This window comes from Melospiza georgiana, chromosome 23 (assembly GCF_028018845.1).
Source record: "Melospiza georgiana isolate bMelGeo1 chromosome 23, bMelGeo1.pri, whole genome shotgun sequence".
In the NCBI taxonomy this organism is placed as follows: domain Eukaryota; kingdom Metazoa; phylum Chordata; class Aves; order Passeriformes; family Passerellidae; genus Melospiza; species Melospiza georgiana.
The window spans coordinates 9,943,389-10,079,562 of NC_080452.1; the positions used below are offsets into that span (position 1 = coordinate 9,943,389).

A 136,174-nucleotide genomic window follows, 5' to 3' on the forward strand; every position below is an offset into this window, starting at 1 on the left:
AAGGCAGCAGAGGGTGGGGGTAACACACCAGCCTTGCTCTAACTTTAGGCCTCGCTTTACACCGGTAGGAAGGCGCAGCCCGGGGCTAGCCCATGCCCGGGAGCCGGGGGCAAGGAGCGCTCGATCGGCGTTTGCAGCGGGCTCTGCCCTCCCGGACCCGCACGGCGCCCCCGCACCGCCGCCCCTGCCCCGGGGCCGGGCAATGCAGCCCGCAGAGCCCCGCACGGAGCCCCGAGGTGCCCGAATCCCGCACGGAGCCCGCACCGGCCCCGCTGCGCCCGGAGCCCCACGCGGGACGGGGCCGCGCCCCGCAGCTCCCGGGCCGGGCGGCTCCGGGGCCGGCACCGCCCGATCCCCGCGCCCCGCACGGCTCACCCCGTCCGTCTGTGCGTCCGTCCGTGCGTCCGTCCGTCCGTCCGTGGGGCTGGGGCGGGTCCGTCCCGCGGGGGCTCGGGGCCGCCCCGCGGGGCCCGCGCGTGGGGCAGCGGCGCTCGGGCAGCGGCGGCCGCGCTCGCCCAGCGCCCGCCCCGCCTCACCTGGCCCGGCCCACCTGGTCCGGCCTCCCCTCCCCTCACCTGGCCCGGCCCGCCCCTCACCTGCCCCGCCTCACCTGGCCCGGCCCACCTGGCCCGGCCCGGCCTCCCCTCACCCGGCCCGGCCTCCCCTCACCTGCCCAGGTGCGCTCAGCGCAGCCGCCCGCCCCGCCCCGCTCCCGCAGATCCCGGGCAAGCGGAGCACCCCGCACCCCCGCTCTTCTGCCGCGGCCCTTCTCCTGTCAAACGGAGTCTTTAGGAAACTTCCGAACGGGATATTTTTTCCCCCCCGGTAAATGGAGTGTTTAGGAAAGGAAGTTGGCTTTTAAGCGGGACGTCTTTGCTTTTTATATGGAATATTTTGGGCAGAAAGCATTAAGTTCCTGGGCTTTTTCTCAGTTCAAGGCATACTCAGCTGAGTCATAGAATCACGGCATGATTAAGGCTGGAAAAGACCTGAAGATCATCAAGTCCAAACATTAACCCAGCACTGCCGGGTCCACCCCCAATCTGTGTCCCTCGGCACCACATCCGCAGGGTTCTGAGCACTTCCAGGGCCGCTGGCTCCCTGCTTCCCCAGGCAGCCTGCTCCAATGCTTGTCCGTCCTTTCAGTGAAGAAATTCTCCCAAATATCCAGTCTAAACATCCCCTAGCACAACCTAAGTACATTTGCTCTTGTCCCCCATCCATCCATCCATGTAAATCCATATCCAGGCAATGATAGAACAGGATGAAGCCAAACCGTAAACTCAGCTCTGATTAAAGCCACAGCACACAGGTTTTTCTCTGAAAAATCCCTCTTCCCTGGCTCCGTCCCCGCTCTGGGTCACACCTACCCCTGGGAAGGGGCTCAGCAGCTTCTCCCTGGTCCCTCTGCAGGCTCCTGCCCTCCAGCCTCGCGTCTTATTTATTTTCCTCGTAGGTGGAGAACCGTGACTCAGCGGTGAATCTTGGTTTCAAGGATCATACAGTGCTTCACCTTTCAGTTTCAATGAACCAGAAAAAAAATGGGAATTTCCCTTCTCCTTCTCACCATGAGCACTGTGGAAAATACTGAGCCCTGGCTTTGGGAAGGCTGACTTACACCCACAGCTCAGACCCGAGCCAAGAGGCTGGAACTGGACAAAATCTTGGAGATATTCACAGAGACAAAACAATTTATTGTTTTTCTGGGCAAGTTTGCCTTGCTGGATACCAAGTGCAAGATAAATATTTCAGGCTTCATTCAGGAATTCCACTCAGAGGAAACATGCAGGAGTTTGTCAGCACATAAGAAAATCTTCCTGGCAGTAAGCAGAGTACCAGATGTGACACTCAGAGCTCTCTGTGCTGAGTGAGATGGTTCCCTTAGTGGTACCTGGCCATTCCTGATGTGTAAATCAGGGAATTCCTGCAGTAAAACACCCCTGTTATCCCTGCTGTGTAAATCATGCAGCGGCAGGACAATTTTGGGAGCGTCCAGGAAGAGACACAGGCAGATATTGGGCTGGACTCCAGGGCAAGCTCTGCAGCATCTTTGATCTCTCCCCAGCCAGGGCAGCACAAAAGCTCCTGCATTCCTGCTGTGCACACCTGTGTCCCACAGGGAAAGGGCAGGGTGCTCTGGGCTGGCTGCGCAGGGGGACACCAGGGATGCTGCTCACTCTGCTGCTGCCCTGGCAGTGCCTGGGCACGGTTTGTCCTTCCTGGGCACACTGGAAGGACGCTCAGATGCCCAACCTGCAGGAAGGGTCCTGGGGCAGGTCAGGGCTGGGGGGTTTAAAAAATGGAGCAGTGTGGCAAAGCAGCTGGGTGAGGATTGCTGAGCTTGGGAGAAGGGTCCAGTGCTGCCTGCAGTGTCCCTGCAGCTGCTCGGGGCAGGCAGCCGTGCCTCTGCCTCTGCCACAGCCCCTCTGCCTCTGCCACAGCCCCTCTGCCTCTGCCACAGTCCCTCTGCCCTCCCAGCACCGGCACAGATGCCACACTAATGACTCTGCCCAGCCCTCTGCAGGTTTGGTGGTTTTTCCCTGCTGAGTTTCTCCCAGGCCGTGCTGGGGCGTGTGGCAGCACGTTGGGGTGGGAAACTGACGGGAAAGCAGCTGCACATCTTTTTCCATGCTCTTGGCTGGGCTCTGGAGCGGCAGAGGTGACAATGCAGGCTGGCTCATGAGGCAGGATGTGCAGGCAGGTGTTACCTGTCCGTAACTGATCATCCACAGAGTGAGCACCACTCTGACACAACACCAGAGCACTGATCAGCAGGATCAATGTGTGTGCCCTCAGGCACACAGACTGCCCCAGCCTCTGCACGCTGGTGTTTTCCAGAAATTATTCTTTTTATTTTTACTTCTCTCTGCCTATATTACCTCTATCCACATCATTTTTTTAATCAAATGAAGAGGTCTGTTGGCTGATAAACTGTACCTTGTGCAGTGACATCCTGCTGCCTGAGAGCAGCTCTTCCCGGGCAGTCTGCAGAGCACACAGAGGGTGTGCAGAGGAATCTCCATACCAGGAGCTATGGGATTTACTTTATTTCAGCGCCAAATTAATATCACTATTTTATCAACACGATTGTATGTCATGATACCTGCAAGAGCAGCAGCTGGGCTTTGTACTCCAGGTCTGCTGCAGCCCTTTGTTCCCAGCTGGAGAAGATTGCAGTCATCAAAACAAAAAGGAACCATTTTCTCTCCTGGGAACAGATCACCAAGTTCCCATAAGGCAAAACAAAATTATGCAATGAGTCAAGACAATGTCCTGGGCATGTGGAGTCTTGCTGTGTGCTCCCAGCACTCACATTCCAGCAGGCAGCTCCGTGCAGGAGAGCAGCACAAAATGGTGGAGAGGCTTCACCCAGCACATGCCAGACTGCCCAGCTGTGCTGCAGGAAAAGGAACAAATCCTTCCCTCCCTGTCCTGGCAGCCCCTCTGTGCCCTGGGGCTCTTTGGGACCGGGGAGAGCTCCTGGCCTCACCAGCCAGGATAATCCCAAAAACTACATTAAATCATTTATAAACATGGCTGTGGCTACCACAGACTCCTTTCCAGTAGCTCTAGTGAGGAGGAAAATGGGGGATGGATTTATTGTTGTTTTTCTGGTGGGCAGCCCCACAGCTGCCCTGCTGTGATGAGGCAGCCCTGAGTCAGGGGCTGAAGCACTCCCAAAAGGAAGGGCTGAGTTCAGTGTTGTGTTGCATTCTTCTAGGCACGAGGATAGACAAGAATACCATTAGATAGAAATGCTTTAACTGAAATGGAACAGTCTTAAATTTTCTGGCAACTCCTCTGGCCCTTCCCATCCATCTCCAGGCCTCTGCTGTGCTGTCTCTGTCCTCTCTTTGCTCCTCTTTTAAGTGAAACCAAACCTTGCCTGGGTGTCCTTACATGTAAAGGTGTCAGGTTGTGTTATACTCCTGCAAATCTCTGTGTGTGTATAAATATAAATATATAAATATATAAATATATAAATATATAAATATATAAATATATAAATATATAAATATATAAATATATAAATATATAAATATATAAATATATAAATATATAAATATATATAAATATATAAATATATAAATATATAAATATATTTATATATAAATATATAAATATATAAATATACAGTACCTCTGCTGGGTCACTTGCAGGTGTGAGTGGCTTCAGACCAAACCCCACTCTGACACTGCAGCATGAATTGCTCCACTGTTCTGCAATATCAAATTCAATTTTCAGCCAGGTTCTTAACCAGTATTCTTCCATGAGAGAGGCTCTTCTTACCTAACCGACACCAAAAAAAGTTCCAAAAAACGAGCAGCTTAAATCCATCTGGGCCTTGACATGTGGGATAAGAGAATCTATGGTTTCCTATTAATGCTGCTCCAATCCTCTTAATGAAGATATTGGGCTGGCTTGGGCACATTTATAGCTCAGGTCATTCTTTCCACTGACACAGATACTGGTGGGGTTCAGAACAGTGGGGCTGTGAGGAAGAGGAAGGGGCTGTGAGGAAGAGGAAGGGGCTGTGAGGAAGGGGAAGGGGCTGTGAGGAAGAGGAAGGGGCTGTGAGGAAGAGGAAGGGGCTCTGGGCGTGCTGAACAGGAGGAGCCAGCCCAGGGGAGAGCTGCACTTTGTGTCTGCCACCATCAGAGCCATAAATGAGCTTCAGGGGAAGGGGTGAGCAGGAGAATCTCCATGGGCACAAAGGGGGAAGGGAATAAGGAGAAAATGCTCTAAATATATGGAAATAAACAACTCGTGCTCTCTTTAGCTTAAAGCTTTAAGATGGAGATGTGACAGTAGAGGAATGTGTGTGTATCTAGTGTGTATCACTAATTGTCCCACTGCCTACTGCAGGCATTCAATTAATTTAATCCACCAGCGGGTTTTTCTGTGGAAGTGTTTGTTTTCTCAGGATCCCCTCTCTGTGGCTGCTGTTTTTCCTGTGCCCCATCTCACAGGAGCACTGAGCAGCCCCCACAGGCAGTAACACAAGCCAGCACTGCAAATATTAATGTTCCTTCCCCTACAATCCCTTTTTTCCCCCAGAAAACCCTACAGGACAGAGAGTGGGGCTGTGTGTTGTGTGTACAGGGAACCCCTGCTCCCAAATTCTCTGACAGGGAGGCATCAATGTGCAGGAAGGCCCTGAGCCCCTGGAGTTTGCTTCTAAATAGGGCACAGCTCAGAACATCTGAAGGTCTCTGGGGCTCATGGGTGGGAATCTCCTAATGATCTTTAGTTATTTTTATCCGTGCCCAGCGCTCAGTGCTCAGTGCACAGGAGCCACTCTGAGATCTCCTGGGCAGCGCACGGAGCTGCAGCACCTGGGCAGGGAGGAGGAACAGAAAATAAAGCACAGAAAAGGGAAGGTGACGCAGCAAGACACAGCACTGACATCAGAGGAAGGCGCGGGACAGAGAGCAGACAAAGAACAAAGGACTTTGGCAGGGTTCTTCTTCTTTTCCTTCTGTTTTTAATCCTGCTTGCTGGAGGAAAATGGGGCAGCAGTTCACCAACACTGAAGGGGAGCAAGGGGAGATTGATGTGGCAGAGCTGCAGGAATGGTACAAGAAGTTTGTGGTGGAATGTCCCAGTGGGACCCTCTTCATGCACGAGTTCAAGAGGTTCTTCGGGGTCCAGGACAACCAGGAGGCAGCAGAGTATGTGGAGAACATGTTCAGGGCTTTTGACAAGAATGGGGTAAGTGCTCAGAGGGTTCTGCAGCCATTTATTTCTGTATATTATATATGTAACAGGGGACCAGCGAGGGCAGCAGAAGGAGCACAGGCTGGCCTGGATTTATCTCCTCAAATCTCCGCCTAAATTAAGGTCAGAATGTCCCCTTGAGGGACTAAGGGTGGATTAAAAAGTTGAAACTTGGGCAGTCACACTTTGAGGCCCTCAAACAGCCAAGGGTCCCACATGGCAGAAATATTTCTGTGTTGAGATAGAGGGGAAATCACAGTGCAGGAAAATCCTACCAGGCTAGTTCTGTGTTGGAGGAAGTGTCTGCAGCAGGTACCAGCAGGTGGTTTGTAATAAAATATCGATTTTAGCTCTGCTTTCCAAAAGCAGAGGAATGCTGAACAATTCAGACATTCTGGGTTTGATTCCCTGTGCCATATTTGCCATGGAACACCTGGGGAAATTGGGATTTGTGGTTTAGCCACAGCTCCTGCATCCCTGCCCTGCTGCAGGGCAGCCTGGCCTGCTTTGGGTTCTCGGCTGCCCTGGCTGAGCAGCACTTGCCAAATGGGGAAATTGTTATTTTCCTGAAGCTCCTGATGATATTCCAGCTGTGGGGATGTTTGTTCCTTGTATCAATGAATGTTTGTTCCTCGCATCAATACAGGAAAAGGGGGCTCGGGCTCTTCATCCCTCATCAACTCATCTCCCTTAAGCTCCCTTTGAAAATAGGGTCAAAATCTCACGGAAGTGGCAGCAAAAGTCACTTTGTGGGAAAGGATTTAAAAAGGCCGTGGAAGATGTTGGCAGGTCAGGCTTGTCTCAGAATTCCAAGCTGTGAAAAACCAAATTCCTGCATTGGCCAAATTCCGTTGTGGAAGCTGTGGGGAAAGGCAGCAGAGCAAACTGTGCATAGAGGATGGAGTCCCATTCCTAATTTACAGGAGTTTTCCTAGCAGGACAGAGGCTCTGTTTTTGGGGGTGCTGGTGGATGCAGGATGGGGAGGGGAGCCCAGGCTGGCTGCAGGTCCTGGACTGCCACGAACCTTCTCGGAGTGCCAAGCCAGCCCTGCTCCGTGCCCTGTCCTGCTGGCAGCTCTGACCAGGCTCCCTGGGGGCTGTAAGCGCTTTTCCACCGGCTCTCTGCCCTGCCAAGTGTCACCCAGCTGCTGATTCTCTGCTGGCACAGGACAACACCATTGATTTCCTGGAGTACGTGGCTGCCTTGAACCTGGTTTTGAGGGGGAAGCTGGAGCACAAGCTGAGGTGGACGTTCAAAGTGTACGACAAGGATGGCAACGGCTGCATAGACAAACCTGAGCTGCTGGAAATCGTTGAGGTAGGTGGGCATTGCCCAATCCCTGCTTTCAGCAATCCCTGCTCTGTGGCAACGCTCTCAGCTGTGTGGGGTTTGGGGTAACGGGGTTCCAAGGGTGCTGTGGGGCTGAGCAGGTACCCAGGTACCTGTGCTCCTGAGGCTGGGGAGAGGCTGGGGAGCACATCCCATATCTGAGCACTGCTCATCCCCATGTGAGCATCCCAGGGATGTGCAGGGCCCCTCCTGTGGGCAGCAGGGCCCTGGCCAGGAGGGTGAGCAGCTGGGAAAGCAGGGCAGCCTGTCTGGGCCACCTCCCACTGCAGTTTTGAGGTCAGCCAAGAGGTGCCCAGAAATGTGAGGCCACTGCTAATCCTCTCTGTGGGCAGATTGGCACAAAACCCTTCCACCTGGGCAGCAAAGGTAACCACGGACAGGTGGTGCCATGGCAGGGGTGGATGCAGTCTGAGCCTTTCCCTGGCAAAGGGGGCAGAAGCTGAGGGTCAGAATGTGAGCTGAAACAGGCTGGATCTGCAGGCTGGGCACTGCTGCCCCCAGGGCTGGCTCTGTCCAGCTGTGCCTGGCTCGGGATGCCAGCAAACACTTCCATTCAAGGCCTGTGGTATTTCCCATCTGTGGAAGTCCCACTTTGTTCTCTGCCAAGGAGCCCTGGGCTCTGCCCACGTGTACATAAGCAGAGCAGGAGGGCAGCAGCCTCACAGAGCAAAAACAGGGTCACTGATGTGGGCTCAGGGGCTCCATCCCAGGTCTGAGCTGCTGAGGGGCAGAACCTTCCAGAAGGGTCAAACCCAGCCCTTGGGAAAGGCCCCGCAGCCAGGGGGCACAGAGAGCTCAGTGCTTCATGCCCTGATGTGGTAGCTGCTTGCAGTCCATCTACAGGCTGAAGAAGGTGTGCTGGTCGGACGTGGAGGACAGGACCCCGCTGCTGACCCCGGAGGAGGTGGTGGACAGGATATTCCAGCTGGTGGATGAGAACGGGGATGGTGAGTGATGCCCAGGAGCATTCCTGAGAGCTCACCTGGGCTGGGCTGGCCAGAGACCCCTGGGCTGTGCTGTGTTCCCACCATGGGCAGCTGGGCTTGGCTCTGCTCTGTTCCCACCATGGGCAGCTGGGCTTGGTTCTGTTCTCACCATGCACAGCTGGGCTTGGCTCTGCTCTGCTCTCACCATGCACAGCTGGGCTTGGTTCTGCTCTGCTCTCACCATGGGCAGCTGGGCTTGGTTCTGCTGTGTTCTCACCATGCACAGCTGGGCTCTGCTCTGCTCTCACCATGCACAGCTGGGCTTGGCTCTGCTCTCACCGTGCACAGCTGGGCTTGGCTCTGCTCTGCTCTCACCATGCACAGCTGGGCTTGGCTCTGCTCTGTTCCCACCACGCACAGCTGGGCTTGGCTCTGCTCTGTTCCCCAGAGCCAAAGGTGTCCTGGTGGAGCAGGATAAGCTCCTTTTCGTTGTTATTTTAGTGTAAAACACGGAGGAGTCCCTGCTGGGGCAGCTTTGGTGCCACTCAGATGCCCCGCTCTGGCAGCCCCAGGGCAGGTCCCAGCACCAGGAGCTGGGTGAGGACACTGTTCCAGTCAGGCTGGGCCTTGCAGGACCTGGCTGGGTCCTGGCAGGGCCTGGGTGAGCCCTGCAGCATCCAGAGTGTCCCGCTGGGGTGGGACAGGGGGGAAATGCTGGGTCACAGCCCCTGGTTTGTCCTTCAGCCTCAGAGCTGGGGGATCCCCTGAGACCGTCCTTGATCAGCGTTTTATGTGACCCGGGGTGGAGCCCTCCTCCTCCTCCTCCTCCTCCTCCTCCTCCTCCTCCCTCATCTGCCTGCCCCGCTCCCGCCCACAGGGCAGCTGTCCCTGGACGAGTTCATTGACGGCGCCAGGAAGGACAAGTGGGTGATGAAGATGCTGCAAATGGACGTGAACCCCGGCGGCTGGATCACCGAGCAGAGGAGGAAGAGCGCTTTGTTCTGAGAGAATTGGCTCTGGCGCGGCTGCCATGGCGATGCTGAGTCCCAGCGGTGACCCTTCCTCCCTCTAGCCTGGTCACGACTTTCCTCTTAACTCCATCTCAGCATCCAGAGGCAAACCTGAGCGCTTCAAGGAGCCGTCTGTGCTGCAAACCCCACGTGCTGGGCACTGCTGGTACCCAGGGACTATTCCTGGCCCGTGAATAACCCTTGCCGTGTACACAGTCCCGTGTTTGCCAGCTCTGCTCTTTGGTTACACCCCAAGGAACAAACGCTGCAGGCAGATCCTGAGCAGGGCTTGGGGCTGGCAGTGGGGATGGAGCCTGAGTGCTGTCCCAGAGCAGCCAGGGCACGGCTCAGCCCTGCAGGGCAGCACGGGCAGCTGGGGATGCTCGGGGGGCTCTGGGGATGCTCGGGGGGCTCTGTGGATGCTCAGGGGGCTCTGGGGATGCTCAGGGGGCTCTGTGGGATGCTCAGGGATCCCTGTGGGATGCTCAGGGGTCTCTGTGGATGCTCGGGGGGCTCTGTGGATGCTCAGGGGGCTCTGGGGATGCTCGGGGGGCTCTGGGGATGCTCAGGGATCCCTGTGGGATGCTCAGGGGTCTCTGTGGATGCTCAGGGGGCTCTGTGGATGCTCAGGGGGCTCTGTGGGATGCTCAGGGGTCTCTGTGGATGCTCAGGGGGCTCTGTGGGATGCTCAGGGAGCTCTGTGGATGCTCGGGGGGTCCCTGTGGGATGCTCAGGGGGTCCCTGTGGGATGCTCAGGGGTCTCTGTGGATGCTCAGGGGGCTCTGTGGGATGCTCAGGGGGTCCCTGTGGGATGCTCAGGCGTCTCTGTGGATGCTCAGGGGGCTCTGTGGATGCTCAGCGGGCTCTATGGGATGCTCAGGGGGCTCTGTGGATGCTCAGGGGTCCCTGTGGGATGCTCAGGGGTCTCTGTGTGTGATTTGCAGCCTTTACTGCTGCTCATGTCCAACATAACCCCACCAGAAATGAGATTTGGGTGTGAGCAGTGGCCAGGGCAGCACACAGAGCTGAGGGAAACAACCTCAGGGCTGGGCAGGAGCAGCAGCAGCTCCTTCCTGCCCCTCCTGGGGACCAGAGGCTGCTCCTTCTGCCTGCCCTGAGCCCGAGGGGCTGAGGGATGCTGGCCCCAAACTCTGCATTTCCCAGCCCCACTCAGAGCTCAGGACAGCCCGGGTGGGACTCAGCTCCTGCCAGCCCCTGGTTCTGGGGGATCCTCACTGGAACGGATTCTCCTGCCCTGGGAGAGGGGATGAGCCCAGGGAGCCCCAGGATTGGAGCCCCAGGATTGGAGCCCCTGGTTCTGGGGGATCCTCACTGGAGCAGCTTCTCCTGCCCTGGGAAGGGTGCATGAGCCCAGGGAGCCCCAGGATTTTCACTGCTCTGGGAACAGTTTGGAGTGGGAGAAGAGGTGAGGGAAGAGCAGGGCTGTGCTTGGCAGTGTCTCTGCAATGGGAGGATTTGTGCTGCTCCGTTGGCAGGACCACAGAATCAGAAATCAGGGATGGTTTGGGTTGGGGAAAACCTGAAAACTCCCTGGTTTCCAAGCCCCCTGCCCTGGGCAGGGATGCCACATCAGATTGCTCCAAGCCCTGTCCAAACTGGCCTGGAAAAGTGGGAAAAGTGACAAAATTCCAGTACAGTGGTTTTACACTGGACTTAATTTAACCCCAGAGTACAGATATAGAATTTACCCAAACTGCAGGCTGAGCTCTGCTGTTCTAACCCATGTTTCTACATAGATGTATGTGGGAAAAGGATTTGGCTTGAATCAATATTTTGGTTCACCTTTATTGGATTTACTGGTTCATTCAAAAGAAGAAAACCCCCCAGGAAAATAACATGAGCTTGTCTGTTCCATCTGAATTTTCCTATGGGATCAGTGGGCCAGGTCATCCCAATGAAAAGATTTACAACCCCTTTTTTGTGGCCTTTAATTAGGACTGCAGTAGCTGCCATTAGCTGATTAGTGTGCTGGTTTGTGGTCTTGTCAGTTTAGCCAGTGTTTAAATTCCATGGGGAAGTGCTCAGGATCAGACACAATCAGTGCAGGAGTTCAGATTGTGCACATTTCCACTTTGAAACAGCCTTTCTATGAGTTCTGTGTAAATACTGAGCAGTTTGTGCTGTGCTGACTTATCAGGGCTGATTCCACTTGTGCTTTCTGCTGCTCGAGGCAGCTGCTCAAAGCTCTCTCTGGTCAATAGTTCATCAGCTCAAGATCTGAGAGGAAAATCTGACTTCTGGCTTGAGAGCCTGGATGAAAACATTCACATTTATTGATGTTCCAGCTTGTGAAAAAATGTTTTCATTGCTGGGTACAAATCTCTAAGAATTCCTTACATTTCAGCATCTCAACCCAGGTAACCCCCCCTGCTCCCTTGTATGGGTTTAGAGAGGCTGTTTAGTTCATAGAATTGCATTTTGCTGCTTCACCGAAATGCTTCAAATTCCGCAATTCTGCTCACCTAGCCAGCCCAGGCTCTGCAGGGGCTGCCTGGGGACCCTCCCTGGTGAGCCCTTGTACAGGTGTTGGTAGAAGTTTTGTAAAACACGACTTGAATAAAGAAATATTTATTAAAAACCTTTGTTTTGCAGTATCTGTTTGTTGATTAGGTGAAGAGCTGTGTGAGTACCCGAGTGAAACTGCAGCCTGTGAGTGTGATATATTGAATTTAGGGGAGGAGCAGCTGGGTCAAACGGAGATAAGGCAGAGATGACGATGCTGGTGCAGAGTTGGGAAGGAGCCTCTTGTGCTTAACTTCGTGTGGTGACAGCCAAAACCGTGGAAGTAGGGTTAAAAACACAACGTTTCTCAATGGAACTGGGAAGGGGTGTTCAGAATAAAGAGAGCAGAGCGCTGCAGTTGGGTGTGAGTGACCCTGCAGCCCTGGAGCAGCCCTGGAGCTGCTGCTGAGCCCGGGCACGGAGCTGCAGGGGCTGCGCTGCTCTCAGGGCTGGCACAGCCCATGGAAAATCGTTCCTCTTATCAATTGTGTAATCTCTGGCCGAGGAACGCAAGGCGCTATTTTAGAGCCCTGACTACAGGGCTCTGATCTCTCGCAGCCCCATCAGCGCTCAGCGGGCTGTGGATGTCAGAATTTGCATAATCCCATTGCCAGACTTAGGGCCGGCCCCAATTGGATTGCGCTGATCCGATCGGATTTCTTTCTGCTCTAAACGGGGAAGCAGGAGGGCTCGGAAAAGGCAAATGCCACCTGACGTTTCTGGGCTGCCATCTGCTCCGTGCCCTGCGGCCGGGCGGGACGGGAGGAGCGATGACCGGGCTGGGAAGCTGCAGCTGAGGCTGAGGTGGAAGGGAAAGGGGAACGGGAGCCAGGGAGGCGTCAATCGCACCCTGAAACAGCCCGGGAGATGCACAGCATCCCTGGGAGAGGCTGAGCGGAGGGGGATCCCTGCCCTGCCCTGCCCTGCCCTGCCCTGGGTGCAGCTGAGCCTGGGGCAGGGGCGGCTCTCGGGCTCGGGTTTGTGCCCAGGTCATTCCCGGAGCACCTGGGGCAGGTTCCCTTCGGAAATGTCCTGAGCGAGGCCAGAGTGACCTCGTGAGCCCCGTGCCGGTCACTGCAGGCATTGCCTGTGGTCCCTTACAGCTGTTTTGTGACAGCACCTGTGCCCAGCTGTGCCATGGCAAAATTCCTTTCCTTCCTTTCCTTTCCTTTCCTTTCCTTTCCTTTCCTTTCCTTTCCTTTCCTTTCCTTTCCTTTCCTTTCCTTTCCTTTCCTTTCCTTTCCTTTCCTTTCCTTTCCTTTCCTTTCCTTTCCTTTCCTTTCCTTTCCTTTCCTTTCCTTTCCTTTCCTTTCCTTTCCTTTCCTTTCCTTTCCTTTCCTTTCCTTTCCTTTCCTTTCCTTTCCTTTCCTTTCCTTTCCTTTCCTTTCCTTTCCTTTCCTTTCCTTTCCTTTCCTTTCCCTTTTTTCATTTCTTCAAAGTTAAACTCAGCTCAGAACCTTAGAAGGTGTCTCAAGTTTGGGGGAGTCCCTCGGGTTTGGGGTCCCGGGGCTGTTTTGGGGATTCTGTTGGGTTCGGGGTCCCGGGGCCGTTTTGGGGGTTCCCGGGGCTGTTTTGGGGGGTCCCGGGGCTGTTTTTGGGGGTTTCTCTCGGTTTTTGGGGGGTTCTCTCGGGTTCGGGGTCCCAGGGGCGTTCCCGCTGCTCCCGGCGGGGCCGGCAGGGGGCGCTGCGGGACGGGACACGGCGGGAGCGAGCTCGTTGGAACGGGATAATGGGAACGGGATAGTGGGAACGGGAATATGGGATAGTGGGATAACGGGATAGTGGGAACGGGATAGTGGGAACGGGAATATGGGATAGTGGGATAACGGGATAGTGGGAACGGGAACAGAATAATGGGATGGGATCGATGGGATGGGATGGGATAATGGCATGGCATGGCACAGAGATGGAGACAGGGATGGGATGGGGACAGGGGTGAGATGGGACAGGGACAGCCCTTTTAGAACTACTTTGGCTTTCTAACTGGAGATCTGGCTGCTTCCCGCTGCCCCTGGGCACCGAGGGGAGCTCAGGGGAGCTCTGGCAGAGCTGATGCTGTCTGTGCCCAGGGAGGTGCTCACAAAACCCACGCTGAGCTCAGCTCCCTCCCCGTGCTGTGCCAAGGCCAAAGGGCTCTGGGTTTGGTGCTGGTCACCTGTGGGGGAGTTGGTTGTGCTGCAAGAAGGAGAGTTACACTGATGTATTGCTCTAGGATCTGACATTACACTGATGTATTGCACTAGGATCTGACATTACACTGCTGTACTGCTCTAGGATCTGACATTACACTGCTGTACTGCTCTAGGATCTGACATTACACTGCTGTACTGCTCTAGGATCTGACATTACACTGCTGTATTGCTCTAGGATCTGACACTACACTGCTGTATTGCACTAGGATCTGATATTACACTGCTGTACTGCTCTAGGATCTGACATTACACTGCTGCTTTGCTCTAGGATCTGACATTACACTGCTGTACTGCTCTAGGATCTGACATTACACTGCTGTATTGCACTAGGATCTGACATTACACTGCTGTTTTGCTCTAGGATCTGACATTACACTGCTGTACTGCTCTAGGATCTGACATTACACTGCTGTACTGCACTAGGATCTGACATTACACTGCTGTATTGCACTAGGATCTGACATTACACTGCTGCTTTGCTCTAGGATCTGACATTACACTGCTGTACTGCACTAGGATCTGACATTACACTGCTGTACTGCACTAGGATCTGACATTACACTGCTGTATTGCACTAGGATCTGACATTACACTGCTGTATTGCACTAGGATCTGACATTACACTGCTGTATTGCTCTAGGATCTGACATTACACTGCTGTATTGCACTAGGATCTGACATTACACTGCTGTATTGCACTAGGATCTGACACTACACTGCTGTATTGCTCTAGGATCTGACATTACACTGCTGTACTGCACTAGGATCTGACACTACACTGTGAGTAACAGCTCAGCCCGCTCTAATGAGGGGTGGAAGCCGCTCCCTCCTGCAGGGCTGAGAGTGGACAGGCTGGCCATCAAGGGCCCCTGCCCAGGGTGCTGTGGTTTGTGAGCCCCAGAACAACCCCAGAGCAGCTGTTCCTGTGCTTGTGTGAGCCACTAAATCTGTCCTGCTGGAAACAGGAGGGTTGATTGCAAGAGAGGAGAGGCACAACCTGAAATAATATTGTAAAACATCTTTATTAGCTCACCATAGGACTGGAAGTACAAAAGCTTCCAGGTAAAACTCTGTCCAGTGAAAAGGACACACAGGAAAATGGTCAGGAAAATGGTCCTGCTCGTCTGGAAGCACTTCCTTCCTTCCTTCCTTCCTTCCTTCCTTGCAGATCCTTCAGGGAGAAACATTTCCTTACAGTCCAGGGGGTTGTTAGAAAAAAGGCACCATTCCATGTTTTTAGTGCTTTTAAACAAAGAAAAGCCACTGCATTCACCCCTCCCCTAGTGCTAGCTCACAAATGTTGTAACTCACATTATCACTGCTCACTGCTGACCAAATAATAATGAGTGAAGGAAGGAGCAACCAGAACAGGGGATTGCTTGCTCTGGAAATTCAAATGGAAGGGGAAGGTTTGGATCTGCTTTTCCAGGACCCCTTTCAGGGGGCCAAGTCCTGGTTGGACCCCGCTGGGGGGTGCTGGCCACGGCCTCAGTGGCAGTTTTGGGGTGTTCTCAGTGAGTTCTTGCCCTGCACAGCCTCGTGCAGCACTGGCTGTCCCCTCTGGCCTCAGGGGATATTTTGGGGTGTTCTCAGTCAGTTCTTGCCCTGCACAGCCTCGTGCAGCACTGGCTGTCCCCTCTCTGAGCTCAGCAGTGTCCAGAGCCATCCCAGCTCCGTGTGGGATGGACATTGAGTCATTTAGCTCTGCACCCCTCTCCTCTGGTACCCAGGGGTGTCCCCCCGGTCCCCGTGCCCAGGGGACAGTCCTGTCAGCAGGGAGTGCAGGCACAGCTGATCAGTGGCAGTGCCAGGGCAGGCCAAGGCACAGCCCAGGGAGCTACTGGGCAGCCTGGGCATCCTGCCCGGCCTCATGGGGGTTCTTGCCATCGTTCTGGATCAGCCTCACGATGTGGGTCAGGTCCAGGCTGCGCGTCAGGATGTCCAGCAGCATCTCGTCCTTCTGCACGCCCTCCATGAACTCCTCCAGGGACAGCTCGCCTGCAGGGCACAGAGCTCTGTTAGACCCCCAGCCCCAGAGCTCCCTGCACCCCAGACTGGCACAGAGCCTGCAATGGGGGCCCAGCACCTGCATTGTGCCCCAAAGCCCAGCACAGAGCTCTGTTAAACCCCCAGCCCCAGAGCTCCCTACACCCCAGACTGGCACAGAGCCTGCAATGGGGCCCAGCACCTGCATTGTGCCCCAAAGCCCAGCACAGAGCTCTGTTAAACCCCCAGCCCCAGAGCTCCCTGCACCCCAGACTGGCACAGAGCCTGCAATGGGGGCCCAGCACCTGCATTGTGCCCCAAAGCCCAGCACAGAGCTCTGTTAAACCCACAGCTCCCTGCAGCTCCCTACACCCCAGACTGGCACAGAGCCTGCAATGGGGGCCCAGAAGCCTCACTGTGCCCCAAAGCCCAGCACAGAGCTCTGTTAAACCCACAGCTGCACCCCAGACTGGCACAGAGCCTGCAATGGGGGCCCAGCACCTGCATTGTGCCCCAAAGCCCAGCACAGAGCTCTGTTAGACCCCCAGCCCCAGAGCTCCCTGCACCCCAGACTGGCACAGAGCCTGCAATGGGCGCTCAGCACCCTCACTGTGCTCCAAAGCCCAGCACAGAGCTCTGTTAAACACCCAGCCCCAGAGGTCCCTACACCCCAGACTGGCACAGAGCCTGCAATGGGCGCTCAGCACCCTCACTGTGCCCCAAAGCCCAGCACAAAGCCAGGGCACACGGGGGGCTCAGCCTGCACAGGGAGCCACCCTCTGCCAGCTCTCCCACCCTGGTGTTCTGGGGCTCAGGGAAGGGAGGGCAGTGCCCAGGAGGGGCCTCACCATCCCCGTTGATGTCGATTTTGTTGAACACCATGTCTGTGAACTCCTCTGCCGTCATCTTCTCGTTGCAGCGGTTGATGGAGCGGATGGCCTGGGGGGAACGAGGGCACAGGAGTTACTGAGAGCTCTGCAGGGGTGTGGGTGCCCGTCAGAACAAGCGGCCAAATCACCAGCACAAAAGGCCAAACACTTTTTCAGGGCTAAAACCTAAAACTTGTTTTCAGGCAGTTAGGCTTGGAAAGGAGTGAGTCTTGTCTGAAAGGCTGGAGATTAAAATCACCCAAAAAGGCCACCAATGCTTTACAAGATTTACTGGGCACGCTGGGATAAGCCAGGAGCCATTCACCTCTGGAAACCCTCAGATTAAATTGAGGTGCTTATCCCAGCCCCGGTTTCAATGCCCAGGGTCAGGCAAGGACAGGACAGGGGTGCTGGAGGCACAGCTGGCACAGCTGGCACAGCTGGCGCAGCACAGCAGCAGCTTTGGGCAGCCCTGCAGCTGACCATGGCCTTCATGGCTGGGAGTTCCTGCTGCAGCCCCCCTGCACCCAGGGCCCATCTGGGCAGGGATGGAGGGGCTGCTCCCACTCACTTTGATGATGTTCAGCAGCTCAGCCCGGTCGATGCAGCCGTTGCCATCCACATCATAGAGCTTGAAATACCACCTGAGCTTCTGGTCCACCTTGCCCTTCAGCACCAGGCTCAGGGCTGCCACATACTCCATGAAATCAATGTAGCCATCCTAAAGGCAGAAGGTTAGAAGCTGAGATTAAAAGCAGAGTCAGGCAATAAAGGATTATTTTGGTCGCTCCTGAAGTTCCCCCTGGAACCTCACCTCCACCCTGAGACCAGGGGCTTGTGGAGTGCAGTGGTGAAAGCCAAGGCTCTGCCTGAATCTGGGCAGAAATGCTGTACAATGATGGAATTACAGAATCATAAAGGCTGGGAAAGGCTCGCAGATCACCAAGCCCAGCCTTGCACCGTTAGGCTTGGGACTGGCTGGTGGATGTGGCTCCGGGACAGAGCTGGCCTGGCTCAGGGAATTAACACCAGGCATTAATTACCAGCCCAAAGCAGGGATTCAGAGCTCACAGAGGTTTATGCAGATGGGCCCTGATAAATCCCCCAGCCCCATCCTGCCTGCCCACACCCTCAGCTCCTTTCTCCTGCCTGGGGTCCCATTCCCAGGAGAGGAGCAGGCTCAGGGGTGACCCCAGCACGCTGTGACATCTCAGGCCGGGGTTCCTCTGTCCCTGTGCCATTGCTGTGCCCGCTCCACGTTTGGAGCACAAACACTTTTATCTTTGACTTTCCTGCCGGGTGTTTGCCCACCCCAGCTGGTGCCATGGTTTGGGTGCCCAGCTGGAGCCAGGATGGTGGCAGCACTGCAGAGCTCTGCCCTGAGCCCACAGCCACCAAAGTGCCCCCAGATGAGCCTGTGACACCCACAGCTCCCAGGGGTTGTTAAAATGCCTCCTGCCCAGCCCAGAGCCTTCCCACGGTGTTTGAAAGGATCCATTGCCCTGCTGTGGCTTGTGGCCCTTCCCTGCAAGGGCTCCTGTGGCACCGGGGACACGTTCATGGTGAACCCGTGGTGGCACCTGGGCTCAGGGATCCCAGCGCCCTTTCCCCCCTCAGTGAGTCCATGATTCCCAGCACAGAGCATAATCCAGGGTTTGTCAGTGAACAGAGGCTCTGCCCCGGGGCCAGGACCTTGCAGAGATCATCTGCTTGATCCCAGGGCTGCAGCAGCCAGATTAGGGACAAATAACTGCTAAGCCCCTTCCCAGCAGGATTTCCTGTGCATCAATTCCCCTTTCAGGCATGCATTCAAACAGCAGTGAGCAAGGGAAAGGCCAAGGTACCAACCAAACACCTGAAGGGTTTAGGGCCTGATTTGCATTTTTGTCAATGGGATTAATGCCACTAAGCCCTTTGGGTTGCCATAAAATAGATTCCTCATCTCACAGGAGGTGCAATTTCAGGTCATTTGCAAGCAGAGGAGGATGCAGTTTGCTGTTGGAGACACAGCATCCACCTGCTCCCCAAAAATCTGCTCATGGACTGCTTCCCAAAAATCTGCTCTGGAACTGCATCCCCAAATCCCAATGCTCTGGGACTGTATTCCCAAAAATCTGCTCTGGGACTGCATTCCCCAATCCCTGCTCCAGGACTGCATTCCCGAATATCAGCTCTGGAACTGCATTCCCAAAAATCTGCTCAGGGACTGCATTCCCAAAAATCTGCTCTGGGACTGCATTCCCCAATCCCTGCTCCAGGACTGCATTCCCAAAAATCTGCTCAGGGACTGCATTCCCAAATATCAGCTCTGGAACTGTATTCCCAAAAATCTGCTCAGGGACTGCATTACCAAATCCCAGTGCTCTGGAACTGCATCCCCAAATCCCAATGCTCTGGGACTGTATTCCCAAAAATCCCAATGCTCTGGAATTCCATTCCCAAATCCCTGCTCTGGGACTGCATTCCCAAATCCCAAAGCCTCTCCCCAGGGATTCCAAGCTCCTTCTCCCATGGAATAAAATCCCTCCCAGTGCAATCCATTCACAGTTTCCAGTTTCCCAGAGCACAAGCAGCCCCAGCCCGTGCTGGGGACTCACTGAATGCAGCCCTTGTCCTCACAGGCACTGTCACAACATTCAGTGTTTAGGGATTAAAGGGCACTTCATTTTAAAGGGATCAAAGGCTGCCAGATAGAGCCCCCCTGTTCCAGAAGGAAAATGCCAGTTCTGGGAGAAGCCTGTGTGTCCCTGCAGGGCAGGCAGTGGGTGAGGGCTCCTGCTGGCATTTCTCACGTCCCAGAACCGATTCCACACTTTGTGAGGCTGCAGCGAACCAGGCTGCACATACCCAGAGCAGGTTCTGCTCCCTCCCTCCCTCCCAGCCAGCCCAGCCCTGCACGGCCCAGTGGGAAGGACAATATTTACCTTATTAAAGTCAAACGTCTCAAACATTTGCTCAACGTATTTGTTCGCTGCCGGACTCAGGTTTTTCAGGCCAAAAAACTGTTTGAACTCGTAGAGGGTGAGCTGGCCAGAAGGACACTCTGTCATGAACTTCTTGTACCACTGGTGGCACTCGGTGGTGCTCAGCTCCTCCACGGTTTTCCCGTCCATGTTCCCCATCTCCACACCAGCTGCTGGGCCCTTTGCGGCCAAAAACGGAGCGTTTGTGAGATTTAGGGAAAACAAAAATATCTCACAATTCTGCTTCTTGCCTCGGAAGCCCAGACGTCCCCAGCAGCGCAGGGTCAGGGCATCAGGAAATGCCTGGTGCTGCACAGATCCCAGCAGGGATGGACACAGGAGGCTCCTCTTGCTGGCAAACCCAAAAGCACAGAACCCCCCTTGGAGGGAAGGTGGCATTTAAGCACCCAGCAAATCCCTCCCCAGCCAATGAGGCTGCAGGGGCGGTGGGCTCCTGCCAGGCATTAAGAGTTCAGGTTAAAATAGAAAAAGGTAAAATGGGGAAGTCTTGCAGATTACAGGCCCAGCAGGAGATTAGGAGGGTGGAATTTTCTCTGTGATGAGCTAATCTCTTAATCCACTTCATTTATCTTTATGGCAAGGGGGGCTGGCATCACATGAGCAACAACTTTTGGACCAGAACCAGAGTGGGAAAAATGAGAGAAAAAACCACTCTGGATGCTCTGTGCTGTTTGTGCTTTTTGCTGTCCCTTCCCCTCGCTCTGCCAGAGGGTTCCAGAGGGTTCCAGAGCCTGGAACTCAGGCAGGGGCAAGAGCCAAAGAGCCACCTCAGCTCCTGAGGAGACAGCAGGAGGGTGAATTTGGTCTGAGGAGACAAATATAGAAACGTAATTGCCTTGAATGGTACAGGTTTAAGTCTGCTTTAATTGCAGACAGCAGGAAGGGGAAGGGCCCTCTCCCCCCAGCTCCAGGGGTCCTGTGTCCAGTCTTGGTCCTGTTAATTGAGTGGTTTTTCCTCAAAATTGTCCCACGCCCTGCTCACCCCAGCGGTGTGTCCTGGCGGCTGCACTACAAACTCAGTGCAGTTAAATGCAGCTTCAATTTTCACTTGTGATGGATCGCCATGAAAAATCCTCCATGTAAAACAAGCAAATCCAGTGTTGTTTTCACTTTGGCACACCGCATTCTGAGAAATACTCAGGAATAAAATCTCAGAAAGCACCACGGGCCAGATCCTGGGCTGGAAGTGAAAGGTGTGAGCCCAGGGTGTCCCACAGAGTTTATCCATAACACACATTTAATATATAACTGCAGTTATCTAACAAGTAACAGAGGCCGGTATTGCTTCTGCACCTCAGTAAATGAGGAATAACTCTGCTAAAAAAAGCAGCATTACACAATCAAAAACCACTCACGGAAAAGGAATTAAGCTGAGGGACACTAATTGGATGTGCTAATTCTGTAGTGGCCCTGTTGAGCAGGTGAGGCTGCAGAGGAGCCCCGAGCCCAGCCCAGGCCGTGCTGAGCCGGGTGAGCTGGGCTGGGTGGGCTGGCAGTGCCCTGTGCCGTGGCACCCGGGCAGCAGGAAGGGACAGGACGGGCTGGGCAGGGCTGCAGAGCAAAATGCACGCTGCATATTTCCCCGGGGAGCAGCGGCACAGCCTCCCCGCCCAGCCCAGCTGCCCTGCCCGAGGCTGTCACGCTGATGGGACACGGTGCCCGTGGCTCTCGCACCAAGGGGACACGGTGCCCGTGGCACTCACAGCCATGGCATGCTGCTCATACTCACGGGACAGGGTGCCTGTGGGTGTCACACTGATGGGACACACATGGCTCTCACACCATGGCACACTGTCCCTCGGGCTGTCACACTGTGTCACACTGTCACACCATGGCACACTGTCACACCATGGCACACTGTCACCCTGTGGCTCTCACACCATGGCACACTGTCCCCCCGTGCTGTCACACCATGGCACACTGTCACACCATGGCACACTGTCACACTGTGTCACACTGTCACACCATGGCACACTGTCACCCTGTGCTGTCACACCATGGCACACTGTCCCCCTGTGGCTCTCACACCATGGCACACTGTCCCCCGTGCTGTCACACCATGGCACACTGTCCCCCCGTGCTGTCCCAGCCTTTATTGCCCCGAGGGACCCTCTATTGCCCCCCAGCTATGGCTTGGGGCTGTGGCAGGCTCCATGGCACACTGTCACACCATGGCACACTGTCACACCGTGGCACACTGTCACACCATGGCACACTGTCCCCCGTGCTGTCACACCATGGCACACTGTCACACCATGGCACACTGTCACACCATGGCACACTGTCCCTCGGGCTGTCACACTGTGTCACACTGTCACACCATGGCACACTGTCACCCTGTGGCTCTCACACCATGGCACACTGTCCCCCGTGCTGTCACACCATGGCACACTGTCCCCCCGTGCTGTCACACCATGGCACACTGTCACACCATGGCACACTGTCACACCGTGTCACACTGTCACACCATGGCACACTGTCCCCGCGTGCTGTCACACCATGGCACACTGTCACACCGTGTCACACTGTCACACCATGGCACACTGTCCCCCGTGCTGTCCCAGCCTTTATTGCCCCGAGGGAGCCTCTATTGCCCCCCAGCTATGGCTTGGGGCCGTGGCAGGCTCGCCACTTGCGGATGTCGGTGCTGGGCACCCCGAGCCGTGCCCGGCCGTGCGCGGTGCCCTCCTGGAAGCGGAAGCCGCAGAAGGGTTTCTGTGCCGTGCAGAACGGGGCCAGCGAGTTGGGCCAGGCCCGCTGGTAGAACACGAAGCGGAAGGAGCTGAGGGGGCGGCCCCCGGCGTGCACCACCACGGGCACCAGGTGCGAGCCCGGGGGCGGCCGGGGCCGGGGCCTGGGGGGCGCCCGGGGGACCCCCGGCTCTGCCTCGGCCTCCTCCATGCCCCGGCTCTCCCTGCTGGGCTCTGCCAGGGGCTGCTGCTGTTCCAGCCGCCTGTGGAGGAACGGATGCAGAGAAATGGGAATTGTCCCCGGGCTCAGCATCCCCAGCAGGGCAGGCAGGCGCTGTGCGTGCTGAGGGGTTTGCACATGTAAAATCTGAGCTGGTGCTGCTTAAAGAGAAAGGGACTTTAAACCCAAGTGATGCTCTGGGAATATGGAAGAGACTTTAAACAAATGCTGAGAGAATAGGAGCGGTGAGACACAAAGGACTTGATTCTCTCTTGGCTCTCAGTTAGAACACTGAAAAATCCAGCAACACACGGTGCTGGTGATGGCAGCAGCCACAGCCATGGCAAACCTGCCTCGGAAAGGGTTCAGTGCAATCTGAGCCAAGAGACGTAGCAGCGATGGCAGAACTGGCACTGTCCTTTGGGGCAGCAGCTCTGGGTGCCTCTGCAGGGACCCCACAGCTCCCTGAGCCCCCTCCTGCTCTGGGCATTGCTCTCAGTCCATCTCCACGTGGGTTTTACCCCAAAAATGTGAGGGATGCCTGCCCACCCAGGGCACAAGGAGCACCCTGCGCATCTGCAAGAGCCCTTGGCAGAGGAGGGGTGTGAGCCCCAGGACACACAGGGGTGAGCTGTGACCTACAGGGCTGGTGTGAGCCCCAGGACACACAGGGGTGAGCTGTGACCCACAGGGCTGGGTGTGAGCCCCAGGACACCCAGGGGTGACCCACGGCTGCTGCAGGGCCGTGCTGGGCTGCAGACACCTTTCTGCTGCTGTTACCTAAGCATGACTCAGTTATCTTTTCATTGACGACACCTCTGTGCGAATGGAAACTGCCTCTTCCCTCAGCAATTAGCCACCCTGTCCTAAATAAATGCTCTGCCCTTTGCTTATTTTTAACCCTGTAAAGAGGTTTCCTACTTTCCGTGACGTGCTTGGTGCTATTTCTGATCCCTGGCTCCTAAATCTATTAAGAAGGGGAATGCCTGCAAATTGTTTGGAAATCTCCTTAGAGCCTCTGAGGGGAATCACCAGCTCCCTGCAGGTTCACCACCTCTTTCTGTCTCTCATTTCTCCAGGGCAGGTGCCTGGAAGGCTGGACACAGCTCACAGAGGTTATTCCACAGCTGCTGCCATGAGGAAACCTCAGTCCATTTCCCCCCAGGGTATAAAGTAATGGGATTTTGACTGCTGAAAAGCAGATTTTATACCACCACAGCCATCCCAATGAGGTTTGTGCCCCCCTGTTCTGGCCTTGGATTGTTCAGATCTGCTGTTTTCACAGAGGTGGGTGCTGGCAGCTCCTGCCCCCTTGCCCTTTGGAGGAGCCAGGCACACACAGGACTGCGCTGTGCCTGCGCACCCACCCAGCAGGAGCACCCAGTCACCAGCTGGGGCGTGCAGGGGAGGCTGCAGCTGCCCTGGCAGCCCCATTGCTAAGTCATGCAGGTGCCTGGGGATGAGCAGGGCTCTGCAGTCACCCAGTGCTGAGCTCTGGCTCTGGCTCTGCCCCTGCCTGGGGCTGCCCCAGGTTCCTGCTCCTCCTCTGCAGCCCCTGGAGCTCTGGGGGAAGCTCAGAGGCTCCTCCTGCCCGGGTGGAGGCACCTGCCGGGTGATCCCTGCCTCGGAGGGGAAGCACCAGCTTAAGGTCCAGGTGCTATTTACGGCTCCATGCCTCAACGGAGAGTCCCACTAATCCTATTGCACCCGTTGTTCCTACGTAGAGAGATCCCTAATCCCTCCCAAAGGGCTGCTGGCCATCCCTAATCCCTCCCAAAGGGCTGCTGGCCGTCACAGCAAATCCCCCGGAGGGTCCCAGGGAAAGGCTGCGGAAGCAGGAAGGGTTCAGAGGGAAACCTCCCTGGGGAGGAGCTCCTGGGCAGCTGCCACAGCCTGGCTGGCAGTGCTGCCCATGCCAGAGCCATCCCAGAGCCATCCCAGAGCCCTCCACAGCCATCTGGAGCCATCCACAGCCATCCCAGAGCCCAGAGCCCTCCACAGCCATCCCAGAGCCATCCAGAGCCATCCCAGAGCCATCCCAGAGCCCAGAGCCATCCAGAGCCATCCCAGAGCCCTCCACAGCCATCCCAGAGCCATCCAGAGCCATCCAGAGCCATCCCACAGCCATCCAGAGCCCTCCACAGCCATCCAGAGCCATCCGGAGCCCTCCACAGCCATCCCAGAGCCATCCCAGAGCCCAGAGCCCTCCACAGCCATCCAGAGCCATCCCAGCAGCAGGTGTGTTTGCCCTGAGCTCTCAGCACCACGGGGGCACAGCCAGCTGACAGCAGCAGGATTTGCAGAGCAGAAATGGGATGGAGCCTCCCGCTGACATCACCGTGACCTGGTCACCTGCAGCCAAGGAGCTGCGGCCCGCAGGAGGGGGACAGGGTGGCACAGTGCCCTGCTGTGAGCTGTGAGCTGGGACACCCACCTGGGCGGCGCTGTCAGGAGGGCAGGGTGGCACTGCCTGGGGCAGGGCCAGCACTGCAGGGCGGCTCTCAGGGCTCCCAGGGCATTGTGACCTCAGGGCCACGGTGACCCCGGGGTGTCACAGGGCTGCACAGGAGCGCATGGGGACAGGGTTTAAGGATTTACAGCCCTGGGGCAGCTGGGGCTCTGCAGGACACTGCTGGCACTGCCACCCCAGCTGCAGCACGGGCCCCTGCCCCCTGTCCTGCTCCTCTATCCCTGTTTGCTGTTCTGCAGGCTCACCTGAGGGATTCTCCTCACAGCCCTTCCTCCTGCGGGTCCAGCCCTCGCTGCACAAACCCCTCTGACACCCACGAGTGCAGCAGGAACCCTCCACATGTGAGGTGCAGCTGCTCCCCTGATGGGAAAGCAGATAGTTCTGGGTGTTTACTGTGTTGGGATCAAAGGCAGCCTCACAGTGTGCTGTGTTACATCACACCACTGCTCACACGGCGCTTTCTCTGCCATAAAATCTGCTGGAGATCTTCCAAGTGCTTTCCTGAGCTCCGTGCCCAGCCCAGCAGTCCCTTTGCTGCGTGGCCCCGATCACACACAGCAGTGACGGCTGTGCTTGCTCAGAAACGCAGCCCCAGCGCCCAGCCTGGCACCTCCTGCGGCTCTGGAGCTGCATTTCACAGAAGCCACCGTGCCCAGCCTGCTGCCCGTGCTGCTCCTGAGCTGCTGCTGCCCCTCTGAGGGGAGGTCTGGGTGCTGGAAGGTGAAACCCAACATCTTTGATCTGAAGGCACAGATGGGAACGCGCACCGGAGCCCTGGCAGGGCTGTGCGGCAGCTTGTGCTCTGTGGGTGATAAATCCACCTGGGGATCCCTGCGTGCGCTGAGGGCGATGTGTGCTGTGCTCACCACCCAGGGCGAGGCAGGGCTGGGCTGTGGGGCAGGAGCAGGGCTGGGCTGTGGGCATGTGGGCATGTGGGCATGTGGCACCCCAGGCCCTGGAGCACCCCAGCAGTGACAGGAGCGGCTGAGTCACCCCTGCTGCTCCCACCCCTTTGAAGTCTCCTTGCTGTAATAATGAGATTTTGTGGGGCACCTTCATGCACAAGCCCAGGCTCTCTCATTCCACAGGATTTTATTGGCTTGGCCGCTGCAGCTCTGTTCCTTTTTTTTTTTTTTTTTTTTTCCTCCTAAAGAGAAATAAAATTTATTATATGTTGAAATAGCTGGCTTCTTGCTCTGGTGTTCTAGGCAGAACAAAATGTGACTGAATGCTCTCAGGAAAGCCAAAACAAGATTACAGAAGTAATATGTTGCTGCACTAAAATCACTTTCGCTTGATAATTTCTGGTTTCCAGCTGACAGGATGGGTTTCTTCAGTAGCAGCATCATCTTCTTTGTGTACTTTTATCAGCTTCAGCTGTTAGCAATCTGCTCTCTGGCTGGTCAAAACCACAAGCAAACATTCCTGATTCACTGCCCAAGGAAGCTGGCTGCACAGCTGCAGAAATTGTACCCAGTTCTGCAGCCCCAGAGGTGCACGGTGCCATTACCAGCTCCTGACACCAGAGCACCACCAGAATGTGCCGCCAGCGTGTTTCCAACAGCGTTGTCACCAGAGAGGTTCTGAATGAGGATTCCAGCCGGGAATTTCCACACGGTGCCAGCTGTGGCTCTGCTGCAGCAGGGATCCTGCACAAGGGGGGAGTTTTCCTCTGCAGCTCCAGGGGTGCTGAGATGGGCCTGGGCTCCCTCTGGCCATGCAGGGCAGCAGGAAGCTGCTCCTCTGGCAATGCAGTGGCTGCTGTTTCCCAGTTTCCATCCCATCCCATCCCATTATCCCATCCCAGCCCTCTCTTTCCCCACATGCAGGACAATCCCCTCTCCCCCAGCCCACTGCAGTGCCAGGGCAGCTCCCCCTCTGTCTGTCTGTGTGTCTGTGTGTCTGCAGCGGCGTTTCCTCTCACAAACACCATTTAAGATAACTGTCAGGACACGGCAGTAATTGCAGGGCTGGCGCAGGGAGCGGCCCCAGCCAGGGAGAGGCACCCGAGCAGCGCCCGGAGCCGCAGCCCCGCTGAAATCCCCGAAAATCCCTTAAAGTGTCCCAGCTCCTCTGCCACGGCCACGGAATTGAATTTGACATTTTAATTCTCCTTTTCCTGCCCCGCTTCCCATTCATAATTCACTTTATTTAAGTGCTGCCTCGTATCTGTGCCACGATTAGACTTTTGGAATATCCTAACAGTGCTCATTTTTCATTGATCACAAGGTATTTAATGTGTTGCTTTACTTAGTTCTTTAAAGCAAAAAAGAAGATGCTTTTCACAAGAAAAACATCATTTTAAAGCGATTAAGAAAGTGATATTTATCACTTTAAAAAAAAATCAATCTCTACTGTTTTGACTCTCAAAACTTGATAGAGATAGAAAGAGGTGTAAGATGTTAACACCTGGAGGAGCGGGGCACTTGGATGAGCAGGGACACCTGGCAGAGCAGGGGCACCTGGATGAGCAGGGACACCTGGAGGAGCGGGGACGCCTGGCACAGCAGTGGCACCTGGATGAGCAGGGACACCTGGAGGAGCGGGGACGCCTGGATGAGAGGGACGCCTGGCACAGCAGGGACACCTGGATGAGAGGGACGCCTGGCAGAGCAGGGGCACCTGGCAGAGCAGGGACACCTGGATGAGCAGGGACACCTGGATGAGCAGGGACACCTGGCACAGCAGGGACACCTGGATGAGCAGGGACACTTGGAGGAGCGGGGACGCCTGGCACAGCAGGGGCACCTGGCACAGCAGGGACACCTGGATGAGCAGGGACACTTGGAGGAGCGGGGACGCCTGGCACAGCAGGGGCACCTGGCAGAGCAGGGACACCTGGAGGAGCGGGGACGCCTGGAGGAGAGGGGGCACCTGGCACAGCAGGCACACCTGGCAGAGCAGGGACACCTGGATGAGCAGGGACACCTGGAGGAGCGGGGACGCCTGGCACAGCAGGGGCACCTGGATGAGCAGGGACACCCGGATGAGAGGGACACCTGGCAGAGCAGGGGCACCTGGACGAGCAGGGACACCTGGAGGAGTGGGGACACCTGGCACAGCAGGGGCACCTGGACGAGCAGGGACACCTGGCGGAGGGCGGGCCCGGGGTGGGTGGGGCCGTCCCCGCCCCTCCGGAGCTCTCGGCGCCGTCCCCCCGGTGCCGCGGGATGCCCGGCACGGCTCGGCGCGGCTCGGCTCGGCCAGCATGAAGAAGCACCAGCCGCACTCGGTGCAGGGCACCTTCAGCCGCCTGTTCGGCAAGCGCCACTCCAGCCCCAGCGCCGCGTCCCTGTTCGCCACCAACCCGCCCTGGATCTTCACGCAGGAGGTGACCTCGGACAGCGCGGGTGGCACCGGTCAGTGGCCCAGGGTCCCCCGGCGGCCGCGGGGCTCGGGCGGGCGGTCCCGGGGCACGAGGGTGCGGTGGGCTCGGGGGCTGCGCTGCTGCCCGGCCGGGGGGCTCCGGGAGGGCTCGGGGGGCCCCGGGAGCGCTCGGTGGCACTGGGAGAGCTCGGTGGCAATGGGAGGTCTCCGGGAGCGCTCGGTGGCAATGGGGGGGCCCCGGGAGCGCTCGGTGGCAATGGGGGGGCCCCGGGAGCGCTCGGGGGGCCCCGGGAGCGCTCGGTGGCACTGGGAGAGCTCGGTGGCAATGGGAGGTCTCCGGGAGCGCTCGGTGGCAATGGGGGACCCCGGGAGCGCTCGGTGGCAATGGGGGGGCTCCGGGAGCGCTCGGGGGGCTCCGGGAGCGCTCGGGGGTCTCCGGGAGCGCTCGGTGACAATGGGGGGCTCCGGGAACGCTCGGTAGCACCGGGAGCGCTCGGTGGCCCCGGGATGCGGCAGCGCCGGTCCCGCAGCCGTGCCCGAGCTGGAGCGGGGTGTCCGAACCCCGGCTGGGTCGCTGCCGCTCCCGGCGGGTTAAACTCGGCTCAAAGAGGCCGATGCGTGACTGAAAATTCACTTTATTGCTTCCCGTCGCGCTTTCCCACGCCATGTTTGATCCGCGCCTTGCCCGCTCGGAGTTATTTACTCATAAACCTGTTTCTCGCAGGGCTGCGAGCGAGGACGGAGCTGAGGGTTGCATATTCCTCGGGATTTATTTGTGTTTCTTTGTGGTTTTAATTGCAATACGGTGCCCTGGAGGCTCATGTAGGAGGGAGCCAAATTAATAGTAATGGAGCCAGGTAGATAGAAGATAGCAGTCTGTGGATGAAGTTTGGTGGCTCCAAGAGCCCAACAAACTCTTCCAAGATTAAAAAAATGGAAGCGCTGCCTGCTGAGCTGTGCAGGGTGAAGTATTGTCTGTGAAAGCAACTGCGAGGTGGTTACACCCCAAAGGCCAAGCTGCTGAAACCAAGATAAAATGAAAATGCGACAGGGAGTTTCGTGCAGCTCTGCAACCTGGGAGGAAAATTGCTGATTTCTAACTGTCGTAAATCTGAGGAGGATTCAAGCTTCTCTCTGATGTGGTTTGGATTAGAAAAAAGAAAAGAAGTTGCTGTGTCTGCTTATTAGGAGCCTGATTTCCGTGGCTGCGGTTCTGCAGGGGCAGTAGGGAGGCTTTCTGCTCAGGTGTGGGTCGGAGCGCAGGGGAAGGGTTGGGAATCCTGAAACCTGAGCCTGGGGAGCAGCAGCTGGTGGATCGCTCCTTCCTTAGCATCCTCCTGGTGGAGTTTGTGCCGGGGATGGGGCTCCGTGAGGGCGCGGTGGCAGTGGGACACAGCAGCTCAAAGGGACAGCCCAAAGGGGGACAGCAAAGGGACAGGAGCCCAGGGAGTGGGACAGCAGCCCAAAGGGTGACACAGCTGAGGGGGACAGCAGCCCAAAGGGTGACACAGCTCGGTGGGACAGCAGCCCAAAGGGTGACACAGCTGAGGGGGACAGCAGCCCAAAGGGTGACAGAGCTGAGGGGGACAGCAGCCCAAAGGGTGACACAGCTGAGGGGGACAGCAGCCCAAAGGGTGACAGAGCTGAGGGGGACAGCAGCCCAAAGGGTGACACAGCTGAGGGGGACAGCAGCCCAAAGGGTGACACAGCTCGGTGGGACACTAGCCCAAAGGGGGCCAGCAGCCCAGGGAGCAATGCGCTGTCCCCAGACCCACACACAGCCCGCCCTGCCCCAGCCCTGGCCCCGTTTCTGGCCCGTTTCCTGCAGGGCTCCGTGCCTGCAGGAGTCCCCTGCTCCTGCAGATCCCCACCTTGGTTTCTCATACAAAGTAAACACAAGTTAGGCAACGTGCGATGGGTGTAGGTTTGCATGTCCCTGACTCAGAGATTCCTGAATGTAGTGACTGCAGCCTCCTCCTCCTCCTCCTCCTCCTGCTGTGGGCACCCCGGCTCAAACCTGCTGCGCCTCCTCCAGGTGATGCAACCCCTGGGGAGGAAGAAGTTCCATTACACGAGTGGCAAATTGTTTATTTGATTTCCCGTGGCCGAGCAAACACGAATGTCTCCGGGACGGGCTGGATGTCAGCGAGTGGCCCAAGCAAGGCCGGTGCTTTGAGCCAGCTGCTCCCCACAGCCTCCAAGGGTGCCTTTCCTGATCCTCCTTCCAGGAAAGGAGCTGGCAGGGCTCAGGGCCTGCTGATGATGGGCTCCCAGCAGGCAAGTCCTGTTTATCTAGCAGAGAAAACACAACTACAAGCACTTCATTTTCCTTTAATTAAAGCATTCAGGGTAGCGATGCTTAGTAATCTAGGATCAAAGTCCCTGTGATCTTTAATCCAGTTTCTCACTGGGTTTACCTAGTGACTGTTAAATATAAAACTCATCAAGTCTCAGAACTGCTCTGTTGCTGCTTGGGCTGTCTGAGTCCAAACTCTCCTGTTGCCTTGGCCTTAATTCCTGCTCCTTACTCACTGCATGCGGGGTCACCCACAGAATTAATCATCACAGAATCACAGAGTGATTGGGTGGAAAGGGACCTTGAAACTCATCTTATTCCACTCCCTGTCATGGGCAGGGACGCCTTCCACCAGGTCAGGCTGCTCCAAGCCCCATCCAGCCTGGCCTCGAACACTTGCAGGCAGTTTGCTGGCACCTGCTGTCCTCCCTGGGACTGCAGCAGCTCCTCCTGGGTGCCTCTGGGCCCCTCCCAGGCTTGGTAGGACCAGGCTGGCTGAAGCACAGCTGGGAGGTGATTTGAAAGCTGGAGAAAATGTCCTGTGTGTAAAGAATCACTCGTGGTGTGAGGGAGGGGAGGCTGTGATTGCCGGCAGGGGCAGCAGGGCAGATGCTCCTGGGGGTGTCCCAGGGTAACCTGGGGTGCTGAGTGGGAGAAGGGAGAAGCTGGCGTGCTCCTGGGCTCTGTGGTGTGTTTGAAGGCTGTGTGGAATCCTCCTGCCTCCATCCCTCAGCAGAGGCTGTGCTGCCTCATGCCCAGCCCCTGGCGTGGTCAGGTTCCCCATTCCAGGTGTTCCTGCAAGTGTTTTCCTCCTGTGGGACGCACACAGAGCATTTGCCCTCCTCTTTTTCCTGGACTTGGGGTAAAGCTGTTTCCTTGGGAGGTTCCTCCTCATTTCTTCCCATCCTTCTTCTTCTCCTCCCTCCCTTTACTATCAAAGTCTGTTGTTGGGAGCACTCCTGCAGCTTTCCCTTCAATCAGAGCCATTTTGTTGCTTCCCCTCCTTCCTCAAACTCTCAGAATTTCTTTAATGTCTGTCTCCTTGGCTACGAGTTATTTGTGTATCTCCTTCCAGCCAAGGTGGGGTTTACATGCTTCACTATTTTCTGCTTGTTAATTCATGCTGCTAATCAGACACAAAGAACGTAATTAAATTAATTTTATGAGCTTTATTCGCTGTCAGAAATAAACCAGCCCAAGAGGTGTGGCTCCAGGTGAAAGCACAAGGCTGGGAACCAGGAATTCCTGACGGCTGCTCCTGCTTGTCACAGCAGGGCCCTGGGACTTCCTGCCCTGCTGTCTCCCCACGCAGGGCACTGTTCTGTGGGCAGGCTGGAGGGTGGTGGAGCACCTGGCATCCCTCTGGCTGGGATGGCAGAGCTGTGCCCAGAGTGCTGTCCCTGCTCCTGCCATCAATTCCTGCTGCTCAGCCCAGCCAGGATTGCCTCCTGTTCCTTCTGAGCTGCTCCAGCTCATCCTGCAGAGCTCAGGGGAGGCTCTCAGTGCTGTGCAGGTGTGTGACGGGGCTGCGAGTGCCTGTCCTGCCTGTCCTGTCCCTTCCTGTGCTGTGCTCCCCTCACCTCCAGGATACCCAGCTTTTCCCCAGGCTCTCTGTGCTGTGCAGGTGTGTGACAGGGCTGCGAGTGCCTGTCCTGCACCCAGGGCCCTTCCTCTCCTTTATCCCTCTCACCTCCAGGACACCCAGCTTTTCCCCAGGCTCTCAGTGCTGTACAGGTGTGTGACAGGGCTGCGAGTGCCTGTCCTGCACACAGGGCCCTTCCTGTCCTGTGTTCCCCTCACCTCCAGGACACCCAGCTTTTCCTCAGGGTCTGATGGGCTCTGCCCACTCCTGGGGCTGCTGCAGCGAATTCTGCCCAGCTCTGTGTGAGCTCAGGGTGTCTGTGCTGTTGTCAGCAGCGCCCAGCTCACTCTCTGCTCTCCCCCCAGGTGATGTGATCGAGGTCTATTACGGGGACAATCGCTTCGGGACGGTGACAGACTCGGGCACGGCCACGCTGAAACCCCGCCCGAGGGTCCGGCCCCTGCTGACCTTCCTGCCCCTGGTGAGTGCCCCAGACCCAGCGGGGCTGGAGCTGGTGCCCAGAATGAACAGGGCTGGAGCTGGTGCCCAGAAGGAACAGGGCTGCTCTGGTGCTCAGACCCAGAGCTGCTGCTCTCAGCCAAGGGGAGCAGCAATGAAAGCAGAACCCCTCTGTAATGAGGCTGGCTATGAGGGATTGGGGGTGGTCTGAGCTCAGGCTGCTCTGGGGCACAGAGGAGGCACTGAGGGAGAGGTGTGAGCACTGTCAGACTGCATTTTCCATTAAAAGCTGATTGCTGAGCACGGGGATGGTAGATCAGGCTTGCACTGCAGTTCATCTCCCTGGTGCTGTCCCACATCAGGAGTGTGGCTGGAGCCTGCAGTGCTGCACCCGGTCCTGCTGAGCACAGGGTGACGTGATGCTGTTGCTGGTGATGCTGTGGCTGTGCGGGGGTGATTCTCTCCAATCTCTGTATGAAAACCCATTCCCAATCCTCAGAGCTGTCACCCCAGCCCTGCTGCTGCTGCCCACACAGGCACAGCTGGCCCTGGGGCTCTCTGTCCCTTCTGAGGGTCCCTCACAAACCGGGGTTTCCCCTCCCAGTCCCAGCTGTGACTGAAGCAATCAGCAGGCAAAGGCAGCATTTTGGAGGCCCGGGGTGTGCTGGGTGTTTGCACGCTTTTGGTGAGGTTTGATGATGATTTGATCTGGTGCTGGCTCTGCTGCTGCCTCGCACATACCTGCCCCAGGTACACACCTGCACGGGGCTGTTCTGCAGCTCCTGCCTTAACCCTTTCCACCCACCCAGGAGCAGCTCTGGGTGAGTCAGGAGGATGCTCCCGCCCTGCCCTGCAGCTCCTGAGCCTCTGCACCTGGCAGCTCTTCCCAAGGAGCAGCAGCTCCCTGCCCCAGCCCTGCTGTCCCACAGGAATGCAGCAGGGACTGCTCAGAGGGGTCCCCCTGCTCCCCCAGCACTGCAGGTATCCCAGGGAATGAACTCCTGCAGCAAACTCCACACTGCCCTGCTCAAAACCAGGGAGTTTGGGGGCAGCTGCTCATACTCAGAGAAATTCTTGGTGTCTCTGAGAGCCCGGGTGCTCAGCAGTTGTATTTTGGGTGGGGTTTGTAAGGGGCAGCTCTAGCCCTGGTGATTGAATGGGAGGGCTCCTGAGAGCTGGGGACCACAGGGACAGGCAGGCTCCCTTCACTGGGGATGGCTGATTCTGTTCCAGGGATGAGAAGTGATTCCTGGTGCTTGCAGTGAAAGCTTCCCCCCACGGGATCCTCAGCAGGCCCCGATCTGATTCATGCACCACAAACTGGAAATGCAGGTTCCTGGCACAGCACCCAGAGCCTGCCCTGAATCAGCTGGAGCTTTTCTGGGCTGGCCGCACCCCAGCAAGCACCGGGAACAATCTTCCCGACCATCTCTGCAGGCTGGCAGCGTGCTGGGGATGCTTTCCACCTCATGACGTGGGGATGGGTGGTTTTGGAGAGATGCTGAGCATTAGCAGCTGCCACAGAAGGTTTTGGTGAGGAACAGGCTCGCCCAGTTTGAAATGACACGTCCACGATTTCTGCTCCTTTATGGAGTGCAGGCTGTGTCCTCCAGCCTTGCAGGGCTCTGTTCTGACTGCCAGTCCCTCTGCACTCCTCCAGCAGGTGATGCAGGGCTCAGACATTTCTGTTTCCCTGCAAAGGAGCAGCTCCCTCGGGGTGCTCTGCAAACCTGCAGCAATGCATTTCCATTGCAAATGGGGACCGCTGCTTTGTTCTTTGTGATTTTGGTGTCTCATTGCTCTGGACAGTTTAACTATCAGCTCTTGAAGTGCCTCTCTTGGCCTTTGTCTTCCCTCTGGCTCCCAGATGAAGTTCAGGGTCTGCCCTTGTGCCTTTGCAGCCCTTGGCTTCTCCATCAGCTCGGAGTTTTCTGGTCCTTTGTGCAATCCCAGGGTAGGAATTCCCTCACTCCTGGCTCACCTGTGGCTGCTCAGTCCCTTGTGGTTATCGGGGATCTTTGGTCACTGCGGGGTGATGGATGCAGCAAGTGAAATATGTGCATTTCCCATTATTTTGGCCAGATCTGGGGCTTTGCAGGGCTCTTCCACAGGAGCCCAGGCGCTGCTGTTGAATGAGCTCCCCGGGCAGGGCAATGTGGCTGTGATGAGCCTGGATGGACAAATCCAAGTGACCTTTGATCCAGGAGACTTTGGAATCCCACTGCACTCTCCTGTAAAAACGGTGATAACGGCAGAGAAAGGCAAAGGGCAGGGGCTCAATCATTATCCCGGCTTTTGTGTGCAGGAAATGGCTGGGGAGAGGCGCAGGCTGATGGCAGGATAACAATTCCTTTGTCAAGGGCTGTTAGCAGCTCGAACAGCTGCCTGCGGTGAGCGGGGATGGATGTGGGGCCTGCCAATGGGACAGTGTGTCCCTCTTGGGATGCTCCATCGAGCTTTGTGTCTCTGACATTGCTGTGCCCCAGCTGCCCCCAGGCCCGGTGTGAGACCCCCCGGCTGTGCTGCTCACCCCAGGTGTGCCCAGCTCACCCCAGGTGTGCCCAGCTCACCCCAGGTGTGCCCTGCACACGGGTGCCCAGGTGTGTCCCGTCCCGGAGCCACCCCAGCCCCTCGGAGCCACCCCAGCCGTGAGTCAGGGACAGGAGAGGCTTTTGCCGCTGGCTCCAGGTGAGTCACCTGCCCCGATGGCTCACCTGGGTGGCTGCAATTACCGATTACAGCAGTGCCCTGGCTGCAGGCGCCCTCCCGGGTGTGTAGGCTGCCAAATTGCCGGTCCTGTACCAGCTACAGGCACTGCCGAGCTCTCGGCATGCAGGGAGTAACTGAGCAAAACACAAACCACACAAGGAGCAGCTTTCCCCACAGTGCTCAGGTGTGCTGTGCCAGTTTCACAAAAGCTGGAGGTCTGTCAGTGTGTAGGTGACTGTGGCAGTGCTTGCTGCAGAGAAATGCCCACCAAAGTGCCCAGTGCACTGGTACATCAATGGTGAGGGCTGGTGCTGCTGCTGGCAGCTGGGCAGCCCCGAGGGGGATGTGAAATAGCTGAATTCCTCCAGGGAGATGGGAAATAGCTGAATTCCTGGAGGGAGATGGGAAATAGCAGAATTCCTCTCCAGCCCTGGTGCCTGACCACAGGGGAATCCTGGCCATGGCCTGTGCAGCCTTGATGACTTCACTTGTCCCCTCAAAGCCTGTCAACAGCAGCCTCCACAGGGACCTCCATACCACAGACACTGCCCCGATCCCGTCAGGGCTCTGTGGGCAAATTACCGGCTGCTTGTCGGCCCTTAGCACTGATCCCTGGCTGTAAGACTGACAGCTCTGTTTTCTCAACTCCTGCAGAACGCCCAGGAATCCCACGGGGTGGCTGTGCCAACGCCGTCGGTGCCAGAAGACTTTGTGGAGAAGGCAGCTCTTGGTAAGGGATGTTCTCTGTGCAGCCCTGGCCAGCACAGAGCGCTCATGGAGCCCTCGGGGCAGGAAATGTGTGTGTGTACCCAGCTCAGGAGCAGACAGTCAGTCAGCTCATAGATTTTCATGCTCAAGTAGAGTCTGCTATTAATTATTTTTTGAAGTCATTGAGAATTAATTATTTCCTCAGAGATGAGGCAGAGTGGCTGTTAAGTTCAGGGAGTTTTAGACAAGCCTGGCAAGGGGCTGGCTGGCTGGGCAGGCCCCTGGCACAGGCCAGACTCAGCAGTGCTGGGGAGGTGCTCACAGCTGTGCTCTCTCTCCTGCAGGCTCTGGCTCCCAGCTCAATGGCAATATTCGCATGTACAGCTCGGTGGGGGACCTGCGCCCGCAGGCCCTCGATGGGCACGACCTGGATGAAGACATCCCCCCGCCACCATCGGTGCCCCCACCGCCCCCTCCAGCGCCCGTGTCACCGCCCGTGGCCTCGCCGGTGCCTCCACCCCCCGAGATGCTGCCGCCGCCGCCGCCGGTGCCACCCGAGGCGGTGCCAGTGCCACCCGAGGCGGTGCCACCGCCCCCCGCCATGGCAGCACCGCCGCCGCCTGCCTCAGCCCTGCCCTCGCCCAGCACTCCTGCTCCTCCAGACTTCATCCCTCCTGCCCCGCCAGGCGCCCGCGACCCCTCCGGCCCCGGCATGTCCAAGTGGAAATCGGAGACCGTGCTGAACTCGAGGCAGGGGGACGCCGAGGGGCCGCTCTGCGCTGCCGAGCCCGGGGTGCCCGCGGCCCCCAGCCCCAAGGAGAGCCTGCAGCCCAAGGCCGAGCCCCACCTGACCTTCCCCAGGTCGTTCAAGGTGCCGCCGCCGGCCCCGGCGCGCTCCTCGTCCATCCCGGTGCAGGAGGGCCGGCAGGAGCCCCCCGTGCCCAGGCAGCCTCACACCCGGCCGCCCCTGCCGCCCTGCTTCACCATCAGAGCCGCCAGCAAGGCGCGGCCGGGAGAGGCCGAGCAGAGGAGCTCCGGGCTCAGACAGGGCCTGGGGAAGGCGGCTGTGCCCCCTCCGCTGAGCCCCAAGCCGGGCACAGGCCTCGGCCAAGGCGTGAATCCCCCCGGCCGCCGGTCCCCTCTGCCAGGCTCCGAGGGGGAGAGGATTCCCCAGCTGAAAACAGCCGGGAGAGACTCCCCTCCAAAATCTGAACCTCTCACTGCCAACGACCTGGATCTGCCTCCTCCGGACTACCCGAGCTGCGAGGATGACTGGAAGGATGCCAGCAACCTGAACAAGCTGCGGGACGAGCTCTCGGCGCTGCTGCGCTCCCCGCGCCGTGAGGAGAGGCCGCTGGAGAAGCCAGGAGCTCCCCAGCCCATGGACAGCGGTCCCAGCCATGCTGGCAGCCGTGAGCCGGGGCCCAGCGAGCCCCAGATCACCAGGAAGGACATGGGGTTACCCAAGGGAGGGGAGACTGAGAAGAAAGAGGTGCCCAGCAGCACCCCCAGCACCAGTGTGGGCTCTCCCATCACGGCAGTCACTGCCCCAGACAGCAACTCTAACACACAGCCCCGCAGTGTGATGATGATCAGAAACGAGCTGGAGGCTGTGCTGTCCCTGAAGAAAGAGGGGAAACCTGCTCCAGGGCCCAGCAGCCAGAAGCAGGCTGTGGAGAATGGCATCAGCACCCCACAAGTGAGGAAGAGCCCCCCTGATGTGAGGAAGGGCCCCCCTGACACAAGAGACTCAGTGGTGCCAAAGCCGGTCCCCAGCCCGCTCCCAGCCCCGGTGGCTGCTGTGGAGAAGGATGAGACAGACCACGAGGACCATCCTGCTCCTGCTGCTGGCACGGTCACAGAGGACGTGAGCCCTGCTCCTGGGTCCCTCAGCAGCAGCAGCGTGAGTCCCCCAGAGCCACCTCAGGCACCGGCAGAGGAGCCCCCAGCTCCCAGCCCGCCCTCGGCCCCTGTGTCCCCTGCTCAGAGCCCGGCACCACAGCCCAGCTCGGCCGTCTTCCAGTACAAAGTGCACCGGGCTGGGGCCAGCTCGGCCCCGGGCTCAGCTGAGCCACCCCGTGCCCTGAGCTCGGCCAAGCTGCCCTGTGCATCGGGCTCTGCTGAGCCACCCCGTGCCCTGAGCTCAGCCCAGCCGCCCTGTGCATCGGGCTCTGCTGAGCCACCCTGCCCCAGGAGCTCAGGCAGCAGCCCCCCAGGCCCCTCGGGAGCGGGGCAGGAGGAGGTGCTGATCCACCCGGTGACGGGGGAGCGCGTGGAGCGGGGCTCGCCCATGGCCCTGCTGCTGGCAGCCCGGCAGCGTGCCCAGCGGAGCCGCCAGCCCGGGGATGGAGCAGCTGCACTCAGGGTGAGGCCAGCCCTGAGACTCGGCAGTGCCTCGTCGGACACCACCTCCTCCACCAGCTTCTTCCGCAACGAGTCCAAGCCCTTCTCCTTCACCGTGGTGCCTCGGCCGTCTGCGGCCAGCCCGGCGGGGTCTGGCTGGAGCAAACCCCCCTCGTTCTCCAGCTCCTCGGAGCAGGGCCGGGCCGTGCGGGCGGTGGGAGAGGCGCAGCTCCCCAGGCCCCAGCGAGCCGCTGCCTCCAGCCTGCTCCGGGGGCTGCTGGACTCGGGACAGCCCGGCCCGGCCCGGCACGGAGCTCCCAGCGAGGAGGAGAGCGGGGACACGGCGCTGGACTTTGGCATCATCCCCCCGCCCCCCGAATTCAGCAATGAGGCGGACCAGGCTTCCCTCCCGAGCCGGGAGGAGAGCCGCAAGTGCCCCAGCGTCCCTGACAGCGGCCGGGGCTCGGGAGAGCCGCGCTATTTCAGGTGGGCTGGCTACAGCCGCATCTATGGGGCCAACAACCCAGAACCAGCGGCTCTGCCGCCCTTGGAGAAGAGCTGGAGGAACGGAGACCTCGCACCGCAGTACCCGGATAACAGCAGCTCCTCGAGCTTCCCCAGCCACGGCCCCAACCCGCGGCCGCTGATCAAGAAGCGCCTGTACATGTCGGAGCCCGACAGCTCCTACCCCCGGGCTGCCGCAGCCCCCCGGGCCTCGGGCACCCTGTCCTCCACCCTCTCCTCCTACGGCCCCGGGGGATTCAGCTCCACGCCCGGGGAGGGGGCTCGGCGCCCGGGCCCTGGCCTCAGGAACGGCCCCTCGAGCGCCCAGGGCAGGCGGGCGTCCATGGATGCTGCGGGGAAAGCCGCGGCCTACGGCGGCACCGGGGCTGAGGCCAAGTACAAGGGGCAGAACGGGGACTTCTCGCCCGCCAGCGTGCTGACAGCCAGCAGGTACGTGTCCCCTGAGCCCATGTGCCACCCTGAGCCCACCCTCCCTGCCCTCGGTGTCTCTTGGAATGGCCCCAGAGCAGCACTGGGGCTCCGGGAGCCCCTTGGCTCCTGCTCTGAGGGCAGTGACCATTCCTGGCTCCTCCCTGGTGCCAGCTGTGACCCTGTGCACGTCCCTCCCTATCCCACCTCACTGAGGGGAGACACGAAGCACTGAAATGCATCCCCATGGTGCTGACCCAACACCGAGGTTTGCCTGGGCTCCCTTTGGGTGACTGTCCCTCTGTTCTCCCTGCAGGCCTGCCCACGGCACCCCACACTACGGGGCACCCTCCAACACCTTCACGGTGCGGCCTGGCACCCGCCAGCCCATCTCCTACGCCTACCCGAGCCACCGGTAGGCTGAGCTCGGGGCCGCCCCGCTGGCAGCCGCTGGAAAGGGATGAGAAGGTGCCTGGGTTGGACATCTCCTTCTCTACGGGCACCAGGGACGGTCCCAACCCAGCCTGGAAATGCACTTGCTTGGAACTGCTGGTGGGGAATGAGCCCGAGACCGGACTTTTCTCAAAGACTGCCATGGAGAGTTGTTACTGCGGAGGGCAGGCCGCTGCCGTGTTACGTGAGCAATCGTGGTTTCCCTCTTTCCCATTCTCCCTCCTGGATTATTTTCAGAATTGCAGCCTGATGGGCTGTCTAGGAAAGCCAAAGAGCATCCTCAGCTCTCTTCAGAGAGCATCACCACTGGAAAGGTTGGTTTTGGTTTGGTTTTTAATTGGTTTGACTCCAGCATGTTTGGGAGCAGGGAGAAACCAACTGAGAGATGTGCACAATGGGAATAAAGCAGTGTATAGCTAAATGTCAGGGATTGAAATAAGAATGTGAGCCCAGTGGGGTAGGAGGAGAGTTTAGGATGCCTTGATCCTGACCCTTGCTGTCCTTAAGAGTTTGGAGCAAATCAGTTCTGCCTTAAGCCCAGCTCTGAGCAGTCAGTGCCTGTCCTGCCATGCCAGGCTCTGACCCTTCTCCAGGAGCAGCTTTGGGAGCAGGGGCCCTGCTTTGCTGTGCCTTTTGGTCACTGTAAATGTTTCTGTTGGCAATTATTCCTCGTGGAAGGAGGCTGTGAGGCCTGGCTGGAAGGCTGTGAAGCACTTTGGAGGTGTAGGACATGGAGCAATCCTTTTCCTTGGGCTGGTGGGTGCCAGTGACTCACCCAGTGCTGTGCTGCTCTCTCTGAGGGTTCCTGTGCCACTCACAGCCCTGTGCCCCACAAAGTGTCCTTATTTCCGTTATTAATAAGTGTCCTTATGAACTGTTGCACTGATCTGGGGCTGAGGAGCTCCATTTCAGTGTGGCTGTTGGTGCAGGTGGGTGTCTGCAGGGACACCCAAATGGAGCTGGCTCTCTCTGTTTCCCTCAGCGCTGTTCCAGGTGCTGCAGGTGCAGCCCTGCCCTGCTCCCCTCTGCTGCCTGGGTGGGGTGGGAGCTCTGAGAAGCCTTAAAGAGGGTTCCAGCTTCCAGAGTGAGCCGCAGGGTCTCACAGCTGACCTGAGTTGTGAATAGCCAACGTCCTGAAACTAGAAACAGAGACTCTTCCTTGGAGGCAAACCTGCTGAAAATCACTGTAAGATAACTGTAAAAACTTGTAGAGAATTTTTTCTTGTCACTGATAAACTGAAAGCACTTTGAGACATGAGTCTGTTTTTATGGAAAGCACTTTCTATTTTCAATGCTATAAATGCCACTGATTCCACTCCAGCTGACCCTGCCTGGCACACACCTGGATGTGGCCTGCAAGCAGATCCTGCTTTACAATGCAGCTCAAAATCAGGGATTAATTTTCCTTCACTGTGGAGTTCTCAAAAGTTATCTTGATATTCGAGTCATGTCATTGACGTTCTGTGTTTTGTGTTATTTCCAGCTTTACCTAATAATTTAACAGCCCTTTGAGATATTGCAGCAGCTTTAAGGTATTCTGAACTTCACTTTGCTGTGAATAAAATGAAAACGCAAATACAATAATCAGTCTAATAGCTAATTCAAAGGGCATTTTTATGCCAGCAAGTCACAGTGGCTTAGAAGATTTCCACTGCTCACCCCAGCCAATATTGAAATAATAGGCCTTTAATATATGGGTGTTGGTTTTAAAAAAATATTTATGGGGAAAAGTGACTATGAAGTAACTATAAGGACATTTAAGTGTGCCAAGTGTCATGTGGAATACCACCTGCCCCAAAACATGGAATTTTCTCCACGCAAGGAGCATCTTGAGCGTTCTTATTCATCTGTAGAAGTAAATCCGTGCTCCCCCTTGAGGGGCTTCAGGGTCATGTTTTGGTACTGGGTGAAGTTTCACAAGTTTAACTTGAAAGCAAACAAAGAAGTCTCTTTGGTAATGTTGCAACTTAATGTTTTTTTCTTCCTGATACTTCTTTTTTCAAAATAATAAGCTATATTTGCAAACGAGCTCTCAGAAACAATTTTAAGGCTGGGTGGGCAATTTCAGCTTTTGATACTGACTTTGCCCAGAAGGGGAGGGCAGGGGGGTATGTGTGCAGTGTTCCACCTCAAGAATTCTTCCAAATTGCAATCTCCTGAAGTTGTTTTTTCTCTTTTTAGAGAAAAATGTGACACTCCAATGTTGGTACCTGCTTTAAATGTCACATTTACTTCACCCAGACACACAATTCACGTGTAGGTGAAATATGGTCTTAGACCCCACGGAGTGTCTCATTTCTAGCAGACATAATTGCTTTAATTTAGCATTAGAAGTGTGATAATAGAATCAGCTTTATAAAGTAGCCACTCTTCATTCAAGAACAGCACTCAGGGGCTGCCCAGGGGCCCGAGCTGTCACTGGACCAGGTTGGACTCTGCTCCCAGTTGTAGGACTGGTTAGCAGGCAGGTTCTCAGCAGTGGGACTCTTCTATTCTTCACTTTGCACTATCCCTGCTTCTTTTGAATGTATTCAGCAGATTCTGGTATTTCAGGAACAGCTCAGCATTGATTCCGGGGCCGCTGTGACAAAGGGAGCACTGTCAGAGCTGTTGGCAGCCAAAGGGGACAGAGTTGGATCTCTGAGGAGTGAGGACTGCAGGGCGGGGACGAGCCCCCCTTCCTGGGGCAGGTAACTGGATAAACAAACTGTCCTTGCATTCCATTACTCCTCCCAGCTCTTTCACTGCAGGCATTTAGCAATAGAGAAAGAGGAAACAAAACCAAGGGGTATTAATGGAGCAAAGCACCCTGCCTCAGCCCAGTGCTGAGAGCAATGCTGAAGCCTGAGTGTGGAATTGTTCTCACTTCACCCTCTCTGAGGCAGTGTGTAATTCAAGTCGTGACACAACTGAAATTATCCCCTGCAGCTGCCTCTTCCTCACAGGTTCCTGCTAGGGGAGCGTAACAGAGCTTAGCTGTAAAGTATTGAACAAAGTCTCTTATTTATGAGTGCCACTGAACACCAACCTTCTTGCATTAAACATTTCTGGATGTTTTATTACCTGTGTGGCCTGACTTTTTTTGGTGTTGCTTACACGGTGTGTCTGCTGGAGGATTGGGATGTTTGCACATCCCTGAAAGGATGGGGAAAGGTTTGAACTTCAGCTTGCCCAGGGCTTGGTGCAGTGTCTCTGAGCCTGACCCAAAGCCTGTGGCCGTGTCAGTGTTTGCAGGAGCGCAGGCAGGGCAGGAAGGGGCAGCTGAGGAGCTCTGTCACTCACACCCAGCAGGTTGGGCAGGCTGGCAGAGGAGCAGCCTCTATAAATAGGCTTGGGCTGGAGCTGCTCAGCAGGGCTGAAACTCTCCTGCCTGCTGCAAGTCCCAACTGGAACGCTGTGCCCACAACTGCGGGCAGCGTGAGCAATGCACGCAGCATGAAGGGCTTGTCTGCAGCGTGGCTGCTCCTCTGCACTCAGAACTGAACTGATTTGCATTCCCACCTCCTTCAGCCGGCTCTGCCACAGGAGCAGGCTCTGTGAGGGAGTGAAGGGTGCAATGTGTGCCTTGAAGCTTTACTGGAGCCACAGTGGCTGTCCCCAAGCGTCCCCAAACCTGAACGCTGTGTGGTGGGGCAGGGACAGCTGAGCAAGGCACAAACCCCCCAGCACTGCCCCCATTCCTTAGGGAGCTGCAGAGGCAGCCAGCACTGATGTGGGACTGCCGCTGTCCCTGTGACTTCACTGCCAGCACTGGTGCAGCAACTCTGAGCCGAGCTGCACCCCAGCAGGCACTCCTGAACTGCTGTTCCTCTGTGCTATGAGTGAAACACCCCGGGTGCAAGTGCCAGACACCCCAAAAGCAGACCACTCCTTCAGGCAATGGTGCCTTGCCCTCGTCAAGGGCAGCTGCTGCCATCCTGTGGCACCACAAACACCTGCCAGACACTGAAGCACTGAGGCTTGTTTGGTCTTTAATTGCAAAAATGAGTTAATGTATCACCAATGACCTGCTCTCCCTACAGGCTTCAGCACCCACCAGAGTCTTTTGCCATGGACTGCTGTGTTTTGCTCAGGTGTGGCAATGTGAGCCACCTAATGTGGTTTAATGTCTGGCATTTGAACTTTTATTTTTAGCTGTGCATGATGGAACCCCAAGTTCAGAGTTCTGGCAAGAACAACTTCCTGAAAGGAGCTAGAACCTGCCTTGCAGCAGTGCTGAAGAACGGCAGTACCCTGGCATTCAACAGGAATACGGTGAACATTTATTTAAGAACAGTTTCAATATCAGGGACTGAAATCACAACTTGAACTGTGTGGATGATCTCAGCTGGCTCTTCAGTGCTACAGAAGTGGCCCAGTGAAAGTTAACCCCAGTTACAAATAAAAACCATCTTCCAAGACATTTTCAGAACCAGCACAAGACCTGTTTCAGTACAGCATCCCCCCAAGAGAGGACTTTGTGGTTCAAGGGGTATTTCTGAGGAAATGTGTCAGTTTTTATCACCATTGACCGTTTCTTGTCATACCCTGCTCTAGAACAGGCAGCTGCTGTGAACACCTGTATGACAGGGGAATTTAAAAAGCAGCAAGTGAGGTTTACAGAGAGTATGAGAGAAGTACAGAGCCTGGGAAAGCTTAGTCTGCCTCAAAATTAATTGTGGGCTTTGCACAACTAAACCTATGTGGATGCAGAGGTAAAGACTGGAAGCAGTGTACATTTAAGTGCTGCTATCATGCTAAAGAACCAGGGGTAACATTCACTTCAATGGTATTTTTGCTTCATCAGTCAGGACTTGCTTAATTCTGTCTAGCAAACACTAGGCCAGACCAAGCCATACCTAGAGCAGCAGCAATGCATGCAGAGCAGTGACTTTCTCCAGGTAAACAGCTGAGTTAGAAATGTCTGTGGTATTTGACAAAAACACCTCTGTGGGTTCTGAGCAGGCTGGCCTGGGGTGGGGCAGTGTCCTGTCCCCTCAGTGCCAGCACAAGAAGTCACTTGTCACAAGTGCGTGGATCTGGGCTATCACTAAGCACAGGCTGGTACAGGAGCAAGCAAATGACAACTGAAGTCCTTGGTCCAGTTTTACCCCACATAAACCTTCTGTTCACAGCTCTTATCCTTGAGAGAGTTGCCTTCAGCACAGAGGAGATGAACCCTGGTGTCAAAGAGCACAGCAGCCACTCTCTCCTGTTTCCAGCCCCTGCCAGTGTCTCCTGGCACACCAGGATTCCAGCACCATCCCAGTGTTGAACTGCAGGGATCCTCACCTTACATCCTGACACCAATCGCTGGTATTCTACACCAAACTCTGGTATTTTACACCAAACACTGGTATTTTACACCAAACTCTGGTATTCTACACCAGTGCACACCACAGGCTCCCCACTGGTACCGAGGCTGAATCCTCTCCACCCACCACGAGCTGCATTAAGGACAACACTGGAACCCTTCCAGCCCCTGGATCCCAACAGGTATTTTCATTCCACCTGATTTACAGAGCAGAGAACTTGGCTCAAGGGTGAGGCTCTCACATCTACCCAACAAGAGGTGTGTTGCAAACCTCCCCCAGAAGCTCTATGAATTCCATGGGTAGTCTGGAGAACTGAGGAAAGGATCAAGTCTTTTTGACTTTATTTCTTTTTCCATTACACCTAATTCCCTGTCTCTCCAAGTCTCCTCTGTGCCTGAAGTCAGTTTTTTTCTGAGTAAAACCTAAGTCTTTTATTACAGGAGAAGCCACCACTCCTGAGGAGAGGGTAAAGCTTGGTTTGTAACTAACTTATGCCTAATTTAAAATTACTACAGGAACCTTCTTAGCCACAAGCTTGGAGGCAGACACCAGACCCCGCTCCAGCTCACACACCTGCGACTTCAGCAGAATCAAAGTGATGCCAGCAAGGAACTTGGACCACGAGTTTATAAAACTATTCTTTTACACAGTTGATTCCAGAAGCTTCACCAGCTGGTAGGGGGACAGTGTGATGTAAAACCTGATGATCCCATCCAACTGTAGTGAGCAAGGCATCATCTGAAGGAGACCAGGACAAGCCTTTTACAAAGTCTCGATGAGAATGGTTTCTGAACCTGGAAAACACCAACACTCCATTAGCCATCATTAGAGAGTACTGGGCTTGTGCAATCCCTAACTGCTGGCTTGTCAGGATGATGCTCCTCCATTTAGGAATATTTTCACCTCGTGGCTGCCCCAAGCCTGGCAGTGCCCAAGGCCAGGCTGGAGGGGGCTTGGAGAGCCCTGGGATAGTGGAAGGTGTCCTGCCCGTGGCAGAGAGTGGGATGAATGATCTTTAAGGTGCCTTCCACCCCAAACCATCCTGTGTATTAATAATTAACTCGAGAAGACAACAGCAGTGAGTATTCTGTCTGTACTTACACCTCTGAGAGGTCTGAGTCCAGAACAGCAACTGAACAGTCTTCACTGATGGAAGCCAGTAAGGGTGAACTAGAGAGAGATGAGAGCACAGTCAGAACAAGCAAATACAAGAACTTTTAGGGACAAACTTGTAAACAGCAGGATTCTTAGTGATCAAGACCCAGGTTCAGTAAATGAACTCACAAAAATCTTACACTGAGTGGGAATACTCAATCAGAATGTGAAAACAAGAGATCCTTCTTTAATCAGGGGTGACTGTAATTAGAGAAATCCCCAGTGTGTGGGTCAGTAATTCTGAAGCTGCAGAATTCTTGCTGTGGACATTCACATGTCAGAAGTAAGATGTTGCTTGGTTTACTCTGTTCTCTGCTACCATCTCCTGCATGAGAAGACCAAACCTGGTACTCTCACAGGTTTCACCCAGGAAGAACTAAGGCTTCTGAGGGGAGGCAGAGCCACGTTGTGTGCCAGAATGACCAGTACCTGTGTGCAGAGAAAGCAAAGCCTGTGATGGCTCGGGTGTGCACGGCAGCGCTGAGGGCAGAGTCAGGATTCTTTGTGTCCACCAGTGCAACTGTTCCACTTTCATCACCTGCGAGAGGGGCACCGAGGTTACAGCAGAAACTGTCCTGTGAAACAGCCACCTTGGCATGCCTGGTGGGAGAGCAGGCTCTTACCCAAGACAAAGATGTCACTTTTCTGTGGATGCCACATGACTGAGGTAGGGAGGTAATTACAGGCACTGCAAACTGCAAGGGAACAAACTGGGCTGAGAGTGGAAGGAGGCAGCACAAGGACATTCCTCATCTATCTCCTTCAGCACTGCTACTGCAGCAGGACAAGTGTTTTAAGCTTACTGTATTTCTGTGACAGTGTTAGATCTCCTCAGGTTTTAACAGGCACTCCAATCACTAGATTTGGAGTTAAAATAATTTATTTCTTCCAACACACTCATGCAGAAGCAGTGACTGCACACAGACACATACCAATTCGGGTAGCCGGTTTGGGGCATCTGGTGTCCCAGAGTAAAGTTCTGTTGTCCTAGAAATCCAAAAGGAATTAGAAGAATTTTACAATTTCTTTGTGGCATAAATTCAGATTCACTGCTGACTCACAGGCAAAATGACCCTGTGTTTTCCTCTGTGTTAAAATGGTGCTGTCACCAAGTGCAGCCTTCAGTCATCCCCAGGACAGACCTAGGAGCTCCCAAAATTTGATACAAACCTGTAGGAATCAGCTTGGCAAACTGATTATAAATTTATCAGACTGGAACACTGCAGTAACACAGGGAGGCAGGTTGCAATACACGACGTGGTTTCTAAGTGCATTAAACTGTAAATAACTAAAGCTAAATCTCGTTTAAATGGGGTAGATTTAGAGAACAGAATGAGCTTTACCTCAGCACAGGACAGGAACACAGTGTCCTTACCAGGACAGGAAGCCACACATGTCACTGCATCGGAGTGAGCTACCAAAAGCACAAAAGGATAAAGAGCCTCAAAGATGGGATCCAACTTTCCCACATATTCCCAAGGCCCACCAGAGGCACAGCAGTTTAACAGTTATGCCCAGACAGGGATAACTCCTGCTCAGCAGCAGCAGCTGCCTCCTACCAAGGTGACGAGCTGCCCAATCCAGCCATGGCCACAGTCCCTGTGACAGCCCCGAGCTTGAGGGAGCCAGACAGGGGCTCCGGGGAAAGGGTCAAAGTGGGACATAAAGGGGATTATAAAAGGGAGAGAGGGGTGTGTTGGCGCTCACCTCTGTAGGAGTGCAGCACCGTTTGCTCTGGGATGTCCCAGACCTTCACACTGTGGATGAGAGGGAGCAGTGATTGCCCAGCACAGCCTGGGCACACAGCTGGGCACACAGGTGCCAGGCCAGGCACAAGGATGCCAGGCCGGGCACACTCACCAGCAGTCTCTGCCCCCGCTGACAGCCTGGCTGCTGCCAGCCAGCACCGACACGGAGGTGACGATGTCATCGTGCTCGTATTTACAGAACTTGTTCACGATGAGGCTCTCGTTCTCCTCCAGCTCCCACAGCTCCACTGCACCTGGGGGATGCAGGGGAACACTCATTCCAGTGACGGGGACACCCAGCTGAGTAATGGACAGGGGCACTCACCCCAGTGACAGGGACACCCAGCTCAGTGATGGACAGGGGCACCCACCTGAGTGATGGACAGGGACACCCATCTCAGTGGCAGGGACACCCATCTCAGTGACAGGGACACCCAGCTCAGTGACAGGGACACCCACCTGAGTGATGGACAGGGACACCCATCTCAGTGGCAGGGACACCCATCTCAGTGGCAGGGACACCCAGCTCAGTGACAGGGACACTCACCTGAGTGATGGACAGGGACACCCGTCCACCTTTGAGCAGGGGAGGGGGCCGCACACCTCAGGGGAGGGACCAGGGGACCCCCAGCTCAGCAGAGGGGACAGGCGCACCGCAGGAAGGACGGGGCCGTGCCCACGGCTTACCGGAGTCGGAGGCCACCAGGATGCCCCTGTCAGCCAGCCAGCACACGTCGGCCACCCCCGCCTCGGTCTGCACGCCGGCGGTGCAGAAGCCCTCGCTGGGGGCGCGCCGGGGCTCGGCGAACACCCACAGCGAGCCGGTCCAGCAGCGCCCGTTCAGCCCGGAGGCGCCCAGCAGCAGGGCCCCGTCTGCGGGAGAGACACGAGGGGAGGCGCGGGGAGCGGCGCGGGGAGAGGCGCGGGCAGCGCCCCGGAGCGCTCCCCGGCCCCGGGCCCGCCGCGCCCCCCGCCCCGCTACCTGCGCGGTAGTGCGCGCGCTCTAGGTGCCGCTCCATGCAGGCGGGCGCGTTGGGCGGGATGTTCCACTCGGCGGCGGCCTCGGCCGCGGGGTCCCCATCCAGCGGGACGGCGGGGGCGGCGCCGTCGGGCGGGGCGGGCGGCGGGGCCGCCTGGGGCAGCAGCGGCGGCGGCGGCGGCGGCAGCGGCTCCTCCATGGCGGCGGCGGCGGGGCCGGCCGTGCCCCCACGTGTCTCCCGCCGCCGCCTCCTCTCGCGAGAGCGCCCGCCCCGCGCCCGCCCCGCCCGCGCTCTCGCGAGAGCCTCGCCGCCATCTCAGCGCCCGGCGGCGGCGGTCACGGACCGGGACGAGCTCGGCGCCGCCGCTCCTCCTGCCCCGCCGCTCCTCACAGCCCGCGCCGTGCCCTGCCATGCTGTCCCGCCTCGTCCTGCGCGCCGGTGAGCCCGGGCAGTGCCGCCCCGCGGGGGGAGCGGGTGGCGGGCGGGGGGTGCCGGCCGAGCCCTGCCCTGACGCGCTCTCTGCCCTCTTGTCCCCTCAGCCCCCGCCGCCCTCAGGGCGCTGCCGCCGCCCGTCGCCGTGGGGTGAGTACCGGGGGCACCGGCCGGGATTTGGGCTTAAACAGCGTCATTGTGGGGTTTTGTCTGGCGTTTTTCTCATTGTGTTGCGGGTGTGTGGAGCAGGGACGCTGGAAGGAGCTTGTGGAGGTTATCTAGTCCCACCCACTTGGGGGGGAGGTGTGTCCAGGCAGTGCCTCCTTCTTCGAATCACGGACGGGTCTGGGGCGGAAAGGACCTTAAAGCTCATCCAGTTCCACCGCCTGCATGGACAGGGACACCTTCCACCAGAGCAGGGCCAGCCTGGCCTTGGGCACGGCCAGGGATGGGGCATCCTGTGCCCGGCCTCACCAGTTACTGCTTATTTCATTGGAAATGTGCTTGAGCCTCATCTAAGGGTGCTCTGGGGGACTTTCTGTCTATTTCTTTAATAAGAATTATAATTGAATGTTCTCCTTGTTCACAGGGTGTTGCACACCACAAGACCACTGCACACAACTCAGCAGAGTTTGGCTCCTGTGCCACCTCTGCCTGAGAAGGGAGGAGAAGTTCGTCATGGTTTGATTCCTGAGGAGTTTTTCCAGTTTCTCTACCCTAAAACAGGAGTGACAGGTTAATATAGACTTTTACCATTTTTAGCTATGCTTAATGTGGTTCTGTTCACTAGTTCTGGCTGCTGAAAAGGTAAAATATTACTCAAAATGAGTATTTTGCAGGTGCAGGTTGTGAATAACAAGTCGCTGTAGAACTCCTGGCTCTAAATTTGACACCAATAGCTGAAAGAATTCCGTGAGCTTGATTTTATAGAAAGATTTAGTTGCCTGATCGTCCTTAAAAAATTTAAATTCTTCCTGTTTCTGAATGAGCAGAAGCAGCAGGTCCACGTCAGGTGCAAGCTGCTCCCACTTTTATTGAGATTTCTTGTGGCACCTTTGCTAGGTGGAATTGTGGCTCTGCTTTTTGTCCTGGTAAAATAGAACACGTCTTCTTGACCTTGTGAGCCTTTAAAGTGTCTGCTTCTTAGGTATTTGAGTTTATTGGTGCTCGTTTTGCTTCGTACAAGTAGTGCTGCTTCATTTCTCCTGTAGGGCCCTACATGTTGGGCACTGGCCTCCTGCTCTACTTCCTTTCCAAGGAGATCTACGTGGTGAACCATGAGACAGCAGCAGCTGCCTGCATACTCTCAGTCCTCGTGTATGCCATCAAGAAGTTTGGGCCTGAGGTGGCAGCTTTTGCTGACAAACTTAACGAGGTAATGAAGAAACTGCAGTTTGACTTGGCAGCTGTTAGTCTGCAAAGGAAGGGTTTTGTTAAAGTACAGATGGCATCAGACTGCCAGAGGGCAGGGCTGGATGGGATGTTGGGCAGGAATTGTTCCCTGGGAGGGTGGCAGGCCCTGGCACAGGGTGCCCAGAGCAGCTGTGGCTGCCCCTGCATCCCTGGCAGTGCCCAAGGCCAGGCTGGACATGGCTTGGAGCAGCCTGGGACAGTAGGAGGTGTCCCTGCCATGGCAGGGCTGGCACTGGATGGGATTTAAGCCGCTTCCAACCCAAACCAGTCTGGGATTCCATGACTGTTTGTGAGCCCTCGTTCTGCTCCGTTGGCATAACCTCAGCCCTGGCCCAGGGCAGTTGGCACACAGGTTCTCACAGCTCAGTGCAGCATTAACTGCAGAACACTGGTTTTCCTTGCCTCTAAAGCATGGAGTCCTCTCTTTCTTTCCTGCAGGAGAAGATGGCCTCAGCTCTGGCCATAAAGAACGACACCATCCAGGCGCTGCAGACGGCCATCGAGGAGGAGAAGAAGGAGCAGTGGAGGGCCGAGGGCCGCAGTTACCTCTTCGATGCCAAACGGGTGAGCACTGCTGCGGTGCCAGGGCTGCCTGCCCTGCCGGGCCCCTGGCAGCCCTGCACACACGCCATGCTCTGTGCCAGCCTCCAGCCCCGTGTGCCGCTGTGCTCTGTGTCAGCCTCCAGCCCCATGTGCCGCTGTGCTCTGTGCCAGCCTCCAGCCCCGTGTGCCGCTGTGCTCCGTACCAGCCTCCAGCCCCATGTGCTGCTGTGCTCTATGCCAGCCTCCAGCCCCGTGTGCCGCTGTGCTCCGTGCCAGCCTCCAGCCCCATGTGCCGCTGTGCTCTGTGCCAGCCTCCAGCCCCCATGTGCCGTGTGTTGCAGAACAACATCGCGATGCTGCTGGAAGCCAACTACCGGGAGCGCCTGCTGACCGTGTACAACGAGGTGAAGAAGAGGCTGGACTACCAGGTGGCCCTGCAGAACCTGAAGCGGCAGAAGGAGCAGGACCACATGATCCAGTGGGTGGAGAAGAGCGTTGTTCAGAGCATCACACCTCAGCAGGTACTTGCTGGGGTTTACCTGCTTTACATTTTAGCCTGCACAGAGGTTTGCTGGTTAGGGATCCTGGCTCAGGAGGGAATGGGTGACCTTGGCCAGGGGTGGGACTGGAGCAGCTTTGAGGTCCCTTCCAACTCAAACCTTCTGGGATTCCAGGAATCTGTGCTTTAGTGGATGTGAATCTCTGACTTCATGAGCTATAACTGCATTCCTCTAAATCAGTAACTTATAGGTCTAAAAAGGTTTATCTAAAATGCACTTAAATGTTTATTTTCTTGTTGAAATGTCCCTGAAGGCTGTTTCCTGTCTCTTGCAGCAGAAGGAAAGCATTGCCAAGTGCATCCTGGACCTGAAGGCGCTGTCCAAGAGTGCCCAAGCAACTGTGCGAGCAGTCTGAGCCCACTGACATGTCCCAGTACCTCCTCTTGGACAGTGTATGACTCTAAAATACCATTAAACAGACAAAAAACCTCCTCTGCTGTCTTTTTAGTGCCTGCCTGTCTGTTTGAAGTCACTGGATGGTCACAGCAGCCACTGCAGCTGGTTTGTGGTGGGGGATGAGTTGGAACCACAGTGTGTGAGATCCTGTTGGATTCCTGTTTGGTCAGGAACGCTTCCACAGATACAGAGAAAAATTCTGCTGCTGAATCTGATTCCCGTGTTAGAATTCTGGGTGATAGCAGCCCCAGATACCTGCTGTCTTGTACACACGTTCTAAAGTCAGGATGGTTTGTGCTCCCATTCACCTTGCTCTGGGCTGGGAGGGGCTCTGGGTGAACGTTCTCGTTCTCCAAAGGCGCTGGAAACTCCCTTTCACCATAAAGCCTTGTGACGTGTTGAAAGTCTGGGTTCTGGGGAAAGAGATGGGGCAGGAAATGTGTCAAAGGCTCCTGAAAAACGCCCTCAGCTGGCCACGTGTGTGCACTCAGTCTGAAATGGGACATGGGCACGTTTATTCCAAAAGGGTTTTTCTGGACTTCCATCATTCTGTTCATTTTATGGGAAGCTTTTCCTTGAAGGAATTTGTTAAAACTCAAAAATCCCAGCAAAGCACCCACACAAATAAACTCCTGGTGTGTGTGCTGTGATTTATGGAGTCCACAAACCCAAGTGGGCAGACTGGGGCTGCCTGCAATCCCATTTCTCTGTGAGGTTAAGAAACAGTTTCCTACATTTCCAGTACTGCAGTTCACCAAAATGGTGCTCTTTAGAAGCAAGAACCTGACTTCAGCCCAACCTAAGCTGAAGCTGCCTTCCTTTTTTGACTAACAGCTCCAGAGAATGCAGGTGTCTTTCATGGTTTCCTGTTATTTGTCAATTTAAATAAAAAAGTGAAGTTGCTTAACTTCCACAATTGTGTAAGCCCACATCTGATTGACATTTGAGCTTTTAGCTCGTGTGACAGATTCTTCTCACACAGCAAGTGGTTAAAGTGGTGTGCTGACACTTGGGGAGGTTTCCAGCAGCACTTCCATGGTGGGAGGTAAGATGGAGCCATATCATTTCTTGTTTCTTTTATTCTTGTACACTCTGTGAGGTTTGGTGTGGGAAACTGGGAGGTTTCATGGCTTGACTCCTCTGGAATGTGGCAACAATGGGATGCAGGAGGAAAAGTGGCAGCAGCAGAGAACGGGGTGTTTGTCTTCATGTTGTTGGAATATTTTCACATTGTTCACGATCCACAGTTTGCAAAGCATGTGGTGAGAAATGCCAGTGCAGGGGTTTTGTAGTGGAATATCTTTTAGAATCCCTATCTCTAAGATTCCCCACACAAATTGGAGAAAGTTACTGTTCCTGTTCTGGTGGGAAAAGCCAATTTAACTTAAAAACATCAAGGGAGGAACTTTTCAAAGCTGCTTCTGATTATGAAAATGTTCATAGGGTTTTAACTGCTGCAAAAATAATTCTGTAGGTGCTTTTTAGTTATTCAATATCCTCCATTTTCTGGGTGGAGAAGGCACTGTGCCCGGCAGGGAGCAGTGAATTCTGTGTACAGGAACAAGACACAGGGGCTGGTGCTGAGGAACTGCCAGGTTTGAGTGGCTTTGTGCCACTTCTACAAGATTTCCAAGAAATGGATAGAAACTGAGTCAAGTCTTTTGAGTTAGAAGAGGATAACGAGTTTGTGTATATAAATATAACTCTCAGCCTTTCTTTCAGCTTCTCTTCCTGTCAGTTAATGCTCTGAGAAAATGGGAGGCTGGTCCTCAAAAGAAGATTCAGGTATTTTATATTTTAAGGAATTTCCTTAGCTGCAGTGTTGCTGACTGAGGTGGTGTCCTGCTCTGGGGGGGCTCAGCCCTGGGGGTGTTTGGGGAAGAGCACCCCAGGGGCTGCCTGCCACAGTCACCATCTGAGCAGCAGAATTTTCCTGTCTGCTGGTTCCACTTTCAGACAGACTGCACAGACACAGCCCCCCGTGTGCTTCTAGTTGCTTGTAGTACTGCTGGAGAAATTTGCACATTCTAAAACAAGCTTGTGATTTTTTTTTTTTCTATTGCAGTTGTACAAGGACCCATTTGCCCTACTGTCCCTGTCCACACCACTGCCCACACCCCTACAGATGATTTCAGAGCTGCAGAAGTCAGATGTGGGATTAATAAGTAAATACTGCACCTTTCTTTCCTGATTTCAAACCCAGAGTTCCCTGAGACTGCAAGGGAAGGGTTATATATCACATGTTTAACATCTTGGGGGGTTAAGTTTGGTTAGAATTGCCTGCTCTGTGCACTGGATGGGTGTTCCTAGAGATGCTCAGTGCAGACACACACGTTAGTCTCATGGGGCTGGGGATAAATGTTACACTCCATAAAGTCTGGTGAATTTGAGCACTGCTGGTGCTGCAATCCCTCTGCTGAAACTGAGGATTCTGACACTATTTCCTGTGTATCAACAGCTATGAAATACTGTACATGTCACTGGCCTTCGTCTCTGGCATCTTCCTGACTGTCCTGGTTTTTGCAATCATCTTCCTCGTCAGGAAAAGTGAGTGACACACTCGAGGGCATAGCAGCAGACAGATGGTGGCTGCAGAAGTTACTTGGAAAGTGGCTCAAATAATGTCTGCCTTGAATGATTGTGTGTTGGTGAACAGCTCACCCCTGGCAGTAACTCCTCGTGAATTGTCCCAGTGGTGTTTTCAGGAAAGAATTCACTTTGCCACTGATGAGTTCTGGGGGTTTCTGTTGGCTGTGGGCTTTTCTCATCCTAATCCTGGCTGCACTGAATTCATCCTGGCCACTTCCAGCAGGTGGGCAGGGACTGGGCAGCCCAAAGTGCCACTTTGCTGTGCAGGTGTGTGCCAGAGGTTACACATCACCTGTCTGTCACCCTCTGCAGCCTCCTTTGCAAACACCTGAGACTGGGATCCCTTTCCTTCCTAGGGTCTAAAAGATGCCACCAAAATTTACAAGAGGAAACTTTCTCCCAGATGGCAGCTGAAGAATCTGTTAGGAACACCCAGGTAAATGTCACAACTGTCATTTTAATGCTTCTTGCAGGTATTTCACATTCTTGATAGTGTGGTAAATATTAATTTGGGGTGGGAGGGAGAAAAGTCATGTCTGAGACTCAACTGTTATTCAGCAGCTCTGTTGACAACTTCAGGGGTTCTGGGGCTCAACCACTGATGAGGCAGCTTAGGAGAAATCTTTTTAAAGGGGGAGCATGTCTGCAGTTTTCCTCTGTGATATGAATTCTTTGGAAGCCCCTAAAGGAGACTTTACCCTGAGCCTACTGGCCTGTGGGATGAGCCAGCATTTAGCAATTTCCCATGCACGACAGGCTGCTCATGGGATGTGGTGTTGAGGACAAGTCACAAGTGGGAAATCCCTGCTGACATGCAGTGTTCATGCAACCTCTAATGTCTGTGGCTTCTCTCACATCCCCAGAATGAAGTGACCTACAGCACTCTGGTCTTCCAGCGGGGCAGGACACCACTGCCTGTGTGATGAGGAAGCTCCAAATGGAATAAAAACGATCCCACTTTCTGGACATCAAAAGCCACGAGGATGTTACACCGAGGGAATGCCCTGGGAATGCCCCCATGCCCTCTGTAACACAGCTCTTTTTGTAGTTACAACAGGAAATTGTCTCCTGTTCAAACTGGCTGCCAACGGCTGTGGGCAAATGGAGAGTTTCGGTACAGGATTTCCTCATCTGTAGAAATCTCCCTGCCTTGTAAAGTTTCCGTTTGTGAGAACCACCAGAGAGACATGAGAAATGAAAATGTTTCTCTGCATCTATCCATATCTGTGCCCTCGTGTTTCCCTTTTCTGTCACCAACTCCAACATTTTCTGGTTTTTTTTTTTTTTTTGATTGCCAAGTGTTCTGCTTAGTTATTTTCTGTTATTGAAGTGATGATCATGAAACGTTTGGATGCAAATCTGTGCTTCCTGGTTGGCTCCCATGAAGGAAACGCACAATCAGAGAGTGACAACCAAAATCGCCGGGAATGTTCGTGCAGGTGTTTTCCCCACGGTGTTCTAAGTGCGGTGTGAAAATCGTTCCCTGTGCATGGGCAGGGATGGCATTCCTGGGCTGGCAGTGTCAGAGCAGGGCTGGAGGTGCCACCTGATGGCAGCAGCAGCCTGGGCTGGGGCTGCCGGGGTGCCCTGCGCTGCCCCAGCCCCGCACACCCAGCAGGGCTCCTGCTCCGTTATTTGAAGATGGAGAAAGAAAAGAGCCTGGCCTTTAACAACCTCTTTTCAGTCTGACCCATGTTCCCTAACCGTGGGCAGTGCCAGCTGTGGTGTAACTATTGCTGCCACTTCTGAGCCATCCCAGGCAGGACATCGACTGGAACTGAGCAGGGTTTTTTGGTCATGGGAGGACTCAGCAGGCAGAATTAATATAAAATCCATCTACTGTTTATTATTACTCATGAAAACATGACAACACTGGCTGAAGCACAAGCTGGTCAGACTCAAGTTTAGTCTGAATGGACAGACAAGAATGGTCAGTGAGCTTGTGAGCTGCTGGATTATGAACAGCAAAGAACACATCCTGTCTTTCAATCAATTCATCCAATCCTTGTGTTAAAAAACCCAAAACCCCCAATGGGAAAAAGTTTCCATCTTCTGTGTTTAGAAATTATATTATATAGAGGCATACATTCACATGGAGCTTTAGAGCAGCCTCAGACCCACCGGTTGCTGCATTTCCCAGGAGTTTCTTGGCAAAGCCAGGTGCTTTATCAATGCTCTGGTGCTCAGTGGCTGCTTCAGCCTCTGTTTATGACTCTGGGTCTGTTGTTTGCTCTGCAAGAGCTGGCTCTGGTTTTTTGCACAGGATGTAGGTCCTTAAAATGAAAAGGTATGTGGTTCTGAACTTCTTTATCTTGTAGGCATAGACAATGGGGTTCATGACTGAGTTGGCATGGGATAAGAGGATCGCCAAGTAAACCAAATATGGGGGGATATGAGAGTCAGGATGAAAATAGAAAACACAGTTTATAGTGCACAGAGGCAGCCAGGAGATTGCAAACAGGAGGAGGACAAGGGCAAGAGACTTGGCTGTCCTGAACTCGTGGCCATAGAAAGCCCCAGCCCCTCTGACTCCTTGGCTGAGCTTGGTGCGGATGATGTGGAAGATCTCGGCATACAGAGCACACATGATGAGCAGGGGCACGAGGGTCCACAGGAAGAAGCAGAAATACACCATGTAATCCATCCTCATCACGGAGATGAACCTGCAGCGGAGGAAGCTGGAGCTCCTGGGGCCTGCCTTGTTCCAGCCAAACATGGGGACCAGCCCTCCCAGCAGGGACAGGCACCAGCACAGCCCCAGGGCCCACCAAACTCTCCTCTCTGTGGTGATTGTTTTATATCTGTAGGGGAAGAAATCCCAGGTCATGTTAAAGAGAAGCATTTCAAGGTAGTTAAGGCTGAGCTCACCTGTTCAGGTACTGCAGGAACCCAAATTTTACCTTGACACAAGCCCCACCTCCTCATTTGAAGCAGTTGACTTTGCAGCATCAGCAGGAACTGTACTTAAGTTCCCTTGTTTAAAATTGGATGTTTAACCTATTTTATTTCTTGTTTCATTATGATCCTAGTTCTCCTCTTGCCAGGATATTGCTTTGCTGCGCTTGGAAGTCCAATCTCATTTCTTGGCTTCCTTGGGTGTACCTTCCTCTTTTTATTTGGCTTATGCCATTTGTAGGGAAAATTAATTCTACAGCTCCACAGGTCCTTTGCCATTATAAAACATGACTTCTTGGATGCTTGAGGTTATGCTTTGCTTTTCTAGCTTGTGTACTTTTCATTTAAATGTAAACAGTGGGTGAGACCAATTAACGCTGAGTTAACTGTTAATAAGTTTGTTACCACTTTTGTATTTTCAGCAAATACTAAAAGGAATTTTATTTAAAAGATAAGCCTCAGAAGCCTAAAAAAAAAACCCTATAACACACTCAGCATCCTGTGCAATTACCAAAAGTGCTGAAAATATAACACTCTGCCCACAGATGCATCCTGTGACCGCACTCTGATCGGGGATAACAGAGCTGAGATGGTTATCCAGCTCATGAGAAACTGCTCCTTGAGCACCCCCAGCTCTCTGGAAAGCCCATCCCAGGTGGGCTCTGAGGCACAAGCATCCATTTCACAGCAATGGGAGGTTGGGAAGGAGGGCGGAGCATCCAGGGTGGGGCAGCCTCACCTGGTGGGCAGCTTGACGCGCAGGTACCTGTCGATGGCGATGGCCAGCAGGGACAGGATGGAGGCGTTGCTGAACACCAGCATCAGGCAGCACATGAAGAGGCAGCCGTAGGTGGGCATGGCCGTGCCCAGGCTCACCACGATGGCCAGGGGCATCACCAGCAGCCCCATGGCGGCGTCGGCCAGCGCCAGGGAGGCGATGAAATAGAGCGTGGTGTTGTGGAAAGCCGCGTTCAGCCGCACTGCCCAGATCACCAGGGCGTTGCCCAGCGTGGCACTCAGGGCCAGCAGGCACTCGGTGCCGATGTAGATCCCGTCCAGGCTGCTCAGGGCCAGGCTGCTGTTGGGCATCCCGGGCTCCGCGGCTGCAGCACCGTGACAGCATCGACGGCCACGCTGGGATCCTGGGGCTGCGCTCGCCCGTTCCGGGGCTCTGACAGACACCCACACCTCTGTGCTATCTCATGACCTCAGCACTCGGGCAGCAAATCAGATATCTGCTGCTATCTCAGCACCAGGAGCTGTTCCCCTCTCTGCAGACCCCTCTGGAGCTCACTGCATCCCTCCAGCAGCCTCGAGCCAGCACGGTGCCTTGGGAAGCCCTGTGGAAGGGAGAACTGTCCTCCCACAGTCCTTACCAGCAACTTATAAAGAAATCGTTCCGCAGGTTCCTCTTTCAAGCCCCTTTGGAGGTGCAAAAGTGGCAACAGCAGTTGGCTGCAAAGAGGCCGCTTATCAGTGCAGCTTCATCTCGCTGTCACTGTCACGCTGCTCGGGCACTTATCAGTGCAGGGAATCTGTCCCTCACTGTCACTCTGAGGCAGCTCGGGGATGCAGTGACTGTCCCTCACTGTCACTCTGAGGCAGCTCAGCTGCGGGGTGGTGAAGGGGCTGCATTTGAAAACCAAAGGATGAAGGTAAGGACCAGGAGAAGTCACTCTGCTGCTACCAACATGGGGAAAACAGACTTGACCCGGGGAAAAATTAATTCCCAATCAAATCAGAGCAGGAAAACGAGAAAGGAAGGCAAGTTGCTGAGGCAGAGGGCAGGTGCTGGAGCAGAGGCTCCTCCCTGGCCTGGCTGGACAGGGCAGCCGGAGCTGGAGCCAGAGGATGGAGCAGCCCCTGCCCAGGGGCTCACGGATCTGCTCCTGCAGCTCGGATTTAACAGCTCTGCCTCTGCCCGTGCCCTTCCCTCCAAGGCAGGTGCTTTTCCGTGGGGACACTGTGCGCGAGGGCGATGCCACCGAGCCCAGCTGGCACCCCCGGTTCCCTCCAGGTTCCTGTCGCTCTGATGCTCCTCAGGTGCTTCCTCAGCAGGCAGCATCTGTTTCCTGTGCTAACCCTGACAGAGCCCTGCTGCGGTGACTCCTGTCTCCCCGCAGGAGGGTGAGCCGTGCCCTCTGCTGTCCTGGCACGGGCAGGGCTCTCCCTGTGCCCTGGGGTGCAGCATCCCTGGGGCAGCAGGCAGAGGGTTGGGGCAGGCTGGGGCTCCAAAGTTGGGGCTCCAAGGCTGGGGCTCCAAGGTTGGGGCTCCAAGGCTGGGATTCCCAGGTTGGGGTTCCAAGGCTGGGGCTCCAAGGTCAGGGCTCCAAGGTTGGAGTTCCAAGGCTGGGGTTCCAAAGTTGGGGTTCCAAGGCTGGGATTCCCAGGTTGGGGTTCCAAGGTTGGAGTTCCAAGGTCGGGGCTCCAAGGCTGGGGCTCCAAGGTTGGGGCTCCAAGGTTGGGGCTCCAAGGTTGGAGTTCCAAGGCTGGGGTTCCAAAGTTGGGGCTCCAAGGTCGGGGCTCCAAGGTTGGGGTTCCAAGGTCAGGGCTCCAAGGGGTGTTTTTGTTATCCATTGAGGTGGCTCCGTGCCGGGCAGGTTGGGATTGGGAGAGTGCCGGGGATGTCACCCTGAGATGGGGTTAAAGCTCTCGGATCCTCAGCACTCGATGGTTTTGCCATTTAAAGGCTGAGCTCGGTTCTTGGATGGCTCCAGCGAAAGGCTTCCAGCTCCTCCCGAGGGATCCTCCTACATCCTGGTGAGATAAGGATCAGGAAGGGAAGGTCTCTGCAACCTCAGCTGCGGCTTTGAGCACAGATTCCCTTTTCACTCCGGGGGTGGAGGGGAGGAGAACAAATTCGCTAGGAAAAAAAATCATGTCTAAGTGACACAGGGAAAAAAAAATATCCCACAACAATGATCTCATCCTGTTGGTCAACAACAGCCACATCTGCCTTTGTTCTGGGGGGCTTTGGGGCGCTGGGGGGAGCACAGGGCAGCCCCTCAGGGTGAGACCAGAGGGAGGATGTGAGTGTGGGGCACAGCCCCAGCTGGGTGGCTGTGGGCTGCTGGATCACGAACGGAATGAGAGGCTGGAGCCTGGCACGGGCGACAGTGTCCTGTCACTGTGCCTCAGTTTCCCCATCACGGTACAAGGAGGGTTAATCTGGTCTACACAACCTTGGGAAGGGCTGGACAGGAGCAGAACAGTTTGGGTTTCCCTCTGAAATTCCCCATTTGGGATTTTTCCCCCTGTCTCTCCAATGGGGGCACAGTGGTGTTGGAAAACCGCTGCTGGTTTTTCTCACAGATGCACAAACCTGAAGGAAGCCTTCCTCTGGCACACAGAGCTGTGCTGAAAGGCAGAGTTCACTGTCCTTAGAATGCAGGGCTGGTTCCAAAGATGATTTCAGCTGCTGTCAAGAGCAAATTGTCAGAGGAGAATCAGATCTGGAAAGCTCTTCCCTTCCACATCCCATTCCCTGAGTCTGAGCCGTGCTGGGCTCGGCTTCTCGGGAGGATTTGGTCCCAAAGCCCCAGAGCTGGAGGGAGCTGTGTTTGCTGCTCCTGCTGAGTCCCCGTGAGAGGAGCTGGGGCTGCCAAACCAGTACAGCCCCGTGCCTTTGCTGGGAGGGATGCCACCCTGCTCCCACGGCTGCCCTGGAGCCCCAGCTGCAAACAGGGCAGGGGTGCAGGACAGGGGCTTGGACAGGTTAAACTCTGGTGTGTTTTAAAGTTAACTGCGCTGTAACTGGAGTTTTAGGGTTCTCTCGGGGTGTGGCTGTGGGCTGGGCTGGCACGGGGCCCTGTTTGGTGCCAGCCCCTCTGTGCCAGCCTAGGGAGCAGCAGCGTGCCAGGGTTATCCTGCCCTTCCTTCCCAGGACAGGGGGCAGCCCTGGGTCACTGGGGACTGCCTGGAATGTTCCATTCCCAGAGCTGCCCTCCCAGCCTGGGGCTGAGCTGTGCAGAACCATGCAGAGCCATGCAGAACTGTGCAGAACCATGCAGAGCCATGCAGAGCCATGCAGAGGCATGCACAGCCATGCAGAGCCGTGCAGAGCCGTGCAGAACTGTGCAGAGCCATGCAGAGCCGTGCAGAACTGTGCAGAGCCGTGCAGAGCCGTGCAGAACTGTGCAGAGCCGTGCAGAGCCGTGCAGAGCCGTGCAGAACTGTGCAGAGCCATGCAGAGCCATGCAGAGCCGTGCAGAACTGTGCAGAGCCGTGCAGAGCCGTGCAGAACTGTGCAGAGCCATGCAGAGCCGTGCAGAGCCGTACAGAACTGTGCAGAGCCATGCAGAGCCATGCACAGCCATGCACAGCCATGCAGAGCCATGCAGAGCCATGCAGAGCCATGCAGAGACGTGCAGAGCCATGCAGAGCCATGCAGAGCCATGCAGAGACGTGCAGAGCCGTACAGAACTGTGCAGAGCCATGCAGAGCCATGCAGAGGCATGCACAGCCATGCAGAGCCATGCAGAGCCATGCAGAGACGTGCAGAGCCATGCAGAGCCATGCAGAGACGTGCAGAGCCATGCAGAGCCATGCAGAGCCGTGCAGAGCCATGCAGAACTGTGCAGAGCCGTGCAGAGCCATGCAGAGCCGTGCAGAGCCGTGCAGAGCCGTGCAGAGCCGTGCAGAGCCATGCAGAGCCGTGCAGAGCCATGCAGAACTGTGCAGAGCCGTGCAGAGCCGTGCAGAGCCGTGCAGAGCCATGCAGAACTGTGCAGAGCCGTGCAGAGCCATGCACAGCCATGCACAGCCATGCACAGCCATGCAGAGCCGTGCAGAACTGTGCAGAACTGTGCAGAGCCACCTCCTGCATGTGAGGGGAGGACATCACCCGGCTTTGTGTCCCACAGCCCCTGCCCAGCCCTGCCAAGGACAGCAGGTCCAGGACCCCACTGCTCAGCACACACCTTCCCATCCTCGCTCTTCCTCACAGCCTGGTTTACAATTCCATGGGAATGGCATACAGTAAATCCTGGGAGATGGAAGGGAGCTCGGGGCTGGCAGGAGGCTCTTTAGAGAGGCTCCATTTGCACAAATTGTCTGGCTGACAGCAGAGAAACTGTTCTGACATTTTATAAACTCTTGCGCTGATAATTTTGCATCTCAGTGCAGCAGGGCTGGGGGAGGCAGGACGGGGTGAAACAGCAACGCCCAGGCCCTGAGCTCCCTTCCCAGCTCTCATTTCTGAGCACCAGGAAAGTGTTGAACTGCACAGCACTGCCAAGGCAGCCTCGCTCTGCAGAGACAGGGAGGAAAGGCCATTGTCTCACCGATGAGCATCCTCAGGAGGGCACAGCTCACCTGGCACAGGCGGCACCCACTGCCGCTGCCCTGCCTGTCCCAGGGGCTCTAAGACCCGCTTAGCAGCTTCTCCAAAGCAGTTTGCCTCCAACAAGGCTTGGCTGGACACTGCCAGGAATCAGCTCTGTCACCTACAGTAAATATATGTGCTTCGTACAGGGTCACTGAGTTACTCTGAATTTCGAGTGTTTGGTGGCATCTCAGGCCACAAATGTCCCAGATTAAATGAATAGGTAGTTCCTGTTTCCAAGGTATTTCCTCAGATTTTGGGTCATCCTGTGCAGGGCCAGGAGCTGGATTGGTGATCCCCGTGGGTCCCTCCCAGCTCAGGATATTCTATGATTCTATGAATATCTGTTGTAATTTATTTATGAATCATGACTCACTCTCTGACTGGCATTCGTGGACTAATTCATCACTGCCAGCATGACTGGGGGGGAGAGCTTATATTTCCCCTGGATATCTTTTAAGTGCTTTTTTCCTGCCTTTATTTCCCTAATCAAAGCCAGCCCTTATTTATAGCGCTGCCGTTTCTGTCCGGGTAAGCCCGGCGTGGCCCCAATGGCTTAACAGGATTTATTTACCCAGCCTAACCCGGGCAATGAATGGGGATTTGGCCCTGTGGCTGCTCTAATCCCCTGGGAGGTGGGAGCTGAGGATTTCCCCAAGGAGCTGCAATTCCAAATGGACAAACGAATCCCCGCGGGCCCCTGGGCAGGGGAAGGAGCTGCTGGCCCCAAAGCAGAGAGGAGGAAGGTCCCAATGCCCACACTGAGCCCACACAGGCTCCCCCAGCTCGCTGCCTCTGCCCTGGGCTCAGTTCAGAAGGGGCAGAGAAGGAAGGAGGGAGGCTCAGCCCACACCGAGGGCAGCCAGGAAAGCCTTTGGGCCCTCCTCGGATCAAGGATGGGCTGAAAACAAGCCATTTCCAGGGAAGAGCTCCTGAGGGGAGCCTGGGCTGTCCCCAGAGCTCGGCTCCACCACAGGAAGATGAGCTGGAGGCAGCCAGGCTCTGGGGGCCAGGTTTGCCAGGGAAGCTCTCTAGGAAGGAAGCATTGTTTGTACCTTTTTATTTTTGATGTATGTATATTTGGAGCCAACCTTTTCCATGATGGATGGCAGAAATCAAGGCCTCTTTTGTTCTGCAGCTAACTCAGAGATGGTTTTTGGTTCCTTAGTGAAAAAAAGGAATTTATTTTTCGTTACAACAAAACATACACGCACAGAGCTTCCATTGCTGTAGAAAACCGCTTTGTTAGTGACACTTATTGCCAGGATTTGGAGGGAAATAAAGTGTTCTGAAACACTGGCTGCAAGCTTTGGAGCCTCACCGTGACATACCTGGAGCTAAGGTTGGTCTGAAGGAAGCCCATCGCTGCAGTGGAAGGGAATTCAAAGGGAGCGTTCCCAGGTGAATAACAACCCCAGCACTGTGTTCCTGGGCCGAGGGGATGCAGTCTGCCCTTGTGCAGCCCTGGCCTGGCACAGCCCTGCGTGGGAACCGCACGTGGGGCGGGACGAAGGACGGGGACAGAGATAAAATGTCTTTGTTCCATCTGCTCGGCCCCTGTCACTCCCACCCCATCCCAGCCCATCCAAACACGGGGGGGAAACTGCTGAGCTGGGCTTGGCTCCGCTGGGCGGCCCAGGGCACGAGCAGGAGCAGAGAGCGTGGGCAGAGAGCGTGGGCAGAGAGCGTGGGCAGAGAGCGTGGGCAGAGAGCGTGGGCAGAGAGCTGGGGGTGTCCTGAGAGCTGCTGGGGTGGGGAGGTGCCCGAGGAGCTCAGTGGGTGCCCAAGGAGCTCAGTGGGTGCCCAAGGAGCTCAGTGGGTGCCCAAAGAGCTCAATGGGTGCCCAAGGAGCTCAATGGGTGCCCAAAGAGCTCAATGGGTGCCCAGTGAGATCAATGGGTGCCCAAGGAGCTCACTGGGTGCCCAAGGATCTCAATGGGTGCCCAAAGAGCTGCTGGGATGTCCAAAGATCTGCTGGGGTGCCCAGAGAGCTGCTGGGGTGGGAAGGTGCCCAATCACCTGCTCCAGTGACCAAGAACTTACTGGGGCAGGGATGTGCCCGAGGAGCTGCTGGTGTGTCCAAGGAGCTGCCGGGACAGCAGCACACACAGTGGTGACAGGAGCCATCGGGGGTGGCAGGAGCCATTGGGGGGACAGGAGCCATCGGGGGTGGCAGGAGCCATTGGGGGTGGCAGCAGCCATCGGGGGTGACAGGAGCCATCAGGGGTGGCAGCAGCCATTGGGATGACAGCAGCCATCGGGAGGAGCCGTCAGTCTGGACCGCGGCTCCTCACCACAGCGCACAGCCCAGGCAGTAAAACAAGCGATGAAAGCTCTGATACCTCTGCGGTTTCTGTAACTCTGGAAAGACAAGTGGAGATTCCTGTCATTAAGGCAACCTCAGGAGCCGGCCCCGCCAGCCCAGGAGCTCAGCTCCCATCCAGCTTTACCCAACGGGGCAGCAGCTCCTGGGACGCCTTGTGTTTGTTTAGGGTACAATGAGATCAGGCAGATAATGCCCTCATCCCCGGCAGGTTTGTTCGCTGGGAAACAGCCCGGGAGCCTCGTGCCAGCCCTCCCGCCGTGCCATGCTGGGGCTCCTGGTGGGCTCTGTCTGATGGGCAGCACCCAGGCCTAGGGGCACCCACCCTGCTCAGGTCCTGCTGGGCTGGCAGCTCTGCTCCCAGGGTCTCGGGCTCTCCCAGTCCCTGCCACGGCGCTGGGACACCCCTGGCCCGTGAAACCCGGCCGGCTGCAGCCCCATCTGCTGCATTTCTCACTCCAGATGCAGCTGCTCCCTCCCTGCTCGCTGCCAGGGCTGCGCTCGGGCTGCGAGACGAGCGGTTGCGGATGCATCTGCTGCTATTTATGCAAACACTCCCCTCTCAAAGGGCAACACAGGGAAGTGCTGGGAGCCAAAGCACTCCCAAACGTCTCGAGGATGTCACTGGGATTCCAGCTGGGCTGCAGCCACGCACTGACAGCACTGACAGCTCGTGGGGAGCCTCTGCATGACCCCTGGGTGCCCCAAGGAGATCCCTGAGTGCTGCCCAGTGCCCCAAGGAGATCCCTGAGTGCTGCCCAGTGGCCCAAGCAGATCCCTGAGTGCTGCCCAGTGCCCCAAGCAGATCCCTGAGTGTGCCCAGGTGCCCCAAGGAGATCCCTGACTGTGCCCAGGTGCCCCAAGGAGATCCCTGACTGTGCCTAGGTGCCCCAAGGAGATCCATGAGTGTGCCCAGGTGCCCCAAGGAGATCCCTGAGTGTGCCCAGGTGCCCCAAGGAGATTCCTGACCGTGCCCAGTGCCCCAAGGAGATCCCTGACCGTGCCCAGTGCCCCAGGGTGACCTGCCAGCCCTGGTGGGGCAGTGGTACCGCTGTCCCTGCCCAGGGGGACAGGGCAGGGTGGCAGACACACAGGACACGCACGCAGCCCTTCCCGGGCACAGCCTGTGAGTCACTCAGCACTGGAAGTGACTCACGATCCCAGCTGACAGCAGAGCGGGGCTGTGGCTCCCAGCGGAGCCGGGTGACGCTGCTGGCAGGGCAGCTCGGCCGGAGCGGGCACTGGGGCCCTGGGCTCCCTCCCGTTCAGCTCCGCTGGCTCCAGCCCTGCCCAGGGAAATACCTGCTCCTGCCGAGAGAGGGGCTCCGAGCCAGGGCTGGGCACTTGTGCTCAGGAAGCAATCAGAAAACAAAGAGTGCTGTCAGGAGTCTAAGCGCTAGTGCAATCATAATTACGGGGGAGCAGCTATTAAAGGGAGCTGAGGAGCTGCCTCTGACACAGCTGCTCTTGGACAGGCCAGCCCCTGGGAGCGGGAGGGATGGAGGAGCTGCAGGGTCTCCAAGGCTGGGCCGTGGTTCAGCACTAATTGGGAACACAGATCTCCTCTCCAGGTACAGGTGAGTGCGTTATCCCCTCGCTGATGCCCTTACAGACCCTGTCCTGCAGCCCGTGCCTGCTGAGCTGCCGCCCTGAGGGCACAAAGAGGGGCTGACCCTGGGTGAGACTGGCCCTGGCCCTGAGTGGAGCCCCCATTAACTGGGACAGGGAGTGAGGAACCCCCAGGGGTCTCACCGGGCTCCAGGAGCCGATGGACAAATGCCTGGATTGCTGCTTTTACCTGCTAATCAAAACTTGCCCCTTGGCTACAGTACACTCATTGTGTGACTGTGTTTAAAGAAAACAAGTGTTGAAACCCCATGAAAGGAAACATGGGAAGGATTACTTACTGAGTTAGACATGCTCTCATTTCAGTATATATATGACATTTAATCTCAAGGCACTGTTTGTCTCGATGTGTGGGTTCCACAAACCCAGGCAAAGGATGTCTCTGACTTCCTCTTGCAGTCACGTTTTAACTTTCATTTTATCTTTGGTTTTTCCTTTCCTTTCCCCCAACTTGCTTGTACGGTACTGCCTGGATTTTACAGAACAGAAGAGGGAAAAGGCAGCTGCAGCTGAAATGGGCGAAATGCATTTCGAGGCAGAGGAGGAGGTTTGGTACCCGGGGATGGAGGAGGCACACGGGGCGAGCGGTGCCTCGCCCCACAGGGCTGCACAGGAAGCAGTTGGGTAATGCAGAATGTGTGGTTGCAGCTGCCTTCGAGCAGTGAGCAACGTCTGTCAATGAAGAAAAACACTTGTTACTGCCCATGCTGAGCTCTGCTGTCCCAGCTTTTCCTGCTCGGGCCTCTCGTGCTGTGGCTGCCCACAGTCCAGGCTTTCCCCTTGCCAACCTGCTGGAGCTTTGGCACTGCCCTGCTCGGGATCCTCCCCACATCCCACAGCTCCCAGCTCATCCCACGGCTCCCAGCTCATCCCACAGCTCCCAGCTCATCCCACAGCTCCCCACATCCCACAGCTCACAGCCTGATTACCTGGGAGCTGCAGCCGGGCAGGCAGGCAGGCAGCGGGCTTGGAACAGACCCGCAGTGGGACAGGGATGGGCTGTGCTGGGAATGGGCTCAGGGCTTGGGGATCTGCCCTACAGAGCCCGGTGTGCTTAAATGGGTGTGAAATGATCCTTTCTGCTTGGGGATCTCTGCCCTACAGAGCCCGGGGTGCTTAAATGGGTGTGAAATGATCCTTTCTGCTTGGGGATCTGCCCTACAGAGCCTGGGGTGCTTAAATGGGTGTGAAATGACCCTTTCTGCTTGGGGATCTCTGCCCTACAGAGCCTGGGGTGCTTAAATGTGTGTGAAATGATCCTTTCTGCTTGGGGATCTCTGCCCTACAGAGCCTGGGGTGCTTAAATGGGTGTGAAATGATCCTTTCTGCTTGGGGATCTCTGCCCTACAGAGCCCGGGGTGCTTAAATGGGTGTGAAATGATCCTTTCTGCTTGGGGATCTCCTGCCCTACAGAGCCTGGGGTGCTTAAATGGGTGTGAAATGATCCTTTCTGCTTGGGGATCTGCCCTACAGAGCCTGGGGTGCTTAAATGGGTGTGAAATGATCCTTTCTGCTTGGGGATCTGCCCTACAGAGCCCGGGGTGCTTAAATGGGTGTGAAATGATCCTTTCTGTTTGGGGATCCCTGCCCTACAGAGCCCGGTGTGCTTAAATGGGTGTGAAATGATCCTTTCTGCTTGGGGATCTCTGCCCTACAGAGCCCAGGGTGCTTAAATGGGTGTGAAATGATCCTTTCTGCTCAGATCCATGGCAAGGCCAGCGTGGGAGGGGAGGTGTGAGCTCGGTGACCCTCAGCCAGGGCAGTGCTGGCAGCCATGTGGGTGCTCACTGTTAATTACATCGTTAAGTCATTATTCATAATGATACACTGCAATCTCATCTGTAAAGAAAATACTGTGCTTGCACTTCAAAGGCTTGTGTTGAGGGCTTTGGAGCGAGCGTTTTTCTCTTGATTCCTCCCTGAGTGGAGTCTAAAGCATGGTTATGGTGAGTTTAGAGAGCACCAGCCCCTTCCTTGTGCACTTCAGCTCAGACACTGAGGGCAGGCCAGGATGGAGCAGCACCTTCACTTGTGACAGCCACAGCTAAAGGATAAAGTGTTATTAGCTGCATGGTGTCAAACCCACTTTCATTTACTGCCAGCCCTCTGATTCTATCAGCCAGGAATCCAAGGTCATTATGCAATCGCAAATTGTTTCTGAATTTCATTAAATCAGCAAATGGGCCTTAGCTACATATTTACATCAGCTGAACTTGTGATCATTTATCCAATTGGGCAATTATTGTTTTGGAATAAAAGAAGTCCTGAGGGATTCTGCTTCACATTAATTTGCCTGCAGAAGGCTCAGTGCAACCTCTGCAACTCAGCTGCACAAGCAGGTGAGAAATTGCAATCCTGCTGCAGGTTCTGGGATAAATAAATGTTTTCCTTTCAGTTTTTACTGCTGCCATATAGCAGGAAAAGGGGAGAGAAATCTTGGTGTAATTTAATATGAATGGATTTAGACTGCAGGGTGGGAAAGTTATTGTGGCAACTCCTGTTTTGTAGAAATAGATGGGCTGTGATAAACGGCACCATTTTCCAATAGAAGTGCAGTGTGAAGGGTCACTGGGTTTCTTGGGCTGTGTCCAGGACGTTCCAGGGGTGTCCTGTATGTGACAGGATGCAGAGAATCCGTTCTCTTTGCATCATAACCCTGTGCTGTTGCCGCTGGTGTCAGTGCTGTCACCCACCCTGGGGACGTCCCTGCAAGGATGGGGATCGTTGGAAAAGGGAAATGCCCCGGGACAGGCACGGTGTGGACACGGGAGGTGACAGCCTGCTGACAGCCTGGATTTGCTGACCAGCAACCACTGCTGATGGGAGATAAGGAGCAGGCAGGAGTGAAAGAGCTCCGTGTGCCTGGAGGAGGGCAGGACTGGGGCTGGGAGGAACCGAGATCCAGGGTTATTCCCTGCTGGAGCCACCAGGAAAAGTGCCTCTGGTTTCAGCTGAACTTGGACCTGCTTCTCCTGCTCTGATCATTTCATAACCAGGTTCACATCCAGATCTAATTTCATGTCCTTGCAAAGTCTGACTCAGCAATAAATGTTATCAGCTTCCACTCGAACCTGCAGAAAATGGGGGGAAAAGTCACCCTTGCCAGAGCTCACATCAAACAGGAGCTGTGTCCTGCTGAGTCAGGCCCTCAGTGTGCCTGGACCCTCATTGTTCTGAAACTTGGAAGGTGCTCCACGAGCCATGAAAGAGAGATAAGTGTGTGATTTCTTGGATACAATAAAACTCTTCAGTCGGTGCTCAGTGGGAAAAGCTGCAAATGTGTTGATATTTGGGGCAAAGGTTGCTAAAGCTTTAATTTCAAAGGAAATTTGGGGTAAAGCCTTGCAGAATGCTCAAACATTTCCATGTACACTGAGCCTGTTAAAGGAATTGCATCCCTTGCAGTTTCTGCCCACATGAATACGTTTTTACACAGCTTTTAAAACAGAAATTACTGCTGATATTTTGCCCCTGCCTGCTTTCCAGACACAGCCTCATGTTTTTAAACATTGAGCAGTAACTTCCTAAGTTCACAGATTTGACGATAACGTTTTACTCTGAATAAACAAGTTGCTCAACCAAGAGTGCTGAGCATCCTTGGAGGCAGCTGCTTCTGTCACCCCGACTGCCCCCCCTGTGCCCGAGCCTCTCATGCTGGGGCTGCCAAGTCCTGCAGGGACAAGTGTGGAAATCCTTCACTGACATCACCCTGCCTGCAGAGATTCCCATCAAACAGAGATTCACCCGATTCACCTGCTCACGGTGGTCCCCAGGGAAGGAGACACCTCTGCAGCCATAAAAACAGCGATTTACGGATCGCTATCAGCAGCCACAAATTGTACCTGGAAGCAAAATTCTGCGCTGGGTGCTCATTTCTGCTGCACACACAAAGCTGTGAGAGGGAGAACTGGAGCAGGTTCAGCTACAGGCATGCGATGTTCGGGCATCGCAGCCATGGAGTGACTGCTCCTCCTGGGGTATTTGTACATTCCTAATGAGGAAAGAAAGTCCTGAAATTTACTGACTGTTGACATTAGCTTTTCTGGAGTGTGCAGAGCTGAATTATAGTTAAGTTGGGGCAGACGAGCGATCTCCCAGATCAGTGACTGTGCTGGACTCCTGACCCGATCCTCCCTGTGTGTCACTTACAAACCTCAGTGACAAAAACGCCGTCAGGACATTTATGTGCTGCTCCCATTTATGTGCAGTTTCCATTCATGTTCCGTTTCCCCTTCCCGCACTTTGTCTGTTTCTTGCCAATTGCACGTGTACTTCACGTCAATGTTACAGTTCCTTCTTTTCACGCTTTTTTAAACAAGAAAACAAACTGTTTGAAGTGTTGTGTTTCAAGAGAAGGTTTTTAAGGGGTGAAGGTGCTGTGCTGCTGTTCCTGAGCCCTGTGATGTGGCAGTGCTCGGTGACCTCTTGGTGACTCTTGTCCTGTCCTGTGTGAGCAGCGCAGCATCATTTCCCTATGGAAACACCCTCAGCCCAGTCACCCTGCTTGCTGTCCGCCCTTTCCATGGGGAAATTCCCCCAAAATCCACCCTGAGCCCAGCCTGAGGGCGGTCGCTCTGCTCCTGTCCCTGTTCCCTGGGACCAGACCCCAAATCTGCCCGGCTATCCCTCCCTGTCAGGAGCTGTGCAGAGCCTCAGGGTCCCCCCGGAGCCTCCTTTTCTCCGGGCCGAGCCCCTTCGCAGCCGCTGCCGGCGCTCCGGCCGCTTCCCGGCTCCGCTCCCTGCCCCGGACACGCTCCAGCCCCGCACCAGAGGCCGGGCCCGGCCCGGTCCCGCCGGGTGCCCATCCCCGGACGGAGCCGGTCCCGCGGGACAGACCGACCCCGCCAGGTACCCGTTCCCACACGGCCCCGCACCTGCCCCGGCCTCCCGGAACTTTTGCGGGCCCGCCGGTCCCCGCCCGCCGCTGGCTCCTCCCCGGCCGCGGAGGGCGGAGGGCGGAGCGGAGCGGCGCCGCCGCCGCGCAGAGCAGCAGCAGCGGCCGCGGCAGCAGCCGAGCCCCAGCCCCAGCCCCGGCCCCGGCCCGCAGCGGCGGCGGAGCGGCGGCGGGAGCGGCGCGGGGGCGGCGGTGAGCGGGGAAGGCGCCGGGGCCGGGGCCGGGGCCGGGGCCGGGCGGGGGAAGCGGCGGCCGCGGGTGTCCCGGCGGGGCCTGGCGAGGCCGCGGGCGGGCGGAGCGGGGCAGGGGCCGGGGCCGGGGCCGGGGCCGGGGCCGGGGCCGGGGCCGGGCCGGAGTCCGGCGGGGCCGGGCGGGGGCAGCGGGGCCGCGCCGGGCGCTCCCTGCCCGCGGCCCGGCCGGAGCGCGGGGGAGGCGGCTCGGCCCGGCCCCGGCCCCGCGCTGGCCGGCCGGTCCCGTCCCAGCCCCGCCGGACATCCATCTTGTGCGGCACCGGGCGGGCTGCCGGCGGCGGGCGGAACTGTCGCGGTGCCCCTGCGGGCAGGTGCGTGCGGGGCGGCCGCGCTGCCCGCGCTGGGCTGGGCAGGGGCACAGGGGCTTGTGCGGGGTGAAGGGACAGCGGGGCTGGAGGCACGGCCGGGGGGCTGGCACGGGGCACGGCAGGACAGGGGACACGGGGCACAGAGGACAGGGGACAGGGCACGGCGGGACGGGACACAGAGCACGGCAGGACAGAGGACAGGGCACGGCCGGGGGGCTGGCACAGGGCACGGCGGGACGGGACACGGGGCACAGAGGACAGGGGACAGGGCACGGCCGGGGGGCTGGCACAGGGCACGGCAGGACGGGGGACAGGGCACGGCCGGTGGGCTGGCACAGGGCACGGCAGGACAAGCGGCCCGCATGGGCGGCAGGAGGTTTGGGCAGGTGGGACAAGCCAAGGGGAGCCCCCCGTGAGCCACGCGGAGCAGCGGGCTGGCCCATCCTCATCCTCCGGTCCGTCCTCATCCTCTGCTCCATCCTCCCAGCCCATCTTCACCCTCCCAGCCCATCATCATCCACCACTCCCAAGGACCAGTTGTCCCAGACCACCTCAGCTCTGGAAAGGCTTCTTGCACTTCCCTCACTCGCTTTAAAGAGAAACCGTTCTCTGCGTAGGGAAACTTTGGTGTTTAGGTGCTTCTCGTTAGTTGGTGTCTTTGCTGGCGATATTTGAGGTCCAGAACGTGTAGGTTTGGGGTTTGGACACAGCCGAGCCAGTTCCGACTGACACGGAGCTGGAATTGGGTCTTGCTTTGCGCACAGCTTGGAAAGAGCTGCAAACAGGAAGGGCAAACCATGAAAACTCGTTTTTTTTTTCCTTTCAGTAGCTTGACAGGGGAGATAATATTTCTTGAAATAGTTGTTTGACTTGAAAACGCCTGTCTGCCTTCGGAGTATTGTACCGGCGCTCTGTAATTTCTGTTGCTGCTGTAATTCTCTCTGAGTGGTTGTGTTGCTCCCCGCAAAGAGACACCAGATTATTTGAAGAGTCGAGGAGAGCGTCTGTTCAGCTGACAGTGCCTGTCTGCTGTGAAATGTTTCACTGTTGTGATTGGTGTCGTTGCTTTTTTCATGCTGAAATGGTGTGCCAGTAATTCTCCCTGGTGTAGCGGATTTAATGCGGGAATTTGTGAGACTTTCAGGAAGTAATGGATGGGGCTTGGAGAAACAGAAAATGGTGCGTTAGCAAAGCTCTGTGCCTTTAATGAGAAGTTATCCAAAAGCAGGCAAGTTAAAGGGAAGTTCCAGATGGAGCACTCTTGCTCTTGTGGTCTCTGTGACTTTCTGAATTCACAGAAGCCATGTATTTCACAAGTATGAAATGCTGATTATTCTGACATCATTATCACGTTGCTATAGTGACTTCATTGCTCCGGGAATGCCATGTTCACATCCAGTTGCTATGGAAAAAATCAGTGTCATAAATAAAAACATTTAATGTTCTGTTCATCCCCGTGGCAGGAAAAAAGGCATCGATTTATTGATGCGAGCGAAGACTGGCAGCATATTCCAACAGAAGTTCTCAGTGCCAAGTTACAAACTGGGAAACTGTCACTTGCCGTTCTCAGCAGATTGTCCCTTGCCTCCCTGTGTTGTGGCAGGTAGCAGAAGTTGTGAAATGCTGGGTTTGGAATGGAGGGTGACAGAGCGTCTGTCGTTCTTCAAGGTGGAGCCGCCAGGAAGTGCTGCGCTCGCGCCGCTTCTAAAAATAAAAATCTGTTTTCATGCGCAGTGCTGGCACTGCCTGATCCTGGAGGGGAGCGGAGGTGTCCCTCCAGAGCAGCTCCAGAACAGTTCCAGAGCAGCTCCTGCTCGGGGCAGCCCGGGCCTGGGGATGCCCCGCACTGCAGGGCAGCCTGCATTGGGGATGATGCCCAGCTCCTGCTCACAGCCTGGTCCTGGGGATGATGCCCATCACTCCAGGGCTGGGGTGCCAGCCCAGTCCCAGCACTGTCCCAGGCAGGCTGGCGCCCCAGGGCTCCCAGGAAGGATCCTGCCATCACGTGTCCTGGCCCTGGCGTGGCTGTGTTCAGGGTAAGTAGCTTTGCTGGAGGTTTGAGAGGATCTCCTGCCAAACGGGCCCAATTACTCGCGCAGCATAAGTCCAGTGACAGGTTAATGCTTTTGTTTGGAGGCTTGTGTTTACACAGAGCGTTGGAGCAGTTTATATTTGAAGCCTTAAGTTGCAAATATACAGACATGAGTTATTGGTGATGCATTTGGTGGCTGCTCAGCCAGTCTGAGGACTGTTCTTAAAAAAACTGAAAAGTAATTAAATGGCAGGAGGGTGACATGTGGATGTACTTGAACATTAAAGTTTTAATTGTATATTGAATCATCGTCCTGGGCATAAACAACTCCAAGCATTTGTTTGTACTTTATATTGCAGTGCTTTTTCTTGTACCCTGCACGTGCACAGTGCGCTCAGTGGCACTTTGAACTCAGTGTTTAGAGAACAGATTGCTTCTGTGCAGCTCTGCAGACTTTAAAAATCATCTTCAAGAGGAATCCTAATGCTCTGACAACAGGAACCTGTTATCTGTTTTCCTAGAGAAAACAAAGTGTATCTTTTGAACATACATAAGTTCAAACCTTTAGGCTTTATATTTGAAGTGTTTTTTATGTGTAGCTGTTTGAAGTTCAGAATTATCCTTGATCCAGTGTTACTTTCAGCCTTGCCAAAATCAGCTTAGCTGGCTCTGGCTGTGGATCCTGATCAAAACTTTTGGGTTTTAGGGTAATATGGGAGACTTCCTATTTTATCACTTTCTTTTCATTTCTGATGAGCCACATTAGTGTTGAACATCAGTCACTTCTTATAACTTTGTGTATTTAATTTGGCAGAAGCAGATTCAAGAGAGACACAACTTTGAAAACTTGCTCAAGTCCAGGGGTGCTGTTTGGACTTTTTGGCCTTGATTTCAGGAGTTGTTGGGTTATTTTTGAAGATGAGGTAGTGTGGATGGTGGTTAAAGTATGGCCTCAGTTCATTTTGTGTTGAGTGCTGAAGTAGTTACTGGTTTTCTTTTACTCTTTTATTTAATAGTTAATTGGAAATTAAACAGAATTTTAATGAAAGCATCTTCTTAAAAGGATGCTTCTAAATCCCAGGCTGAAATTTTCCTGTAGGCATTTGTGTTTGCTCTTGAGGAAAGTTGCTGCTGCTGGAAACATGACACCTAATGGCGGTGATAAGTAAGGGTGTCCCAAAGTCTCTTTGAAGGAAGAGCGAGCTGTCCGTGTTGCTGAGCTTGGTCCAGCCTGTCTCAGGTGTCAGACCTTGTGTGAGGAGTGTGAACGGCCCCTCTCCATCCTTGCCGTGGGCTCCCTGCAGCTCCTGGAAGGCAGGATCAGGCTCAGAGGCCCCAGTGCAGGGGGTGGGATGGAGCTGTGTGGGTTACTCACCCCTGGAGGGGAGGAAGGCGAGGCAGACTCTGAATCCTCTGTTTCCCATTGTGGAACCCTCATTGCTGAGCACTCAGCACCTCCTGGCAGCCAGAGCCCAGTGGGAACCCAGCTGATGCAGTTCAGGGTCTCCAGCACCAGCATCAGAGTGAAAACCATCAGTGCTGGGGGAGTGGAGCCCTGCTGGACTGTGACACCAGAGGAGAAAGGATTAAAGGGGTGTGAAGAATATACGCGTTAATTGTGCCAGTAGCACTGCTGATGGAGGACAGAGAGGAGCCTGCAGCTCCTGCCAGGCCTGGGCAGGGCAGTGTCCTTCATTCAGCCTGGTGCTGAGCAGGGATGCTGTGCTGGCTTTGCTGTGCTGGGACAGCTGGCAGGAGCGTGCCCTGGGCCTCATTCTGGTGCCAGAATGTTCCAGAGGGGTGACATTGGGTCTCAGAGGTACCAGGCTGTTACCTGCAAGGACCAGCCTGTGTTCGTGGGAGGTACCTGGAGCTGCCTCTCTCCTGCAGCAGATTGAGGGTCTGTGCTGGTTGTTTTTCAGCTGGCTGTGTGCTGGTGCCTGTTGACATCCTCTGTGAGCTGGTTTGACATGTCTGACTGAAACCCTTCAGAGCTAAATGGCTCATTATGAGAAGCTTCCTGTTATTTCCTGTGATAGCATAATTTTGTTAATTAGTGCCTGTTTTCTGAGCTCCCCTATGAGGGAAAGGGGACCCAGTGACAGCAGAGCATCAGTCAGGACACACGTGGGCCTGCTCAGCTCTCGGTACCTGGATTTTACACTGGAGCACTCTGTGCTGCACCTCTGGTGCCATTTCACTCCCAGGTCTGCTGTGAAACAAGTTTTGATCTGCAGAGGGACAGGAACTGGTTCCTGAGAGATCCCTTCTTCCCTTGCAAATGCTGCAGTAATGAAGTTGTGTAGAGAAAGCCATTTAACAATATTAAAATGAGGAGGCTGTGGGAAGAAGGGTGGTGCTCAAGGAGGAGGCACCGAGCGTTACATTCCTGATCAGAAATGCTGTGTTTAAACTCAAATTGCATTCATGTGCTGTGGGAAGATCCTCAGGGGTGTGTGTGGGAGAAAATGGGACACCAGAGCCCATCCCTCCCTGGATGCCCAGTCATTTTGGGTCTGTAGCTTCTCCATTGCAGGCTGTGCTCAGAGCCCTGGGTGAGGGTGAGCTCAGGACTGCCTGGCTCTGTTTCTCTGTGGCAGCAGGGCCCAGGGCAGGGCTGGGGCTCTTTCCCAGCTGTCAGCTGCTGGAGCAGGTCGGGTGGCCACATAAAGACGGTGTTTTGATGTTTTGATGTGTGCTCCAGCAGGTATTGGCAGTTGGGAAATACCTGCTATACCTGAACAGGCACTTCCTCACTGCAGCTGCCCTGGCTTCACCCGAACCCAGGCAAAGGCACCCATTGGATCTTTTTGGTTGGGAAGCCCAGATGCTGACAAAAGCAGGCTTGGCATGCTGTGGAAACTGCTTTCTTTTGGTGAACAGAGTCATCAGTCTGAGGGGGACCCTGACCCTGCATTGGGCTTTTATACCAGAGAATAAACAGGCAACAGGAAAAACAGCCCAAAAGGAATCTCCAGGGAGAAACAGGTAACAGGAAAAACAGGCAAGAATGAATCTCCAGGGCTGCTCCCAGCCCGTGGCTGCAGGTGGCTGGCTTTGCTCTTTCGCCTCTTTGACTTTGTTTAACTCAAAACGTGGGGAGCCAGGCAATGGCAGTCCTGTGGAGCAGGTGGCCCGAGGCATTGTGGTTTGTTATTTATTGTGAATATTGATAAGATGGGAAATACTTAAATCCATCTGGGGCACTGAAGCAAGAGGTCTGGATGTGCCCACAGCAGCGGCTGTGTTGGGGCTGAAACAAATCTTTATCCATGGCTTCAGTGAGGCAGAATGCACTCAGAAATGTGCTCCATGTAACAAGCAGGGTGAGCATTTCTGTGATGGGGATTGTTGCTTTGTCAGAGCCCTGCTTTTTGGGAATGTTCTGCACCTGGGAGCGTGCTTGTCAATGGGCTGTGTTGCATAACTGCTGCTTGCTGGAGCATTGCAGGAAAATAGACACTTGCATTTCCCTGGTCAGAGACTGCACATTCAGGGCTGGCTGGAATGTTTTGGGGTTTTTTTTTTTAGTGGAAATATTTGTTGGGTTCAACGGTGTTGTGTTGTGCAGTGCTGTAATGCTGCAAAAATGCGAACTTGCCGTGTTGGAGTGGGGCATTGCGTGTGAGCCGAGGGCAGTGCAGGCTGCTCTAGCATCGCTGGGGCTGCTCCTGCCCTGCTGCAGCTCTCTGTCCCAGGCAGGAATCCCTGTGCAATCGGGCGTTTCCCACCTCTTCACCTGGAAATAGACCCTGGGTCTGGAAAGCCGCGAGGACGCGGGAGGAGCGCTTCGGCCGCACGCGTTGGGTGCAGTGCCTTTTGTGTTGTATTTCTGTGCAATATGCTTTTCTCTCATGCAAATAAACTTGAAGTGGTAGGGAGGGGCGGCTGAGAAGAGGAAAACTTTCATTACAGACAGCTGACGTGCAGAAGAATATCTTTTTATATGCCACTCACCACGTGATAGTTAAAAGTAACTCATAGTTCACTGGGTAAGGCTATTTCTGGTGCAATTCTCCTTTTTTTTGTGTAACAGTCTCATTCCAGCACATCTTGCTTTACCCTGAGATTCGATGTTTTTGTCAATCCTGTGCTAAGTAACTGTTACTGGGTATCAGGCCTGAAGAACAGAAAACTTGCTGGATTTATGAAGTAAATATGGGTGAAGATAAAATAAATTTAGCCAATTGTTGCTTTCTGCTTTAGATTATAACACTAATTGTAGCTGAAAATAACATTATGATTAAAGATACAGACTGAAGTGGTTCCAGACAGCCTTTCTTATGAAATATTTATGCATTTAGGGCTTTTAACTCATCAGATCACTTACAAAGTTGTGGAGGTTACAATATTATTATGGCTTTGCCTTGTTTTGTGAATACACTGCATTGGCATATTGATCACTAGAATGCAGTCAGGGCTTTTTCAGGAATCCCATTTGAAATGATCAAACAGATGTTGTAATGCTCCAGGGCACTTTCCTCGGTGGTGTGATTCTGAGAAAGTGGGGCTTGTCCTTTTTTCTGTAATTCCAGCACTTTGCAGCCTCTGTTAAACGAGCTGTTTGCCCAAACCCTTGTCGCAAACACAATAACTGAGTCCAAATCCATTTGGCAGCAGAGCAAACTTGAGCTGGGTGGCGTAGCAGGTGTCAGGAGGATGAAAGTGTGTGTGCAGAGCTGGGTGCTGGAGCTGCCCTTGTCCTGGTCATGCTGTGACTCCCCTTGTCCATTTCATGCCAGGTTCACATCCCCTGCGTCTCCGTGGGTGGAAGCTGAAATTGATTTGGGAACTTTAAAAACCAGTGGTGGTATCTCTGTGCTGAAAGCGTGGGTTGGTCTGTTTCTCTGTTTGTAGATTTACTCCAGAAAAAAACAGACAGAGGAAGTTTTTAATTTGGTGGAAAGTGTTCTCACCAGGAGGAAGGCGCAGAGCTTGTGGAGATGGCAGTTTACACTCAGATGAAGTGAGCTGTGTGCCCAGGTCCTGCACAGTGCAGAACCTCCTGTCCCCAGGCTGTGCGTTTGACAAATGCACATACTAGCGTGGGAGAGAGGATTTTTGGGATGTGCCCTCCCTTCCTGTGAGTCAGATCCAGCCCCTGTGCTGCCCCAGCCCCGGCCTTGCTGCTGGTTAAAGGCTGCTCTATAATTGTCTGTTTTGGTTGTAATCAAGCTTGACCTGTAAATACTGAAATGGCTCGTATAAAACTGATTAAACTACCAGAGCTGTTTCCTTTAATGTCACCTTTTATTCACCAAAAAGGAAGTTTCAGGATGAATTGTCAAAGGGGTTTTGCCCTTTTAAGCAGGTTCAGGGGGATTAAGAAACTTGAGAGAAGCCCTGGTGTAGAGGGCAGGCCTGGCAGTTTGGTTAAAACCCCTCTGGTCTCGAAGCTCTCTCTCTGGCACTGAAGTGTTAATAACTGTCTGAATATTCCTTCAGTTAAAACCTCCACGCAGAAGAAAGTTTCATTTTCGCTGTAGAAGAAAATTCAGTTTCCACCCCCACTCTGGCCCAAGTTTCCAGGAAGCAGCATTAAGGGGCTGAGCTAAATACTGGAGGATTAAGCACCACATTAAATAACTTAATTTCTTTACGAAACGTAATGAAACTGTTACTTTCCCCTCTATTTGCAGTTAATTCTGTGCACTCAGTGCCATTCAGGTTCCTGTCAAGCCTTGAAATCTGCCCTGAAAAGCACTGGGGAGGTGCAGTCCCACTTGGCAGTGCCAGGACATCCCTTGTGAGCTGTGTTTAAGTTCTCATTACACGGATGCTCATTGCTGCAGGGGGTTTATTTAAACTGATAAACAAATGTAGTATTAATAAGCGGCCATATGGTCAGTGGGGCTTTTCATTGTGGAAATTGTTGTTAAAAGAGGCGTTTAATTGCGTGGGAAATGGGGGGGTGGTTGCTTGTGGCAAGTGAAAATCTCTGGGCTGCACATGCAGAGCTGACCTTTAGAACGGGCTGCACGGTCACAGCCGGTGTGCAAACACAGATCACGGTGGCTGTGCCAGGCAGATCTAAAGAATCTCAGCATTTTCTGGGGTTTGTGCGTTAGCCCGGTGTGCTGAAGGGCTGGGATGTGCCCCGTGTTTAGAGGCTTGGTGTTAGGGTTTATCACTGGTGGGTGTAAGCCGTAGAATCATGGAATGGTTTGGGTTGGAAGGACCTTGAGCCCATCCAGTGCCGTGGCAGGGACACCTTCCCCTGTCCCAGTGTCCAGCCTGGCCTCGGGCACTGCCCGGGCTCCAGGGCAGCCACAGCTGCGCCGTGCCAGGGCCTCACTGCCCTTTGGGTAAAGCCTTTCTTCCCAATACCTTATCTCAACCTACCCACTGCCAGCTTGAAATACAAGGGAAGAGCAGTTTGAACCTCTCCAACTTCATTGAGAGGTTTCAAAGAATCCTTAGTGGCCTGGGAGCTTCTCCCTATTATATTTTTTATGCTGGAGACCAAGTAAGCTCAAACTGGACTTTATGGCCAATGTCTCGTCACTACTACTGCAGAAATAAAATAATTAAAGTGCAGGCTGAACTTTCAGTGCCAATCTATCTACCTCATGTCACTTATTTACTCTTAATTGTATAAACCAGGAAGAATAGTGGCGAATGTTGCCAAGCTACTATCAGCACAACAAATTATTCCTTCCAAGTAGAATGGAGCTGGCCTTTGCTACCACTGAGCCTCCTCAGGTCTGTCTGGAATTTAATCTGTTTTATAAAAGGTCAGAATATTTTTCCCACTAAAGGAAATGGAGAGGAATGAAAAACTGTACAGGGTTTAAAAATCAGTGGCAAGTTGTGGATGTGATAGGCAGCAAAAGGAGGAAGTGCCCTGAGCGGCTGCTGTGCCTAATGGCAGATTTGCCCTTTAATGTTCACATCTTTGCCTGATGAGGAAGGGGGAAAGGAAGTGTTTTTTTATTTTTTCTTCCAAAAAAAGCTGTGGAGAACTCCTGTGAATGGTGTAGAGCCCTCTGCTGAGCTGCTCCAGTGGGGCTGCATGGAAAAGGAGAAATGGTGAATGTGGCCATGGTGCTGCTTGGGAGGAGCTGTGCCTTGCCATCCCTGCCATCCCTGCCATCCCTGCCATCCCTGTCCCTGCCATCCCTGTCCCTGCCATCCCTGCCCTCAAACCATTCCAGGTATTGGGAATTGAGCAGCGTGTGTTGCCTCGGTGTGCCCAGTGCTGTGCCCTGCCTGCAGCTCTGCTTGGCATTCCTTTGCAGAGTGCTGCAGCCTGGCTGGAGGGCAGCTGCCAGCTCCAGCCCCTGACGTAGGGCTTTGTTCTAATTTGGGGATGCAGAGTGTGTTGGGCTCTGAGTTGTGCTGCTGGCTTCCTTTCCCCTGCCTTTGTCTGGCTGGCACATGTCCCTAGCAACTTTCTGCAAGTGCAGAGCAATAGGACAAAAAATAAATTAGCCGTTTCAGCACGGCAGGCTTTAGCTGCCCAGAGCCCTTGTTCCTTGCCTGCAGAGCTTCTATAGCAGAGCAATTTCCAGTGAATAATTAGGCAGCCACTTCCATAGAAGTTAACATTATGTTATTTGAAATTGCAGGTTCAGCGTGAGGCTGATTGCACAAAAGATTACAGGCTGAGGAGGATCAATCCCAGAGTGTTTGTGCACAAAATGACTATTTCCCATGACAGAATTATTGCTGTTTTCCAAGGAGCTTGTCTCTGGGCCGTGTTTGTGTGGGCTGCAGTTAATTTGCTGGAGCTCCAGCCCAGCCCAGGCTCTGCTGCTGCAGGACTTTACTCCCTGCCCAGCCTTTATGGCCCTGGCTCAGGAGCCTGCCAGGCTGCAGGAGGTGTGGGGTGATGCAGAAAGCGTGGTTGGGATGTGGCTCTGAGCTGCACACGCCTGGGCTGGCAGTTTTGGGGATGGATGCAGGGTTTGAGGGCTGCTCCATTGCCTTTTCTGATGGAGCTCTCCAGGTAACACCCCTGACCCGTATCGTTCTCCTGTGTTCTCACATACCTGTCTGCTTGTTTGGCTTGTCACCAGCCTCATTTTCTGTGTGTGCTTCTTGCTGGGTCCTTTTGGGGTTATTTGTTACCTGAAAAACGAAAGGAAAATACATTTACACCTGGATTGCTGATGGTTTGGACAAGGGACAGCCTGCATGTTCCAGCATCAGGAATGCACCTCAGTGGGGACATGACTCACCCCACAGCAGGCTTGTGCATAGCTAATTACACCTTTGCTGCCTTGATTGGTGTTTGATTTGATGCTGAAAGCAGGCAGTGGAAATGATAATGAGTTTGGTGTTAAAATTACCAAGCTGAGGCTGAGATTTCTGGCACAAATTATAAAATGTTACCTGTTATGTAATGTTAGTACCTAAAACACACTTGCTGTGGCGTCAGACACCGCAGTGATAATGAGCAAGGAAATAAATGCAGAGTCTGTGAGCGGAAGTTTGTCCAACTGTGCTTTTGAAGTCACATTGGAGTCCTGCTTTCTGCTTAGTCTGGTCTTTTAGTCTTTTGTTTTCCTCTTCCCTCTCCTTTTTCTGGAGTTGGCGGCCTCAGGAAAGGTGGAGGAGTTTTCCCTGTGCCCTGAAGCCAGGGACTCTGACTGCCTTGGAGAAGGCTTTGTGAACAAGTGAGTCCATGGCAGTGAATTGTATTAATTAAAGAGACTCCTTGCTAACTAGCAGGGTAATCTCTGTTTGCCTTGCTGCTGTTCAGAGGTGGGATTGCCAGCCAAGCCCCCTTTGGGGTGCACATCCCTGTTCCCTGCACAGCTCTGGAGCCATTGTGTAATCACTGGCAGCTTTGGTGAGCATTAGGGAAGTATTTCTTGTGCTTTAGACACCATTGAGTAATTTAACCCCTCTGAACACGGTGTAGAACCGATGAGGGAGCAGGTGCTGAGAGGAGCTGTCCTTGGGCAGAGCTAGGAGCAGGGCTGGGCTGGTTCAAGGGGAGATCCTTGGCCTGGAGTTCTCAGCCTTTGCTGCTGCATCGTTCTCTGTTTGTTTGGACTCTTTGTTTTTACTCTGGAGGGAATCTGTCAGCTCAAGTGTGGCTTTGATTGCTGTAAATCTCCCCCTCGCACAAGTGCTGGGTTTGGGTTTGTTTTGCCAACATGGCTCTGAGTAATGGAGGGGTTTTGGTGGAGTGTTGAGCAATGTTTAGTTGACACTTTTAAAAAAAGAAAATCCACCACTTTCCATGGCCTAGTTTATAGTAACTGAAGAAAACTGGCACGGAGAACATTTCCAAGTTGAGAATGAAACAGGTTTGTTTATAGTAGCCACGATTCAGCATTGAAGTGCCAGGATAAAAATAGCCAGGACACGTGGCTGCAGCAGCCCAGGAATCTGCCTCTGTCTGGGAAAGGGCACGGGCACAGGGGTGGCACTGCCAGCCCTGAGTGAGGTGCTGCCCTTCTGCACATCTGTGCTGCTCTCCCAGATGGGCACGGTGCCGACCCCGCTCTTCCCTTGGAGATGTTCAATGTTCTGCTTTGCTGGTGAAAGCCAGGCACAAGGAGGTGTGAGTGATGGGCAAGCAAGGAGTTACTGCTTTTGTCCTCCTCACAGCCAGGTGAGTGGCCCTTGCTGCCTGCCTCTCTCTGTCAGGACATCTTCCTCCATCGAGGGCATCTTCCTGGGGCTGGGCAGGAGCAGAGCCCCTCAGTGCTGGGGCTGGGCAGGGAGCAGAGCCCCTCAGTGCTGGGGATGGATGAGCAGGAGCAGAGCCCCTCAGTGCTGGGGTGCAGGAGCAGAGCCCCTCAGTGCTGGGGTGCAGGAGCAGAGCCCCTCAGTGCTGGGGATGAGCAGGAGCAGAGCCCCTCAGTGCTGGGGTGCAGGAGCAGAGCCCCTCAGTGCTGGGGTGCAGGAGCAGAGCCCCTCAGTGCTGGGGTGCAGGAGCAGAGCCCCTCAGTGCTGGGGCTGAGCAGGGAGCAGAGCCCCTCAGTGCTGGGGTGCAGGAGCAGAGCCCCTCAGTGCTGGGGATGAGCAGGAGCAGAGCCCCTCAGTGCTGGGGTGCAGGAGCAGAGCCCCTCAGTGCTGGGGTGCAGGAGCAGAGCCCCTCAGTGCTGGGGTACAGGAGCAGAGCCCCTCAGTGCTGGGGTGCAGGAGCAGAGCCCCTCAGTGCTGGGGTGCAGGAGCAGAGCCCCTCAGTGCTGGGGTACAGGAGCAGAGCCCCTCAGTGCTGGGGCTGAGCAGGGAGCAGAGCCCCTCAGTGCTGGGGTGCAGGAGCAGAGCCCCTCAGTGCTGGGGTGCAGGAGCAGAGCCCCTCAGTGCTGGGGATGAGCAGGAGCAGAGCCCCTCAGTGCAGGAGCAGAGCCCCTCAGTGCTGGGGTGCAGGAGCAGAGCCCCTCAGTGCTGGGGCTGAGCAGGGAGCAGAGCCCCTCAGTGCAGGAGCAGAGCCCCTCAGTGCTGGGGATGAGCAGGGAGCAGAGCCCCTCAGTGCTGGGGTACAGGAGCAGAGCCCCTCAGTGCTGGGGTGCAGGAGCAGAGCCCCTCAGTGCTGGGGATGGATGAGCAGGGAGCAGAGCCCCTCAGTGCTGGGGTGCAGGAGCAGAGCCCCTCAGTGCTGGGGCTGAGCAGGGAGCAGAGCCCCTCAGTGCTGGGGCTGGGCAGGAGCAGAGCCCCTCAGTGCTGGGGTACAGGAGCAGAGCCCCTCAGTGCTGGGGTACAGGAGCAGAGCCCCTCAGTGCTGGGGTGCAGGGAGCAGAGCCCCTCAGGCTGTAGAGCTGCACCTCGAGATGCCATCCCACACTGTCTCTAGGAGCTGGTGCTGTGGTTTCTGTGCTGCTCCTTTCTGTGCCTGCCTTCTTTCTGTTCCTTTTCTCTCACCCCCATTTGAACTCAGGCTGTGCTCTTTGGGTGCAGGGGCAGCTGAGCCATGCTCTGTGCAGTGCTGGAGCTGCACAAAAATGCAGAGTGGTTGGGGTGGAAGGGAGCTCCGTGCCCTGCAGTGTCCCCCTGGCATGGCAGGGACCCTTCCACTGTGCCCAGGCTGCTCCAACCTGCCCTTGGGCACTGCCAGGGATCCAGGGCAGCCCCAGCTGCTCTGCCCACCCTGTGCACCCTCCCAGGGAAGGATTTCATCCCAATATCCCAATAACCCTGCCCTCTAGACTCACTTTCTCTTACACTTGGGAAAATATTTGACAGGCATTATGAGAGCTTCCGTTACCCATTTCAAGACAATTTTGATTTGCTGTGATCACTGAATATCAGCTCTGCTGCTGCTCAGGGCTGCTGAGCAAAGATTGGGGACTGGAAATGTTGGAGCTTCTCAAGCTCTTGGGCAAGGGGCCCTGCCACAAACCTGCTGGATTCCCTAAAATGACTGAGCTTTGTAGGGGTTGCAGAGCTTGGTGCAACCTCAGACATGATTAGTTTGAGTCTGTCTGGTGTAAGTGAAGTCGCAGAGTGTTCTGGGGAGGAGAGGTCCACAGGAACAGGGTGCTTTGGCTTAAGCACTGCAGAGATGCTTCACAAATGCTGACACTTGAAAAACTATTAACTCCTTCTTTTTATTCTTCTTTTTTTCAGTTCCTTGTGGGGAGCCTGGAAGAACCTTCAGTAGAGCTGCTAACACTGATGAGAGATCTTTTATGCCAAGGTAAGACATTTTTAGTGTTCTCATCATATTTTAAATGAAATTTCTGTGAACATTGTTGGAGTGAGTAATTGATAAGTGAAGTTCTTGCACTCACTCTTTCAGTGCTGTGTTTGCTCAATTTGGTTCACGCTTCTCTGTCCCCACTGCCCAAATTACAAACTTCTTGCTGGGCTGCTGAAACTCTAGAAACAGCAGCAGCTCGCTTTTGCATCATGTTTCTGTCCTGGGTGGCCTCAGCCCCTGTCCCCAGGGCCTCTCGCAGCTCTGTTGGGAAATACCCTCGAGTTTGCTCCTTCCTGCCTGCTCAGCCCAGGCTGCTGCAGCTGAGAGGGCACCAGGGCCTGGCGAGCCCAGGGCGGCTGATGGGCGCAGCCACGCTTCGGGCTGGGCTCCAGCTGGGTTTGTGTCCACCCCTGGTCCTTCCCAGGGGTGTGTGCCTGCTCTGCCTCTGGATACCGACACAAATATCCTGCAGATTTTTACCTCACTTCTCTGTGAGCAGCTGGGGCTGCTGCTGTGAATGGGGAGAGTCCATTTCTGTCTCTGCCTGGGCGCCTTGGTGGCAGCAGCAGAGATGCTCCTGTTAAAGAGTGCAGAGCACAGCTGGATTCTGGTGCATCAGGTGTCTGAAGCGGAGTTTTTTGGTGATTACAGATGCAGAACCCTGTGATTCGTTGCCCTGCAGGTGATGCAGGTGGTTTGGAGGGTGATGGAGTGGCACAGGGGCTGCAGCTTGGGGCAGTGCTGGGGTGGCACTCATGCTCTGTGCCCCTGTTTGTTTGTCCTGCTGGGGCTCAGGGGCTGTGCCTGGCTGGCACAGTTTGACCACATCATCCCAAAAACACTCACTCGCTTTTCAAACCAGGACACTGGCCAAAGGGAGCAAGGAGACACACTCAGCTGCTGCTTTATTTTTGCACTACAGCATTCTGAATTAATGAGACCAGTCTCACAACATTTACAGTTAATTTTTCTACACTCCTTAGTGATCATACCCTTCTCCTGACTCCAAAGAACACTCAACAGCCATAGTCCAATTCCATTGGAAATGGAGCTGTTCCCTCCCAGCATGTGACTGCTCCAGAGAGCCCTGGATGGAAATGAATGCTGCTGTGTCTCACTGCATTTAGGTGGGCTTCGGCAGTTGCCAAATGCAAAGTTGGCTGGGATGCAGCATAGTAATTTCTTGAGCACTCTATTCATGTCGTATAAACAGATAGCATTAACATACTTGTGAAAGAGCTGCAAGATAATTAAGGCATGTGGGGTTTACAGTAATAAGGCTCGTGCCTTTCAGGATCTTGGTTTCCTGTTGCACCTGAAAAAAAAAAATCAGCAAATACTGTAGAGAAGAAGTGAGAAGTTAGTCTTGTACTGCTCCCAGCTTAAGCTTTCCCACAAGTATTTTCTACTATAAATAAGAAGTGAAATAGTTCACAGCTAAATTTAACCCTTAGCTTGATTGCTTTCTGGGTTTTCTTTGGGACTGTAGGGAAATGAAGACAAACTGGATCAATAAGTTGCATTTATGCTTTATAAAAAATGCATCAGCTTTTAATTTCTAGGGATTATCAAGGGGAAAAGAATTGTTAATTGGAATTCCCCTTTCCATCCCATTCAAAATCACGATATCAGAAGGAAAGGAAGTGAATGTCACTTCTCAGGGAAATGGTGGAGCAGAAGAGCTCACAGTTCCCAGAATGTAGCCAGAGCTGTTGTCAGTGTCCTGGAGTGCACAGCCTGCCTGCTCTGCCTTTGGGCTTCTGGAAAGCCCCTTTTGGTCTGAGTTGGTTTCACAGTTTGCACTTAGGCAGCTGCACTCACATGGGCTGCAAGAGTTGGAGGAAAACCTCCTGCAGGTGTTTAAAGTGATGGGCTGCACGGATTGCTTGAGCCTTGCTGCCTGCCCAGGGCTTGGGGAGGGAAGGGCAGCTTCCCTTGGCTCTGTGACTGCACAGGCAAGCCCTTTATTTCTGTTATTCTGCCTTAAAATGAGTTTAAAGTTGTGCTGAACTGATCACAGGAATCTGTGTCGCTCTCCAGCTGCCCATGGGATGTTTGAGTTTTTGTTTAACCCATACCTGGGTGGCATTCAGCTGAAAACACAAAATACACCCCCGTTCTTCACAGGCTCCTGGTGCGTTTGTGTCCCAAAGCCCTTGGAGGAGGTTTTCCTTTCCCAGGCTGCGTCTGGGAGCCCACAATCCTGGGCAGGGTTGGTTTGCAGTGCCTGGGCTGGGGCTGCCCAGCCTGGTGTGTGTGTGTGTGTGCGCAGCCTTACTTGGGAAGGAAGCGCAGCCCTGCGGAAGGGGCTCGCTGCTGAGCTCATTGTTTGCTGCAGGGACAGCCCAGCCTGCTGCTCTGTAAACAGCCTGGCCAGTGTTTATCACTGCCTTTGTCATTCGCCTTATTAGTCAGGGAATCTCGAGGAGCAGCACGGTTTGCTGCTGCTGCGTAGTGACTTGAGGGAGTTGTGAGATTTCCATAAAAAGGCAGAGTCTGTGCTGGGCGAGCAGAGAGAGCTCTGCCTTGGCAGCCGTGTGCTGGGCCTGACCTTTTCCAGAGAGAAAGCACTGACCTAAATCCCTCCCTGCTGGGGGTGGAGGGGAGAGGGAAACCTCTTCACTTGCTGCTTTCTGATCTCATTTTCCTGTCCCGTGCTCTGGCTGGGGCCATGAAATGCTGAGGAAGCAGAGGGTGGGCAGTGGCAGCTCGTGGTGCCCAGCACAGCCGCTGTGTCTGTCCCTGCTGCGTCCATCCTCTTCCTCTCTGGCTGAGGAAGCAGAGGACAGGCACAGCCCACGGTGCCCAGCACAGCCACTGTGTCAGTCCCTGCTGCGTCTTCCTCTCTGGCTGAGGAAGCAGAGGACAGGCGCAGCCCATGGTGCCCAGCACAGCCGCTGTGTCTGTCCCTGCTGTGTCCATCCTCTTCCTCTCTGGCAGGACCCAGCTGTGGCCACTTCCCCTGACCCGGGGCTGTCAGAGTGCCATTCTCAGCCTTGTGTTCGGGAAGATGAAACCCAGGCTGGCAGTGAAGGCGTTCTCGCTCTCAGGAGGTGCAGGGTGCTGCTGTTCCAGGGCAGCCCCCAGCTCTGTGCTCTAACTCTGCCCTCTCTCTGCCCCGCAGGTCGCTGCTCTCTGCACAGCCCACACCATGCGTGAGTACAAGCTGGTGGTCCTTGGTTCAGGAGGTGTGGGCAAGTCTGCTCTGGTGAGTCTGGGGTCACCCTGAGCCCCCCAGCCCTGCAGCTCCCTGCACACCAGGGCACCTTGGCTCACTTCTAGGGGCGCTGCTGCTCTGGGCACCCTGGGCCACTTCTGCATGTGCCAGCACCTCGCTAGCCACTGTGCCAGGGCTGGGGAGCTGTGCCATGCTTCAGAGAGGTGATTAATTGCTGCTAATTAGCGTGTCACGTCTGCCTCCTGCACGGGTGCTGTGCTGTACACAGCTGAGTGTCTGTGAGCACTGCAGGCCCAACAGAGAAACCTGGCTGGAATCAGTCACAGGATCAGTCCCAGAGCTGGGATCAGCCCTGCACACCTGCAGGGCTCTGGGTTTCCATCCTGAGGCAGCAGCTGGCTCACAGCCCAGCCCTGAGAGCATCCACAGCCCCTCAGAGAGGGAGGAGCAGCACTTTGCTCTGCTGGAGTGCTGTCCTGTTCCTCAGGAGAGCTCTGCACAGCAGGGCTGATAGTGGAGCACTGAGACAGAAACTCCTGTCACCCATTTATCACTCAGCAGTCGAGCAGCCCTCTCCAGCAGACAGGCAAAGAACTGGTCAAGTGTGAGTTATCTGCAGCAAGAGCTGCAGTGCTCCTTGTCACGGGCACGATAATGGCTGAGCAGTGCTCATGTCTTGCCTCATTGTTTATTCTGCTGCCACAGCCAGGTGATAATCCTGGTAAATCACCTGCAGAACCCCAGTGAACAGGAGGAGAGATTACTCAGTTGTACATCAAATTTGATGCACTCTTCAGCAATGCCACCCTAATCACTACAAGGTGTTTACAAGGTGTAATTTTTTACAAGCTCTGTTCCTCCACAGCAATGTGAGCAATCTGTATTGCTTTTGCCACCAGCACTTCCCTGATTATCTTAATTTTCTTATGTAACTCTGAAAGACTCACTAGGTGAAGTGGGCCACTTAGTAGTATGCTGTAAATAAAAATTACTCAGCATCTGACATACTTGAATTTCCTTCTCTGTGATGTGAAGCCTGAATCAGCACCATCCCTGACCTTTTGATCAGCTGAAATGCAAATACTCAAATAGTCTGGTAAACAAAAGTTAAATTCTTTTTGACAGGCTGGGTGCTAAGTCAGCATATCTGGTAATTCATATGCATGAATTTGGTAATTCATGATCCATTATTTTTATAGCAGCCCACAGTAATTGCCAATTAGCAGCTAGAAGTGGATAATATTTAGCTTTCACAGTCTGTGTACTTATTTACAAACATTGGCAAGGAGAGGTTACAAGGTGGGATTTAAAATAATCTGGGGGTCACTTTAAATTTCATTCTCCCAACTGCACAGACTGACCTGTGCAACAAAGAGCCTGGTGTTCATGTCCAGCCCTGTGTGCATGGCTGCAGTGACAAACTGGGGCTGTTCCCTGCAGATCCCGCTTGGTTTAACCCCTCTGTGCCAGCCCAGTGCTGAGGCTGCTGCTGGGGACACTGATGGAGCAGCAGAAACCCCCACAGTCACAAAGCCACAGTTGCTCAGCAGCTTTTGTTGTCTGTGCAGCACTTTGATCCCATTTCTGAGGCTGAAACTCTGCTGGTGACAGGATTTACAAGGGTGCCCAGTGGTGCAGAGCCTTGCAGGCAGCTGGAAACTAAAGCTGGGCTGCACCACCCAAACAGGGAAACTTGTAAAAGTCCTGGATCTACACAGAACCCAGAACCACCCCCAGATCTGCAGCTCCTCCCTTGGCCTTTCTTTTCACTTACAATAGATGCAGGTAAAGTCCAGCAGAGATCAGGAGTGTCACATGTCAGATTGTCACACTCAGGGCAATTTTATTTTCAAAACAGAGATTTTATGTCTTTTACTCTGCTCCTTACTATTGACTTTTAAAAGCAGATTTACTGTTGTTACTTTTCCCTGGTGTTTCTGGTTGTGTGCAGCTCACTCAGGATGTTTTTCTTCCCTTCCTCCCCAGACTGTACAGTTCGTTCAGGGAATTTTTGTTGAGAAATATGACCCAACAATAGAAGATTCATACAGAAAGGTAAAGCACCATCATTTTTGTCTCCTCCAAGTCTCGCAGAGGGAATTCCTGGGGCTGCTTTGGGTGCAGGGCTGGAGCTGCTGGGCAGAGTCCTTGCAGGGTCCCTGGGCTGTTACATAATCCAGGCACAGAGCTGCTTTCTTCCCTGCCTGGATGTCAAGTGAGCCATTGTTCCACGGATTAGCACAAGTGTCAGCACATTAAAGGCACCAAAACATACACTGAAAACTTGTGACATTTGTGCCTGTGATAATTAAATTAAATTGTGCCGTGAGTTCTGCTGTTAAATTTACTTGACTTTCCTGGAATTACCCTCCTTAGATCCAAGACATTTCTCAGAGAGTGGAAGATTTGCAAAGTCTCACTCTGAGGGTCCTGAAACATTTTGCATTTTCTTCTCTTCCTTACTCCCTTCTCTCCGGGCAGCAAAGAAAAATCCAAGTTTTGGGGTGCTTTGATTTGCAAGAGTGGATTAAGTCGAGGTATTTCCAATCTCACTTAAGTTGAGATGTTTACAGTGAGCTGCTCATTTAAGCCTTGCTAATGAAGGGAGTCCTGGAGCTTGTGAGCTGACCCAGATGCCTGGCTTGGGGCATGGTTAATCCTCTAAGAGCAGAGCTGCCCAGCCCTGCAGGTGCTCTTTGCTGAGAGCCCTTTGTGCAGAGGTGCAGCCAGAGCTGGGATTTCTCTTGCCTGTCCCATGCTGACCATTCATTCTGAGTTTTTGTTCCCTCTCTCCCCAGCAAGTGGAGGTAGACTGTCAGCAGTGTATGCTGGAGATCCTCGACACAGCAGGGACAGTAAGTGCCATTTCTGTATCTCATTGCTGTGCAGTGCCTTCCTTAGGAGCAGTAATCCTGCCCAAGCAAAGGCAGTAAATCAGTGCAGTCATTAAAATGAAGGATTTTGTTGGATAACCTCAGCAGTGAGGTGAGTGCCAGTGCCTGGTGAGGGGCTGGTGCCTCCTGTGCCATCCCCATGTCAGCATTCTGCTCCGGGAGGGTTTGAAATGTGAATTTGCCACAGGCTGCAGCAGTGCCAGCCAAGGGGCTGCTCCCCAGCAGAGCTGCCCTGGCACCTCCCTGGCACTGCCCTGCTGTCCCTCCAGTGTCACCTGCAGCTGGCACAGCCCTGCCCCAACAAACCAACACACCCCGGGCACCTGGGGCTCCCTGGAGGTTGGTTTTATTGGGAAAGCCTGGAAATCCTCAGCAGCAGGAGCAGGAATCATTGCTGCGTGGGTCTGGTAAAAGTCCTGGCCCTGCTGGGGCTCTGGGCTGGCACTGTCCAGCCTGCTCTGGCATTTCAGTCAATAAAACCATGCAGAGATGGTTTTACTGCTGCTCTTCATCTTTCCCCCATTTTTCCAAGAAGCCCTTTATAAAGGGAAAGAAACCAACAAAACCCAAAGCAAAGGGAGAGGGAGTGTTAATGCTTTTATTCAATTTCCATGCTCCAGTGGGTTTCTGTGAGGGGTAAATATGTAAATCCATCTGTGGCACTGCATTCTTGTCTCCAGCACAATAGCAGTATTCCTTTGGAACCGTTCATTAGCTGCATTCAACGGCTAATTAGTGTGAAACCCGTTTGCTTGCAGGAGCAATTCACAGCCATGAGGGACCTGTACATGAAGAACGGGCAGGGGTTTGCACTAGTATATTCTATCACAGCACAGTCCACGTTCAACGACCTGCAGGACCTGCGGGAGCAGATCCTGCGGGTGAAGGACACCGAGGATGTGAGTACAGCGTGGCTGGCAGGGCTCCTGCAGGTGCTTGGGGGGCTGTGCTCTCCAGCCACCAGGGCTGGGCGTTCGCACACAAGGCTGCTTTCACAGGATCTCCTTGGGCAGTGCTGAGGGAGCTTTCAGAGCATGTGTAGAGTCCCAGTACATCAATCATTGCATTATCTGTGTCTGGAAGAGTTTAAATTCCCATCTCCTACACCTAACAGCAAGTGATCAGAGGTAGTTGCTCACCAAACTCCATTTTTGGATAAACCTTTAATACCTTCTGCAGTAATCTTGCACAGTTTCATGTCTTCAAACCTGTACTGCTTACTCATCTCAGTATCCCTTTTTGCCCTATTATTTCACATTTTGATGCACTTTGGTTTTTTGCTGAACATGTTCATAACATATTTTCATGTTTCAGTATGAGAAATTTTCTCTTAACTGTCTAGAAAACTCTAAAGAACAGGATATTTACTGCTCTGTGTAAGCTGATAGAGCCTGTAGATCTGATTTCAGATGAGCTTTATTTGCATTTGCTTCATCTGTACTGTGGCTTCAGGTTCCTGATGTAATAAGGAAAATTTACGCCTCAAAAATAAAAATATGATCACTCTCTAATGGGTATGGCTGGGAGTTTTAAGGAGAAAAATTTCCCCCCCTGCATTTCCCCCCTGCATTCCTGAGAGCCACAGCAGCACAGAGCTGCCTGCACATGACCTTGCTGATGGGTTTCTCCCCCTGTTGCTCCTGTGCAGGTTCCCATGATCCTGGTTGGCAATAAATGTGACCTGGAGGAAGAACGAGTCGTGGGCAAAGAGCAGGGGCAGAACTTAGCACGACAGTGGTGTAACTGTGCCTTTCTAGAATCGTCTGCAAAGTCGAAAATCAACGTAAATGAGGTGAGCACCCCCTGTGGTGTGTGTTCCCAGTGTGAATGAGGCATTGAACCCTGTGTGTCGAGCTGGGGAAGGGAAGCATGCAGTGTGCCAGTGTGCAGTGTGCCAGCCGTGCAGCGTGCCAGGCATGCAGTGTGCCAGGCATGCAGTGTGCCAGCCGTGCAGTGTGCCAGCCGTGCAGTGTTCCAGCTGTGCAGTGTGCCAGCCGTGCAGTGTGCCAGGCGTGCAGTGTGCCAGGCGTGCAGTGTGCCAGCCGTGCAGTGTGCCAGGCATGCAGTGTGCCAGCCGTGCAGTGTGCCAGGCGTGCAGTGTACCAGGCATGCAGTGTTCCAGCTGTGCAGTGTGCCAGGCGTGCAGTGTGCCAGTGTGCCAGCCGTGCAGTGTGCCAGCCGTGCAGTGTGCCAGCCGTGCAGTGTTCCAGCTGTGCAGTGTGCCAGCCGTGCAGTGTTCCAGCCGTGCAGTCTGCCAGCCATGCAGTGTGCCAGCCGTGCAGTGTGCCAGCCGTGCAGTGTGCCAGGCGTGCAGTCTGCCAGCCGTGCAGTGTTCCAGCCGTGCAGTGTGCCAGGTGTGCAGTGTGCCAGCTGTGCAGTGTGCCAGCCGTGCAGTGTGCCAGCCGTGCAGTCTGCCAGCCATGCAGTGTGCCAGGCACTCTGTCTGCCCCGGGAATGTGCTCCCTTTTCCCTGCCCAGCCAGGGTGACTCCCCAGCTCTCTCAGAGGTGTTTTACAGCCTCTCCCAGGGGCCATGAACAGACAGAGCTGGATGACTTTTAGCTTAGATAAGCTTTATCTGGAGAGAATGTTTGTCACAGTAACTGCTGCCATGCCCACCGTGGGTGATGCCCGTTGTGCTCCTTGTCGTGTGTGGGGTTGGCTGTTGGGTTTGGAATATTTGCATTTCTGGCTGCAGATGCCCCATCACAGCCCCAGCTTGCTAAAGCCATGCCCAAAGCCAGAGCTGAGCAGCTCCCTGGGTTTAACTGAGACCCCTCTGCTCTGGGTGCTCCTCCTGGGGCCCTGGGCTGGCTCTGCTCCCCATCGGGCACCAGCTCTGTTGTGTTATCTGCCCGTGCCAGAGGCCGCGTCTGCGGGCACAGAGGCTGAGCTGGGCCGGTTCCAGCTGATAACTGGGACCGTGCAGGGCTGTGGGAGCAGCAGGAGCTGCAGGGTCCTGGCCTGGGCCCAGCTGCCCTGGCAGCCAGCAGGATGGGCTGGGGAGCCCCAGGAACTGAGAATAACTGCAGCTCTGGGCTGGGATCAGCCTGCCTGGGTGCTCAGGACGGGCTGGGAGGGCTGGGGTTATCCTGGTCGAGGCTCAGGAGCAGCAGAGCTGAGCCAGGCTGGGATTTATTTGTGTGTGTGTGTCTGGGCTGGGATGCAGCAAGGAGCAGCTCAGCCCTCAGCAGGTGCCCAGGGAGGTGCCAGAGCCAGGGCTGTGAGCATTCCCAGCTCTGGGGGGCACACTGCCCCTCTCAGGCCTCGCCCCGTGCCAAGGGGGTCCTGGGGGGGTCTTGCCTGTCCCTGCTGCCCCTGCAGCCCCCACGGCACAGAGCACACTGTGCTTATCTGGAGGACGAGTTCCTGCTCTCGCTGTGATCTCCGTGTTCTGGTTTGCTGCCAGCTGATAGTTCCCAGTTGTGAAAAGTACAAAAGCTGAGGGAATCAAAGAGAGGAGCTGTGAGTGAAGCAGCTCAGGGCACTGGGGCTCTGTCCTGCTGCCTCCTGGGCTGGGGAGCCATTTGCATTCTTTTGGGATTTATTCTTGCTTTCTCACTGCTTTTGGAGTTCCTAAATTTGTTAAAATCTAGGTAAAGAGTGATAAACTCCTACATGCATTTGCTGCATGTGAACCAAACCTTTCAGATAATAAGTTTTTAATCCAGATGACCTCCTGCTGACCTCTGAGATGCTCTTGCAGCACACTGACTCTTTTTAGGGATGGTGCCATTCCTGAAACCTTGTTGCAGATGGCTGTACTCACAGTCAGTTCTAGCACTTTAACAATCTAATTTATGAGAAAGGAAAATCTCAGATTTCAGTTGTTACAGTATGTTATAAACTGTTTCTTTGTCTTGTGAATTTCTCTGGAATCAACAAGAATTTGTGAGCCGTCAGCCACTCCAGGAAGGGGAAAAAATAAACAAGGGCAAGGGTGGAGCCCTCTGAAGGTTGAAATATTTCTCCTCAATGCTGTGACCCAGCTGCACGCATTTTTGCAAAGCTCATTTTGCTATAAATGGGCTGAGTCTTGCTGGGAAAACAACTCCCAGCAGCAGCAGCTCTGACCAGGCTGTGCAGCTGCAGGAGGGCCCTGGGGTGGTCCCTGGTGGCACTGGGGGCTCGGGCACAGGGACAGGGCTGTCCCCTCCTGCCGGGGCTGCCCTGGGCTGCTGATCCCTGAGGATTTTGTGCCTGGTTTAAAAACCCCTTTGTTAATCCCGATTTCCTCCCACTTTTCCAAAGCAAGGAAACTGCTGCCGTTTCAGTGCCCTGCCCTTCTGAAGGCTTTAGTGCTGATAAACTGAGTTTGCAGCTCCCTTCAGTTCTGATGGGAGCTTTGGCTTTCCTTCTCCATAAGCAGCTGCTTGAGAAACGTGTAATAAATTCAAGCAGTTTAATTGAATTTGCATAACTGCAGGCACCAGGAGAGAGCTGTCAGCTCCCCAGCCTGCCTCAGTTCTGACAGCTTGTGTTTTATCACTTGTGCTTTTCATTTGCAGATCTTTTATGACCTGGTCAGACAGATAAATAGAAAAACACCAGTGGAAAAGAAGAAGCCTAAAAAGAAATCATGTCTGCTGCTTTAGACTCCCATCATGCAGCAGCTCTGAGCCAGGTGAGAGGGGCCCGGGTCCCACCTGGGCCAGGTGAGCAGAGCAGCTCCCAGCAGAGCCCTGCCCTCTGCTGCTGCTGCTGGGGGTGACAGCAGGAGCTTTGCCCTGAGCCCCAGGGCTGGCTTGTGCTTCCTGTTCATCCTCTGAAAATGTTGGTTATCCTCTGAGAAACACTAGTTATTCTCTGTAAATGTCGGTGCCACTGCTGTCCCTGTGCTGGCACCGTTGGGGACAATTGCAAATGGCTTTGGGTGGACATGGGGTTCAGTGGCACGGAAATAAAAAAAATAAAACAACCCAAACCAAAACAAGCATAAAAACCCCCCAAACAAACCCAACCTAAAAACACACCAAGACTGGACAGAGCTATAAATAATCTTCCTGTGTGTCTTGGCAGGGAGCTCTGTGTGCTCACAGCTGTTCTGCCCTGCTCTGGAAGGGAACTGCAGCTCCAGGGCTGGGACAGAAATGTCCCCATTTGGGGCAGAGAGGGGCACTGGGTGCTGGCACTGCTCTGCCTCCTGCTTTTGCCAGCTCTCGGCGGGTTCCTGGAGCCAGCAGAGCTGTGCTGTGCTGCACTGAACTTTATTTTTTATTTACCGAACTATATTTTTTATTTACTGAAATTACTTTATTTTAGCAATAACGTAATTTCAGTGAGCTGAGCTCAGCTGTGCTGTGCCCTGTGCTGAGCTGTGAGCTCTGTGCTGGTCAGCCCTGCCTTTGCCATTGGGCACTGCTGGGATCGGGCAGGGGCAGCAGGCTGGCATTGGCTGGCACTGCTCTGGCCCTGATACAGCACAGCATTTGGAGAGTTGCACTCCCACAATCTCCTGTTTTCTGTGCCTGGGAACAGCCCTGAGTTCTGGGAAAAAGCAGCTCCTCTGCTGCCTGTTGGCTTTCAGGCCCTGGAGGTCACTGGTGGCACCAGCAGAGTCAGAAATGTCCCCCCATCATCCTCATTTGTATTTTCTTTTACTTCCTCCAGATTGCAGGAATGAAGAACTGTTGCCTAAATGGAAAGTGCCAGCATTCCCAACTTCAGAACCTTATGGAAACAAGTAACATATCGGAAGAAGCTTCTCCTGTTTTTTATATCCTGCAGGAAGAATTTAGATCTTAAAAATGGTTTGCACACAGCCCCTGGAAAAAGCAGTTGCTCTGTGTATATCTCTTGGAAATGAAAGCCAATATTCCTCCTCCTTTGCAATAGCAATTAACAGATGTGAAAATAAATATAATTGACTCTAGCATATGATTATCCCAAGGAGCATGGATGCATTTCAAATGTTAGAGATTGCTACTATAATTAAAATTCATATTGACCATTTTATCATAATTTCTCCCCATCAAGCACTAAAAATGTTCCACTGTTATATTTTATATCTATAACTATAGATATATATTATCCAAAATTTCCCTTTGAACTCACTGCAACAAATAACTTTTTGAGTCATTGACTTCATTTTATATTTAAAAGTTACGGAATATCATTATTTTCATTCTGCCATTGTATTCTAATTAAAAATGTTTGTGCATAATGCTTTGGAAAAATGGGTCTTTTATAGGAAAAAAAACTGGGATAACTGATTTCTATGGCTTTAAAAGCAAAAATATATAATATACTAAACCAACTCTAATATTGCTTCTTGTGTTTTACTGTCACAGATTAAATTACAGCTTTTATGAATGATTAAATTTTAGTACATTTTCATTTTTGTTTCTGTGTTTTTGTTACCGTTTCCAGCCTTTGGGTTTGCTCCCTGTTCTGGGGGGTCCTCTCCCATCCTGGTGGGTCAGGGGGTTTGTCGAGGTGCCCCCAATACCCTGAGCTGTGTTTAATGCACCCCTCCCAAAGGACAGCAGGCAGCTCCTGTGTTTCCCATTGGCCCTTTGCAGGTGGTCCTGCTGCAGGTATTTCTCTGGTATTTCCACAGCGACTCTGCTGTGCATGAGTTTGGTTCCATCCCAAGCTCTGTCTGCCCTGGAGGATGATCCTGAGTTTCAAGCCTGGCTTTGGCTGGTGGTCCCTGCTCAGCTGAGGGGGTTTTCTGTTCATTTGGGGTTTGTTGTATTCTTCAATCCCTGCTGTTTATAAAGTTTCAAGGAGCAGGATCTGAAGAGGCCCCTGGGTGCTCCATCCTCTGTGTGTGCAGGTCAGACCCTGAGGGACGCCCAGGGCTGGGGGCTCCTGCCCCCCTCGAGTTGGTGAAATGTCAGCACAGGGCACAGAGCTCATCGCTGGGAACCAGGGGCAGCAGGCTCTGTAAACAGCATTTTATAAAAGTGTTCCTTATGCAGCTGGTGAATTCTAGAGAGCCCTGTTCCTAATGCAGCCCAAACAGGACTGGATGCAAACATCTGGATGATGTGGAAACATCTGCCTCCTGACCAGAGCAGTCACTTCAGCTGCTTCTCTTCAAGGCACCCCTGCAGCTTCTTTTTCCGAGCAGCAGAAGCACCACCGTGTTGGCAGGTTGGCATCTGTCTGAAATGTAAAATATTTTAGCAATAAAGTAATTTCAGTGAACGTGGTGGTTGCTGCACGTCTCTGTATAAACTGGGGCACAGAGTAGGGTGTGCGTGGGCTGAGTGAGGATGATGAGGATGAGGATGAGGATGAGGAGGGCGGGGAGCGCTCCCGAGCCCGGGCCGCCGCTAGATGGGAGTGTGGGAGAGGCGCAGCGCTGGGAAGGCTCCGCTGCCATCGCCGCTCTAATTCGGGATATTTGCAGCCGTCCCGCCCCTCTCCTTCCCCTCTGCCTCCCGCGAGCCGCTCGTTTTCTCACCGGGCAAAAAATAAAAGTTCTTCTTTAATGGATTTTAGCGCAATAGCTGCAGTCCTGCCCCGGAGAGCCAGGTCAGACAGGAAGGTCCTGAAGCACTTGGTGGTTAATGTCTGACTGGTTAAAAACAACTTAACTGCAGAGTGCCCTAAAGAAAGGGGAAAAGAAAAACCTCCCACAAGTCCCAGGCTTCTGCTTCTGCCCAGAACCCAGCCGAACACAGAACATTTTGCTGAGAGCAAAGGGACACATTTAAAATGTCCCTGGGGCCACCCAGCTCCTCTGTGAGCTGTGCACAATTCCCCCAAAGCCAGTCCTGGCCATCCCTGCAATGCGCAGCTCTCACTCCAGCCTGGGTTTGTCATTCTTAGTGTTTTCTGAAGGTTATTTGAAGTGATGTTTTCCCTCCCTCCCGTGTTGGATGGAATGGTCCCGGTGTGGGTGGAATGGTCCCAGTGTGGGTGGAATGATCCTGGTGTGAGTGGAATGATCCCGGTGTGGGTGGAATGGTCCCAGTGAGGGTGGAATGGTCCCAGTGTGGATGGAATGATCCCAGTGTGGGTGGAATGATCCCAGTGTGGGTGGAATGGTCCCGGTGTGGATGGAATGATCCCAGTGTGGGTGGAATGATCCCAGTGTGGATGGAATGATCCCAGTGTGGGTGGAATGGTCCCAGTGTGGATGGAATGATCCCAGTGTGGATGGAATGATCCCAGTGTGGGTGGAATGGTCCCAGTGTGGATGGAATGATCCCAGTGTGGGTGGAATGATCCCAGTGTGGGTGGAATGATCCCGGTGTGGGTGGAATGGTCCCAGTGTGGGTGGAATGATCCCGGTGTGGGTGGAATGGTCCCGGTGTGGGTGGAATGATCCCGGTGTGGGTGGAATGATCCCGGTGTGAGTGGAATGGTCCCAGTGTGGGTGGAATGGTCCCAGTGTGGGTGGAATGATCCCGGTGTGGATGGAATGATCCCGGTGTGAGTGGAATGGTCCCAGTGTGGGTGGAATGGTCCCAGTGTGGGTGGAATGATCCCGGTGTGGATGGAATGATCCCGGTGTGAGTGGAATGGTCCCAGTGTGGGTGGAATGGTCCCAGTGTGGGTGGAATGGTCCCAGTGTGGGTGGAATGGTCCCAGTGTGGGTGGAATGGTCCCAGTGTGGATGGAATGATCCCAGTGTGGGTGGAATGGTCCCGGTGTGGGTGGAATGATCCCAGTGTGGGTGGAATGGTCCCGGTGTGGGTGGAATGATCCCAGTGTGGGTGGAATGGTCCCGGTGTGGGTGGAATGGTCCCGGTGTGGGTGGAATGATCCCGGTGTGAGTGGAATGATCCCGGTGTGGGTGGAATGATCCCAGTGTGGGTGGAATGGTCCCAGTGTGGATGGAATGGTCCCGGTGTGGGTGGAATGATCCCGGTGTGGGTGGAATGGTCCCAGTGTGGGTGGAATGGTCCCGGTGTGGATGGAATGATCCCGGTGTGAGTGGAATGATCCCAGTGTGGATGGAATGGTCCCGGTGTGAGTGGAATGGTCCCGGTGTGGGTGGAATGGTCCCGGTGTGGGTGGAATGGTCCCGGTGTGGGTGGAATGATCCCAGTGTGGGTGGAATGATCCCAGTGTGGGTGGAATGGTCCCGGTGTGGGTGGAATGGTCCCGGTGTGGGTGGAATGATCCCGGTGTGAGTGGAATGATCCCGGTGTGGGTGGAATGATCCCAGTGTGGGTGGAATGGTCCCAGTGTGGGTGGAATGATCCCAGTGTGGGTGGAATGGTCCCAGTGTGGATGGAATGGTCCCGGTGTGGGTGGAATGATCCCGGTGTGAGTGGAATGATCCCAGTGTGGATGGAATGGTCCCAGTGTGGGTGGAATGGTCCCAGTGTGGATGGAATGGTCCCAGTGTGGGTGGAATGGTCCCAGTGTGGGTGGAATGGTCCCAGTGTGGATGGAATGGTCCCGGTGTGAGTGGAATGGTCCCGGTGTGGGTGGAATGATCCCAGTGTGGGTGGAATGGTCCCAGTGTGGATGGAATGGTCCCGGTGTGGATGGAATGGTCCCGGTGTGGGTGGAATGATCCCAGTGTGGATGGAATGGTCCCGGTGTGAGTGGAATGGTCCCGGTGTGGGTGGAATGGTCCCAGTGTGGATGGAATGATCCCAGTGTGGATGGAATGGTCCCAGTGTGGGTGGAATGGTCCCGGTGTGGGTGGAATGGTCCCAGTGTGGATGGAATGATCCCAGTGTGGGTGGAATGATCCCAGTGTGGGTGGAATGATCCCGGTGTGAGTGGAATGATCCCAGTGTGGATGGAATGGTCCCAGTGTGGGTGGAATGGTCCCAGTGTGGATGGAATGGTCCCAGTGTGGGTGGAATGGTCCCGGTGTGGGTGGAATGGTCCCAGTGTGGATGGAATGATCCCAGTGTGGATGGAATGGTCCCAGTGTGGGTGGAATGGTCCCGGTGTGGGTGGAATGGTCCCAGTGTGGATGGAATGATCCCAGTGTGGGTGGAATGGTCCCGGTGTGGGTGGAATGGTCCCGGTGTGGGTGGAATGATCCCAGTGTGGGTGGAATGATCCCGGTGTGGGTGGAATGGTCCCAGTGAGGGTGGAATGGTCCCAGTGAGGGTGGAATGATCCCACAGGTCCTGCCCCTCTGGGAAGGTTTAATTGCAGGTTCTGGTGCTGACCCAGGGAGTGGCAGGGAGGTTTCCCAGGCTGCTCAAATGCAGGTTTGTTCTGCAGGCTCTGAGCTGCATTCCTGCCATTGCAGTGGCTGTGGACATCCTTCATCCTGCAGCCACCAGGGAAACTTGAAAACTCACATTAAATTCACCATTAACCTTTGCAAAATCACCCAAACAAATTAATGTGCTCTTTATTTTGCCAGGACCAGGCACTGAGCAATGAAATTGGGTTTTCCTGAGGCCCAAGTGCCACTTGGTGAATAGCCAGCATGTGCCAGCCCTGCTGGCTGGGGCTGAGCATCCTTCCCATGCCCCTGGCTGGGGCTGGGCTCTGGCACTGCTTTCCCTGCAGCAGCTGGTCACTGCTCTGCCTTTCAGCCACAGCTCTGTCTTTCCTCCTGGAAGGAAACTCCCCAAATTTGGAGACAAACGCTGTGCAGGAGGAGGGAGAGGAGCAGCACTGGGGGGCTCTGGGCTCAGTAGCCCCCCGCCAGGGTTCATTGCCAGTGCTGCAGCCTGCCAGCAGCCCTGGCACAGCTCTGCCCCTGGGGCTGAGCCCTCCTATCCCAGGGAATGGGGAAATTGTGTTTGTGCTGTCCTGGGACTGAAACAGCCTCTTGTCCTCCCTCTGCAGGAGGCTGCACACAAGGGTTTGTTCCTGCTGTGGTGGGACCCCATCACCCACGTTTTCCTGGTCCTCTGTCCCCATCTCCAGCAGGATGCTCTGCAGGGGCAGCAGCACCAGAGGAGGCTGAAATCATCTAACAGAGGGTTTGGAGCAGTGGGGAGCAGAGCTGGAACTGCAGCCCTGCTGGGCCTGGCCAGCCCTGGATGGAGTTTTGGGGACCCAGGGACAGCTCAGCCCAGCCCATGCTTGGCTCTGGATGGAGCCCTGGGGACCCAGGGACAGCTCAGCCCAGGCCACGCCCGGCCCTGCCCGAGGTCAAACATCCCTGGCATTTCCCTGATGCCCCAGCCCAGATGGGGCTGGCACGGAGGCGGCGCGGGGCACAAGGAGCCCTTGTGCAGCAGGGAGGGAAGGAGGGAGGGAGGATGCTCTGAGTGCCCAGCCCGGGCCAGCTGCTGCCAGAGCCACCAACAAAGCACAAATTCAGCGGGGAGCAGCTCCTGGGCTGGGCAGGGACATTGGAGCTGTTTGGGACACTGGAGCTTTTTCAGGCCCTGGATCGTGCCTGCCCGGCTCAGGGACACTGCTGGTGTCTCCCAGCTCTGACTTCCAGGAGTTTTCCAGCCAAGAAACCCAAAAAGGCCCTGGCTCTCCTCCAGAACCACCCAAGGAGAGCAGCAGCCCCAGCCCAGCCCTCTGCCCATGGAGGTGACCCCTAAGGTGCCTTTTCCCTGCAGGTGTTTTGCACAGAAATCCAGTTCCTTTTGGGGAGCTGAGTGAGAGGAGCAGTGCTGCAGCTCTGCTGCCCCCTCCCTTCAGGCTGCCCCAAATCCTGGGGTAAATTGGCCCCAGCTCCCCTGCACCCTGACTCTCCCTGCCCCTGGTTCCAGCTGTGACATTCTGAGGCTGCAGACATCCAGCATCCCACACCCAGCTCTCATTTAGCTTTGCAAATAAGGAGTGTCAAGCAGCTGTGTCAGTTTGGCTTAAATTCACAGGAGAAATCATTTGATTTGAAGCAGTTTATGTTATTAAATTTGACTGCACAGGAGCCCCTGCAGGATAATCCTGTATGATAAATGATGTTTGAAACGAGGGAGACCTGACACGGGCTCCAGCCCCAGATTAATCTGCAGGAGCAGGGGAAGCAAAGAGCAGGGCTGGATGTGGCAGAGCTGGATGTGGCAGGGATGGATGGGGCAGGGATGGATGTGGCAGGGATGGATGTGGCAGGGATGGATGGGGCAGGGATGGATGGGGCAGGGATGGATGCAGGGATGGATGCAGGGATGGATGTGGCAGGGATGGATGGGGCAGGGATGGATGCAGGGATGGATGCAGGGATGGATGGGGCAGGGATGGATGGGGCAGGGATGGATGGGGCAGGGATGGATGGGGCAGGGATGGATGGGGCAGGGATGGATGGGGCAGGGATGGATGGGGCAGGGATGGATGGGGCAGGGATGGATGGGGCAGGGATGGATGCAGGGATGGATGCAGGGATGGATGTGGCAGGGATGGATGGGGCAGGGATGGATGGGGCAGGGATGGATGGGGCAGGGATGGATGGGGCAGGGATGGATGCAGGGATGGATGCAGGAATGGATGGGGCAGGGATGGATGGGGCAGGGATGGATGTGGCAGGGATGGATGCAGGGATGGATGGGGCAGGGATGGATGCAGGGATGGATGCAGGGATGGATGGGGCAGGGATGGATGGGGCAGGGATGGATGGGGCAGGAATGGATGGGGCAGGGATGGATGCAGGGATGGGTGCAGGGATGGATGCAGGGATGGATGTGGCAGGGATGGATGTGGCAGGGATGGATGGGGCAGGGATGGATGTGGCAGGGATGGATGGGGCAGGGATGGATGCAGGGATGGATGGGGCAGGGATGGATGCAGGGATGGATGCAGGGATGGATGGGGCAGGGATGGATGTGGCAGGGATGGATGGGGCAGGGATGGATGCAGGGATGGATGTGGCAGAGTTGGATGCAGGGATGGATGCAGGGATGGATGTGGCAGGGATGGATGGGGCAGGGATGGATGCAGGGATGGATGCAGGGATGGATGGGGCAGGGATGGATGTGGCAGGGATGGATGGGGCAGGGATGGATGCAGGGATGGATGTGGCACAATTGGATGTGGCAGGGGCAGCTGGCACAGCTGGGACAGCTCCCTGCCAGCCTGGGCAGGAACAGCACCTGGGTTCCCTCGCCCTGATCAGCAGCCAACAGGCAGCTTTGGGCCCTTTCCTTCTGGAACAATCAGCGTTCAGGGCTCCACTGAGAAGGATTTGGTGTGAGATAAGCCTCCCAGAGTGGGGCTGAGGTAATCATGGAATGAGTGTGAGGTGGTGAATGAGGCACGGTGAGTCACAGCAAAAGCTGCTCTGGGGCAGCAGGAGGAGTCTCCTGGGTGTGTCCCCTGCTGCCTGGTGGGACTGAGGCCCTGGGGCTGCCAGGGGAAGAATTTGGGGGTAAAGGCAGGGATGGAGCCCTCTGGGGCTGTGCCAGGGCTGGAGTCCCCAGGTCCTACTGCTGCTGAGGGTGCTGGGCTCAGGCTGGGCTCCTCCTGCTCTGGAGCTCCTCAGGTTGGGATTATGCCCCACCTGTGCCAGGGCTGGAGCTGCCAGGGCAGAGCAGGGAGGGAGGGACAACAGCCAGCATGGTTTTGGTTTCTTTATTGTAGCTGATCAAGAGGCTAACAGGCCATCATGGGGCCCTCCAAGGCAGACTCATTTCAGGCGCAACCTGGATCCACATCACCAATCATCCAAAAGATGAGGGCCACGGCTTGGAGATGGGATGATGGGAGAGTAGCAGGTTGGGAGTTCTTGGGACAGATTTAAAAATGAGCAGAGGGAAAAGCATTATTCTCCAAGGGCCTCTTAGGACAGCTAAAGGGAGAGGCTCTACTTTTGATGGCAGCTTTCAGGCGGGCAGTGCAGAACAGCTCCGGTGTGTGCCGTGTTGTCCGGTGTGCCGTGTTCCCTAGTGTGTCTTTGGGGTCCCTTTTGCCTTCTTCCCTCGAGGCCCTCACCACAAGCATGATGCGTCGTGTTTCATGTCCCCCTGTTTGTCACTTTCCAAAGGTGCCGTAAAGCACCACTGTCGTAAAAGGTGCCGTAAAGCACGACTGTCGTAAAAGACGTCGTAAAGCGCGACTGTCGTAAAGACGTCGTAAAGCACGACTGTCGTAAAAGGTGCCGTAAAGCACGACTGTCGTAAAGACGTCGTAAAGCACGACTGTCGTAAAAGGTGCCGTAAAGCACGACTGTCGTAAAGACGTCGTAAAGCGCGACTGTCGTAAAAGGTGCCGTAAAGCACGACTGTCGTAAAAGGTGCCGTAAAGCATGACTGTCGTAAAGACGTCGTAAAGCGCGACTGTCGTAAAAGGTGCCGTAAAGCACGACTGTCGTAAAGACGTCGTAAAGCGCGACTGTCGTAAAAGGTGCCGTAAAGCGCGACTGTCGTAAAGACGTCGTAAAGCGCGACTGTCGTAAAAGGTGCCGTAAAGCGCGACTGTCGTAAAGACGTCGTAAAGCGCGACTGTCGTAAAAGACGTCGTAAAGCGCGACTGTCGTAAAAGACGTCGTAAAGCGCGACTGTCGTAAAAGGTGCCGTAAAGCGCGACTGTCGTAAAGACGTCGTAAAGCGCGACTGTCGTAAAAGGTGCCGTAAAGCGCGACTGTCGTAAAAGACGTCGTAAAGCGCGACTGTCGTAAAAGGTGCCGTAAAGCGCGACTGTCGTAAAGACGTCGTAAAGCGCGACTGTCGTAAAAGACGTCGTAAAGCACGACTGTCGTAAAAGACGTCGTAAAGCGCGACTGTCGTAAAAGGTGCCGTAAAGCACGACTGTCGTAAAGACGTCGTAAAGCACGACTGTCGTAAAGACGTCGTAAAGCGCGACTGTCGTAAAAGGTGCCGTAAAGCACGACTGTCGTAAAGACGTCGTAAAGCACGACTGTCATAAAAGACGTCGTAAAGCACGACTGTCGTAAAAGGTGCCGTAAAGCACGACTGTCGTAAAAGGTGCCGTAAAGCACGATTGTCGTAAAGACGTCGTAAAGCACGACTGTCGTAAAAGGTGCCGTAAAGCACGACTGTCGTAAAATGTTCTAGGTATGTTCTAGATACAGTTCTAGGTACGTTCCAGATATGTTCTGTATGTTCTAGATACAGTTCTAGATACAGTTCTAGATACGTTCCAGGTGTGTTCTAGATACAGTTCTAGGTATGTTCTAGATACAGTTCTAGGTATGTTCCATATATGTTCTAGATATGTGTTAAGTATTTTTCTGGATACAGTTCTAGGTATGTTTCTATGTTATATAGAATTATGTATAATATATATTCATAATATATAATACATAAAATATATAATTCTATATAATATATATAATACTATATATAAAGTATATATTCCATTTACAAATATTAATTGGGTTCACTCCAAGGCTGAATTGAATTTTGCTGCTCAGTCATGCAACAAGCCGCTCCCTCATCTGAATGGATGTGCTTGCCGTAAAGCGTGACTGTCGTAAAACCTGCTGTAAAGCACGACTGTTTTAGAAGGTGCCCAAGACCATCCCATGGATTTATTTGCCCCTGGCTGCTGTGGGTTTAGGCTCCTGACAGTCTCAGGGCTGTACTGTTGCCATCTCGTGTCCCTTCTGCTGGATTTCCCTCTTTAATTTTTCACCAGTTTGTTTGGTTCTGCTCCCAGCAGAGGCAGCTCCACGGGAAGGAGAAGAAATTGAGTGTTTATTTTTAGAGAGTGCCAGAAGAGTTCAACCCAAGGCAAATTCAATTACTTCAGGTTGCGCACAGCCCTCGGAGAGGCTGCAGAGGATTCATTTCCAAAGGGGAAATGCCCAAATCCAGCACGATGAGGTGTGAGGGTGAGAGCACAGGGAGCTGTTTGAGCAGCCCTGCCCAGCCTCAAGAGGAGGAAAGGCCCGATCCAGACAATTGAAACCAGCAATAGAACGGCACCAGGAGATCCATGGATGGATTTTTCCTCGACACGCTCGCCCCCAACAAGTGCCACATGTCCTGGGTATAAATAGCAGCTGCCCAGGCTGGCTTAATCATCCCACTGTTGCTCTATAATATTAATTAAACATTCCTCTGGGATTGTTTGCATCCTAATTAAGCAGGGGGACTTACAAAAGAACAGCAAAGAAACCAAACAAGTGCGTGCTGGGGGTGCAATTTCACTGAACCATGTGCAACTGTGGTTAAAAAAAACATGAAAATGGCAGGGCTGGGGGTGAAAGCATTTTTAGAGCCACCAGTGCTGGGGACTGTTTGATCAACGGTGCTGGGGACCAGGAGCAGCTCTGGGATCTTGGGGAGGGAAGCCCGGAGTGCAGGTGACAATATTGTACTGAGGGGGACAATATTGTATCAATCACAGGTGACAATATTGTATATCATGGATGACAATATTGTACTGTGGGTGACAATATTGCACTGTGGGTGACAATATTGTACTGTAGGTGACAATATTGTACTGTGGGGGACAATATTGTACTGTGGGGGACAATATTGTATTATATCACAGGTGACAAAATTGTATCATATCACAGGTGGCAATATCATATTGCAGGTGACAATATCGTATTGTGGATCACAATATCTTATCATGGGTGAAAATAATGTATCAATCACAGGTGACAATAGGGTATTGTAGGTGACAATATCATACCGCAGGTGACAATATTGTACTGTGGGGTACAATATCATATTTGTGGGTGACTGTACTGTATACTGTACTGCAGGTGACAATATCGTACTGTGAGTGACAATATTGTATTTCAGGTGACAATAGCGTACCGCGGGTGACAATATCGTATCACAGGTGACACTATCATATCATGGATCACCCCAGCTCCCCGAGGAGCCGTTCCCAAGGGACAGGTCCCCAGATCCTTCTGGCCTGGGAGCCTGGGCTCATCTCCCCTCCCTCCCTCCTCTGGCACAGACTCCAGCACATTGTTCCCTGCTCAGACTCATGCACCCTGCAGGGATGCGCTGTGAATTACTTCCCAAATTACGTGAGTAATTAAAATCAATGAGAGGGTATCCTGTTAAATAACGTAATTAGATGAGCACAGCAGCGAGACGAGTGCAATGGTGGTTTTGTTCTCCTGCCTGGAGACAGCTTTTAACTCTTTCCCTCTTGGCTCTCCCCTGGGTCATGCCAGGAAAACGCCTCCCCTGCTTCCCTCAGAGCTCCTTCCATCCCGGGGCTGTCCTTCCCCACAGTCCCCATCCCCGGTTATGTGGGGGACGCTGGCAATGCCCCAAAGCTGAGGGCTACAAACACCTGACCCTCTGTGAGCACAGAACTGCCCTTGGATCCCTGTTAATCCAGAGCTGGGAGAGGACATAGGGCCCTCCTGCCCTGAGCTGGGCATGGAGCCCCACAGATGGAAATGGGATTGTCTGAGGTGCAGAGGAACTGTCTGAGCCATCCCTGCAGGTCCAGGCAGTTCCCATTGCCCACTCCAGGTCCCCATGGACAAACAGCACCTTTCCTATGGCACAGAGGCTTCGGGGCTGCCCTAATTCCAGCAAAACAGAATGGCTGAGGAACCCAAGTGCTGAGAGCTGTTCTGGTTCCACCTCTGCTTCCTGTAGGGCAGGAGGAGCTCCAGCCCATTGAGACACTCGGGGAGAGCTCTCTCCTCCAGCCTGGAGTGCTGAGAGCTCCTGGGGGCTCTGGGAAGGGTGGAGGCATCTGCCCAGATGGCTCTCACTGCAGGAATGGGATCTAAATAATTAATTTATAGTACAGTGTTCAGGCCCTCGCTGTGTCCCAGAGGAAAGGCTGCAAGTCCTTCACCTGGGGGTTGTTTTCTCCTGCTGTGATGCACACAGAGATGAGGGGCTCTGTGTCCTGTGAGCCTTCAGCTCCTCTGTGATTCCCAGGGCTGTCACATGGAATTGTCCCACGAAATCACACCATGGCAAAGGAGCTGAACCCTGCTGGGGACAATCCCCGGCGTGGGGACACCAGGACCCCTCCCCTGGAGGGGCTGCAGGGTGAGAGGCTGCTCTGGGGGGATTTCAGCACTCAGAGCCTGGTGGAGCTGGCTGGTGCAGGGTGCAGGAGGAAGGGGCAGGTTTGGCTGTCTGAGGTGCCTTATCCCCTCCCTCTCTGGGTGATTTACAGTTGCCATAAAACCCCTGCTGAAGGAAGACATTTGCTCCACTTTCCTGGCAGTGCAGCTTATCTCCAGAGAATTTCCCAACACTCTGGAGCTGCAAACAGAATGTTTCTCCCATTCCTCTTAGGAATAAATAGGAATATCTCTGTTATTCGCCTCTCTAAGCCATATATTCCATGCAAAGCTCTGACCATGCTGCCAACAGCATCACATCAGCCCCACCTTTGGAAAGCAGGTGAGCAGCACACAGAGAGTCCCCTCTCGGATGATGCCAAATGCAGAGGAGCCAGCCTCTCCTCTTTCAGGCAGAGCTCCATTCAGGGCACAGGAAACCCAGCACAAAGCCGGCCCTGAATGGTTTCCACACCATTAGCATGAGCACATGCAGATCAGGCAGCTGCAGCACCAACGCCTGGCTGCCTGCCCTGGGTGTGAGCCCCACAATTGTCTGGAGCAGAGGGAGCCTGGAGGAGGGGAAAGCTCTGAGCAGGTACCTGGGGAGAGCTGCAGCATGTTGTGGGTTGGAAAGCACCCTAAACATGCCCTAATTCCAGTCCCTGGGCAGGGACACTGCCACTGCCCCAGTTCCTGGCCTTGGGCACTGCCAGGGACCCACAGCTGTTCTGGGCACCTGTGCCAGGGCCTCGCTCCCTCACAGGGAGGAATTGCATCCCAATATCCCGTCTAACGCTGCTCTGCTCCAGTTTAAGGCCCCTGCCATCCCAATATCCCGTCTAACGCTGCTCTGTTCCAGTTTAAGGCCCCTGCCCCTGTCCTGCCCCTGCACAAATAGCAAACAGCAAACACAAACACTCCCGAGGGCACCCAGCCGTTCTTCCCTCTGCCCCTGCCCTGCAGCAGCCCAAGCAGCCCCATCTCATTGTCAGAGGAATAAGCTGTGAAATGGGTTTGGAAATCAAGGCTCTTTAATTACAGGCACATTTGGGAGCCTTCTGGAGGCCATCTGGCCGGAGAGCAGGCTGTGGGCTCCAGCAAGGGAAAGCCCAGGGAGCAGCAGCAGCTCCTGCAAAAGCACTCCATTAACACTAAGAGCTAAATCCTCTCTTGCCATCAGGCCATATGGGCCTGAGCAGCACTCATCCATCCATCCATCCCAGGGCTGTGCAGCTGCAGGGCTGGGTGCCTGGGAGCCCTGGGTGTGCTGCTCACCCAGCCCTGGGCTGAGGCTGACCAGAGATTTCCATAAATCCCAAGGCTGACCAGAGATTTCCAGAGATCCCAGTGCCCAGGCTGCCCTGGCTGTGCTGCTCACCCAGCCCTTGGCTCAGCCTGACCAGGGATTTCCATAAATCCCAATGCTGACCAGAGATTTCCATAGACCCCAACGCTGCCCCTGCCATCGCTGCCCTCCCAGGCAGGCCCATGGGGAGCCTCCTCCTCCTCCTCCCATTGCTGCCCCGTGTCTGGGATTAGCCACTCACTCCTATCAGCCATGCAGAACGCAGCCAGGGCCTCCTCACACGCTGCCATTGTGCTAATTAGCTGGGTTTCATACTCAATAATGGAGAACAATTTCGTGGCAGTTTCATGAAGGGAAAAAAGAGGAGCAAAAGCCATTATAATTTCAGGAAAAGTCCCTGGAGAAGTGAAATGGTAATTCACAAATCCAACTCTGATCTATTAGCAGATCCTGCTCTGGAGAGTAAATTAGGGAGGATGTCTGGCTTGGGTGATATTCTTCATTATTTGAATGTCTATAAGGAATATTTATTAAATATTTTTTTCTCTTAAGAACTTTGAGATGCAGCTGCATCTTCTTGCTATTTCCAAGCGTTTGAAGCCTAGCCCACACTGGATTTGTCACTGCAAACACCCTGGAAAATCCTATTTTAATGCAAAGCCGCTCCTCTCCCTGGAAAACTCCTTCTCTTTGGTGACCCTCTGGAAAGGATAGGGGAGGTAACAAACAGGATGAACTGCTGATAAAAGAGGAGGAAAACAAAATGCTTTCCAAACAGCCTCTCAGCATTCAGAGAAAGGAGAAAGGGGGAAGCAGCAGCCCTGGAGCCCACGAGGAGGAAGGACAAAGCCTGCTCGGGTTCCTGCAGCAGTGCTGAGCTCGGGGGCTGCCCTGCTCCTCTCCTTGTATGGGCACAAGCACGGCCTGCCTTGTGCCTATATTTAATTTGCAAAGCAGAACAAGAATTCTGCCTGTGCTGTGCCCGCCTCAGCCTCGGGAAGCTCAGCAGGAGCAGAGCTGGGTATTTAAAATAAAGAAACAAAGGAACAAAATGTAAACAATGGTTATCTGCTGCTGCCGAGTGCAACAGGTGCATCTGTGATTGGCCCATGTTGGATGTTTGTAATTAATGGCCAATCACAGCCACTCGGATACAGAGTCCGAGCCACAAATCTTTGTTATCATTCCTTCTATTCTTAGCTAGTCTTCTGATGAAACCTTTTCCTCTATTCTTTTCATATAGTTTTAATGTAATATATATCACAAAATAATAAATCAGCCTTGTGAACCATGGAGTCAAATCCTCGTCTCTTCCCTCATCCAAGAAACCCTGTGAGCACGGTCACACTCCCCATGGCTGGGCCAGCATCCCTGTCCCTGTGCCCCTCTCCAGCCAGCTCTGGGGCTCTTCCCTTGGCAGCAGCCTCTCCCCAAACCCCAAAGCCCTGCCCGTGTCCCTGCTGGGGGGCAGGAGGGATGGGGAGGGATGGGGAGGCTGCAGGAGCCCTGCAGGCTCAGGCGGAGCAGGGGCTCACTCTGCAGCAGTGCTGGCACCCTGGCAGGGAGCTGTGCCATGATTTACAGCCTCTCCTGCAATGGAAGCTCCCCACACTGCCCAGCCCCAGGTGGGAACAGCCAGGGAACCCCCACAGTGAGAGAACAGAGCCAGGGTGTCCCAGAGCAGAGTGAGACAATCCCACTTTATTGGAACTCTCAGAGAGCCGGACGCTGAAGAACTTGGTTCTGTCACAGCAGGGTTTGTACAACAGCAACAGGAACACAACAGGAGCTGGGGCACTGAACTTTGCATCTGGAGAAAATCCAACCATGAACTTCAGCAGTGCTGTACCTGCAACAATCCACAGGGGCAAGGGAAGGGGCAAACCACCGAGACCCCCGGTCACAAACGCCCAGTAAGGAGCCTTGTGCCCCCTGGCTGGACTGGCAGGGGAGGGAGAGATGCTGGCAGGGCACCAGGGACACAGTTTAAGGGGAAACTCCCCCAAAGCTGGGGGTCTGGCCCCCACTCAGCAATTGTTCAAGTCTTATAAATTCAAACATATTTCTTTCCATTTAAATAACAAGTGCTTCAGGTACAAGGCTTGGGATGCCTGGTTTGTAACCCAGTTTCAAGTGCACACAAGCAGGAATAGATTTTTTTAAACAAAACTATATATATATATATATTTGCACACGCATACACACACATGCACACTGTGGATTTTGTGCTGCACCATTGAGCTGGAGATGATGGAATGGGCCTGGCACCAGGAGCTGCTCACCTGTGGCACCACTCACCCTAAAGCTGCTAAAGATCTGCATTATTTTTGCCAATATTGGTCCCCAAAGGTCTCCCCAGGTGGAGCTGCTGCTCAGGCAGTCCCTGGAGCTGGAGTTGTGCAGAAAATTCCGTGTGCAGCATTTCTGCAAGATCCTCTCTTGTCAGAGTCCCTGGGCAGGTGGGCGGCCTCCAGCTGGCGGTGGGTGTGGAGATGCTGGGCAGAGCAGAGCTGTGAGAGGCTGGGCAGAGCAGGCTCACACCCACACGGCCGTGTTGATGTCAAACCCTGCCTGGCTGTAGTCTCTGGGCTCGGGCACTTTCCTGGTGCCCACCTTGGGGAGCTCGCCACGGCCCTCTGCCCTTGGGCACCTCTCTGCCTTGCTGTGGTGGCTCTGCAGGTTCCCGTGCAGGGGCAGGTAAAACGTGCCCTTGAGTTTGCTGATCTTTTTGGACCTCTTGGAGATGTGGGGCTGTTTGTCCTCGGGAGGGAGCCAGCAAGGCTTCTCCTTGAGCAGCCTGTCGCGGTCCGGCCGCACGCTGCGCAGGAACTTCTTGAAGATGTTGGTGGTGAGGGAGAACTTCCTGCAGAGCTCCTGGGACCTGCTCAGGGACAGGGAGGCCTCGCCCTTGTCGCCCTTCTTGTCCAGCTCGGGCAGGTCCAGCCAGTTGCCCACCAGGTCTGCGAAGATGTTGTCGCCCAGCACCAGCGGCTGCCGGTTCCTGCTCTGCGACATCAGGGACGAGGTCCAGTCGTGGCCATCGTCGCAGCCCGGGCACTCCTGGCACGGTGCCCACGCCCCAGCCGTGCCCTGGCCTGGCTCCGGTGCCCGGGGCACTGGGGAGGGTCCTTTCGGGGGGCGCACGCCGTCCCTGCAGAGGCTCTGCGAGGAGCAGGGGCTGTCCCGGGGCCGGTGGCTCTCTGGGGACGCGGCAGGCTGGCACAGGCTGGCTGGCTGTGGCACAGGACACGCCAGGGACGGGGGGCAGCATCCCTGGGTGTCCCCCAGCCCCGTCCCCGTGCCGCTCCTGCAGCAGTGGCGCTGCTCCGAGAGCTCCAGGTGCTCCAGGGCCGTCTGCACCTGCAGCAGCTTCAGCTCCTGCAGGGCGCCCATCATGCAGTTCATCTGCTCGTGCAGCCCGTCACCCACCTCCTTCATGGACAGCTGTGGGGGGAGAGCACAGCGGTCAGGGTCTCCAGGGTCAGGGTCTCCAGGGTCAGGGTCTCCAGGGTCAGGGTCCCCACGGTTCAGGGTCCCCAGCAGTGTCCCCATGGGTCAGGGTCCCCAGCAGTGTCCCCACGGTTCAGGGTCCCCAGCAGTGTCCCCATGGGTCAGGGTCCCCAGCAGTGTCCCCACGGTTCAGGGTCCCCAGCAGTGTCCCCAGGGCAGCAGAGCAGGGCTCAGCAGCTCTCCGGGCCATGCCCTTCCTCCTGGCCACCTCTGCCATCCATCCCACCTGCACTCCACCCACTTCAGCCAACAGCACTCTGATTCTCCTTAGATTTCTCTAGGAGCGTCCCTCTAGGATTAAGAGGAGCTGACAGAAGTGGATTGTTTGACCTGACAACAAAAATAAAGAGTTTGGCTTCCCATTAATTGCTTGGCAGAAGCCCAAGGTGTAGAACTATGAATGGGTTTGGCTGCTGCCAGTTTTAGAATGTTCTCGTGCTTTTGAGTCCATTGTGCCCTGCTGCTGAAATCAGGAGCCAGAACAGAGCCCTGCTTCCTCACCTGAAGTGCTCAAGTAGATTAAAAATAAACCCCAGGAAGAATTAAATTGTTACTCCATAACCCATCTCCAGCCCTCAATGCCCTCAGCACAGGCCCCTCTCGCTAGAGGACAATCAAAGACATTTCAATGCACTGGAAATTTTGCACAGAACAACCAACAAACTCCAGGATTACTTACATTCAAGCAGGAATTCTCTGATTCCCAGGCTAGGACCTTTAGAAGCAGTTCTGCTTCACCCCTGAACCTCGCTACAAAGATTGAACTTTCTTCACCAGGCTTAAAATAAGCAAGTTATTCTCCAGAGCTTCCCAGCTCCCCCTTTATTCGCTCTGCTGCTTTCTCTCTCTCCTGCAGGATCTGGATCATATTCCCAAAGCAGCACCAGGAAACACACGGGCTCCACTTCCCAACAGCTGCCGTGAGTCATTTTTAGCAGGAGGGGAGTGGGGCTGGCAGGGCTGCAGCGAGGCCGTGTCACTGCACTCTGCTGAGGGGTTTGCAGAGATTACCCCGTCCAGGCAGCTCCAGCCTACGCTGCCACCAGCACTCTAAAAAGCTCATCACCATGTCTTGTACAGATCTCAAGATTAGGGTGAAAAAGGCCAGCTTTTTCTGTTATTCTTATGTTCAGCTTTACATTAGCAAGCTTTATTTCCTACACCTCCTTCATTTTACCCAAGCTGGCTCAATTACTCTCTCTATTTCCATCTCTGTACATGGAGCTGAGCAGTGAGGAAGAGCAGCCATCAGAGAATTGTGACAGCCCAGCTCTCCAAGGGGAAACTGCTCCACAGTTTCTGACCACAAATCCCATTTCAAACCCCAGAACCTGGAACTAAACTCACCAGCAGGTTGCAGACATTTTTCAGAGTTTTCCTCTCAAGGAACTTGTTTATCACCCAGAATGAGCACACAACTACAGAGACACAGAAAACCTGTGCTCAGCTTCCTGATTTCACAACCCAGAGCCTCCAGCTATGGCATTTCTTAGCATCAGCAAATAAACTCCTGCTGCAGAGGTGCAAATAATGTCCCAATTGCACCCTCACCGTGTCCCTGTTCCCACCCCGAGCTGGGGCCAGCCTCAGACAGAACTGCACCTTACCTCTCCAGATTGCTGAGATGCTGCTCGTCCTAACCCTCCTTGCCTTATTAATGGCAGTCTGGTTTATCTGGGGCTTTGGAAAAAGCTGGATTTGGAGCCAGCCTGGCCCCTCATTGGCCATTCCCACCAAATCCCCTGGGCAGTAATCGCGCCCTGGGGAGCGCGGGGTCCTGCCCTGGACGGGGCTCTTCCAGCCCCCCTGGCACCTGCCCTGCGATTCCCCAGCCCCAGGGAACTGCCCCGGGCCCCAGGGAACTGCCCCGGGCTGGGGCAGCTCTGCCGGGCTCAGCCGGGCCAGCCCGGGGAGCATTAACCCTTCCTGGGCAGTGCTGCTCACAGGCAGAGCCAGCTGCCCCACAGGAGCAGACAGAGGAACAGACTGAGCCCAGAGGCAGCACCTCTCCTCCTGAACCAAGCACCTGGGGCTGCCAAAGCTGGGCCAGCACCAGCCTGGGCAGCTGAACTGCTGGAGAGGAAGAGGAGATGTTCTCCTGTGAATGAGTGGGGGTCCTGGGCTGAGCCCTGGCAGCACAGCAGAGGAGAGGGGGCTTTGGGCTGTGCCCCCTGCCCTGGGAGTGCAATCCCACCCTCCAGCCCCTCCAGCAATGTGAGCCCCACCACATTGCTGCACATCCTGAGCCTTCCAACCCTGCTGGCAAACACTTTGTAATTTTGGGGTGTGCAAGCTACAAAATGAGGCAAACCAACCCCCTCTGCTTTATCTCCTGCTCTTCTCGGTGTCTGCTCAGTGTTGCACAGAATGGAGAGAGAGGGAAGCCCAGCCCAGGGTGAAGTCACTGCCTGGTGACCGAACAGCCCGCGGGGCTTGGATTCCATCCACCTGCAATTAACAGCACTCACCTTGGAGAGAAAACTCTGCAGGGAAAATAAACCTGCCCCCGTGTCTCACTGCCAGCCTCTCCTCCTTGCCAAGATCTCAGCTCTCCCAAGTCCAGACTGGCTTCTCTGAGACTCTCCAGAAAAAGAACAATGTCCCAGGGAGGAGAGATCCCCTCCCTGGCAGAGGGTCAGGACTGAACTGCCTGCTCTGTGACAAGAAAAAGGGATTCTGCAAAAAAATCAGCAGATTGGGCTGGAAATCAAATGGATGCCCTGCTGGAGGTGGTGGGAACTCCAGGCTGAAGGGACAGCCCTGACTGGCTCTGGGTCACACACTTCATGCACAAGGAACTCAGATTTGTGTCCCCAGGTGTCTCACCTGAGACACTCAGCCTTTCAACACAAGTGGTGGTTTGGCTTCTCTGCTTCCAGAAAAGCCCTCTTAGAACCAGGACAACTTGCAGATACCCAAATCTAGCTCTATACACCAGTTAAAAATCAGATGCCTCAAACTGGATCTCATTATCCCTGAGACTTTTGCAATCCCTAAAAATTGGCATGAAAAATTTGGTGCCTAATTCCGCACAAGCCAACTCATGCCTTTTGAAGCAAGACAAGCACTCACAGGGCTGTGCTCCCCTTCGGTGCCTGGGACTGGGGTGTGCTGGGAGAGGCTCCTTCTGCAGCTCTGAGGTGTTACCTGGCTCTCAGTGCTCCTCAGAGCAAGGCTCATTCACACTGCAGACACCCCAAGCACTGAGAACTGAAGCGCAAAACTCAAAATTCCACTTTCAAATGACCGTCAGGGAATATTCAACACGGGGGGAACCAAAGCAAAGCTGCCAGAGCTCATACACAGAGTGGTTTCTGCACTGGCAGCGCCCCATCCTGAGCAGCAAAGCACAACTGCTTTGGAAGCCACCCTGTCCATGATCTCCTCACCCCAAACAATAACCCACAACTGCTTTGGAAGCCACCCTGTCCATGATCTCCTCACCCCAAACAATAACCCACAACTGCTTTGGAAGCCACCCTGTCCATGATCTCCTCACACCAAACAATAACCCACAACTGCTTTGGAAGCCACCCTGTCCATGATCTCCTCACCCCAAACAATAACCCACAACTGCTTTACCCAGCTGGTAAATCACTGATCTCCACCACTGATTCACAGAGCCTGGCCCAAGGAACCTCCTCCAGCAGTTACTGGCATTTCATCAACCCCAAACACCTGAGATCCACAAACAAGGGAGATTTCCCTTCCCCTTCCCAGGTAAATCAGTAACCTTTCCCAGCCCCTTTGGGAACTGGTGTTCTCCTGTTACACCTCCCTTCTCTGAGCTCTCAGGATCAGTTCCAGCCCATCTCCTGCAGCCACAGCCCTGCATCCCCAGCTCGGTGCTGCTGATGGAAAGGAAAAGCCCAGAGCTGGGAAGAAGAGCCCTGAGTGTGTTTGTCAAACCAGGAGGAAGACAGATGTGCAGCTCTTAGGAAAAAGAAATGCACACAGAGGAAGTTATTGCTAAGAGGACAGGAAAGAACAAATGGCAAATAGTTCATAATAGTAGTTCTGATGGGCAACAGAGGCAGCACCAAACAATTGGTATTTAAAGCAGATGACATAAGAGAGACTGAAATTATTTTAGAACTGCTGAGCTGACCATATTGTTTCTGTGTTTCCCTTTGGGTCAGTAACTGGATTAATCTCCTGCAAGCCTGCAGTTGTGGCTGGCCATGGCCTTGCTGCACACTAGAGCTCACACACAGCTCTCCCCAGCCCCTCGTTCCACCTTTCTTTTCCTTCCCCTGGAGCATGCCAAGGGCCTGCAGCTGTCTTTCAGTCCTTGCATTTTATCACAATAATTTCAAGTCTCTCTTTTACCTGTTCCCAGGGTAGGTGTGCATGGGATGCTGAGTGTGAGCTCACAGTTTATCTGAAAGAGGAAGGATGCTGAAACTGAACCTGAGACTCCCCCTCACAACAACTTCAACAGACCCCCAGCAGATGTTAACCATGACAGATGTAGCTCACACCACTCCATTACCCACCTTCCTTCCCGCTGCAAGGATATTGTTTGTGCTTCCCAGTCACACTCCCTGTGCTTAAAGGCAAATCAGAAAAATCAATTCTCCTCAACCAGGATAAAAATGGGCCAAAAATAACTCCAAACTTCAGATTTCACTCACAACCCAAGGAGAAGAGACCACTGGCCACTGAACATGAGGTTAGAAGTGACAGTTCTCAGCCCAGACCTGCTGTCCTGGGAATCTGCTCTTTAACATTCCTGATTATGTGAAACTGGTAGTCTGAAAAAATCCACCCTCATCTTTAGGTGGCTGCTCTGGAAATAACCCAGAGGCCAAACCTGTGACTGCCTTCTGTCCCCAGTTAAACACGACAGGACATCTGCTGCCAAGGCACTCCTTTGCACCATCCCCTCAGGAACACCAAGGGATGAGATCTGTGACACCACCCACCCTCCTGCTCTGCCTCCAGCAGCAGGGTGAGGTCACCCAAAAAGGGACCCGCACTGCTTGGAGCTGCCTGTTCCCATCACCCAAAATGGGACCTGCATCACCTGGAGCTGCCTGTTCCCATCACCCAAAAAGGGCCCTGCATCACCTGGAGCTGCCTGTTCCCATCACCCAAAAAGGGACCTGTATCACTGGGACCTGCATCACCTGGAGCTGCCTGTTCCCATCACCCAAAAAGGGCCCTGCATTGCTTGGAGCTGCCTGTTCCCATCACCCAAAATGGGACCTGCATCACCTGGAGCTGCCTGTTCCCATCACCCAAAAAGGGCCCTGCATCACCTGGAGCTGCCTGTTCCCATCACCCAAAAAGGGACCTGTATCACTGGGACCTGCATCACCTGGAGCTGCCTGTTCCCATCACCCAAAAAGGGCTCTGCATCCCTGGGACCTGCATCACCTGGAGCTGCCTGTTCCCATCACCCAAAAAGGGCCCTGCATTGCTTGGAGCTGCCTGTTCCCATCACCCAAAAAGGGACCTGTATCACCTGGAGCTGCCTGTTCCCATCACCCAAAATGGGACCTGCATCCCCTGGAGCTGCCTGTTCCCACCTGCTGCAGCTGCAGCAGTGGCCCTGGGCCCTCGGGGCTGTCCCTGGTGCCTGGCACACCGCACAGCACCCGAGCTGCCCCTGCAGAGAGAGCAGGATGCAAACACAGCACAGCCCTCGGAGCGTGACACAGTTACCGGAATAGGACCCGGTGTCAGACAAAGAGGAAAAATAATTGGCTGTATTTGCAGCCGGACCCAATGTTCTATTCCTGCAGGATATTCATAGCAAGAAACACTGTCTACCAGGACATAAATTAATGTAAGAAGGGAGTCAGACTCTATCAAACTCAGTAATTGGATGCGTTTATGACAAATGTGCAGGAAGAACATTAAAAGTTCCAGTCAGAGTGGTGACTGAAATACTTTTCCTCCCAGAAGAAAGCAACAGAAAGCCCAGATATATCCTGGATTCATCTGCCAGACCAAAACATGCCAAGTGAGGCTACAAGCACAGCCAAGTAAGGTTACAGGCACAGCTAACATGGCTGTGCCCCCTGGCCTGTTACACCACACATACCCCACGTGCCAGATGAATCTGCCCCACGGACTCAGCAGTCCCAGACACAAAACAAGGATTTATTCCACCTGCAGAGAGCCCCGAGCCCCATCCCACAGTCCATGGGTGGTGCTGGGCACATCAGTTCAAGCTGTCCTGGCGTGCAGCAGGCACTGCCATGTGCAGCACAGAAATAAACTCCTCTCTGCCAATTCCCCAGCCAGACAGCTCCTGTTGAACCCGAGCCTTCGGCTGAGATAACTCTGTGACAGCTCTGCTGTGCCTCAGGACAACGCCTGCAGATCCCAAATGCACCGAAGGGCTCTGAGGATGGGGATAAAGGGCAGGAATGGCACGCAGATCCCAAATGCACCGAAGGGCTCTGAGGATGGGCATTAACGGCAGGAATGGCACCCTCCCAAGCTCTGGGGCACATTTCACAAGTGCCAGGGGAGGACAGATGACAGGAGTGCGGGAGCACAGCCCATTATTCCATCACCAGAGCTGGAAACCAGCACGTTCCCAGCAGCCACAGTGCACCCCTGAACCCCGGGGGCTCCCAGGGCAGAAAAGGTCTCAAGCATCTCCTGCAGCCGAGGTGCAGAGAGCTGGCACAGCCCTGGGAAAGCTGCTCGGGCCGCGGGTGCCCCGCTCCCAGGGATGAATGGCTGTGTCAGCCGAGGCTCCCCAGCACTGCTGTGGAAGCTTCTGAATGGATTCCAATCAAAGGGACACCACACATGCCAGAAACGATCAGCTTACAATGGAAAGCAGGCGGCTGCAGCGGGAGAGCTCTCCCCACGGACTGAAAGGGGTCAGGCTGATCCTGGGCAGCCCTGGCACAGCTTTCCCACAGGAAACGGGGAGAGCAGGGCAGTGCCCCACCGGCTGCCGTGCCTGGCACAGCTCACACAGGTGACACAGGTGACACAGGGGGGCCCCCAGCCAAACACACCAGCCATTAAATGTGGTTTTAGTAAACAAAGCAAGGGAAAGGAAAAACAGAGCTGGAATCCTCCTGTCTCACACTGCTGGGGGATTGAGTTGCACTGGAAGATAGCCTTTCCTTGGGAACTGGGAGCTGTGCCAACATCCACTATTTTCTGAGAAAATCCCCTCCTCAAAACTGGCCAAAAGTCTAGTTTGCCACACCAGAGGCTGCCTGCACTGAGACAAACTGAACTTCTGCTAATGGGACAGTCTCTCACCCTGCCTTGTGACACTGAGCAGCCCCAAAGAGCCTGGCTGGTCACCGAGGGAAGTTCTGCAGGACCTCCCTGCACAGCAGGGCTGCTCCTTGGCCACAGCACAGCCTGGTGTGCTCCCAAATGCACGGGATGCCCAGAGCTGGACTCCCCTGCACCCACTCCGGTGGCCAAAGCCATTGTCACACTCCTGCCCGTGTCCTGTGGCTCTGGAGCAGCCCAGGCTGGCAGCAGCTGCCCCGCAGCGAGGCAGAGGCAGAGCAGCAGCTCCACTGCCCACGGTGACAGGCTGGGACTGTCAGGGCAGCACCCTGTGAGGGGTTCCAGCGCTGCAGCTCCCACCGGCCCTGCAGCTGCAGGAGGAGGAGGAGGAGGAGGAGGAGGGCCCAGCCCTGTCCAGCTGCACCCTGCGGATGTCCCCAGAGCCACTCACACCACGCTGGGATCACCCGTGTGAAAGGAAGTCCTGAACAACAAAACCCGGGCTGTGGGAGGGGAACCAATGGGGCTGGTGAAAACCCAATGTACAGAGACACAGGCTGCTCCCGGCCGAGTCACAGCTCGGCCAGCTCAAGGGGACAACTGCCCCTTCCAGGGCTCCAACTGCCCCTTTCAGGGTGACAACTGCCCCTTCCCAGGCTCCACCTGCCCCTTCCAGGGCTCCAACTGCCCCTTCCCAGGTTCCAACTACCCCTTTCAGGGCTCCAACTGCCCCTTTCAGGCTCCCAACTGCCCCTTCCCAGGTTCCAGCTGCCCCTTCCCAGGGCTCCAACTGCCCCCTTCAGGGCTCCAACTGCCCCTTTCAGGGCTCCAACTGCCCCTTCCCAGGTTCCAACTGCCCCTTTCAGGCTCCAACTGCCCCTTTTAGGGTTCCAACTGCCCCTTCCCAGGCTCCAACTGCCCCTTCCCAGGGCTCCAACTGCCCCCTTCAGGGCTCCAACTGCCCCTTCCAGGGCTCCAACTGCCCCTTCCCAGGGCTCCAACTGCCCCTTTCAGGGTTCCAACTGCCCCTTCCAGGGCTCCAACTGCCCCTTCCAGGGCTCCAACTGCCCCTTCCCAGGGCTCCAACTGCCCCTTCCCAGGGTTCCAACTGCCTCTTCCAGGGCTCCAACTGCCTCTTCCCAGGCTCCAACTGCCCCTTCCCAGGGCTCCAACTGCCCCCTTCAGGGCTCCAACTGCCCCTTCCCAGGTTCCAACTGCCTCTTCCAGGGCTCCAACTGCCCCTTCCCAGGCTCCAACTGCCCCTTCCCAGGGCTCCAACTGCCCCTTCCAGGACTCCAACTGCCCCTTCCCAGGGCTCCAACTGCCCCTTCCAGGGCTCCAACTGCCCCTTTCAGGGCTCCAACTGCCCCTTCCCAGGTTCCAACTGCCTCTTCCAGGGCTCCAACTGCCCCTTCCCAGGTTCCAACTGCCCCTTCCCAGGGCTCCAACTGCCCCTTTCAGGGCTCCAACTGCCCCTTCCCAGGGCTTCAAGCCAAGCATACGCAGATTTATGCCAGGCTAAGCCATGGTTTATTCATATAATAAAAACTGTTGCATTTTTATAATTAAAAAAATAAATTCCTGCATTATAGCAAGGACTGAACAAAGCCAGAATTTTCTCATTTAAAGTAATTTTTTCTGGCTTTCACATTAAGTGTGAGGGATGACCTTTTCTGTTGAATGTATTGACTCTTCAGAAGTTGTATTTTGCACTACAGAACAGGCATGTTTCAGACTCAGAGGTGCAATGTTTAGACTCCTCTACAAAAATACTGCTCAGATAACAAAACTGATTTGGTGAGAAGACAAAACACTGATTTAGGAACCTTATTCTTAGGATGCTCTTCTGGAAGCTATTCCTTCTCCCAGCTCAGATTTTCAAGGGCTGCCAGATTATTCTGTACATGCCCCGGTTGGCAGTTTGCATTTCATTCATCACACCCAGGGTACAGCACACCAGTGACTCCCATTCTCCTTTGTTTTAGTTTGTCTTTCACCTCCTGTGTTTGCTGGGGAAGCACTGGGAACGGCAGCAGGTTAAATGTCACTGCTGCCACGTTCATGGGGAGCAAAAGGCACGGCCCCAGCCGTGTTTCACAAGGCACCGGGATGTGGAGCAGCACGGGGCTCTCCAGCCCTGGCTCTGCCCTGGGCACAGCTGGAGCTTCGCCCGCTCCTCGGGGACAGGGTCACACACACAGAGTGATTCCTGCAATGCACGGGGAGCACGAACCCGGCTGGAATCACCTCCCTGCAGTCCATGCCGGGAGCTTCTCTCATTCGGAAACTTCACCCTGCCGTTCTCGCTCTGCCTTGTCTTCCCCTTTTGTTCTCATTATCTATTTATCAGGATAATAACGCAGACTCCGAGCCAGCCCCGCTGGAGCCCTATTTCGGGAAGGATCGGTTCCTGCTGCCCAGCCCCGCAGGCAGCCCCAGAGCACAGCAATCCCCTCGGGCTGCTGCACAAGCCCCGGCAAGCCCCGGGACCGGGGCTACCCCCGAGCAGGAGCGGCGGGAGGGCGAAAACACCGCTCCTTTCTCACAAAGCCTTTCCTATTAAACGAGTACTTTCACAGGCTGCCGGAGGTGCCAGCGCGCTCCCTTTAGATCCTTCCGACTCACAGAAAGTTGTTCCAATCCATCTCTGCGGCTGCTTCCCCGATTTCTGACCTGTGCGGGCAGCTGGTCCCTAAAGCCCCCGCACGGCCCCGCCGCGGTTTCTCTGACACACGGACGGACCCCGACCCATAAGCGGGACCTGTCTCTGCTCACGGGGATGGGGATGGCAGCGGCGGGACCCCGACCCATAACCGGGACCTGCCTCTGCTCACGGGGATGGGGATGGCAGCGGCGGGACCCCGACCCATAACCGGGACCTGCCTCTGCTCACGGGAATGGCAGCACCGGGACCAAGACCCATAAGCGGGCCCCCCAAAGCCGCCCCGCGGGTGCCCCGACTCCCGGCCCTTACCAGCTCCTGCCGCAGGCGCCGCAGGTGCTGCTCCATGGCCCGGCTGGGCGCGGGGCCGCGGCGGGCGGGGAGGAGCGGGGGCAGGCCGGTGTCCGGGGGGCGGCTCCTGGAAGCTGTCCGGTGTCTGTCCGGTGTCTGTCCGGGGTCTGTCCGTGGCTCTCCGGCGGGGCGGGCGCAGCGCGGCGGCGGCGGCGGGGCCGCGTGTGCGGGCGGCGGGGCGGGGGCAGCCGCATCCCCCGGCCCGGCCCCGGCGGCCGCGGCGCTGCTGGAGGCGGCGGCCGCTCCTCCCGGGCCGGCCCCGCGCCCCGCCCGCCCCGCTCCCCGCTCCCCGCCGAAGTTGGCGCTGGAGTTCGCGGCGCTCGGCGCTCCCTCCGCTCGGCGCTCCGCGGGCGCGACCACCCCGCCGAAAGCGCGGATTAACCTACATGGCCTTAATCGGGAGAAACTGCAGAGCCACCCGGCTGCGCTGTCCCCGTTCTGTCCTCACCGCGGGCTGTGCCCGGCAGCGCGGGGGACATGGCGGGGCCCGGGCCGGGACAGGAACACACGGACCGGGACAGACAGGGACACACGGACCGGGCCGGGAGAGGGACACACGGACCGGGCCGGGACACCGACACACGGACCGGGACAGACAGGGACACACGGACCGGGACAGACAGGGACACACGGACCGGGCCGGGAGAGGGACACACGGACCGGGACAGACAGGGACACACGGACCGGGCCGGGACAGGAACACACGGACCGGGCCGGGAGAGGGACACACGGACCCGGACAGACAGGGACACACGGACCGGGATAGACAGGCACACACGGACCGGGATAGACAGGCACACACGGACCGGGACAGACAGGCACACACGGACCGGGACAGACAGGGACACACGGACCCGGACAGACAGGGACACACGGACCGGGACACCGACACACGGACCGGGCCGGGACACCGACACACGGACCGGTGGCGATGTCCGAGCGCCCTGCGCCAGGCCAGCACACGGAGAGCCGCAGGGCCCGGTGTTCCCAGGTGTTCCCAGGTGTTCCCAGGTGTTCCCAGGTGTGCACGGTGCCTGAGCGCGGTTTATTTTTCCTCTCGCTGTTTCGGCCCGTGCCAGTCTCTGCGCACGCAGCAGCTCCTGGAAAACTCCGGGTGTGGGGATGTCGCAGCCACGGATGAGCCCCTCTAAGAGCAGGATTCTTTTATCTCAGATCAACAGCCTCCAATATCGCTTCTCACCGCAGGACACCAAACAGATGGACAGGCGAGCAGGGACAAAAATACAAACACTTTTGGATCATCAGACTTCATAACTGCGCTGAATTTGAAAGGGTTTGAAGTTTTGAGTGTTTCTCACAAATAAATATTATTCTCATCTTATTTGCAAAATGTGTTGTTTAGATGATAAATGTCCCCAGTGATATTTTAGCCTCAGTTGCTCTGTAATGCTAAAGAACTTGATAGGAGGAGAAATACTACTTTGTGGTTTCAAATTTGGGATTAAAAACGTAGTTACTTGGTTTTTTCCCATAAATTTCACAAAGACTGGCTAAAATTTTTGCCTCTCCAGGTCCTTATTTTTTGAAGGAAAACATTTTTATACACGATAATAGGATTCAGTGTGTTTGCTTGTTTGTTTACAGAAACCAATTTCAGTGTTTTTGAAAGCTGACCTTTGTGTCAATATCCAATTTAAATGGGAAATTTGCGATGTGCCCTTTCACATGTGTTTGGGAAACACTCCAGAGTTAATGTTTATCGATCCTTCCAGTGTCTGGATTATTATGGGTCAAAATTTCCTGTCTCCTCGCTCATTTCAGGGCTCCCATTTCCCATCTGTTCAGCTGGGAACAGCATCTCTCTTCGAGGCTCTGTAGAATGTGGGGCCGTAAAGATATTAATTTATTGGAGGAATGACCTTATCAAAAAGTGAATCACTTCCAACAGGCCATGCCATGGTGTGAGTGGGTGCTTGCCAGTCCCGGCTCTTCCTTACAGTCTCAGCCAGCCAGCCCAGCTATGGTTTTTCCCTGAAATCTGAATTTACCTCATGCTGTCCCATTTGACTGTGGCAGTACAGCAGGGATGCCAGTGATACCCACGGCTGCTGGAAGGACCAAACTGAACTCACACAACGTTTTACCTTCGGTGCATGTCAAGGATTCAGGAGGGCACCTGCACGTGTACAAGGCAAGTGGCAGATGCTGCAAGCTCCTGTGCCTCCTGCAAGACACCAGACTCTGTGATCTTCTGGCAGATGAACAGGAAGAGTTTCTAGGCTCTGTTTGGCTCTGCTAAGGACATCTTTTTGATCCCTTTTCCAGCCTCCAGGGCTGCTCCTGTCCCAGGAGACTGATAAAGGAGTTCAGGAGCACAGAATAAAAAAATAAAACAGAATATTCATGTGCTCCAAACTCCAGGGAACTTGCAAGAGAAGAGAAAAATCTGAACTATTTTCTCAGTAGGATTTCCTTAGTAAGCAGCATTTTTCTCTTGCGTGTAGACAACTGGTTCAAAGCAGCACCGACACCTCATGCCAGGCCCTGCACTCCTCCCGCTCTGTCGTGGTGTAAACCATGAGCAGATGGTGCAGTGCACTGGAAAATCAGATCTCCGAGAAAATACAGAGCCAAGAATAAAACTCCCTGAAGCAGAAAGCTACATGGTTTATTTCAGGACAAAAAGAAAAACTGAGATCCTTGGGCAAAAATTAGAATACTCCTTCAGAGTGGAGTATTCCACTTCTGTGAACTGCCTCGTTCATTCCTGATTGAGGAAACATCCCTCCCTTCACAGCTGAAGGCTCATCTCATTTGTTGTCTTTCAGTTCATTGATCTGGTTTCTCCAGGCTCCCACGTGACTGTTCTTTGCTGAACTAACAAGCGTGGTTATCACTGAATTTTCTTTCCTTTCGACTTTCTTGCACGCTGACGACAAACCTTTCAGAATTTCCTCCCACTTCAGCTGCAGCATGACCTGAATTGCATCCATCCTTGTTTAAACCCACCGGGGCAGAAACATCCAGCCACGATAGGTAAGGCTGTAATGCCAGAACTTTGTCTGGTTTTATATTTGTGCATAAAGAGATAAAATAGCCCTGAAAATATTCCTGTTCCTTCCATTAAGTCTATTTTAGTGCACACAGTCTCTGCACTTGTGGCCTTTGTATTATAAAGTTCTGACATGCCCTAGCCTCGCTATGCCCTATCCTCAAAATTAAACTTTTAATGCTGCTCCAGCCGAATTCCAGCTGCTGGCATTGCTGTGCCTGCCCTGGAGTGCCAGGAGTGAGGAGCAGGGAGCTCCTTGTGCAGCACTGCCTTGTGCTGAGCATCTCTCGGATTTCCTCTCGGCTCGCTGCCTTCTCGTGACCTACATCCTGCTCACACGAGCTCAAAAAATAATTTAGCAAATCTTGGTATCTAAGATTAAACTGGGATGATGTTTGTTTATTTGGAGGAGAACAGCAGCAGTGAAACACTGACATTTCTCTGTGCAGAGCTCAAATTGCTGCTCTGACCCGACCCCTAAGATCTCCTTGCTTTTATCTGCAGCTGCGCCCAGCATGTGCCTGTGCTGCCTGCCCCGTGGATTTGGGATTCCATCTGAAACCTGGGAAGTTCTCCCTGATCCTTGGGAAGAATGAGCCTGACAAGGAACCCAGTCCATTCCTCAGGAGGGCACTGAGATGTGCCTCAGGTGGGTGTGAGCCATCACCATCCTCCTCCTCCTCCTCCTCCTTGTCATTATTGATGATAACTGCATGCAGCAGACTCGCTGGGAAGAGCCCAGAGCTTTGTCATCACTGAGGGAACAGAGAGGATTCTGCTGCTCCCAAGACTTGCTGCTCCTGGTAACGTGCCATGCAGCTTTCTTTTCCAGAGGGCAAGGGAATGTGCAGGGTGCCCAGAGTCAGATTTGTGGGGAATATGCAGTCACTGTCTGTGCAGGATCAATGGCCCTTTCACTGTCCCAAGCCCTACTGTACAGAGAACAAACACAGTTCCCATGGCAGTGCAAACACAAATACAGCCCACACTCCAAAGAGTGACTCACACGTGCTGCAGAGAACAGAGAAACTTCCCTGTCTTCATCTCAAAACATCTGGGAGAGGAGGATGAGATTATCTCACTTTCAAAATATTCTACAAATATTATGTAAACCAGATTTGCTCGGAATAATTCCGTGTCTTGGCAGATCTGAAAGACAAATCCTTTGAAGGCAAAGGAATAAGGCAAGGCTGGTGCCTGCTTGCAGTAGCAGTGTCCAAATCAATAATGAATATATTCTTAAAATAGATACAACACAACACTTCTGGAAGCCAATACCAACCTCCAGGAGCATTTTACCTCAGTATTTCAATGAGTCACAACAAGAATTTAAATGTTGGAAATGAAGAGTGGATTTATAAGAAAAGGAGGACATGGATAAATCTGCGGGAAGTATTTAGTATAAATCCAAAGTCCTGGTATTGCAGGTGTTAGGCTGAAATAGTCTGAAATAATCTGAAATAGACTGAAATTATGACCACCCGCCCTGGAGCATCAGCAGCATCACTCAGAGGTGTCTTAGAACATCACTTACCTAAAGCTGATATATAAATTCAGGGGGAAATGGGTCCAGCACAGAATTAAATCAAATATGTGATGTGCACTTTCTGGCAGGGACAAAAATGTGGGGAGCACTTTCTTGGAGGAATAAAACATGTTCTCAGTGTATATGGGAGGAAGAGTTTTCCCTAGCAGGGCTTCTCTACATCTTAAAACCTCACGGATTTTGATGACCCCAAGCTAGTTTATATCCCTTCAAAATAACCTGTTATTTTAGCAGTACTCCAGCTCTGAAAGACGTCTCATCTGCTTCTTTCACCAACCTAAATCCTTTCCCAGGACCTATTCTGCCTGCAGAGCATTCAGATTCAATGTCAAGCTGTCCAAAGGCTGCTCTGAGCAGGAATTCTTCCTTTGGCTCTTGCTGCAAGCAGAAGCAAAGCCATGTCATGGCAGAGCTGCAGATTCCTCGTGGCAGGGCTGACATGTGAAGGTCAGCAATGGGAATTCAGCGCTCCAGAGTCACTGAGGTAAAGCAAGGCTGAAAGAGAAGATTCCTGTGTGTGCTGTGACTCACAGCACTCACACAGGGCTCACAGCAAAGCCAGGAGCAGCAGCAGGTAAGATTCACTACGGGAATGAGGGTGAAACAAAACCCTTCACGGGATCCACTGACAGGAGCCCGAATGAGACACAGCCCCTCAGCCAGGGCCAAAGCCAGCAGGAGAGGGACAGCAAACCTGCCAAGGGTGCCTCACACGCAGGGACACGGCCTGGAGTCTGTCTGCACTGAAGGGCTGCAGGAAAATGAAATCACAAACAGCAGCATCGTTGTGAGTGGCCGTGCAGCGTCTGAGCGTCTCATTAACACACGGAATAATGTCTGTCCACACATCACCTTGGCTGTGTTGCAGCCTGCATGAAACCTGGGGAGGAAAGGAGTAAGTGAGAGAAACACAGAGGGCAGCAGCTCCTGCAATGGCTCTTGGGGGCTGTTTTGTCACCTCCTCGCTGCCCTTCCCCCCTGGGAACAGTCCCTCCTCGCTGCTCTTTCTTGTCTGTTCAAATCACATCAATTTAAAAGGGTTATGAAAGGCTTTGTTTAATCAAATGTTTGTTATGTCCAGGTGTCTTTGTCTGTCTCCTTTCCCAGATTTATCCAGGGACAATTATCTCATGTTGGAGACTCTTTCCCCTTGAGGACCAATGAGAATATCCACTTAAAAATTAAAAAGTGATTGGAATAGTGGCCTGCCCGTAGATCCCGTTACCTGTGCTCTGGGGCACAGCCCCAGCCAGCTGCTGTGCTCTCCAAACTGGAGCTGCTCTTTGTCCTGCAGGGTTAGGTGTTTGCTGCTCAGATATTCACAGGAAAATATCATCACAATAAAACATAACTGAACAGAATCTGACAGACTTTTCTTCCCCATCAGGAATATAGACATGAGGAATTTCAAAGGCGTGACCAAGCCTGTGATACACCAAAGCCATTAAAATTCATTTTGGCTGCCCAGCACTGTAAGAATAATGGCACAGTGTATGTGCTTGTACAGTAGAAGCCACTGTGGAGCTTTTCCAAATCCCCTTGCAATGAATGCAAGCTGCACGTCCTGAGCCTCCAAGGCGCTACCATAAAAGCTGATATTCATAAACCCACCCACATTTCAAATAAGTGCCCTACAGAGGGTAGTAAGTAACGCACACACAGATTAGCACATTTGCCCTTTGCTGAGTGAACACTGTGCTGTTAATTTTTTGTAGGAATTTTTGTAGGCTCCTAAATCGCGTGTTCTGTGCGCTGTGTGCTCTGCTCGGGGATGGGCACGGCCCCGGGGCTGCCGGCGCTCAGGGCGCGCTCGGACAGCGCTGCCGGGCACAGGGTGGGGTTGGGGGTGTCTGTGCAGGGCCGGGAGCTGCACTCAGCGGTGTTTTGGGGCTGTTCCCCCGTTGTACCGAGCCCGCCGGACCCGGCCCGTCCGAACCGGGGCCGCTCCGTGCCCGCTCCGCGCCCGCCCTGAGGCGGAGCCGCCGCCATGTGCCCTGCACGGCGCCCCCTGGCGGCGCTCGCCCCGCACGGGATCACGGCAGCTCTCGCGAGACTCCCCCGCCCGCCCCGCCAAGATGGCGGCGCCCATGGAGGCGGCGGGCCGGTTCCGCACCCGGGACGTGCTGCTGCCCGGCGGCCCCTCCGACTTCGGCTCTCTGCTGCTGTCGCCGCCCGTGCTGGCGGGGCTGGAGGCGGCCGGCTTCCATCGGCCGTCCCCGGTGCAGCTGAAGGCCATCCCGCTGGGGCGCTGCGGGCTGGGTGAGCGGGCGGGCCGGGGGCTGCTCTCGGGGCTGTCCCGGGGCTGCCCTGACCGCCGCGGCCGCTCTTTGCAGATCTGATCGTGCAGGCCAAGTCCGGCACCGGCAAGACCTGCGTGTTCGCCACCATCGCCCTGGATGCCGTGCTGCTGGAGAGCCCCGCCACGCAGGTGAGCCGGGCCGGAGGGGGAGCCGCTCATTGGGGATAGGCACCGAGCGCCGTGAGATACCGCCGTTTGTTGGTTTAAATCACCGCGGCTGGTTTAAATCACCGCGCTCTCAGCGCCATCCTGCGGCTCCGAGCCTCCCGTTTAACCCTTGCCCCGCGCAGATCCTGATCCTGGCTCCCACGAGGGAGATCGCCGTGCAGATCCACGCCGTGATCACGACCATCGGCATAAAAATGGAAGGCCTGGAGTGCCATGTGTTCATCGGGGGCACGCCTCTGAGCCAGGACAGGAGCAGGCTGAAGAAGTGCCACATCGCTGTGGGCTCCCCAGGTAGGGGCAGCTTTGTTGTGCTTTGGGTCCCTGTGACCCTGCACGGTTCAATAACCGGGCCTGGGGACGCTGGGTTGGCTGTGCTTGTTGTCATTAATAGGGCTCAGCCTCAGAGGTTAAGGAATACTTTAAAAGTTCATTGTTAGAGCGTTTGGAGTGACGTTTTTGGAGCTGTTTGTGCTGTCCCTCCCTGCAGGGCGGATCAAGCAGCTGATCGAGCTGGACTACCTGAACACGGCCAGCGTGAGGCTCCTGGTGCTGGACGAGGCAGACAAGCTGCTGGAGGAGGGCAGCTTCCAGGAGCAGGTCAAGTAAGGCAGAGCCCTCCCCTGGTGCCTGTGTGCTCATATCGGCTGCCCTCGTGTGAGTGACTGCCCTGCTTGTGTCCCCAGCTGGATCTACTCCTCCCTGCCTGTCAATAAGCAGATGCTGGCAGTGTCAGCCACCTACCCCGAGTCCCTGGCTGCTGCTCTCACCAGGTACATGAGGGAGCCCACGTTTGTCAGGCTGAACCCCACGGACCCTGCCCTTCTTGGTAAGCACATAAAGCAGTGACAGTGGCATGGTCAGCAATGGATGAAGAGGGGACACTAAAGCCAAAACATGTGCCTTTAGAATGCATGATTTTTCATAATTTCTATGAATTTATGAATGATGATAATTCATAGTTTTTATGAATTTTTCTAGGAATTTCCCTATCTAAGTTACTCAGTTTATGAATACTGCTTCCCAGTGTTGATGTAGTGAATCTTGAAGTGGAATGAGAAGGTCTTTAAAGGCCTTTCCAACCCAAACCAGTCTGTGATTCTGTATTGTTAAAATACCAGTGACAAATGGAACACTCTGCTTTTTCCTATCCATTCAAAAAAATATAGCCTTTTAAGAAAAACTTCTCCTGGAGGCTCTCCTGTGTGTCTGTTTGCAGTTTCCCTTCAGCTGCAGTATCACACGCTTACAGAACTCTGTGCATGTTTTTATGGCAACCCTAATCTGTTGTTTTGGTTTCCTGCTCAGGGCTGAAGCAGTACTACAAAATCGTGAATTCCCATCCCCTCCCACATAAAACCTTTGAGGAAAAAACCCAGCACCTGCAGGAGTTGTTCAGCAAGATTCCTTTCAACCAAGCCTTGGTCTTCTCAAATTTGCACAGCAGGTAATTTGTTTGCAATAACACCTGGACAAGGCTTGTTTGAGAGCACTGCTTGTGATGTCCAGCCATGGATGACAAATTTATGGTACCTGTGAGGTCTCAGAGCAGTCTGCAAACCTTAGCTCTGAAATGCAGCCTGAGGAATGCAGTGTGAGATACTGAAAATATCAGAATGCAGTCCGTGCCTGTAGAGAATAACCTAAGGACTAGCAGGTGTTTTAGGCTGGGGTTTTATTTCCAGTTTTCAGTGTGTGTGTGTTCCCTCAGGGCTCAACATCTGGCTGAAATCCTGACATCCAGAGGCTTCCCTGCTGAGTGCATTTCAGGTAAATCCATCCACAGTGTTCTGATTCCACTGAAATTGTGCATAAATGTGACCTAAAATAGGAAAACTTCCTAAATCTTGCCTTGCAGGACCTCTGGTTAAATAGCTGAGAATAGCATTTGAATCTTCATAGGTCTTTTGAGACTCAATCTACAAGGAAAAGACTATTTTTTTGTAATGAGTGACCTGAGTTTTCCAGTTTTGTTTGTTCGTTCTTTACTCATTTGGAGCTGATGTTTGAGGAAGTTTCTGACTTATTCCTGATGATACAAAGCAGTGTTTTCTGGAATGTGAGGGGCATAAAGATGAAGAATGTAACCTGCTTCTAATTTTTATCTTCCTAGGCAACATGAATCAAAATCAGCGACTTGATGCCATGGCTAAATTAAAGCAATTCCACTGCAGAGTTCTGATTTCCACAGACCTGGTGAGCTTTTACTGCTTTCAAACAAGCTTCTTACAGATTCCATTTCAAATTTATTAACTGCTCTGCAAATTTTACAGCATGCAGGAGTATTGCACATAAAGTTACTTCAGAGGATTTGATTTGGCTTGGAATTGGAGAGAACATAAATGTGCTGATCAAGCACCGTGGACTGTGACTTATTGTCACAGTGGGGCTCAGACATCACCCCATTCCTCATCTGCCTGCCCGTGGAGTGAGGGGATACTTTTAGGGCACATCCAACCCAAGCCATTCTGTGATCTGGCTCAAAAATAGGTGTCAATTTATCAGTTGCTCTGCAGCTAAAAGCTGCTCTAGGGGCAGCATGCTGTGAGTGCCAGATGTGTTGGGTGACCCCACTGTGGTCCCTTCCAGCCTCCCTGGGGTTCTGGGTTTTATTCCTCAGCTCTCACTGCCCTTTTCTCCTCCTCCCCTGCTGCAGACATCTCGTGGAATTGATGCTGAGAAGGTGAACCTGGTCATCAACCTGGACGTGCCCCTGGACTGGGAGACCTACATGCACCGCATCGGCCGCGCCGGGCGCTTCGGTGGGACAGCTCTGCTGGGCTGGGCTGGGCCTGAGCCCTGAGCTCTGCTGGGCTGGGCTGGGCCTGAGCTCTGCTGGGCTGGGCTGGGCTGGGCCTGAGCCCTGAGCTCGGCTGGGCTGGGCTGGGCCTGAGCTCTGCTGGGCTGGGCTGGGCTGGGCCTGAGCCCTGAGCTCGGCTGGGCTGGGCCTGAGCCCTGAGCTCGGCTGGGCTGGGCTGGGCTGGGCTCTGCTGGGCTGGGCTGGGCTGGGCTGGGCCTGAGCCCTGAGCTCGGCTGGGCTGAGCCCTGTGCTGGGCTGGGCTCTGCTGGACTGGGAGACCTACATGCGCCGCATCAGCCGTGCCGGGCGCTTCGGTGGGACAGCCCTGCTAGGTTGGGTTGGGCTGGGCTGGGCTGGGCCTGGCTGGGCTTGACCCTGCTGGCCTGAGCCCTGCTGGGCCTGCAATTAACTCTGCTCTGTCCCACAGGCACCTTGGGGCTGGCTGTGACCTACTGCTGCCGTGGGGAGGAGGAGAACACCATGATGAAAATTGCTCAGAAGTGCAACCTGCAGCTTCTTCCTCTGCCAGGTGGGCTCTGTGCTGGGCGTGCAGCTGGGCTTGGTGGTTTCCTGTTAGAGCTTCAGACAAGCCCAGGGGGGCTGGTGTGTGGCTTCTCTGCTGGGGCTGCTTTGCTTTTAGCCCATTTTCCTCACACTCAGCTCCCCACAGGGAATGCAGTGTTGTTTGTCTTGAGCAGCCTTTGGTGCCTCCCGTGAAGGAAATATTGTGGCTCTTTAAACTCTCCTGAGAATTGAAGGGGTTGGTTTGGGCCCTCACTTGATGTCTGACATGCAGTTTTGAGAAGCCTCTCTTGGGTACTGGTGTGAGCTGCAGAGGGAGGGATGCCCTTGCCTGAGTGGTGCTTGTTTCTCTTCTGTGCAGAGCCAATCCCCCCTGGAATGATGGAGCAGTTTGAGGATGGGCAGGTGGAAGTTAAACCTGCAATACCCACGGCTCCTGTGCTGAACTGTGACACTGTGTGTCCTAAACCAGAGCAGCCAGAGCTGCAGCCTGTCCAGAATGGCTTCCCAGACATTCCTCAGCCTCCCTCTAATCTTCCAAGGGATAATTCCTCTGCAGAAAGGCCAAAAAAGACTCCGAAGCAAAAACAGACAAAAAAGTGCACAAATCCTGCAAAAGTAGAGAAAAATAGAAACCCCCAAACTTCCAGCTGTCACACAGAACAGAGGAACCAAGTCAAACCCATCTCCAGGATGGATGGAGAGCACAGCACTCAGGCTCCAGATGAGGAGGCCTTAAAACAAAATCTTCCCAAAATTCCATGCTTGTCTTCTTTCAAAACCCAACTCACCAGTCCCTGGAGCTTCTCAGAT

The 136,174-nt window shown here is 54.6% G+C and overlaps 10 protein-coding genes across 10 annotated transcripts in view; 6 read left to right on the forward strand and 4 right to left on the reverse strand.

Annotated features, from left to right (window-relative positions):
- Positions 1-5,508: 5,508 nt before the first annotated feature.
- Positions 5,509-9,000, forward strand: GUCA1B (guanylate cyclase activator 1B). Its single transcript, XM_058039875.1, has 4 exons — positions 5,509-5,712; positions 6,887-7,036; positions 7,902-8,016; positions 8,873-9,000. The coding sequence occupies exons 1-4, from the start codon at positions 5,509-5,511 to the stop codon at positions 8,998-9,000; spliced, it is 597 nt and encodes a 198-aa protein (XP_057895858.1).
- A 6,557-nt stretch (positions 9,001-15,557) lies between these two features.
- On the reverse strand, positions 15,558-19,697 carry GUCA1A (guanylate cyclase activator 1A). Its single transcript, XM_058039883.1, has 4 exons — positions 19,500-19,697; positions 17,147-17,296; positions 16,555-16,645; positions 15,558-15,718 (listed from the first exon to the last, which is right to left on the reverse strand). Exons 1-4 carry the CDS (start codon positions 19,695-19,697, stop codon positions 15,558-15,560), a joined length of 600 nt encoding a protein of 199 aa, XP_057895866.1.
- Positions 19,698-28,147: 8,450 nt separating this feature from the next.
- Positions 28,148-39,715, forward strand: C23H6orf132 (chromosome 23 C6orf132 homolog). The gene is made up of 6 exons (XM_058039986.1): positions 28,148-28,298; positions 32,510-32,625; positions 35,967-36,042; positions 36,365-38,065; positions 38,186-39,317; positions 39,613-39,715. The coding sequence occupies exons 1-6, from the start codon at positions 28,148-28,150 to the stop codon at positions 39,713-39,715; spliced, it is 3,279 nt and encodes a 1,092-aa protein (XP_057895969.1).
- Positions 39,716-43,988: 4,273 nt separating this feature from the next.
- On the reverse strand, positions 43,989-49,124 carry WDR77 (WD repeat domain 77). The gene is made up of 10 exons (XM_058039699.1): positions 48,929-49,124; positions 48,634-48,819; positions 48,059-48,200; positions 47,906-47,955; positions 47,542-47,612; positions 47,131-47,185; positions 46,822-46,893; positions 46,628-46,736; positions 46,145-46,213; positions 43,989-45,837 (listed from the first exon to the last, which is right to left on the reverse strand). Exons 1-10 carry the CDS (start codon positions 49,122-49,124, stop codon positions 45,678-45,680), a joined length of 1,110 nt encoding a protein of 369 aa, XP_057895682.1. The 3' UTR covers positions 43,989-45,677.
- A 150-nt stretch (positions 49,125-49,274) lies between these two features.
- Positions 49,275-52,304, forward strand: ATP5PB (ATP synthase peripheral stalk-membrane subunit b). The gene is made up of 7 exons (XM_058039816.1): positions 49,275-49,364; positions 49,466-49,508; positions 49,948-50,093; positions 50,570-50,733; positions 51,210-51,335; positions 51,656-51,835; positions 52,149-52,304. Exons 1-7 carry the CDS (start codon positions 49,337-49,339, stop codon positions 52,227-52,229), a joined length of 768 nt encoding a protein of 255 aa, XP_057895799.1. The 5' UTR covers positions 49,275-49,336; the 3' UTR covers positions 52,230-52,304.
- A 94-nt stretch (positions 52,305-52,398) lies between these two features.
- On the forward strand, positions 52,399-57,046 carry LOC131092872 (transmembrane protein C1orf162 homolog). Its single transcript, XM_058039817.1, has 6 exons — positions 52,399-53,315; positions 53,993-54,055; positions 54,336-54,435; positions 54,729-54,817; positions 55,216-55,295; positions 55,723-57,046. Exons 2-6 carry the CDS (start codon positions 54,025-54,027, stop codon positions 55,780-55,782), a joined length of 360 nt encoding a protein of 119 aa, XP_057895800.1. The 5' UTR covers positions 52,399-53,315; positions 53,993-54,024; the 3' UTR covers positions 55,783-57,046.
- A 5-nt stretch (positions 57,047-57,051) lies between these two features.
- Positions 57,052-58,843, reverse strand: ADORA3 (adenosine A3 receptor). The gene is made up of 2 exons (XM_058039815.1): positions 58,494-58,843; positions 57,052-57,660 (listed from the first exon to the last, which is right to left on the reverse strand). The coding sequence occupies exons 1-2, from the start codon at positions 58,841-58,843 to the stop codon at positions 57,066-57,068; spliced, it is 945 nt and encodes a 314-aa protein (XP_057895798.1). The 3' UTR covers positions 57,052-57,065.
- A 13,202-nt stretch (positions 58,844-72,045) lies between these two features.
- Positions 72,046-98,515, forward strand: RAP1A (RAP1A, member of RAS oncogene family). The gene is made up of 9 exons (XM_058039799.1): positions 72,046-72,112; positions 86,038-86,107; positions 89,235-89,318; positions 91,275-91,343; positions 92,087-92,143; positions 92,941-93,081; positions 93,831-93,974; positions 96,690-96,805; positions 97,792-98,515. The coding sequence occupies exons 3-8, from the start codon at positions 89,262-89,264 to the stop codon at positions 96,774-96,776; spliced, it is 555 nt and encodes a 184-aa protein (XP_057895782.1). The 5' UTR covers positions 72,046-72,112; positions 86,038-86,107; positions 89,235-89,261; the 3' UTR covers positions 96,777-96,805; positions 97,792-98,515.
- Positions 98,516-113,006: 14,491 nt separating this feature from the next.
- INKA2 (inka box actin regulator 2) lies at positions 113,007-114,830 on the reverse strand. The gene has a single exon (XM_058040038.1). The coding sequence runs from the start codon at positions 114,828-114,830 to the stop codon at positions 113,814-113,816; it is 1,017 nt and encodes a 338-aa protein (XP_057896021.1). The 3' UTR covers positions 113,007-113,813.
- Positions 114,831-131,649: 16,819 nt separating this feature from the next.
- Positions 131,650-136,174, forward strand: part of DDX20 (DEAD-box helicase 20) — a 5,558-nt gene continuing 1,033 nt past the window's right edge. Inside the window, exons 1-11 of the mRNA XM_058039733.1 lie at positions 131,650-131,834; positions 131,909-132,003; positions 132,165-132,333; positions 132,530-132,644; positions 132,726-132,868; positions 133,348-133,486; positions 133,751-133,809; positions 134,153-134,235; positions 134,696-134,801; positions 135,267-135,368; positions 135,723-136,174. The exon at positions 135,723-136,174 is cut by the window's right edge and continues 1,033 nt beyond it. Of these exons, the coding sequence (XP_057895716.1) occupies positions 131,651-131,834; positions 131,909-132,003; positions 132,165-132,333; positions 132,530-132,644; positions 132,726-132,868; positions 133,348-133,486; positions 133,751-133,809; positions 134,153-134,235; positions 134,696-134,801; positions 135,267-135,368; positions 135,723-136,174 (1,647 nt within the window). The 5' untranslated portion in view covers position 131,650. The remainder of the gene's footprint in view (positions 131,835-131,908; positions 132,004-132,164; positions 132,334-132,529; positions 132,645-132,725; positions 132,869-133,347; positions 133,487-133,750; positions 133,810-134,152; positions 134,236-134,695; positions 134,802-135,266; positions 135,369-135,722) is intronic.

Bases quoted from the DNA above. Each gene is read 5' to 3' on its own strand.
- C23H6orf132 (XM_058039986.1), top strand. From the start codon at position 28,148: ATGAAGAAGCACCAGCCGCACTCGGTGCAGGGCACCTTCAGCCGCCTG. The intron at 38,066-38,185 runs CCAGCTCGGCCC...CGCCCTGTGCAT, and splicing joins CAAAGTGCACCGGGCTGGGG to CGGGCTCTGCTGAGCCACCC. The intron at 39,318-39,612 runs GTACGTGTCCCC...TTCTCCCTGCAG, and splicing joins AGCGTGCTGACAGCCAGCAG to GCCTGCCCACGGCACCCCAC.
- LOC131092872 (XM_058039817.1), top strand. From the start codon at position 54,025: ATGGGAGGCTGGTCCTCAAAAGAAGATTCAG. The intron at 54,056-54,335 runs GTATTTTATATT...TTTCTATTGCAG, and splicing joins GTCCTCAAAAGAAGATTCAG to TTGTACAAGGACCCATTTGC. The intron at 55,296-55,722 runs GTAAATGTCACA...TCACATCCCCAG, and splicing joins AATCTGTTAGGAACACCCAG to AATGAAGTGACCTACAGCAC.
- GUCA1A (XM_058039883.1), bottom strand. From the start codon at position 19,697: ATGGGGAACATGGACGGGAAAACCGTGGAGGAGCTGAGCACCACCGAG. The intron at 17,297-19,499 runs GTAAATATTGTC...TTCTGCCTTTAG, and splicing joins AGACGTTTGACTTTAATAAG to GATGGCTACATTGATTTCAT. The intron at 16,646-17,146 runs GTGAGTGGGAGC...CGTTCCCCCCAG, and splicing joins AGCTGCTGAACATCATCAAA to GCCATCCGCTCCATCAACCG.
- RAP1A (XM_058039799.1), top strand. From the start codon at position 89,262: ATGCGTGAGTACAAGCTGGTGGTCCTTGGTTCAGGAGGTGTGGGCAAG. The intron at 89,319-91,274 runs GTGAGTCTGGGG...CTTCCTCCCCAG, and splicing joins GTGTGGGCAAGTCTGCTCTG to ACTGTACAGTTCGTTCAGGG. The intron at 93,082-93,830 runs GTGAGTACAGCG...GCTCCTGTGCAG, and splicing joins GGGTGAAGGACACCGAGGAT to GTTCCCATGATCCTGGTTGG.
- ATP5PB (XM_058039816.1), top strand. From the start codon at position 49,337: ATGCTGTCCCGCCTCGTCCTGCGCGCCG. The intron at 50,094-50,569 runs GTTAATATAGAC...TTTCTCCTGTAG, and splicing joins CCCTAAAACAGGAGTGACAG to GGCCCTACATGTTGGGCACT. The intron at 50,734-51,209 runs GTAATGAAGAAA...TCTTTCCTGCAG, and splicing joins TTGCTGACAAACTTAACGAG to GAGAAGATGGCCTCAGCTCT.
- INKA2 (XM_058040038.1), bottom strand. From the start codon at position 114,830: ATGGGGACACTGCTGGGGACCCTGAACCGTGGGGACCCTGACCCTGGA.
- WDR77 (XM_058039699.1), bottom strand. From the start codon at position 49,124: ATGGAGGAGCCGCTGCCGCCGCCGCCGCCGCCGCTGCTGCCCCAGGCG. The intron at 48,820-48,928 runs GTAGCGGGGCGG...TCTCTCCCGCAG, and splicing joins GCGCGCGCACTACCGCGCAG to ACGGGGCCCTGCTGCTGGGC. The intron at 47,956-48,058 runs GTGAGTGTGCCC...TCTCATCCACAG, and splicing joins AGCGGGGGCAGAGACTGCTG to TGTGAAGGTCTGGGACATCC.
- GUCA1B (XM_058039875.1), top strand. From the start codon at position 5,509: ATGGGGCAGCAGTTCACCAACACTGAAGGGGAGCAAGGGGAGATTGAT. The intron at 5,713-6,886 runs GTAAGTGCTCAG...CTGCTGGCACAG, and splicing joins GGGCTTTTGACAAGAATGGG to GACAACACCATTGATTTCCT. The intron at 8,017-8,872 runs GTGAGTGATGCC...TCCCGCCCACAG, and splicing joins GGTGGATGAGAACGGGGATG to GGCAGCTGTCCCTGGACGAG.
- ADORA3 (XM_058039815.1), bottom strand. From the start codon at position 58,843: ATGCCCAACAGCAGCCTGGCCCTGAGCAGCCTGGACGGGATCTACATC. The intron at 57,661-58,493 runs GTGAGGCTGCCC...CTTCCCCTACAG, and splicing joins CGCGTCAAGCTGCCCACCAG to ATATAAAACAATCACCACAG.